The following is a 144179-nucleotide window of genomic DNA, read 5'->3' on the forward strand; positions in this document are numbered from 1 at the left end:
TGTGATATGTACTGGAAATGTTGATAAAAGAAAAAAAAACAGAAAATACCAGGGTTACGGTGTAATTATGTGTTTATTTGTGAAAGTTTAGCATGAATAAATGTTACCTTTTGCCTCCGTTTGTTATCAGTATTGCAATCAGTTGATTAAATATAAAAACTCCATAATCTTTAACTCACATAACTCTGCTTTCATGCCATAATCTGCCACGGCGCCTTTGTTGTGCACTACGGACTGGAGTAGAACCTGAAAGTAGCACCGCTATCCAGGATCCATTTTGGAAGATTTACACCCCTAATTAGGACCATAGTTCACTGAAAAGTAGATAATTGAAAATCCAGTATACCTTCCTCGATACCCTATAGACAAACAATGCCAATCAGGTTTGCGTTCAAGCGTGTACTGAGAGTTAAATTGGAAATGTTACTTGACTTCTCTCACACGAACAGATGTTCCCTCGTTGAGCAGGCAGAAACAGCGGTCTACACACTGTATGCATGCACATGTCCTCAAATATTTACTTGCGAATATACAAATGTGTCTTATTTTTTCTCCTCACTCTCCCAGGATTTTACATCTGTGCAATAGCCTCCTTCCATTATTCATTGTGTGTGTGATTCATTGTGTTAGTCTGCCGGAAAAATGGAATGCATGAATTCAAAACACACTCCGTTCTGTACCGTGTAATTAGAGAGCATTATGCACTTAACTGAAATTTGAATAATACAATGCAACTTTTCTTTGAGACTTTTAAGGGAGGACACTTTACTTTTCACTTACACCCACTGAGACAGTTGAAGGGAATCAAAAAAAGGGGGGGGGGGGGGGGAGTCTTCCATTGAAAATCCCATTAGGAGGGTCTAGCCCTCTTCTTTTGACTCAGCTGTTAGCCTGGTAGCACTTTGTACACGCACACATGATGTGTCGGGCTAATCGCTAAAGAACAGCTGCAACTGTTCTGCAATGATGAAAACACACACCCCACGATGACGATGCTGACCTCGATGGGCTTTTAAGTCCTAAAAGCAAACCATCATCTCCCCAAAAATGCTCACCTCCCCTAATAGTTATTTTAACTGCAGTTTATATATAAAAGCGACTGACATTAACTGTCGGGAGGGTTTTGATTAAAGCGCTTCTCTCAGTTTCAGCTCCCATGCAGTCATAGCAGAAGGCAGACAGTAATCGTCTTTCATAATTCAAGCCTCATAAGTCCTAAATTGAATCTCTGAGATGCATTTCTCCTAATGTAATCCCGATTTATTGAATTACATATCTGCTTTGGATTTATTATTTGCACTACGCGTACGCATCTGTCAAGAGATTTTATTTTATAGGAAGCACAGAGGACTTTCAATGGGCTGGCCATTGAGTTACAATGGTAAACTAACATGGGCTGCATAAAATACTGGACTATCAAGTGCTCAACAAGTAAGAAGTGAAAGTAAGTTATGTGCCAGAACTGTTTCCCAATAAGAAGGCTGTTCAAACTTCAGAGGAATGGAATATTGGCTGCACACAACTAAGACTGTGCAGCAGCCTTTTTACTGAAGCACGGAACAATTGATGGCAATATGAACACATTTTAATGAGTCTGATGATCACTGGGTTTCAAAGCTAATATGATTGAGTATCACAACAAAATGCAGCTTTGGGAAATGTGAGGCAGTGCCAAGAATTCCACATTAATCGGTGTATGAAATTAAATTATGAATTGGATTTTTGTTGGATTGGATTTCTAACCAGACGGAGAACATGCTATGATGTCGAAAAAGCCTTGACTTCTCTTAGTCTACTTTTTAGTTGGTCTACTTCTGACTGACTCCTCTCGGACTACGAAGAATCTACCAGAAACTCATCTGTATGATATTAACACACGACATATCAGATTACAGATTTTAGGGAATGCGTTGTGCCTTCCTGTTTATATACTAACTAGTATATACTATATATATATAAATATGAATTTAAATTCTTGTTTAAGTTTTGAATATTTCGTGCTGCATTAAAAAGGTTTACACTTGAATTTTAATTCCTGTTAAATGTGAAGATTTTTTACCAAGTTAAGTACTTTTATGTATTTATTTCAACACATTCAGCGTAGCAACTTTATACACGGATAGTCAATGTTGCGTTGTGTAACTTGTAGTCAATTGTAATCAAGTAATGCTGCGAGATAACACTGTGTGATGTGAAAGCACCATGCCGTTAATCCAAATGAAATGCCCGACTAAAGGAAAAGGGATAACACTGCATTGAAAGGAGTGAGCATGAGACTGACACGGCACAGCCATAATGACATGACACCTGTAATGAACATGACGATCCACTGTCGCCGAGGTCAAGGAAATTATTCATTCGACAATTATAATGATCTCATGACAGCCAATGTCAAAAAACCAGCCATATATGACATTTGAAGTTCTGATGTAACGTTAATAAACACGTACAGCTAAAAATAATGAGGCCTTCATACGGCATAATTGACTCAGGGGAATATGTAGTTGGTTTAAAACAAAAAAGTGTGTACAGGAAGAGGAGGATTAGAGATGGGCCTGTAAGTGCTGATATTATTGAGGGTAACTTCCATATTATTCAACCTGGACCCTATTGTCCTATGTTTTTCTTTGTCCCATTTCCTGTTTAGCACCCGGCGGCAGATGCAATATAATCGCATCGGGCAGTTGCGCACCGATATTTGCATCCACTAAAAGTGATTGTTTTCGCCACTGATAGGCTCAGATTGTTATTATAAGTGTGTGACGACATTATGTAAATGACCCCGAGGAGAAATAAAACATCTTTCTTATCGTTCGCTTTCTCTTTTTGATTGTGTCAAGTGGCGAAAGGCAACCGCGTAAACATGAGTGACAGTTGGACAGAGCAGTGCCACGGGACACCGGTGGTGTCAGAGTTTGTCGCGTCATCGATACACGGACCCAGCTGTTTGAGTCGGTATCGGCCCGATAGGCAATATCAGTGTAGGTGCATCCCGAACCATAGACACTTTGAAAGCTTTGGGAACAGCGCCTGAACTTCCAGAACACTTTATCATATATGCCGCTTCCTGGGAGAGGTGCTGGAAACGGGCTATAAATAGCTTGGGTGGAAGAGGGTCAAGAACACAAGCGGATGACTTCATCTTGCTAATTGCGACACTGATTGCATCTTCTGTCATCATAATATAGAATGACGCACAGGATCAGGTTCATGGACATGGAGAATAGATACCCGACGACACATTTGGACACATTAAATATTTTTGTTGGTTGATAATGTTTTGGTAACATGAGCCCTGCTTTAAAGAAATGTATTCCAAAAACATAAATTTTAGTCATGTACAAACCCGCACGCCAGTTATATATATATATATATATATATATATATATATATATATATATATATATATATATATATATATATATATATATATATATATATATATATATATATATATATATATATATATATATATATATCACACGGCAGTTTATAGCTTAGCTTCCGTGCCGGTACTCCTGTCTGCTTCTCCAAACTGGGACCGTGCAGACCACCATCTAAGGTACTGTCGGTAATACTGACTATGGATTAGGATGTATGTGGATGCATGTAGCAATGTCACCAGGCAGAAACCTCCGTCGGTCACGTGGTTTTTAGAAGGGCTTACGAAAATAGCATTTTGGTGCTAAAACATGCGTACTTCGACCAAAATGTGAATGTTTAAATCAGCCAATATTCAAATCATTAGAACCCCATGATCCAAATAAAAAGGTTCCTCCACAAAAAAAAACAAAGGGTGCTTATTTGCGCAACCGTGATGACGTGATGATTGGAGGGACAGTTTTCAGCCCTAAGTGTCAGTGACCAAACTGGGAGCCAGTGAGCCGGTCACAGAAGCAGGGACTCACGTGGAGATGGGGCTTTGAAGGGATATTTCCTCCCACACTTCTGAGAGCCAGCCAAGAAGCTTACACCTACAGTCCTGACATACATCAAGGAGGTGAAGCACTTCTGGGACAAATCCTGCACATAGCAGGAATCCATCAAAGGGCTGGAGTCCATCATCTTTTATATCCTTCCCAATGTTCAATTAAACATTCTTTCATTTAAATCATGGGATACTTTGATGTATAAAGACAGCGTCTTCCTGCCTCAATCAAACATCATACATTTTTAAATATTATAGTTCACTGCATAACTGTGTAAAACTGCTACTGATATTTGTAGAGTAATTGTGAGAAACTAGTTATTCTGGGAGGTTTTTTTCCAGATGTTATTTGATTGCGTCTGGTTTTGGCTGGTCGTAGTCATTTAAAAAGGAACAAAGTTCACTTTGAAAGGACATCTGACAAAGCATCTTGTATTCAATTCTCTGCAATTTTGAATTAAAAAAAAACAATATCTCAAGCTGCCAAACAACTTTTAAGCGATGCACTATTTGAAGGTCAATATGTCTCTGTATATAATAAGGTCAGTGAGAAGTGTGACCAGGCGCCTCATGGCTGACTTACTTCATTGGAAGAGAGCGCGTCTTTCGGCAGCGTTGCAACACCTAGCAGTGCAACATCGCCTAATATGGCACGTTTTCTTTCGTCTATCTCCGTGATGGAGACTTCCCCTTTTACCGCCTCCTGTTGGAGTCATCCATCGTCTTGCTAAAGCAACACTTTTTTTTTTTTTTCCGTGTTTGTATCGAACCTTTTAACCTCTTTATTTCAGTGACACTACGACCCTCAGGGGAGACGGCATTCAAAGCACTCGTTACTTTTACCTCATTCCTCGGCTTTAGCAAGCTCATTGTCAATTTTCGTGAACGCACGCCCATTTACGCACATGTGGCATTCATCATGTGTGCTGATTATTTACACAGCGATCTGGAGTTAAGAGGCGTTTTCTGAATCTGACGTGGCACACTCGTACGCGCCCACCGTACCAATGCAGTACGAGAAAGTTAAGATTGAGAATATGAAAATATGTTCTTGCGTGAGGCCCAATGTCTCTCATTCCCTTAATTGCGGCACATTGGCCCGATCCCGAGGCTCTGACAGAATCCCCGCTGACGCTCTAAATAATGGACACAAAGGGGAAAGCTCTTGCACAGGTGATAGATGATGGAAAAGCTGGGAGGACTGCGTGTAGTGAGTTTGTCCTGCGCAACCTCTCACTACTCACTGCGCCTAAGATATTAAACAAACATTATTTTGTAGTTTTCAGCGAGCTCTTTGTAGTGTGCAGAGAAACATGTCTGATACATTTGAATTTCAAATCAGCATCCTTTGAAGATGGGAAAAAAAAAAAATCCTCTTACATTTGAAATAAGTGGATACGCGTGGCGGGGTGCACTACAGTGATTTCCCGTGGTCAGACAGCCACACTGGGTCAAACATGTACGCACAGGATCAGCCCTGAAAGTGGAGACTGATTACAGGCTCCTATCCGGCTGGAGACATCTCCATCTGATTGCGCCCTTGTCTAATAGAGCTGGTTTCAGAGACGCAGTGGCCTCCAAATGAAACACAAGATTAAATGTATGATAGAAACATTTTTACTTATTTGTTTTTACAGCTGCATAGTAGTACAGACCTGATTCCAGCTTCTCTTGACATGACCACAGATGCTTCTGGGAGGTAAAGAGCTCTCTGCAGGACAGAGGTCATTCTACGTGCACGTCTCTCTCCTCGTGTTCTCTTTACCTGCTCGTCAGGCAAGATGAGAGGCTCAGAGTGAGAGAGGACAGGGAGCTTCTGTGGGTACGTTACTGCTGACTTTGTCCCTCACGAGTCTTATTCAGCTGTAGTGTTGAGCACCGTCAAGTTGAAAGATAAAGAAAGATGTAAGCGTAAAAAAGTTATCCAAATTAGAAGGTAACACTTTAAAACTCAACTCAGAAAAAAAGATCTAAAGTGAAAATGAAAAAGATCCAAGTTTCTTAAATGACATGTCTGGTGATACAATGGGCAGGTAATAGCATGTTCAGGATTGCTGCATTCGGATTCATAATACACTCTGATTTTTCCGCAATCTGAGAGAAGGCGCTCCTGACCCGAGATGTTCAAAGAGTGATTTAGAGTCAGCGGAGGAACTGTGCATGAGAGAACATAAGAAGTAGCAGCTCAAACGTCCCCGTCACCGAGGAGCAACCAATGTAGCATGCAGACGTCTTGTCTCAGTCCCCGTCTACTGAGGACAGAGGCAGAGCGACGAGTTCAAAGAAAGTATACGCAGAGACAATACAGAGGGCCAAAAAAAACAATGTCTGTAGGGTATGCGACCCCGTGTACATCGCTCTCCCAGGAGCTTTCCCAGCCTCTCAGCCTCCCAGAGGGTTTCCCAATCTGTAAGCATGGCTGGGCTCTGCCTGTCCTCGGGGGGGGGGGGGGGTACGAGGCCCCCTCCTGCTGCTGTACAAATACTCATCCACAGGAGGATCTCTGCTCTGCGAGGCAGCGATCAGACTGCGGCCCATTTAGAGTCGCAGCCAGAGTAGCAGTGATTCTATTACAAAACAAAGTTTGACAATACCGTGCTATCGCTGCGTGTCACCAGCGGCACGTCGTGTGCACCGTTTGAAGTGAGGACTTAATGTTTGCATGTGCGGCCTGTGTGAGAAGTGTAGTGGAGTGCTATCTAGGAGTACAGCTCAGCAGAATAAACCGCACTCAGGTTTCCACACAGAGCCTCCAAAGGCCTCGCTAGAGATAACACTCGTGAGGATAAGCCTGTGCATGGCGGGACATGTAGATACAGTGTGTATGTGCGTGGCTGTGTGTGTGTGTGTGTGCGTTTCTGTTTACGTGGGGGATGATGGCGAGGGTCATACACCTCACCTGGCGAGCATGTAATATTGTTGTCAAGGCCACAGACACCTCCACAGAGCACACGGCGCTCAGAGGAGATGAAGGCTGACGCATCTCATCCGCCATTTCTAAGCAGATTATTTCTCCTCCGTATTGAACTCTTCCTGTGCGCTTGTTGAGCCCACACCGCCAGTACACAGGAGGCGGACTGCAAGTAATGTTAATCTGGAAAATTCATCACAAAAGTTCGGAACGTCACAGTCGACATTAAATGGAAGCCTATCCGGTGCCTCGCCGCTGGATCTTGTGGAGGCACTTTTTGTGACATCGAGGCTGGAGCTGAGGCAGACCCAGGCCTGACTGGATGCCTGCAGGTTAAGACTATCACAGTAGTCGTCTTCACATTAATGAAGCTAGAAAGAAGAAGCTAGTTAGCTACGCTATCATCTTCCGCTTGTAGGTCGAGTGGCTGCTCGAAGCCCAGAACCCCGTGGGTCAAGGAGACTCTAGGTCCCATTAACACCACATTACTATAGCAGTGAAGAGCCTCTGACTTCCAGCCGGGTAAATACGGCCTTTATGAAAAAAATAAAGATTCATACAAACGTTTAACTAGAGGGTATAAACAGACACGGCCAGCTGAAATAATCAAAATGAATTTGGGTGTATAAAAAAACATCTGGTTTGTCCTCAGGCCTCACACCATATAGTAACAGATTTATAAAAGGAGCCACGTACATGCTTGTTTTCACTTCAAAAACTCTTTGAACGAGCCGTCAGTTGAGATTAGAAAGACTTTAGTGAGGCAGAGTTGCATCCTTCCGTTAAACGTTGTTGCAGTCAGTGAGTGTGTATTAAAGAGGCACTAAGCTAAGACTCTATGTGCACTCTGTTGTAGTACTTTGTTTCAGCTTATCCTGTGAAATATATATATATATATACACGATTGTCTTGCATCTCTTGCATTGAGTATCGCAGAATTGCTGCATTGTGATACCATCGTTATCGTGGGCAACGTATCACTAGTCTGTCGAAATAAAAATGTTTGAAACAGAGGTCACTCTGTGCATCGACAGAGAAAAGTCTCTTCGATCAAAACTAATGTTCCAGCAGATGAGACCATTAATAAGCAAGCTAATTTGTGTGTTTACATACATCTTGCTTGGTGATCATACTTCTATACTGCCTGAAAACAACTGGTGTTTTGGCGGGTTTTGATGTGTCTGTTACCTGGCAACATCTTCAGTATCAGCAACACTGTAGTAAAACATATGAATTAAAGAGCCAAAGAGGGGAGCCAAACACAGTATTCTCACCCGCTGTCGGCTATGCTCGTGTCCCCAGAGAGCCGCTGAGTGACCACAGTTGGAAGGTGTTGGGCCATTTCTCCTCACTGTGGCAAAGAAATAAGGTTCTCCAAGACTTGCAAACACTTTGAGAAAAACAATATTTTCAGGGATTCAGTTATTAATTAAAAGCCTGCTCAGCTTAAAAACACACTGAATATGTATTTTCGCCTGACCTTCTGAACTAATTGTATACTGTAAGCGATGTGAAGCACACTCTTGCGTGCTGCGGCGGTGGAGGACACACACACACACACACACACACACACACACACACACACACACACACACACACACACACACACACACACACACACACACACACACACACACACACACACACACACACACACACACACACACACACACACACACACACACACACACCACGTCTCCATGCCGAGGCCCCAAGGCGGCAGTGTTAGCGCTAAATTGACAAAGCAAGTAGATGTGACAGGAGGAGTCATAAAATTGCATTTTGTCGGATCAGTGTTTTCTCCTCCTCTCTTGTCCCTCAGCACTTCAAAAATTAGATCATTGCTCAATTCAAAGCAATATGATTTATCTTAGGCTGGATCCACGATACCCACTCGGTTAAGATGGAAGAGGATGAACCCGGGAGCCTCTGGGGACACAACATGTAGATTTGCTGTAGTCCTGGACAGCGCCGCGATTTCTGTCCCGTCCTTGACGAATACACATCATCTTCATGACTGTGACTGTAAGATGTGTCATCGGAGCTGAGATTTCACTGTCATTTAAGGCCATTTGTGGCTTTCAGGTACAGCATTATCTCTCCCCCCCCCCCCCGCCTCAGACATTATAAGGTAAGGCGATGACTGCAGCAGAGCCACTCTGACAGCAGCACGGACAATCGTTTTTTAGAGAGATTGAAATGTTTTGCCGTCGGCATCAGATACGATCACAATCTGAAAGACGGTCATGTGGTGCGCGCATTCGTTACAATGGAATAATTGTTGCTTCCCGGGGAATAGCCTATAAAAGCCCAATGGCCTAGCAAGGATTCGTGGCTCTTCTTTTTTGTTCTGCAGGGCGCTGGCTGCTCGGCCCACAGCTTTTTGATTGCATGAGAAAGGCAGCCCTCTGGGCAAAGATGAAATGTATCAATGCTATGGTAGCTCCCTCCCATCCCTAATTTATTGGGTGCTATACAGTGGAGTAGGGTTGCGGAGAGGCTCGGTGAAGCGTGAAGCTCTGGCTGAATACCGGGTCAGCTAACAATCTCAGACCACATAGATACAGTGGCCCGAGCTTCATATTGGCCCAGACCTACTGCCCAGCAAACTGAGGAGAGCTGTGATTGAAAACATTGGACTGAAGCTTTCTGTGACTCCAAACTGCTCCTGAAAGCTGACCCCAAAGTAGAGGAGGGGGACATGAAGGTATTTTTAAGTTGTTTTTTTAGCAGTGACCGTGTAACGTATTATAACATTTAAAAAGGGATGCTTTTTTCATTTTTACTTTATTAGCAATGTGAAGGAAAATACATTAAGAAAGTTTTGTTTTAGTTTGTTTGAATCAAAACATGAAGGCACACGAGGTATAAACCTACATCTCTTTTGAGAATAGCTGCCTGCCCAATAATGTAAATGCAATGTGGTTCATGTATTAGTAGTAACAGCCATGCGGTTGTTTTGAGTTGTTTGTGAACTGCATTGCTGAGCAACCCTCTTATTTACTGTTATTTTACTATTCAAAGTTTTTTCACCTCTTTTCATCACAGCCAAACTGGGAATTACTTCACACTTACATTTTCAAAGAAACCGAAAAACTCTTAACCCACATGAAGAAGAAAAGTCGCTGTTGGACCAGCGCTGTACAGAAGATGATGGTGAGCGGCTGCGGCTGCGGGCGGCTCATCTAGAGATCTGGTGTGCTTCGTGCTTTTGTTCTCATCAAAAATAGCAAAAAATGATTAAAGTGTTCGAGGTCTGGCAGCAGCAAGGCCGTCTCGTGTGTGGACGCCACGTGCATACAAGCCGCGGCTCCACTGCTCATGCACAGGCTTTGTGTGGCTGCTGTAACCTTTTAACATGGGCGCAGAAATGAGTGTATGTGTGCTAAACCAACCGTGTGCGTGTTTATCACAGTAGAGACGGTTTTGCTATATCCATGTCGTGGCAGAACACCGGTGACGCTGATGAAACCGGTATGCCGCCCACCCCCTACCTCCACGTTGTCTTCTTCTTTGGCTTTTAATATATGTTAAGGTCAAATTTCCTTTTGCCATTATTTGTTTTGAACTGAAAGCTGGACTGCCCCTTAGAAAGCTTTTGTCTGGCATGTCTCTGCATTCCTTAAACAGTTCATGATGCAAAAAGGGTCAGAACCTCCTGCCTGCGATGATGAATGGCGCTATAGTCTCATCATGTAAATGATCAGCTCTCTATGCAAATCCACAGCCAGTTAATAACTGCTGATTGCTGCACTATTACCGATTGTTGGCGTTTAACAAGTTCACAGTGTAATACCTCAGCGTGCCATTTATTGTCCGCCATAACTTACAATGCATTTTCGCAACATTAATATCACGGGGCCTAATAAAAAAGAATAATGTGATGAAAACGACGTCCACACATTTGCCCAGCTTTGAGACAGAGGACGATGCCGTCCCCCCCCCCCCATCTGCAGCAGGAGTCTCCATAGCTGCAAGCGTGCATGAGAGGGATGAAGTAACATTTGGCTGCTCAATTAATTTTAAAGGTTTTTACACTATTAAACACAATTTATCCAGCGGCTATTACATCCTTCCCTCTCTCTTCCTTGTTGCTCTTTGATATTTTCGTTGCACTTGCAAAAATTACACACACACACACACACACACACACACACATATTCAGAATATACTGTGGCGACCTACAAATAAGGACAGAGTAGATACATTGACATTTGACACCTCTTGGTCCTTGAGCTTTCGACAAAGCGTGGTACAAAACACAGAGAACCGTCACACAGCTCAATACTGAACATCAATTAAACCTCACAAAAGGCATACGAGACCACCGATGACCCCTACGGATGCCCGTCATGACTTCTTTAAGCCGCGATGTGCTTCAGATCGCCTGTATGTGAAAACGTCTTTTGACGAATGTGTCTTTCGCGGTGGTCAGTTGCTGAATTTCCTGTTCTTTTAAGCGTTTGAATGTTTGTTGATGGTGTTGCATGAAACAGCTGGGTGAGGCAGTGTCCTGGGGCTTGCTGGGTTGTGGTTCAAGTCAACAGCAGGTAACAGAGTGTGGACCGATAGCTGGAGGGGTGCCTGTTTGCCTCCTGGGCACTACCGAGGTGCCTAGAACCTCATACTGCTCGGGGCGCCATACTGTTGGAATCTGACTATATGGCTTCGACATGTGCTGTGGAACAAAGAGAGAGTCAGGCCTTTCCTTTTGCAGGCAAAGGTTTCATCCTGATTGTAGTTTGATGAGCACCAAACCCCCCCAACTCTGAAGAAATTCACATTAGGGTGTGAGTTTCCTCCCCCCAAATGCAACACTGCTCTCATTGGACGAGAGCAGGGATGCCGAGGCGGGACCTCCGGTAAAACGACCAGATTCCCCCAAAAAACTATGCTTCCCTGAGGTTACCTGAATGCTCCGCTGCAATGCATGTGTCTATACACATACATCAAGTCCCGTTTGTGCGTGTGAGTGTGAAAAGTTTAAAAAAATAAATGTAATTTCCCCTCAAGGAACTAATAAAATCATAAAGTTAATCTAAGTCTTTGGAATTCAGAGGCAAATATTGTTTTAAATCTTAGCACATAAACTGACACCATGTGCAAGACTTGGCACCACTAGAGGTGAACTGACCCTTTGATTAAACCCTTTCAGAAACAAAACGGAGCCTAACTGAAGGTTTAAGGGCTGTGTGTCTATAAAGTTTAATGCTACAAACCGATAAGTAGAGGCCAATGTGTTAGTTGCACTTTGAAAGAAAATGTGCTTTTCAGCCATGCAGCAGACATACTAGGCATGTCAAAATAAGACATATTATTCATCACATACCATGGTATCAGTCGTCATGTCTAATGTATGTCAGCGAGAGAAAAAAATAAAATAAAATAAAGCCACTTGTGAGTCTGAAACGTTTCAACAGCAGGCACTGCATTTCATTCACATATTTGGTTGTTTCTCCTCCTCAGCTGTGCAGGAAACAAGTCTTCAGGAACTGTGACAGCAGCAGGATGATTGCGAGGGTGATTTGGCTCCACGGTGTCTTGTTTATTGGCAGCCATTTAGCCAAGCGTGTCTTCTAAACCTCAACGGAATTATTTATCAGTTTGTATTATGCAGCAGTATTCTCACGGAGATATGCACCGGAGCAAAGAAACTGTGGTGCTGGCAGCAGAAAAGTCAGGAGGTATTTAGTCTGGTCATACTCGTGTGCGTTGTGTGTGTGTGTGTGTGTGTGTGTGTGTGTGTGTGTGTGTGTGTGTGTGTGTGTGTGTGTGTGTGTGTGTAACACTGGGAATTCAGCCCTCTCAATTTCTTTATGGAAATATTCTAATTTCTTTTCTGGCAATAATATGTAAACTTGTCTGGCAGTGACTTAAATAGTAACATAATCGATCTATACTTGATGATACAAACTGATGGGACTCAAAGCCATTCTTCCGATTGTTTCATTCATTATTCTACTCATTCTGACTTAAGATATCACAAATCATTAGAACGAACCCGGGCCTTAATCCTAACAACAAAGCCACATAACGGGACGTGGCCCATGTCAAGTGGCGCTGCAACAAAAGGGGGACGATTAAAAGGATGAATCCTGCTTTTTGATTGGATATTTCACACAGTTATTCAGCTTGAGTCCAAGAACCAGATTAAACTGGACTTAAGAAACAAAACAAACGGCGGTATTCCACATTCAGGTGCTTTGGAAAGCCTCACCACAGCCTCCAGCCTCCAGACTTCTCGGAGCGGTCGTGGCAGCTCTGCAACTCCCGCATCATTTGCATACTTTAATGTGAAGTAGTGCGAAGAAAAGACGAACTGCACTTTACCATTATGTAACATTTACTTACTGGAGATAAAGTCCACAACACATCGCATGTGAACATACATCATGAATGACAGCATTTCTATTTACAGTTATTTACGATGTGAGGCAAGTGGACAAAGCAATTGCTCATCCTGCCCCGTGGCACACAAACAACAGTATGGATTATATCTAGTTGGACAAAACATAATATATATATATAAATAAATATGAATTTCCATCTTGGACTTAATCTGTGACACCGCCTGGGGGCTTGGTGTCCAACCTCGGGGAAGCCCCGGCAATACCCCGACTCTCTCTGGAGACCAGCAGAGAGAAATGTGCAACAGAATGGAAATCACAACACTCTCAGCTCGCCCAGATTGCCATTGAAAGCATTTACAGTACACTGGGTAAGACGTGCAACCAAGCATTGATAATGAGGGAGCGAGTGAGAGGGGAAAAAGTGTTACTTGGGCAGGCAAATACAAGGCGAGAGAGTCAACTCTTGTTTTCTTATCTAGCCCTCTAGTGGAGTTGGCCATCAGCATGCAGTAGCCTTTGTGCTGCAGCCCTTTGATGCAGCGTTAGTGATCTTATGAGCGGCCGTCATGGGGTAGGTGCAGAGGTGGGTTTCATACGCGGGGAGGGGGGCTGGGAAAAAGAGCCGAATAACAGTAGGTCTACCTGGTATGTGCAACAATCTGCCAGAGAGAGAGAGAGAGAGAGAGAGAGAGAGAGAGAGAGAGAGAGAGAGAGAAAGTGAGTGTGGCCTCCAGAAAACAATTATCATAGTCAGGCGTGACATGCCTGGTAGGGCTGATTGCCTCCCCTGGTTCTGGTAACCGGCGGGGGGGGGGGGGCTTCAGATGGAGCACACTCTGCCGATGACTACAGAGGGAGAACGCTCTGCAGATAACTCCATTATTTATAGATGAAAGAGGATCCAAACCAGAGCGATCAATGCACAGATGAGACCGGCTGCACAGCGACTCCAACCTGGGCGTTTGAGTGCGCAGCAGAATGGGCAGGTGCAGGTGCAGAGCTATTTTTAAATGGCTCCCTGCCCCCGATATTAAAAGGCCACTTCTATCACTCCGACTGTAGGGGGGGGGGTACGGACTTCAGTCTCGTCCTCATTTGGGAGAACCAGCAAATGAGCCGGGGTGACCATTGAGGAGTTACGGCCATTTGGGCGGATTCGTCAGAGCCGTTTGCGGCCGTGTCTCCACATTTGAACACATTCCTGCACACAAGCACTCTCACAAATCTTTTGTTATCGCCAAAGTGGCCGCTGTGAAGCCACTACACCGTGTGTGATGCAGGCTGCTCGTGCTAGCCAGGGCGGCGCGGAGGGACGGAATGGGATGGGAAGCAGGACCTCAGAGAGCACATTAACCCGCACCGATCTGCCAAAACACAGCAGCAATTTCACACCTGAGTGGATAAAAACATGACCATTAATATTTTTTTGCTGGTGACAGGGAAAAACCTCACGGCTTAAATTCAACCACTGTGTACGAGACATATGTTCTCAGTCATTCAAGAGAGCGATGGCGGCAGCTGGGGAAGGCATTACATTTATTTAATTAGAATGACCTTATTCTTCTCCTGTGTTTAGTTTTCATTTCACAGTTTAGTGTGATCACATGACATCATTTTCTTTGTATGACGAACTCTAATTGGCCATGTCTGACGTGTGGGTTGGTGGAAAGCAGCTTTGAGAGGGAGATCGTTCATTCAAACAGCAGTTGTAAACAAAATATACATTAAGTTACGTCGGGGTGATCTCGAACGTAGAGTATAAATACATATATATCAAATTGTATAAATATCAACTTATTAATAGTGCTGTTAGTACAAAATGTGTGTCAATAAATCAACATGGAAACTAAGTTGCACTACTTCCCAATGTGCGGATCCATCAGATCAGCATCTTTGCGATTAAAAGGCCACACGACAACGCAAGGCTACGGCTTCAAAATCAAGGAACACAAGTATTAATCAGAGCACTCGCATAAGAACGTACGACTATCAAACCGCCAGATTATTTTTTTAATTTCTTAACGATCCTCAGACTCTCCCTTCTGTGTCGTTTCTGTCTGTCTGTGGACTGTTACGATGTGGAAAATGGAATTAAGAGTGAAAGTTGTATTTACAACCATGAAAACCAAGCGGAATAAGAAACAGCGTCGTCATTCTGCCTCTCTAGTTATTCTCCATAACCACACACACACACACACACACACACACACACGGCCAATCTGATTCAGCTATGTAAATTGTTAGTGGGTGGACAGCCCTAATGTTAAGTGTGGTGTTCTTTACTTGTCTTTTCCACATTGATAGAATTAAATAAGAACTGTTTAACATGTACATGAAATGTATTGTGGTTTTCAGGGGCAGAGGCATTGCCTACATAAACACGGCGCCCTGCACCATACATTTGCCTTACGGAGAGCAGGAAAACCTTGTTTCTTCAATATTAAAGGTCATGTGTCAAATCACATCGGAATAATAATAATGTTTTGTTGCAGTGTGTTTACAGAGAGGCTCTGAACGTGTCAAATCTCTATTCAGCGTGGATTTTTCCTTCGATTAAAATAGTTCAGAACTTATTGCTTTTATGTCACTGCAGTTATTGTCGTTTGTTTTTGTAGTAATAAGACAATAAGTGTGTTTAATGTCATATGCTTTAGAGATAAAGAGGGAGTATTGTAATGAATGCTGTCGATGTAACGCTGACCTGCACTAATCTGTCGTTTTTCTCGCTCCTCACATTTTTTGACGCGCAACTCCTCTCAGGACCTCAGTGGTACGAGCTTCCAGTTGACACTGCAGGAGAGAAGTTTTTAGATCCTTTGATGTGTGATTTCAAGTGAACAAGGGCGAATGGGATGTACATGCGAGAAAAGACACCAATTAAGGAAGCCAACACACTCCCGGAGAAGTCACACCATTATTTCTTTGAGACTCACTCAAACTCTGACAAAGGGCATGAATCAAACCAAACCCTTGGGCGAGGGCAGGAAAGGAAAAGTGTGCGAGCGTGGTGTTATGTGACTGACTCAGAGTCTGTATGTGTGTGTGTGTGTGTGTGTGTGCGCATGTGTAGAATGCATCCGACACAGTCGAGCTCAGAGACTGGGCAGGAACAAACAAGATAAGACGGTGAGTGAGGTAAAAGAGGAGACATTTCCAGGGGATCTTCAACAAGAGTAAGCTCTTGAGAAAGACAAGGTGAAACTCTAAGCCATAAGGCGCGAGGGCAATGTTCACACCGAGCACTTCTGTGGCCGTTTTCTGTTTATTCTTTGGAGTCTAATTGGATGTTCAAGCAGGTGACAACAATGGCATCATTTAGGGTGAGCCAAATACCTGCACTATACCTGCTTGAAAAGGAGTCTCCTGTGGTGCATTCCATTACCAGTCGGAGTGTAGTCAAAAGCAACCCGCACATAGCAAACCTACTTGCAACAAAAGGGTATAAAGATCTTGACATTCAGTTTTGAAACCTGAGAAACCTCAACATACTGAAATAAAGCAGCACAAGACTGACTTGTTATTTATGTGTTATGACGTGAACTACAGAGATGGTAAAATGGTAAAAGTTCCATTTTAACCCGTCATAGACCAAGAAGACACCAGCATTACAGGGCCAATGGAAACCTAAAATTATACTAAGTCAACCTTTCCGTTATCATTTGTTCGAAACAACTCGTTAATGGGATCAGCACAGGTTATCTGATCCACAGAAGGTCCGTAAATCTACAACTAGCGTTTTACTCACGTCACGGGACACTTCTTGGATTCATAATAAGAAGACGACCACGGGTTACAGCAGCAATAGCAATTGTAGCATTATAAATCAGGGATGGGAACTTTGAACTGCCAAGTCGTTTAAAAACATCTGCTTCATGAGCGTCAACTTCCCCCCCCCCAAAAAAAACAGAAAAGAACGCTTTGTAAATGAGCCGTGTCCAGGTTAGCAATGGCCGGCTGGTGCAGTGGAGACGACGGCCCATCAATAACAGAGATGGCGGCTGGGCTGGTGTTATCTGTGTGAGCCCAACACTCAGATGCTTTTCTGGTGCTTATTATGCTTTAGTAAGTAGCTGCAGTAAAATAGGAACCAAACAAAGCCACATGATATGGGCTCCGGTTAGGCTGTTGTTGTATACCAGTTGTGTAAACGTGAATATTAAGAAAAAATTCACATCTCTGTAGTAAATATAAAACGTGTTTCCCATTAACTACTTAGACTCTGACGGCCTGCCAAAGTCACTTTACAGATATCTGAACATGACCGCATGTAATAACTCGGTCATTTGGCAGATACATGTGTTAAGACAGTTAAAGGCATCTCGTCAAAGTGTTGTGCGACGCGTCAGCTGCGAGAGAGTGTCACTAGTTGTCGAGAAGCCCAGAATTGATCGTGGCTCTCCTCCAGACACGGCACGGGTTGTGCAGAAAGGACATCGGATAAAAGTCTCTTACTACACTTTAATAGCCCGACACCTTAATGAAGCAATGTTCTTTCCATATTTTACATGAAATTACAGGTAATTTACAAGTCAGTCAAAGTCAATTTAAATGGCTTCACTCGATCGCTAAAGACCTCAGATCAGCATTATCACAAAAGGGGATTTTGTGAGCGAGGGTTCACGGAGAGAGAGGGCTGGATAGGACTCGTACTAATGAAGCCAATTCTGGTTTTACTTCATACTTTCCTGAGTTTGAAAGGATAAATAGAGAAAGAATAATGACATTTTTCTGAACCTCTCAAATGGAAGAGGTTTAGCAATTGCTACGTTACGGTTGCTACGGTACAGAATAATTAGAGAGCGTGTGTACACGAGGGTGTGACTCAGCACTATCAGTGTACGAATGGGAGCCAGTGAATAAACATTAAGAGGATGTGAAATAAAGCATTGTTTATGCAGCTGGTGCCTCCGTGGAGTAAGCAGCCCCATGCCAGCATCTCAATTATATTCCTGTTCCTCAAGACTGTCCAAAGGAAGAGGGGAAGCAACAAGACCAGAAACCAGCTTTTAGAAATGCAGATGGGGAGGCCGGAGTCCTTAAATCTGTGAAGAGGAAGAGAAAAAAAAAGAAGGCAGTTCACCCCTCCAGACACCATGCAGAGGTTTGTGCTTTGAGCTGTTGAGAGCGCAGTGATCTGTTCACGGGGTCGATATATTTAGCAGAGATTAAAAGAACCACGTGACGCAACAGCAACACAAACGGTTGAAAGATGCACTTTTTGCGGTGTTGTGATTTTGTATGGCGCCGTGTGTAACTCCATTTACAAAAGAAAGAGCACAAGTTCGATTCCACACAGTGCAAGGTAACATCCACAGATGACTCATCACTTCCCCCCACGTCAAGGTTCTCTCACACCTTTTCTATTCCACACTTTAGGATGAACATTATATGAAGCCAGGTCTACATCCTCTGCAATTTACCCTTCTTTTTTTTTTCGTTTTAGCATGAACATCCTCCCTTACATTATGTTCCATTTAATGGTGAAGGGAGAGTTTATGTCCCTCAGGGGGGGTTTTTGTCCTGCAGTGGGGCTGTGTAATAACCACACAGTGAAAGGAGCAGCTCCAAACATCCATCACTCTCTGCTCTGCTGTGATCCAGATTAAACACTACTGGGCTTTGGCAGCAAAGCTGTAATAAAAAGAAACTTGACATTGTCACACGATCCCCTGCCTACAATGGGCTTTCTGTGCAAGCTCAGCACAAGAGGGATAAATATGAATAAGCACTGTAAATATATAAACAGCGCTTCCAATGAGATATTTTCCGGGAGATGCTATTTGACAGTTGTTGAGTCTTTCCTGTGTTCCTGTCATGTAAACAGCATAAGCTCGGACGTTTTGAGGTTGCATGTTCATATCTGTGAATCCTCAAGAGTCGTCCTCAAGAAAAAAGCATGACGCACTTCGGGTCGAGGCAAATGGAGATCTACTGGCGCGTGACCCGATCAATAAGTGAGACACGGACTCTAGGTTCTGTTGCGACAGATTTCTTTGTATTTATCTATCTAATTCTGCCAGCGGCAACCGATGCGTCACTGTCAGTCTGCAACCGGAAGGCTAACAGCTGAACATCTTTCACGTCATAATGATATGTTTTAAATATAATCTTGCAAAATGTATTTTTTTGGCAAGACACGAATAAATACATTTACAGCAATATAAAACAGATATAAGGGAGATAATAAGGACTTGTTTAACTTCCTAACACCAGCTCTCTACTTAAAATCCACAAAAAAAGTTATAACAAGAGCGCAAAAGTGTCTTAATGCTGCTCTCAAAGTGCACCAGATTGATGCATTTAACTTTAAAACGTAATACGTGTTCTTCTGGGGGGAGCATGCCCCTGGACCCCCCCCCCCCCCCCCAAGAGGTCCACCCACCACAGTCTAAAAGAAACCCTGAACATTGACAGACGTTTTAACAAGGAGCTCAGGTCCAATTATTGACGGAACAGATCTATTCTCATTTCAGGGCACTGTTGTCATGTCAACCGACAGACTTCAAAGGAACTCATCCACTTCACTTTTCAGACGAGTGCTCATTGAGGGACAAACTAATAAGCTTTTTGGGTCGCACTGCGCATTACTGTTCCCGAGTAGAGGCCCCTTTTCAAGGCTACTTTTTGCCTGGAACAGAAGTGGTGAAGAAGAAAAACACGATCAGGACGACGCACGTGTGTCTATTCAGAAATGGATGCGAGCGGCAGCCTTCCAGAATATATTTGGACTTGTTTGACCATGCAGGGAGGCGAAGACGGGCCTTTGACCGGAGTTATTGCAGGTCAATTAACCAGAGAGCTTCTTTTTTCCCCAAGTCATGGGCACCGAGTTCAACATCAGTTACGATGTGCAGTGACGGCTGCCGGTGCAGCTGTCCCGCTGAACACCGGCGCAGCTCAGGTTGGCCACTGGCTGGCTACGGCTGACTGCTGCAAAACATTACATTTCCCAAACAACACTACCACACCTCATTTAAAACACATAAAAACCAGGTGGCATCAAAGTAAATGAAGTCAATGAAGCCGGCCGTTCGCCGTTATCCCCGTCCCGTCATAGGGGCGTGACGTTATGTCTGAAATGAAGTACACATTTATGCAAACGGTTGCTCCGTGTAACATTTAATTCAAACTGGTGCCTGCGTATCCCTATCACATATTCATAAAGGCCACTCAGCACGCTATGAAGTATTCACATTAAGGCCCGTTGAAAAGCATTCTACATACTGGAGCACCGCCCGGGGGAGCAAGAGCAAAGAGCGCGAGGCCCTCTGCAGATGCCACCGACTCACTGATTATCAGCGTCCAAGAAAAACAACAACAACAAACACTTCTGCCGCTAGAACCGGTGTGGGGCGCTCTTTATTCTGCTGCACACCGATTACTTTGCACTCCGTCTGTCAGGGCGGAATCTATAGGGCAACAGAAATTACCCGCACGCAGATGTTTGAGTGTTTCTCCGAAGCATTTAAGGCTTGATGTATGCCCTTATAAAAGCAGTGCGACGGCGGCTGCATTGTCAGCACTCTGCGCTGTTCTGCCGGCTGACGGGGGACCGGGGGGGGGCTGTTTGAGGAAGCAGCTGACTGAGGATGTGACAAGATAAAAGAATATTAAAATGACGCACTTCCATCAATAATTACTTTTTCAAATTGAGAATCTACGTATGAAGAGATATGTTCATTTTTCTCACTTGAATAACTATTACAACATGTAATCACATCTGCGTGAAAGTAGTTTTTCTCATTGTTTTTTTTTCAGTTGACGGCCAAAATAAAAACAATCCATATTTCCTACAAGGTTGAAGTTGCTACCAGGAAAGCACCGCATACATTTACCGATCCTCTCGCATGACCGACGGACTTGATACCATCATGTCGGAGGAGTAGTTCTAATGAGGCTGAATCATGTCGTAATATATGACTTCATCCTGAGCCTATTTTGTGCAACCGAATCAATCTCCATGAAAAACAGGATCGGACCGTTGGTGTGCACGCGTGTGCGTGTATGTGTGTGTGAGAGAGAGAGAGAGAGAGAGAGAGAGAGAGAGAGAGAGTGATGCCATCACAAGTTCACTCAACCCCTAGACACATTTAATAGTACTCCCCTCCCTCTACTTTCATATTGAACGGTCGTCCATATTACACAGCCTTTCGAGGAACACGGAGCAATCAAGGCAAGAAAGCAGACACTCCTGAGGCACTCTTCCAAAGCAGAGCCTCATTTTTCTGTTGTTCTGTCTCCCACTTCATCAGACATACAGACAGACAATCACCCTGATTCACTCACCCTGTAGAGAGTTACTGAAGATGGTGGTTGTGGGAGGGGTAGTGAATGTACGAATTGAAATTTAAAGTTACGGGTGGTTTCCCCCCCCCCCCCCCTCGGCAAGATAAAACACTCCCTTCCTGATAAATACAGCTTCTCGAGTGGAGCATGATGTCTGAAATCAGGCGTGGAGGAGAGCACCAGGTCTCGCCGTGAGGCTGAGCAGAGGTCACGGCGCCACGGCCACAGAGACATTATTTAACATCGCTTTTAATTATGTCAGCCCAGCACAGCGGCTCATTACAATGGAAGGCAGAGTTATTCGGCGAGCTCGGTTGAGTGCGCGTTTTCTGCGTCCGTTTCGGGCTGACTGCGGAGCGACTGCAGGCGTAACATGACGGCAGTAATATGGGAGCCGACAGCCGACTGAGAATAGCGCTGGTCTTTGTGATGCATTAGTCTGTGACACACGAAGAGATGCAGAGCAACTGCGGCACAGGCGTCTTTGAGAGTGCATTGTTGTTGTTGTTGTTGTTGTTGTTTTGCCTGAAAAGTTAAACTTGCCCTTCGTGGAATTCATTCGTTCTCGATGCGCCAGTCTGGTCGTCCAAAAATGTTGTTGAGAAAAGGACAAATCGTGCAACAAGTGAGAAATTGTCCTCAACATGAGAGGATGAGTAGCACTGTTGTTTGACACATGGGAGAAGGTGTTGCGGTTGGAGATATGAATTCAACTCGCAACTGCGTACCATAATTACTACATTATGCCTGAGGCTGAATATTTCTATTGACTTATTTAACCAACCTTACCTTGGCCAAACTGTTGTATATGCAAAACCGTAAAGGATTATGCTGAATAATGTTAACCTGAGCCTTGCAGCTTTACCATCGACCTCAGTGGAACACAGTTTCCACATGACGCACAGATAGAAATGACTCATCCAATTTGTGTTCTTGACATAATCCAATTTGCGGTTGAGGAACATCATCATCTTCGCATTAACGCCTGTCCAACCGAACTAATTTGCATCACGTATATATAGTTGCTTGACACTCTTTGGGAATCATTGGCGTTTAGCTCATTAAATATTGAAATGCACAAAGTGTTGACTCCCCACCTGAGGGCTGCATTAGCCACTTGCATTCAGATATCGGATAATTTAGGCCAACGCAGCAAAATAGCTGCCTGCCTTATATAGTTGGCAGAGAAAAGCCTTCTTAGAGGAAAAACACAGAATAAACAAGTGCAGTGTAGAGGGACAGGTTTCACAGCAGATAAAGTTGAGAACTGAGGAGGAATTAATGAGTGAATAATAAACTGCGTGCTCTGCTGCTGGATCCGTTGTTGTTGTTGTTGTTGTTGCAGGTCTTATGATGATTAGCATGTGACACCGGCATCACGGGGAAAGCAGCAGACCAATTTGGGATTTATACCTTCGCTATTACACTCCATCACTCCTAAATTTGGCCCCATCAGAAACAATTCCGGACTAATAGGTTGTCTTGCATGTTCCTGGCCGAATGTCACAACTTTCGCAAGTAACCGTGGTGACAGAGGCGACCGGTTCGATTGGTAAACCAACAGTGCTCAGCCCTCTGGTGCAGCGGTAACTGCGCTACATGCTCGTATACGCAACAAAAAGAAAAGGAGATCCGGTCCCGCTGTGTGTTGTGGCCCCTCACCACAGGGCCGACTCACTGCCCCCCCCCCCAAACTAACATCCATTTTTGTGGTCTGACTCTCGCCCTAATTAGCCACAAATCACTGAGTGCATTTGAAAATCATCACTAACCTTACCTATAAAGAACACCAATAAAAATGAGCAGGTCTTCGATTAAAGCGTTTAAAGCCCATATGTAGAGTGGGGCAGTAGAGTACATTAAGTGATTGTAGTGGATTTCTGTTGACATAATGCTATGAAGAGAGAGAAATGCGCGCACACACACACACGCACACAATACTGCAACCAATAACTGAGGTCCACGGTTTCTCTGCTAAATGACCCTATTATGTAGCGCCAGGCTCTGAAAAATCATTCAAAGAATTGCTTCCTTTTTACTTCCCAGGGTCCAGAAACATTCCTACTTTCAAAAAAAGGACAAAACATGATTCAAAACATGAAGAAATATGTTTTTTTTTATCATTTGGGTTTGAACAATGTCTATACACCATTTTTAAAGCTTTTCTGTACAGTCTGAAACACACAGCCAAATACTGAACCAAGATAAACAAGAGCAATATCAATATAATCAATAGATCACGAGCGCGTTTCCCAGCACCGTCCATCTAAATTACCGCTCCGGCTCCCTCTCAGAGCTCCCTGCAATCCTCGTCACCGGTCAAATCTGTGTACAGTATATGCGCGAGAACTTCACAAATAAGCGTGCCGCTTCACAGCCTGTTAGCACAGCGGAAGACATTTAGGAACCGTCCCCTCAATCTTCAAATGCGGAGAGAATACGTCTGGGTATTTGATTAATGCTGCAGCTGGGAGCCAGATCTAATTGTAAAAGCAGGGGAAACACTCACTCCCGAGAAAGGAAACGGTGCAAACCAGACCGCTCCCCGGAGTATTGAGGAAGGAAATTGGTTTAAGGATGAGACGCAGGCCTGCGTACCAATGTAAAGCTCCCCGTCAGCCCTCTTTTACTCCGTCTATCTAACCTTCTCCGCTCCTCCTGCGGCACCTTTGATTCCAAACTTTCACACACAAAAAAATAAAAAAAAGATAATTCGGGAACGTGACGCGGCCGTTCTTATTTTGCCTCCGTGGTTAGCCGTGCTCGTCTGGCGAGCACAGAGTCGGATCCTTGGATCTGATTGTAACTGATGACTTGAGGAGATATAAATCACACTTGAACTGCAGCCCTGAGATGTCAGCCATTAAAATGCAGTGCCGGGTATATACCCGGGCATACATATGAGATGATTTGGTAGTCAGCGATGCTGTGTGACACCTTATGCAAAAAAGGTGTTCAACTGAATGTTAAATACATGTTTTAAAAAAAAAAAAAGCTGCCAGGATGTATTTTAAGTGAAGCACGGGAGGGTCTCACTGAGGGAACGTGAACACCTCGAGTAATGGAAGACACGTTTGAAGCGGTTCTTCCTTCGGGTTGTAGAAACCACCTTCACACAACAGAGGGCTGATCGAACAAGGCCGAGCTCCAGAAACTGGATTTAGGTGTTTGCAAATAATCCACTGGCCTTGAGTGAAGACAACACCGCGCTGCCACGAGGGAGAACCCGATGGCTCTCGCCAAAAGTCAATTAAAGAGCCCGCTAAAAAAAAGCATTTTACATCTAATTGCATCACACAAATCGTCCCGGGCAGCACACACACACACACACACACACACACACACACACACACACACACACACACACACATGTTTACCACAGTCATTTATTAGCAATACAATGACAGCAGCCCTCATTGCACTGCTTACAGCATTCGGCTTCTTTCTCCTTCTCCAAGCTTGCATTGTGAAAGGAGTTTTTAACTAAATTACCTACGCTGCTGATCCTATTACTTTTTACTGACTTTCTTTTTATTCCTTTGGGAGCTGATTATAAAAAGTGACTTTAAATGAAAAGATAGTGCCCTTTTTAATACTGCCACCATTTCACTAGATTACATATCATCCGACTCTACTACGTTTTCAGACTCAGGGATAAGCACCGTGGGCCTGCACTCACATTAGAAGGAGGTGATTTTGAGGATATAGATTTTTATGTGACTGGTCTCCATGAAAAGGAGAAGATATGAAATTGTGTCCCCCGTGTGTGTGTGTGTGTGTGTGTGGTCTTTATGAGGGATTTTATGGCTGGATGAGGCATTTCCACTTCTTCGACCTGGAGTCAATGTTTCACTCTCGTAATCATCACAAATGTAAATTGTTATAACGCGCCAAGGAAAGTCTAACTTTAAATGTGATGTCATTCAGTGGCTGGTTTACGACCAGAACCAGTGCTGACAGGCTGAGTGAGTGGTAGGGCTGCATGTAATGCAGAGCTCCTTCTCGTCTTTAGCCAACATGCCATTGGCAGACTGGTGCCTATAAAAACAAAAAGACTCCTGTTAAGACTCAGCAGTCGCCATAAAAATCTCCGACCGGCCAACAGGGGAGGAATTCTGAACTTTATGAGCTGGGCGCTGAGGAGATTGAAAGCCCCGTGCCACATCACTAATTACACTTCTACGAAGAAAAGCAAAAGCAAATCCCCCCCCCAAAAAAAACACAATACTTCCATTAAATAATGATAAGTGGGTTACTGTGCCACTATAAACCTGACACAGGCAGGCCAATATACAATTCAGCGCCTCACAACAGTTACCATTTCTCCGGCTGGCCCTCAGGTAATTAATGTTCTCCAAAAATTCCCAGCTCTCCGCCTGCAGCAGTGGCTTTAGGGGACTTCTGGAAACCTTTTATTTCCTCCAGACAGCTCCTGGCAATTCTTTTTTTTTTAATTATTAATGTGAAGACGCCATGGAAAGGTTAGACTCATATGGTCAGGGGAGCCGATCGAAAGACCTTCAAACCGGATAAACTGCATCCCATTTACGTCTCTACGTGTCGACTCTTCCCAGATGCCTCTAGTGTTTGTTAAACAGAGAGGAGGCCTCTCGTTGGCCGTGCCGTGACTGTTAAGTAACTCATCAGACTAAACGGACCCGTTTGCTCCTGAAAACCTTCACCTGTGAAACGATTGTGCTACAAAGCGGCTCGGCACGACAAAATGAAAGAGCCGCTCTGATGTGCTTATAGAGCATGAAGAAAAAAAAAAAAAAAAAAAACGCACTCTCACTAAGCGTCCTGTTGAACTCGCTCACTAGACTCTTGGATCCTGGCGCAAGCTATTGACATTTATGCCTTATTTGGGCATGATTGCACTCTGGCATCTGTATGGCGTGGTTCACTGGTCCCTTCAACCAGTCATATTTAACATGTTGTACTCCGACAGGGCCAAGTCCATCTATCCGAGGCGTCCGACTCGGCACTGACAGATTTGCCAGTCCAGCAGGTTCAGGGCTAATAATACTGAAGTCCCTGTGTTTATGTACAGCAAAGCTTGACAGCTCGAAGCCCAGCCTCCCTTCCTTTAAAATCTCTCTCTCTCTCTCTCTCTCACACAATGGGATCTCTGGGAAAACTTAGTCTATTGATGAAACTGTCACACAACAGAGGGGAGGAAACTAGCGGTGGAGGTGGGTGGTGGGAGGGGGGGGGGGGGGGGGGGGGGTGCGAGGCTGTCACCTTTGCATCATATCTGCATTCAAATGTCTCGTACAGCCACTTTGTATTGTTTCCACTCTGAAAAGGCCCTGGAAGATGTAGGTCTCCTGTCTCGCAGCCCGCTCTATTATTATCATCCGCCACAACTCGGCTGCAGTCTCCGGGGACACGGCCATGTTTACAGAGATGCATTCGTCCGGGGACAACTGCGGTGGGTTTCAGGCTGAAACGCGGGGTGAGGCGAGGTGAGAGCAATGAAACGCTGAAATCTTGGTTGAGAAACTGTAAACCCCAGACGCATCTCCGACGCCAGTGTTGTTTTGCGGGAGTACCATTTTGCTAACGTGACAGGAAGTCTCGCCTACAATGGCCCGGATTCCCCGAGAACAGTTGTGATGGGAGAGACAAAGCAGAAACCTCTCTGAAGCAATGCCATGAAAAAAGGAGTCCTTTTTATCAGAAACTCAATTGAATGCCTTACAAAAGTCACTCATTCGGAAAAGTGGTTGCCAGGTTGGCGCAGTTACGTGTTCGCTTAATAATGAAAATGTCACATAAAAAGGAATAAAACGGCACTGCAGAAACCGGACATACTTGTTTGCGGTTTGTGAAATATTTTTTATGTATATATATTCAAAAAAGAAATAGTTGCATTCAGCAACAGTCAATGTGTCATTTCCTTGCTTCAAAAAAACACTTTCATACAATTAATCGATGATCACAACAGTCGATGGCTGGTTTCATGTCTAGTAATTAATCGATTAAGCTGATCGTTGACTGACCTCACTCATCATTTCAGATGTACAGCTGAAGTTGTGCACTCAACTTCAGCTGATTCACCCTCGACTGAATCAGCACCACAGTAGACTGGACAGCTCCACCTCAAGCAAAGCCAGGTCTGGGATTGAAAGGTAGCCCGATACGAACATGTATGTGGAATAACCCACAGTATGTAGCGAGACAGGAACACCGGACAGCTGCAGGGGAAAAAATGAATTGCAGAAGAACGCTACGATTTGGACGGCGTAAAAAAGACACTACAAATTATCTTTAAATTGCCCTATGGCCCTTGAGGGACTCCATGAAACGAGGACAATACTGCAAAGTATTAACTGTATGCAAGCAATAATGAAGAAAAGTCAAACGTTATTGCAATTAAATGTAAAGTCATATTTAAAACATTCCCATTGTGACCTCTAAGGGTTGAAAACTGTTCTTAAAGAACAAGGCGGGCACTGATGGAGCAGAAGAACACGACAGCACAGAGCGTTTTCGGAGCGTGACAGAAATCAATCACGTTCCTGGGAACCCTTTGCTTTACAACATTGTTGTCTGTACATTGTGTACAACTTGACGCCCCTGCACATTTCCTTGTCCTATGAAGTTTGTATAGGGTCTACCTGCACGGTTGAGTGAAAGTAATCACAACTGTTGACAGAGCAGGTTACTTCTTGTTGTTGTTGTTTTGTTTCGTTTTCTTCACGCGCTACAACACTCTGTCAACACAAGTCAAAGGCGACATCAGCAGACAGGACTCAGTGGAAACACATGGGAGACTCATCATCACCATGCACTGATGTGTGAGGCCTTTACAGTTTCAGACTTTACTGCTGCTTTCCTACAGGCAGACGGAATTAAACCGGCCTGGATATGAACACTGTAGTGGGGCAGATTTCCCTCCTCCCCCCCCCCCCTCGTAATAGTCAGCGAGGGCCTACTTTACGCTGAGATGAAGTGGACGGTTTATATTTAAAAAATTATATTCATCATAATGAGTATGGGTTTATGAGAAGGGGTCATTATGGAACTCTGGACCCACAATGAATTTAGGGTCTAAGCACAAATGCCACTGGGACAAGTATGGCCAATGCTGACTCGGTCTTCCCGGGCATATTTTCTCCTCAGTGTGCGTGGAACCACAACACTGATTCATCGGGTAAGAGGACAAGTTCAGTGCAGACGTCAGGGTTCGGTGTCGCTGACATTTCTGGGGGTGAGTTTCAACTTTGTGTGCTGGTGGTGGTCAGATCATCTACTCGGGGAAAAGTAGCAACACAACAATCCAAAGAAAATGGTGGCTTACAAGTCCTGTGTTTCTAACTTTTAGAAGAAGCTGCACTTAAGACAATGATTGACGACTAAAAAACAAACAACAAACCTCATGGAAACATATAGCTCTCATTCAGATTCCACATTGCAGACACGAGCATCCCAGCTCGTGTCTGCAATGTGCAAAAAAAAAAAACCCATCTACAACAACAGAAGCACAACAATACCAGTGGTAACAACAACAGAATAACTCAAGTTGCACTTACCATTGGAACTGCTGAGGGGCAGCGAGCGTAGGTGTTGAGCCATCTCCGGATTAACTTCACGTCCGTCCAGTCTGTTGAGCACTGCAGGTGATGTTTCTCTCCAAGGGCAGCTGGACTCCCAGTTATGCAACTAACCGAGTCCTTCTGTGTACAGCTGGGGGGGGGGGGGGTCTAAAAGTATAGTGGGCATGTGTGGAGGTCAGCGTCCATATCGGGCTGGTTGTGTCCACCGACGTCCCGGCTCGTGTCTGTTTCTCTGCGTTACACGATGCGCCCACACACTGCAGCGCAATGTGTCCCCGCGGAGCAGGACAAAGGGACCAAGCTATCCGCGATAAAAAAACTGCGGCTAAGTTAGTTAGCTTCGCGAAACGTGCGGGATGCTAAGCTACGTGCAAACTCTGCTCATTTCACCCGCGCGTGTCGCTTCTATTTCCGCAGGTGCTACAGTAACTCGCGCCCGTGCTGTTTTTTTTTTTTAAACTTTTGGGTCACGAAAGAAATATATATATATACACATATAAAAGTAGTATCACTTCGATAGCTAACTCGCTTTTGGCGGCTCCTCTCTCACTAATTGACCCTTCTCATGGCAGCCATCTTTTCAATGAGGAAAGAGCACAGGCCATGTTAGTTTCAATGTTTCTTATTGTCTGTTATTATTTTAATAAATTGCACATGTAATGTTACAATGTCTCAATCCCTGTCATTTCGCAACAGTCGTTCTTAATCCTTAACAGAAAGATATATTTATATTTAGAGCAATGATGTGTTTTGGGTCCTTGCAATTCATTGCCCACTTTTCTGTTTTGTTTATCGTTTGTTGAATTTAGACAAAATGCTTTATTTGTAGTTCAAACACAACACTGGGTCACAGGGGATATGAGTTGCAATACTACCCAGGGAATGTTACACTTTATTTACTGCGTAATCCCAGACCATCGAGTCACCAGCACCCATCTCACACAATCGGACAGGAGTGACAGACACCGGGTCAGTGGCTCTGGCTTTAGAAGACTTAGCCTTATTTATTGGCGTCAATGTATTTACATCTGATGTGATAAAACAATCTGTAACTGAAGCGTTTGATTGCCAAAGTCATCAAGCAGGAGTGTGGAAACCCCCTCTCTCTCTCTACTGCTCTCCATCTTCATCCATTTTCTGTGGGATGTTCAAAATGATATGTGGATGTAGATGTGTTAGGGTAACTCAATTGAGAACAATCTTCACAAAAAAAAACAAATATAGTGATACCGAAAGTGACCCGCCTGTGTAGGAATACGAAAAAGTGGATTTGTCTCCGTGATGAGTCAGACCGACTCCGAAAGCGCAATTACTTCAGCACAGACGACTCATTTCAAATAGTTTCTTGCTTCAGACACATTTATCTTCCCGTAGAGCACACTCGGTTCTCCCACTGCATTTTCCTCACAGGCTATTGTTTGTTAAAGAGACGCCACCACAAGACCGTTTGATGTTTAAAAGCTGCACTTTTTGTTTTAGGGGGAAATAAGCCACAACAGTAGAACAATCCAATTACAGAAGTTACAAGAGCATACTGTATATAGCTCTCAAGTCAGTAATGCAGACTGTACGGGAGGTATGTGCACATAATATAATGCCTTAATTATGCATGGCAGATTGTTTTGGGGGGGGTGCTAAAACTCATTTTACCTTTGAGGGCTAGAATCATTTATGGCTTACACTTTCCTTGTTACTACAACTGGTACAATAGCAAAACAAAGCATATAAGGAAAGTAAAGGCTCAAGGGAGGGTAGAGGACAAAGAACACGACTTCAGTCTGCAGGCAAAGAAAGAAGAGAACAATTTCATTTTTAAATGTTTATTAAGATATAAAGCGGTCACATGAATATAAGCAACGTGGGCACTAATAAGTCAGCTCTCAACAACCACAACAAATTCCACAGCAAAGTAGTTTGATATCACTCGGGATTAAAAATCCAAACTCAAATACAGCAAAAGACAAACTGCTGAACTGCTTGGTGCTACAGTACAGAAGGAGAATCCACCTGTCAGATAATCACGCATCCAGCTGGAGCTCACAGGTGCCAAACGAGCTAAACAAAGATTCAGCACCCAAAGAACGACGCAACAGGGTTTCAGAGCCTCGCTGGATACCGATGCACCACTATGCAGCAGAGCACTATGTATGACTGGACAAACATCCCACAGCTGTTACCTACAGTTACACAAAAACAAAATAAAATAAAAAGCTGTCTCCTGTTTCATTTTAACGCTCCAACTCCTGGCAACTTGTTTTCTATAGTTAGCGATTAGTGTTCAAGCGCAAGGACAAGGAATAAAAACAATAAGCAAGAGTTTTAAGTCGGAGAAATCTCCTTTCCTCGCCCACCTCGAAAGTTGCGGCGAGAAAACATATTGATCCCTCAATTTGGACACATTCTTAGACTGTGGAGGTGTTTGGTCTCGTCGACAGTTAATGAAGCTTGTCGGCTTTGGAGAGTAACACACCGGGTCCGCTCGTTGTTTGGCCCGCTGGGTTCTTCCCAGACTCGGAGGAGCCGAGGCTCGTTTACAAAGTCTGACTGAAATGAGTGGATCCGTGTGCGTATTTACCCGTTAAGCAGCTAAACTCTGACACCTCGGTTTGCTGCATGATGCGAACATGGAAACAAAAAAAACAAAAAAAAACAGAAAATGAAACTTGAGATGCTCAAATTATAAAAGAATCAGTCCAAACTTAAATGGGTACAAATCATGAGTCAGTCAGCGCTGAAAATAGTGTTTAGCTCAGTTAAAACATTTTGAATTGTTTATAGTGGCGTCACAAAAGGTATGTAGAAAGTTAGAAAAAAAAAAAAGGGGCAGGCACACATGGAAATATATCGACTTTGGTTCCCTTAAGGAACCAAAAACATTTAAAATCCCACCAGCAAGCCCAGCACATCCAAACAGTTATTGCTCAAGTCAAAGTAAGGCAGACAGAGATTTTGCATAGTTGATATTTGCAGTACAGAAGGTATTTCGCCATTAATCAAACCTTGTAGTGGAAAACACCAGCGACCCCAGTATCACTAGAAAACTGGTTAGAATACAAAATAATCACAAGCCTCTTGGAATTAGTTCTTATAACATCTATGAAACCTGCTCCCTCTTCCTCCCATGGACATGAAAGAAACAAAAAAAAAAAAAAAAGGGGGAAATATATAATAAGAATAATAAAAATGCATTTTGTCCAGTTGATTTCCCTCTAACTGCATTTTCCTTGAGAAGAGACAGTTAACACTTCAGCACATCTGAATGTATAGAATAGAAAGGAGGCAGTGTAGGAATAGAAGAGGTCGTACAGACGAGTCGTCTATGCAAAGGTGGACCAAACGCGATAAAACCGGTTCTTGTTCTAGAACGACGAGCTTTATCTATCTATATATATATATATAAACTCATTGGTCAATAATAGTGTGTTCTCTGTGCATCCTGAACTCGTCTAGATGCTATCCATGGCCTTGAACTCGCTCAGAGCCTGCACGGGGGTGATGTGCTTCTTCTGAGAGGACCTCTTGACCTTGTTGGTTTGGTCGTCCTGCTTCTCTCTCTTCACCAGCGGCTTCTTCTCGGGGGCTTTCATCCTCCAGGAGATGGCGGGCATGTTCAGGGCCTCCATGTTTTTGCTCTTCTGGTACTTGGTGGAGGCGACGTATGAGGCCTTGACAGTGGACACCACCGTGTTCATCAGGTTCTTCGCGGCCTGGATGAGGGACATGGCGCTGTCCAACTGAGGAAGAGACGGGAGAGGACACGGTTAGCTCCGTAAAAAGCAAAGCCTGGTATTTTTTTGGGGGGGGGGGGGGGGGAATTCACATATACGGAAGAATTAACAAGCTTTCAGATTCCGTCTGGCATACAAACAAGCGAGGAAATTTGAGAATACGGAGAAAGGTCAAACTAATTTAATCCCCACTATTTAACAGCCTCAGAGACACGGGTCGCACTTAACTGAAGAGTGTGAAGCAAAGGCTCAGCACACAGAGAGGAATTGATTATTTCTTGCACACATTGACGACCTCTTTTAATTAATTTGAATGGCTAGTAAGTGGTTAATTAATGCTTAAAAAGGTTCTGTAAACACCGGCCTTGTACGGTCTCATCTTAACAAGTAAAAAGGTTGGGAAACATTTGGGCAACGTTGGTCCTTTCCAGCACACAGAGAAGCTTTTATTTCTGTTATCTGTTTTGTTTAATATTAAATATAAGCTGCTGATTACGGGGCAAAGACTGAATCATTAACTAAGCACAACAACACCAGATAAAACTTTAAGTAGCCGACGCATTCTATTGATTTGATTATCTTCCTAGCTACGGATTAAACTGTGAACAAACGCAAATCTGTTTACATGCATTGTTTCTCACCCAAATACACCGTGTGCATCCTTAAAGGCTCCACAAACACACCTCACTTTACATGCTTACGGGAATGATTTTAAAAGCGCAACGCAGGTCGTAACCTGTCGACACACGGCGGCTGAACTTACCCCGGAGACGACAAGCTCTCCTCCCAGGTTCTGCACCTCGGCCTTGACTTTGCTGCAGATGTTGAGCTGGTGGCAGTACAAGGCGATGCGCTGCAGGTAGGCGAGCAGGTCCTGCTTACAGGTGGAGTCGGGGCACTGCGAGGGAGAGGAGACAAAACGCGCGTCAGCCAACGTGCACATCAATCGGCACACGAGCACAAACGGGTCGGTGGTTATAACACCACCCACCGTGTCGTGAATCTATTTTTTTGTGCAACTCCCTGCTGCTACTCAATCTGAATATTTATGTGATCCTGCAGACGCCATGATCTCACACTTTATCAAGATGAGTTAGCAGCAGTGTGACAGGTAAGGTAGACACCCACATTAGGGCCGTGCACGGAGCCAGAATGACAAACTCACGCCCACAAACCTTGTAGATTGATAACTCATTTTCGCAGGGTTAAGCACGGATCAAGTCACACAGAATGCAAATTCTATTAGGAGGCAAACACGGCTGTCAATCAACAACGTCCAGGTGTTGGCGATCATCTTGTGTGAAGTCATTTTAGCAACAGAAATACTTGTCAAGTATCAACAGCAAGCCCCGTCCACAGATAAGACATGTTTTTAAAATGCAACAAACTGTTTCCACCCCAAACAACTTAAAGCAGGACTTTAGGTGCGAGGGTGTGAATAAGCGTCTTATTGTTGTTCCCAACGAGGCTCTACGAGATTGTCAAAAGGCAGCAGAGGACGCAAAACAAAACACATCGGAGGTTTAAAAGAAAAATCCATCAACTGCAAGAAAACCAATAAATTATCATAAAACCCACTTGAGAGTCGAAGCACAAGAGCTCCACAAACGCACGCCATTTAGCGTTGGCAATCTTTTTGAATTATTTCATCTCATCATAATTAGACTGGGGTCCACCTTCAAACACCACTCCCAATCTCTTTCCAAGTTTGCTAAACAAGCCCCCTGCCAACCAAGTAATTAGGCCCCGGCTCCCGTTAGCTGCTCGGCAAGCCAGGGATGTAAACACCGACACACCGTCGGTACGTCAGCAGTGATCGCCACGCGGTCACACCGACCGTTCAGAGGGTAATCCCGCACTAAACTAACTTCACCTGTGTGTGTGTGTGTGAAAATACTGGCTGAAACACCGGTATGTGCAGGTACTTGGCAGCGAGAAGGCTGAGTCCTTTGGCAGCCGTTAATTCTTAGTGCAGGGAAAAGGTGAGAGGGAGGCACTGGCAGCCAATCTTTTAATTGATGGATTCTCTGCAGGAAGGAGTCGGGGAGGTCAGTGCTGACGAGTGTTTGCACGGCGTCTAGACCAACTGAAGAGGCATTTTGTCCACCTGGAAGTGAGCAAATGACAGAACGGATCTCTCTGGATAATGGCCATTAACCGCTTTTGAAGTGCACTAAATCCACGTTCTCCCTTTTCTCTGTGCAAAAGGGAAGAAGAGGAAACATCCTCGGTATCAAGATATTTTTTTTTGACACTTCAAACAGACTAGGACTTGATGCCTCTAATCTTGCCGAGCGCAGCGGTATCCCTGGTGGGAGCGTCGAGCGCTCTGCTGAATACAGCGCGCTCACTCCCAGACATACAGCCATGCATGCATGCATTTGCACACCGCCCCGGCCAGCTGTGCTCCTTCATACACATCCTACATCAGAGTGATAAGGTGCTATAATAGTACAATAAGGACACGAAAAGAAACCCACCCTATCTTCATGCATAAGGTCGCAAATACAACTCAACCCATTACAACCATCTCTTTCCCTAATGAGAGCTCTGCAGCCGTCCTCAGACATTATTAAAAAAAATGGAGCGAGTGGTCTCTCCCGTCACTGCCAGCCTCTCCTGATTAATAGAAAGACGGGTTAAGTGGAGAGGAGGGAGATGTAAGAGTCGACATTCTATTAAAGGAAAAGGTATGCAAGAGCAGATGAGGGGGAAGAGAGCTGGAGGGGTCGACCATCATACATGGCTGAGAGACGAGAGAGGCAAGAGGGTTCAACAAAAAAAAGAAAAAAAAGAGGAAAGAAGCAGAGAAGAATAAGTAGTTGGAGAAAAGATGAGGATGAAGAGTGAGCCAGAGGGGCAACAGTATGCAGGAGCAAATAAGGGGAGAAATCCAACTGGGGAAACGGGACGCAGACAGGAGGATTCAACTGTAGTTGGGAGGGGGGCTTTAAGTAAGTAACAGTGTGTGTGTGTGTGTGTGTGCACAGCCTCGCGCACACACACACACACACACACACACACACACACGCAATAGCACAGACCTGGGATGAGGCTGAATGCAGCAGCCATGCTAATGAGGGCTTGGGGAAGTATTCAGACGGCTGAGAGCAGGGCACTGTGAAAGCATCACTTGTGCTCGTACTCAGCTCAGCTGCTGGCTTCGCTCAGCACTCAGGAAACTCTGCAAGGCTGCTGTGAGTGTGACACGTGAATACAGAAGTTATACAGAGAAGAGACTAGGACACCTCGGATTGGGTTTTTGTCGGGTCCGCGCAAATAGCAGCGCCGCGTGTGATTAAGTCGCTCGTCGTTACAGGAGCTCGAGCACCTCAGACCAGATGAATCGGTCAATAACTCACATTTCCACAGAGACCTTTAACACTAAACGGTATGCGGTGTAGATGTGTCGGTTAGTGTATCTGCAGGTTGTGAAAACGTGTTCAGGGATCTCCAATAGTTATATTTCCTCCCTTATTTCTTTGTGCTGATCCGATCCGTGACTCTGAACCGTGACTTTTATGATCTGTTGCACCACTAATCGTCGCTCTTGTCCCCAATGAGTGATGCTCTCCTCTAATTGTGACTTCAACCATGTGAGCCCATCTTTTTTTCTTCTCCTCATCTCCTCTGAGTGCTGCTGTACAATGTTCCTCTGATGATAGAGCCTCCTGCTCTGCCCTCATGCTGTGTGGTCAGTTACGGACTGGGACAGTTAACCTTGCTTGGTCAGCTATTATTGAGAGATGGGAAAGCAGGGAGAGAGGTGGGGGGGGGGGGGGCACGAGAGACTTCATCACAAGACTATGGGGGGGGGGAATCTCTTCAAGGCAAACTAATAGAAAAGGTGAGTCACCATCTTTCAAAAAGGAGCCAGCAGCACAGGTAGAAATGGCTTTAAGTGCCTTCTCAGGAAAATAAAGGTGACGTATCAAAAGTGGGTCACAAGGGGAGCAGATCATTACTTTCATTTTCTAATTGTACCTCCTAAGTTCCATATTCATGTGCGTAGGTAGCTCTTACATGCCTTAGCATTTAAGCTGCTGCCCTAGAAGGTTCAGACGGCCGAGTAAACCAAAAAACAACAACCACAGCCGACAAAATAAGAAAAAGGAACTGAGGCAATAAGAACGAAAGAGCGGGATGTTGAACAGAAGCATTTCACTGTGCATGATAACGTCCATGATATCAATGATGATGAGGAAGGCCAGATCCCGTCATTGGAAATGCCACGCGGCGCCGCTGAATTCCATCATATAGACACAGAGGCAGAGGCAGAGGCCCCCCCCCCCCCCCCCCGGTGCTGCAGCTGCCCAGCACTGACCTTTCAGGATGTGCATCACCCACAGGAAATGCCAATCTACAATATTTACTGACAAGGCAGCATTCTAATGCGCCGCGGCCATCAACCTGTTGGGCGACGCCGCGGAGCGGTGAATGTAGAGCTATTTACCGACGGGTTTTTTGTTTTTCAGCCACTTCCTGTCATGAGATGAAAGAGAGAGGGGAGGATACATTTCCTCACATCCCAGTGAGGTGGTTTTGAGAGTTTTTGCTGAGTGTTCTCATCGGAGGGACTTCGCCTGTTGCTTCATCCTCTGGACTTGGAGAGCTAGAAACAGAACACGTCTTTTATTTCTAAAAGTATACAGATAACTGTACCATGACCCTGTAAATCAGCCCATATCATATCGGTTCACCGTGTGGCTTTACTGCTCCGACATAAAAAAAAAAAAAAACATCTAGCAGGGGGCGAGAGGGTGAAAAAATAAAATGTGACATTTTTGTGCGGTAGAGGGCTGTGGATAATTAACTGTGCCCAAGCTGAGAAAGGACCTTCAGGACAAGAAGCCACGGGGAACTTGTATCTGCCACTACACTTCAAAACTGCCAACGGGGGCTAGCAGGGTTACGGAGATATACGTTAGTGTTACAGTGTGCTGCCACTGGGGAAAAGAGTGTGACTGAAATCCATGGAAAAGTTGAAGGAGATACAGGCAACAGGAAAGATCACTCTGTTACTTTAGGCGAGTGGAGCAGAAGGCCTCTGATGGAGTTGGGTGTGCAGGTATTCTGTGTGCACAGCCCTGTTAACAGGCTTTACAGTAATGCGCTGTACATTCGATTGAGTCAAGTCTGGTGCCGATTATGTTACCGTTGATGGCCAAATATAAATCTGCCACGGCCGACCGATATCAATCAAGATCCATTACGAACAGATTGATGATCGCCGGATCTCCTCCGCTCGCTGCACCTGCTAAAAAAGATGCTCCGTGTTTGTTGTGGGGGGGGGCAAAATTCAATCACACCGGCACTCGGGAGCGTTAATGTGACAGCGAAGCCCGACAGCGTGCGACAGTGGGGGGGGGGGGGGGGGGGGGGGGGAATCAAGCTCGGGGCGAGCCAAAAAGACAGACTTTAGAGGCAACCACAGGGACCAATTAAATGGCTCTCATCCATTTTTAATGTTCACGCTGCACCCGTCAGTCAGCCGCTTCACTGCAGCACTCGTCAGCAAAACTTAGAACTCAACACGTCTGCTACGGAACAGGTAAGAACCGACAGGCATGTTAAAACATTTAGAAATGAGTGTTTGACATTCAGACTGGTATTTGGCCCGACCCTCTGCTGCTTCTGGCTCACTTACAAAACCTGACGGATCAAAAAACTAATTTCAAACGGCAGGTTGAGAGTCAAAGGAAGCGCCGCAACTTTCCATTGAAACCAATTGAACGTTCCCACAGCGCCAACATCGGCAGGCGGCTCACAATCTTAAGCTTTAGTTCCGTCGTCTATTTTCTCTCAGCAAATATGGCAAGAAACCACACTGACGATCTACTATAAACGATACAAATGATGTGTTATATCAGATAGAAATGATATCACTCTGATCAAATGATAAAATATGCACTCCACGCTTTCCTCCGCTCTCTCCCTGCTGAGTTTCAATCCCCCCCGATTCCTCTACCACATGGATTTCAAAATCCATCCGCTATATTTATCAGAAAATTGCGCAACAGTTGCCATTGCGTGGTGCTTCACAGTGCTTCTGTGTCCAGTGTGACCCCGGAGTAAGGCCTCAAAGCTTTAAAAAAGAAATGTATTTAACAGCTATGCACTATTTATCATCCCCCAAATCATGGTCATACAACCATCCCTGATGGATGTTTGGCTGTCCTTTCCGTGCTCTTCCCAAAACGATGATCCACCTCTGGGAGCTCTTCGGCTCCCAAACGCGGCTCTGTCGAGGCCAGGCCGCCTTTCACTGGACATAAAGCGTTAGCATATCGAATCATCGCGGGTAAACGGCTTTCAAAACAATCAATTGGGAGTTGATACATTTCCTCAACCGGCAAATAAGGTGGGCTTCACTTGGTTGGGCTGAGGGGGGCTGACCCTTGAACTGCTGAGCTGAGAATTTGTGAGCTCTCCGGGTGATTTTTTTGCTTCCCCCGCTGCAGTGGGTAATTTACAACCCCGTCTGCTGTAGAGCGTCTAGGGCCGGAGCCGGGATTAGACTGTGACCAGCACCAGAGCCCACGGATCACCATAAATCTCCGCTGATTGAATGCAAATTGGAAAAGTGCACCATGTATGTCAGTATGCATCATGAGAATAAAGCTGGCATAACAAACGCACGCACACACACATGCCTATTCTCTAAATATGTAAGCCTTATTTCATGTGCATGTTTTTTCGTACGTGTACATGCGAGTGTTTATGTGGGGCGCAGGCAGAAATTTATGGGCTACATGGTGGCGAACACATTTGCATTATAAATCTCAATTACATTGCATTATTTGTTTACCAGCCGGCTCCGATGGAATTCTCATTAGGTGCCCTGCAGAGGAGGCTCATAAATTCTTAATAAACTGCAGTGCAGACCTTTGTACGGCACTGACCTAAATCCTGCAGCTCGTCTCTGCGCCGCACTCGTTTCTTTAAACTGTTAACGAGGCTCCGTTACACATGTCCGACTGCGTTTTCAGAAAACTGCCCAAACCAGACACGCGTCTCGGTTGAAACACGATACGCACGCGAGAGAAAAAAAAAAAAAAAAACACGAGATGACACGGTGCCCGCCAAGGAAAAAACCGTGTGGTGAAGATGCTGTGCTATCAGTCTGGGACCATCTGCTGATGTGTTTTATGTGAGGAGTAAACCCTCACAAGGCCCTCACAGGCCAGAGGCACAGAGCACAAGTGATTAATATGCCTCGGCTAATGAGCAGTCCCAGCATTGCCTTGGCTCCTCTGACTCTCCCGGCAGAGTGTGTGTGTGTGTGTGTGTGTGTGTGTACATCCTGGTTGGTGATTCGCTCAACTATTGCTGCTCCAGTATTTGGACCATCCCAACAGGCCATGCCTTCGCTGCAAGTATGCGCCGGTGGCCTCTCCTGCTTTGTTAAGAGAGACGGCCCTAAATATAAACCCCCTGTGTAAATAAATACTTTTTTTTTTTTTTTTTTCTTAAACTGCCACCTGGCAATTACACTGCTAATTAAAAGGCGAAGCACTCTTAATGGATTTGTCTCTCAGGAGGGACGTTCCTCCCCCCCCCCCCCCCCCCCCCTACTATCTCTCCATCGTTCTCCTGCCCGCCCCGTGTCCATCCCCGGGAGCCTCCGGCTGATGTGTTAACGGGTGAGTGTCGCCTGATCCGCCGGTGTTTTGGTCTCTGCTCAGAGGGAAAGGCTATGAGGGGGACAGCTGGACGGGTTCAGAGGCTGGAGGGGGGGTCCTCACTCCTGGCAAAGGCTCCTGTTCCAACAGCCAAAGCTCTTCATTTATTCATACTTTGAGTGCTTCAAACTCCAATACCCCCCCTAATAGTGTACACACTCGCAAACATATATGCACAGAGGACGAGTTAAAGCAACGAGTCACCGACAAACAGTCTCACAAAGCTAACACATCGGTACACATGTGCCAGTGGAGAGGCGGGCCAGTCAACAGACGTGTTCCAGTGTAGGCATAAAAACACACACACACACACACACACACACACACACACACACACACACACACACACACACACACACACACACACACACACACACACACACACACACACACACACACACACACACACACACACACACACACACACACACACACACACACACACACACACACACACACACACACACACACACCTGTTTTCTTTGGGGGATAACACTGTTTTTCGTGAAAGTGAATAAGCATCTTCAAAAGCGGCAGTGAGGCATTAAAAAAAAGTCACTTTCCAGAACGGCTTATTCCCCATTCAGATGATGCGGATGCAATTAGGTCAGAACAGATAAGATTTTTCACTTTGTGATAGACACGAGCCTGTAACATCACAGATATGAGGTCACCTTCAATAAAATATCTGACATGCAGGGCTCCTTATATCAGACTAGGAGGGACTTAGACGTCTTAAGTCCTCTTGGAATAGGAGCACAATTTATGGAAAAATAAATGTTTTATAAACCTGGGATTTATATTCCCCTCCCCCCCCAGTATCACTACATGTGGAATATAGTTCACAATGGCCCCAGAATATCTCCGCTCATTACACAAAGAAGCCGTAGAAAAAGACCTTTGATTTAAAACTACATAATGCTTAAATCAATTATTAACCACTGCCTTGTGTAGTTAAATCTGGGCTGTTTAGAGATAAATATGTATTGTGCTGAATGGATTCAAACATGCGACAATGACAAATGCATATAGCATCAGAATCCATGCGTCGCAGTCAGCCATGAGACATTCATCTTGAATTACTTAAAGAGGCTAAAAGCTGTTCAAACATTTTGCCAACATATCAGCGGAGATGTCAACAAAACCAGGACAAGAGAGACCGACAACGCCTCCAACGCTATCGAAATTGAAATCTTACAGCAAACATCTAAAGCCAGTGTTTGCCTTTTTCTGAGCGACCGCGTGCGTGTGTTTGGATAGAAATGGAGGGAACAGCTGCTTACATCTGAACCACGGGAGCAACCAAATGACGGGATAAGACCTCCATCTGACAACCACGTCATGTTGCAAACATCACAACTTAACTCTTCCGTGATTTAACAACAAAGTGTGTCCACGAGGTGCAGACACCGAGAGACCGTAAGTCCCCGCCTAAGAGATGGCAAATGAATAAGTTGGGGGATAAATCATGTACGGCGTCTCCCTGGGGGAGTGGTACAGTGCAAGTATTTAAGTGAAAAATGAAGCCAGGGATAATTGAATGCGTGTTTCCCCCAATGTCAAGGACCATAGTCTCTGGGGTAAGGGAGGGATGATGGAATTGGGAGATGGAAGAATGAGAGGGAGAGAGGGGGGGGGGTTTGATCCTGAAAGAAATTGGCAAAGCCTGGCAAGGGGCGTCTCATGAATAACACAAATCATAGCAGTTGTTAACATCTGAAGCGCTCTGCTGTGCGAGCCTTTTACTTGGAGATGCTCCTAACAGTGCAGATGAGACAAAAGTTAATTAAAAATAACAGTTGGGCAAAATATTAAATTGCATGTACCGAGTGATGATTTGTAAACTTTCTTGTTTTTTGTATACAGCTCTTAATGTAGTAAGATGACAGAATACGCCGAGAGAAAAGTTCTCCTACTCTTTAAACACACACACACACACACACACACACACACACACACACACACACACACACACACACACACACACACACACACACACACACACACACACACACACACACACACACACACACACACACACACACACACACACACACACACACCATTTAGAAACAAAAGGGAAGGGGCGTCAAGATGCAATCAGTATGAAAGCTACATGCAGCGGTGTCGGTTCCTTCTGCGGTGCATTTGAGTAATGAAAAACTTTTAACTCTGAATCGGTGTGTCAACTTGCGAACCGCAGTCAGAACGTTCAGGACTTAGGAGAGCGCAAATGTAACTAAAGGAAAATAAAGTCAATACGACAGCGGAGCAGGGTTTGAGAAGTAGATGAATTCAGTCGCCGCTCCTCATTTAACAACATCTCGTGTAGTTTAGCGTCACAAGGTTTGCGCTACGATTCCTCTACACAAACAAAAGAGTGACCTTCCCGTATTCGTCCCATGTGTTGCTGCACTAGCCTTTGTCGTGCCCCAACTCTAATCATCTAGCGGGGCCGGCGGCACAAAAAGGTGTAGTCGACATCGAACCCTTTGGGACGGAGGTTCATTAAGGACTTACGTTGTCAGCGATGGTGCGGCCCAGCTTGTCCATTCGTGATCCGGCCTCGGCAATTTTCTTGGCAGCGCTGATGACATCGGCGGTATTCTTCAGAGGCCCTTTCCCCCTGGGGGAGAAAAACAGTGGAAAGGTCAGTCGCCGCTTCTGATCTCATTGGATATGCAGGCGCAGCGTGTTATTCACGGAGCGGCCGTTTGCGTCTGGACAGAGAAGCAGGACTTGTGGGAACAGTTCAGGGGACACGTCTCAGATATATTCGCGCACATGCTGGCGCGCACATCGCTCCGCACACATAAAACGGTAACAGTCTGGCACCGTACTGTTCAGTCAGAGCTGAGCACGTTTTATAAGCCATTAAACGCAGAGGGGCAGCCTTCACTGTCGGGGCCGTCCTTAAACATCGGGACCATGGCGCTGCACTACCAGTCTTTTCGAGCACCATCAACCCACTTATAAAATTAAAGGTGTTTTTTTCCGTATCATTGAGCACATGATTGATAAAACATGTTGGTATCATATTCAGGGATTGAGGAGGCCATCGTATTATATAGAGCCGTATGTTTTCTATCATAACAGAAATTCTTACTTTGTACCTTGTAATATAAATAATAAACAAAAAATGATAAAGAGCAACTTAAAAAAGGTGGAGCTCATGTTATCCATGGTCAGAGCATTACCTGCAGCAGATGGCAGACTGCACACTCACAGTTTGGAGAAGCAGACGGGCACAGAGGCTCAGCAATGTGCTGCTTGGCCCCCATTATTCAAGCAGCTTTGAGGGGTTTTATTAGAGGGCTAAGACGCAAATCCCACTGGTTTTCGTGTCTGTTGGCGGAGAAATGCCGGTTGCCCTCAAAAAAAACCGCTACACGCACACCAGCTCGTCACACTTGTGCCGGTCATTTTCAGCCAAGTAAGGGGAAGAAGAGAGAGGAGAGAAGCCGAACGAGGCCCGTCCCGAGTACAGGTCAGTTAAGCCCCGACCCGGCCCACCGTAAAAGCTCGTCGGCCATTTGCGTTTGTTTTCTGCCCCCACAAGGGACTCTGGGACACAGTTGGCATGAGGCAGAAATTGGATTCAAAGCTGCTCTCTCCAGGCTAAAAAAAATGAGCCATCCAACCCAGAACAGATGGATTTCTGTGTACTGTTCTCTCGCTTCCCATCCCCGACCCTTCTCGCTCTCCCCTCTGCTGTAAACCAAGTCCGGGTCCTAGTGGGAGAGGCCACGCGTCAGAGAGCACAGACTGGAAGCTCTCCGGGGACGAGCTAACCCCTGGAGACAGAGCTCCAGGGGTTCTGATGGCTTCTGGGGGGGGGGAGTTTAATAGAGTGTCACTAGTGTTTTGTTTGCCTCAATAAAAATCACAACATCATGAATACAGCAACCACTGATTTCTCCCTAAACCACTGTTGTCCTTCCTAAATGCCTTTCCTGAGCCCTTAGAAGTAAAGAGCCAGCTGCCGAGTCTCTTCACCTTCTCCAGCTCGGCCTCGGTGGCCGAGTAAGTAGCGACGGGCGAAAGGCACAAAGAGGCCACGGAGACGGACAAGCAGGCGGCTGACAGGAGGACACCCTCGTAAGACTTCCGTAAGCGGGTTCGCACACGGAGAATAAACCGGCGGACTTCAGGTCCGGTGGCAGCTGCAGGCGTCCAGATGGGTGTAAGCCACATCGGGCACAGAACGCTCTCAAATATGTTGCGTGTTTCCTTATTCATGAGTGCCGCCAAAACAGCAACGAGCGACGGCAGGATTCGCAGAGAATGCCTCTCACTCTCTCTGTGCAGAGAGGTCCGGCACGATTAGCTCACACGGCATTAACCTCGGCGGAGGCTTTGCGCCGGCTCGAGGTTGAGGGGGCAATAATCTGGGCCTGGCTGAATTAGACAGCGACCGACCTTCCGTGCGCTGCCGGCCGCATAATGAGGCATAATGTGAGGATATGTATTCGTCCGTGTGTGGCTCTTCAGACGCTCACTGGCATAGACCAGCGTCTATCCAAAGTCTCACAGTGCGGAATAAGAAAAGTCACAATACTGAGTTCTGATATGAGCCAGTAAACTATAATAACTGCGCTATTAAAAACACAGGAACAAAAGCCTTATTCACTCCTTTTCTAGTGGAAATAACCGAGCGCGTCCTTAACACTGAACCCGGCCACATTGATCTTCACTAAGGTCAGAGATAATAAAGCTCGACCTCGGGATGAATATGACTCAACATTAGTGTTTTGAGGTTATTAAAACATCGGTAAAAAAACAACAACACATCCTTTAGAATTCTATATTCGTGTACAATTAATTAACGATGCAAACATTTGAAGAACAAATAAAGTGTGAGTTTCGAAAAAAATGTGAGCCCGGATGCTAATTGGCTTCTATGTGCACATGGAATCATTTCCAATCCATGTGTAATTTAGAAAACCTTAGCCACTGATGAGATTGAACTGTGAAATGGCATTCCATATTAAAAACATCTGGGGGGGGGGTTTGGAGAAGATTGAGGGTCCGTTATTAAATCCTGGATGAAGTATGCAGAGGGTGAGAGTCGTGGGTGCTTTTATGGTTTAAAATCCAGCCACTGCCGATAATAATGCCTCGTGGCGCAGCCAAAAGAAATCAGCATGTCGCTACTTGTATCGCTCGAGCGTCAGAGACTGGAGGAGTTGACATGTTGATGCATCTCAGTACTAAAGAAAAACCCTGAGAATCGATGTTGCATTCTCAGAAATGTGTTCGCAATTGTTTTTCTTCTGCCAATCTAGCTTTGTTGTTTTTGATTGAAAAAAAACACATTTATGGAATCATGAGAAATAAATGAAGGTACTTGATTAAGAGTAATACGGTGTTGTTAGGCCTGGAATGGTGTACATGGAGACAATGAGACAGCTTCAACGGGCTGTTTTCCTTATTGGAATGATCTTTTCCATTTTAATTCCTAGGGTCTGCTCTGTACTGTAAAACCTTTACGTTGATATAAAGATGTCACCGCAATCAATAACCTCTTAAAATATATACACACAGCTGACGCCATCTAATAAAGAAACACGGAGGAGGGCACTCTTCAGATGGAAGCAGCGCCATTTGCATCCCATTTACAAGCGAGTCTCTACAGTCCATGTAATGCAAAAGGCAGCAATTTCTTCTTTTCCTCCCCTTCGGTCCTTTGGATGAATGAACCGCATATAAGAAACTGCAGGGTTCTGTGTGACCTCAGTCAGCGCGAGTATTTAAATCTCTGCCACAGCTTTCCAGTGTTGCACTTCTTTGGCCGGGGAGACGGGATGTTTGACCCATTCAGCATACGAAGACGTTTCATCATTACGGATGTGAGTCAGAGGACATTTTGTGGCCAACTCTGACTAACTCACTTGAAAATTAAAAAAAAAAAAAAAAAAAAAAGGCACAGTCATACGAATACAGTCAGCCAATCAGAACGTCTCCTCACATCCTACACACCAACACATTAACACCCTTACATTTGGATCACTGATGTTGATTAAAGTCAAATACATTTTTCATCTCCCTCAAGTAGTTGATTTCACTTTTGAGATTTGCCAAACAGCACTTCTGCAGAAGTCGATACTTCTGACATATGAAACACATTTGCAGCAAATAGCTCTGCTTGTAACTGCAGATGTCAGACACACTTAATGATTTTCTATTCACAGCAAAGATGTTTCATACTGTTCAAGTGCAAATAGTGATTCCTGAGATGTTTTCCTGTTAACCGTTCTTCTACCGTCTTACTGACGAGGGTGAACGTGCCCCCCCCTACAGCAGCTCTGCTGAGTGAGACGGTCCATTTACGATTTTACAGCGCACACCCGGCTTTAGCAGCGTATTAAGATTAGGGGAGGAAGGAAAAATAATCAAGAAGGAAATCCTACCTACAGTGCTGCTTAAGGAAAATGAAGAGCGCTGGTGCGTGAACAGTAGTGTTAAACCGGGTGCATAGTCGTGTGCAGATATGGGCAAATGTTGGGGAAACAAATGTGGGCTTATTGGGCGATTGTATTTGGCTTAACTTAAAGGTGCATTCTGCTTGGATTGCACAACTACTGGAATATTAATGCGACGACGGTAGAGTGACATGTGCATGTCGGCCCTGTGACACAGACTGCAAACTTGAAACACACGGCCGTACCACAAACCATTGATTGAGATCTCTGAGGCCAGGAGAACGTCTGCAATTACCAGAATGCAGACATCATTTGCGAGGGGAGAAAAAAAAAGAAAAAACGGCTCTGGGTGTGCGCCAAGCTGTTAGTTCAAACTCACCTGGTGAAGTCTGTCATCTCCATCATGATCATGCACATCTGCTTGGCCAACACGATGATGTCGTTGCCGCTGTCGTCCCACTTGGATACCTCGGCATCCAGCTTGCTCTTCTCTTCCTGGAAGCTCGCCACCTGTTCGGCAATAATCGCCCTCTGTTCCTGGGGCAACTGGGCCATGATAGCCTGGAGGAGGAATTATGGGAGCGCGTAGAGGGTTTAGTACACAAGACCTCGGCTTACTGATGCTGCCATTTCGTTTGACAGCATCTCCTACGGCTTCTATGGACGCACCTCTCGTGTTTTCTCGCCATTTTATATTTTCTCCGGTACAGCTCGGCCTGAACAAAGCTTATAATGTTGAGTTCTTTTTTTTTAAACCTTCCATTTATGAGGACACTCACTTGGTTATTTCACTCTTAGTGCTGAATTTTAGTCATCAAACAGGCCTGTTGGAGACTGAAAAATGACTACCGTCTTTTCTGTGAATAGATGTCATCACCACCGGTACTCGGAGATGGACATTTTGCTGATTGGTCCGGGTTAAGTGGGGACTGTGATTTATTTTTGTTGGTTTCAACCACAAAAGCTGGGTTCAAAGCAGGGTTCACAGCCGCCAAGTAATAGCACGCAACATCTTCTGGAAAATATATATATATATATACACACATTTATTGAACTCTACGCCTCTGGTCACTGGAGACGATCAATAACAGGGCATTTATCTTGCACTACTTAATAGCCAGCGCAAATGTGTTTAGCACCATTTCTATCCATCCTCTTGGGCTTGACGGTTAAAAGGGCAGCTTCCAAACAGGCAATCAGACATTCGATGAATGAGCCTGTGAGGCAGAAGTGGGCCCACACTTAAGAGCAGGAAATCAAATATCATCGCGAGAGCGTTGATTCCATTACTGGTAAAAAAGGACTCGTTCTCCAGAGTCACCTGAGCTTGAATAAAGCAGTTCGGTGCAAAGATGAAAAGCCTCCGCCTAACAAAGCCGCCGGATGATCTTTGGTGAACACAACAAACGGCACGGCGGCTTACTGGCGGATCACACGGCCAACAGGGATTTAATTTTAGATTCAATTATTACTTTGTGTTTTTCGAAACACTTCATTTCATTTCTTATGAAGCAAACAGTAGAGAGTCTTTTCAGGTCTAACCGGAACATTCAACATATCAAATTCACTGGTTCAGACGTGGACATGATATTTGAGAAATAAAAACGTCCTCAAAAGGTCTGGAGGATGTAAGACACAAATAGCCACTCACAGAGCTGCTATGACGGTCTGTTATCGGACTAGAGGCCTTAATAAAGCCTTCTGAAGTCTTGAACTCTTTGAACTGTACCCTACCTGAACCACTCTTTTAACACCATACACGAGACCCGGCTGGACACCAGAGTTGTATGAGGAAACACTTGGTGTCACACTAGTTATGGTGGCGCCAAGCCAACTGTGCGTGAGCCATTAACAATAAGGATGGGGAGTGTTTGAAAGAACATTGGCTCTGACAACATTAACATGAGCGCACACTGACAAAAGAATGTGTACTGTTACTTTCTACCACCACAGCCTTGTGAATGAGACATCAAATTGCTCTTTTGATGATGTAGCGTTCTGCATTTTATAGTACCAGCCAAGTGATTTCTCCTCTAATTGATTGTCAAACTACTACAGGAGGATGTCGGACATCTTACCCGTGCACTCTGGCCGGCGAAATGCTGGTCGTCGTCCGTCTGCGTGCTGGTCCTGCTGCGGACGTCAAAGTCTTCAGTCTCAAAGTCAGAGTCGTCCAACTCCTCTGGAGTCTGTAACGGATCCACAGAGACGGGGCAAAGGAGGAGAGAAGAAACAAGGGACAGGGGTCAGAGAAAAAGCTGTTAGTCGTATGTGGAGAACGTTAAATAACATTGGCACGCTACAGCCTTTTAAGCACTATCAAAAAACCAACCTGCTTACTATCCGAGAAATGCCTCGACGCTGCCAGCCAGGGCAGCCTCAGATAAATTGTCTTTCGCTCGGGTTAGGGTAAACTCAAAATGAATTTGTAAATCAAATGTAATGTGCTGCCTGTGCATTTTGAGAGGGGAAAAAATGAAGGCGCAAGCTGGCATGAAACATATTGGGAGCAAAAACGCTTCAGAGTCCCATCTGTTGCTGCTATCTGTGGAGAGGCGGGTGAGGCGTGAGTTGTGTTCTTCGAGAGCGTCGCCGCTTCACCTCGTCCCTAACTTTGAATCCAAAACGAGCCACGAGCAAAAAAGCATTTTCCCATGACTACTAATGTTCAAAAGAGCGCGTCTCTCTCTCTCTCTCTCTCTCTCTCTCTCAACGGGTCGTGCTAAAGTCAAAACACAAGACTGATTGACGGGGTAATGGATTTGGTGGCGACGCGGGTGCGCGGGGGAGGTGGTGACGATGTGGACAGATAAGGTTGCATTATCACGCCTGTGCCGCTACTTGTGCTTATCCAGCTGTCTCAATACCTCCCTTCTGTAATGGATTTGGAGCCCTCGCGTCTATAAATAGCTAAAAGTCTCTGAACAACCTTACACTGCTTTATGAAATGTAGCGATGCTCTTGTTCTCGAGGGAATAGGGGGGGGGGGGTAGTTTTCAGATACAAAGATGTCTGTGTGACTCACAGGCGTCTCTTTCAAGCCAGACAATGCTGCTCAGCGGGGCAGAGATATCACCTGCTGTGGCCCGTGCAACAGATAACCTGCGAATGTGGGAGGCTCAGAAATGAAAGCTCGTCGTGGGAGCGACGGGACACCGTACTGTAGATATGCGAGAACAATAGCCTGCAGTTTAATTAAGGGGTTTTGTCAAGGTAGTGCCGCTGGCACAGTAAGTGAAATTTGAATGCCGTCTTTCATGCTGTGGCAAAATACGCTGGTCAAAATTGACATTTTTCGTAATGTCCAGACCCTCCACTGTCTGAAATATTCAGTTCCAGCTGCATCAGCCTCTGTGACCAGCCCACGATATCGTGACAGGGTTCAGAGCTGCAATTACAATATTGTGACAGTCTAGTATTTCTGTCTGCTGACATAGATGTGGACGCGGCGGTCCAAATGTAAAATGGCATTTTTACTTTGGTGACATTCTTCTCATCGCCTCTGTAAGTAAAGCAGTTTTTTTTTTTTTTTTTTTTTTTGAAGGGCAGAGACAGCACAATCACCTTGGGCCGTGACGCACCGCACAAATCAAAAGGGAACGACAGCTGCCCGCTGTATCTCTCCGTCAGCAGCTCCCTGACTTTGAGACAGTTTGATGTCTGGGAGGCATTATTCTGTGATGTCGCTGGAGGTGGGGAGAGGGCTCTGCTGCCTGTCAACTATCCGAGGGACACCCGACGGAGGCTGCCCGGGCACCACTTACAGAGGTTAAAGACTTGTCTATCTTGAGTAGCCCCAACCACACACTTGTCTGTTCTGATTTAAAGAGCGGGGCCGCTGTGTCGCGCATGCATTCGAGGTTTCATAGAAGAGAGGTGTGTGTGTGTGTGTGCGTGTGTGTGTGTGTGTGTGTGTGTACATGCCCTCTGGAGGAGTTGTCTCTCGGTGTTCAACTCGGCTGATTTGCAACATTCCATATTTCTTTGGACTCGGAGCAGAGCGCGGTCAGCTTCACATGTACACGGTGCCACTGAAGGGCAGCTCAGCCAAGCAAACGGTTCTTCCAAATGGAAATGAATGTTTTTGATACACTCGTCTAATCTCATTACATACAACAGCAATTAAGAGTGAGCTTAGATCGCTGCGCAGATGCTGCTGGAAACTACCCGGCTGAGCCAACCGAGAAACTTCCCGCTGAATTAACGCCACGAAACCTGTGAGGATTATCTCACACACACCTGATCGGGAAATCCATGAGGAACAGCTTTTTTTTTTTTTTTTTATAATGGAAAACGTTTAAGTTGAATCTCATCACTATCTCCAGCTCATAGTTAAGAATGGCAGAATTAATTATAAGAAAGCAAGATTTTATTTTGATAAATCCTCTGTTATTTTCCACACACACACACACACACACACACACACACACACACACACACACACACACACACACACACACACACACACACACACACACACACACACACACACACCAGCTTAATCAATCTGGATAACAAGAGTGAAGCTGGGGCAGAGGGAAAGTGAATGTAGTTCTCTGGCTGGCAGTCCAACTCAAGAACGCTAATTAAAACCTCCATTTTAAATCAATTGCTTATTATAATGCAAATGCTGCATAATGCCCCCCCCCCCCCCCCCCCCTTCTCCTTTGGTTGTTGTCTGTCGAAGCATTATTCATGGGGAGCCCGGGCACAGTTTTGGAGCACCATTGTCAACACGAAATGTGCTGTCAAGACTAATGATTCCAATTCAAAAGATTTACGTGTTGAAAATAATGGAGGACGGCATAATACAACCAACCAGCACATTGTATCTCAACGGAGTAAATACATAATTAGGTGCTGTTACACATGAGATGATGATGTTTAAACTAATTCATTCCCTTCTTAATATATACAAAATCTAATTTGGCGAATGTTGTGTAGTCAAACTAGTTATAAAAGCCTTAAGAACTATCAATTTCTTTCTTTTTTAAATAACTGGAGTGGGGGTTTCTTTTTTTGTGTGCGTTAGCGCATTGTCAGTCAATTAGGTACCCAACTAACATCCGTCTCAGTTATAGTTCTACTCAAGCGGAGGCCATTAGCACACAGACAACTAAGGCTGTTGTTGCACTAGATTGCAAGCCGGGTCAATTAGGTCTGCTCTTGCATGAGACAAGTTAATCATTGGCTTCTCGGACGGCACGCGTATACACGTTCTCACATTCCATTAAAAGCAGCATGTGGTGCACGGAGCAATGGCGAGACGTTTGAAGCATTTAAACAAACCACACTCCTGTGTGTGATTACGTTTGAGTTATCCATAATGACTAGTCCTAGTCAAAATTATATTCTTACTAGCAGGTCAGAATATCGACAACTTTGAGTGTACTCGTAAATTTAGGATATCTTTAAATCCTTAAAAAGTATAAGTGGCCATTTTGACAATTAATACCGAGAGAGATATCCATCATCTCATTCTTGCTATCCAAAAGAGCATTTCAGATATCCACAATTACATTTCCCTTATCAATATATTCAGAATGACATCATGGATGTCTGGAATGTTTCTTTTTTTTCATTTTGGATACATGAAATCAAAATCATGACCGTTAATAATTGGATTGTAGATATCTGAAATGAGAGTTTCTTGTCCTGGTTATATTGCAGATACGCAGAATGTTCATTCTAGATACCGAAAGGGCAATTGTGGATATCTGAAATTGAAAGCCCAATAATACACATCAATGGCGAAAGTAGCGTCACTTTTCACAGGAAGAATGACGTCGTGGATATATGTCGAGGAAGGATTGAATTTACAGATATCTGCGATAAATTCGAGTCTAGAATTTAAAAAGCCATTAAAACAGCTTTCCACAACATTTATATATCATTACACGACAATAGCCAAGGACTCAAAAGGTTCCTCTTCCTGTTAATACCGATCAGAACTAAAAATATCTGCTTTAAGCTCACGGCCGGGTGAAAATATTATGCTGCAGAAGCAGAAAAAAAATAAATAAAAGAACGAGTGCGACTTACTCTGATCATGAGGACAGCCTTGCGAATGTCGCGGATGCCATCGTATACCAGACGGGACGCGTCGATGAACTCGTTCTCATCCACGGGTAGGGAGGGGTTTGCGCTCAAGGCCTCCACTGCAGACTCCACTTGCTCCGTGAACCGTGGCATGACTGACGGAGGAGAGATGAAGGATGGGGGGAGGGGGTGGAAGAAGGGGGAAAAGAAAAACAATATTGATGAAGATTCACTCCAAATAAAAACATGAAGAAAGGTCAATGACCAGTAAAGTAAGCACGGCATTAAAGAACAGCCAGCTAACGCATACACCGAGTGAGGGACGGCACGCGTTATACCTCGGCTCAGCTTCCTCACTAGTTCATATCCACGCCATTCGGCCTGAGATTGAAGGCTCTCAAAAGCTACTTGACATAAACTGAGAAAATCAATTCTGAAATTATAATAAATGATCCCCTCAAAGATACTAGTAAGGCCAGTGAAGATGGCGACCTCTAAATGCTTAATTAGAAAGTGCAGTTATTACGTTCAGCTTTTGACAGATGGAATTGTGCACTGTGGGTCGGCTTACTTCCTGCCTTCTTGGGTTGCATGAGAAATAGGGAACAAAGTGCCCGGGGGAATATATATATATATATATATATATATATATATATATATCCCAGATTTGGCATAATAGAGTTTTTCCCAATAGAAAAGGTTAGGTTTCACAAAGCTCTCCCAGTAGGCATGTGCTCTGCCCCATCGACGATATAATAACAGCTCCAGAGGGCTCTCCAGCAACATCTGCTTTAATGCTATTTTAAATTCAGTATTAAGGATTCAGCTGAGCCTTCGTGGGAGAGGCATGGATGCCAGGATGCAGATGTGGAGGCAGAGAGCAGCAGGAGGAGGGAAAGAGAAAAATAAAATAATAAACGAGCTTTGGGTTCTGTGCTTGCAGAGCGTTTGTGACCTGCAGGCTTTCTGTGTGGAAAGTGATGTTAAAATTGAAAAATCTGGCAGCACTTTGATTGTTACAGTCACAGCGATCGTTTCCCCTCAACCTATTACTGATGAGTCTTTCAAATCTTTCACATTTAAAAGAAGCAGCCAAAATGTCTTTCATGAACTCCAGGGCTGCAGCTTTATTTCTCTCAGTGGCGCAATCCCACCAAACCCACCACAATGTGTATTTAAACAGAAGCCTGGAGACACCATGTGATTGATTTTTTACCGCTTTCAACATTTTCTACTCAGTCAGCCATCTAATTAAGACAAATATTGCCGTTTTTATTATTATTATAGTGTGTGGTATAATAGTCATACTTTGGATTAGTCAATGTAATTAACTTTTTGCAACTTGGATTCTTAATAAATGAACAAGGCATTTAAATACCAGACATTTAAATACAATTACCAGTTACTTTTTCTTTTTAATTATAAAGGAAAGGATATTTTTACTTTGACTTAGAAAAGCTTTCAAACCAGTGAAACTACATCCTATTTTGATGAGAGTTTCTTAAACTTGACCCCAAGTAAACCTCTGAAGATCTGAAGACTCTCGCCTGGTTACTGGTGCACAGATACCTGCCTATATGCGTCACACCGTTGACGGTGCGCGTCAGTGCAGAGATTCGACATTAAAGAGCGACTGTTGAGTTTGAATCTGAATTCCATCACTTTTTTTTTTGTTGTGTAGCCGACATGAGAAAATGTGACAGAAAGTCTCACGACTGTCTTCTTTGTCTCCAGAGCTCAGCCACAGAAAAACATCCGACTTAAGCTACAGCCTGCATATCAGGATCTTTTAATGGGGCTCACCCTCAAGAGGGCCCAGCCGTTTCCAAAATCTGACAACCAACAAATCCTTCTGCCGACTTGTTAGCTTGCTAGTGATGGAAGCTAACACAGATACTGGCTGATAATGAGCTAGCACAGAATATGGACAAAAACAACGTCTTTGATATAGCTTGGGTTAAGATATTCGGGGGGGGGGGCTACTGAGCGGTGCCGACTGTGCAGATCAGTCGTGTCAGTCGAGTCGGATCTCACAATGCAGCGTAGGAATACAAGTAAGGCTGTAACAGAAAAATGCACTTTCTGGAACAATTGTGGGAGGTATCTGAAAAATGTGTTGCTTTTTTTAAATAACTACCAATAACATTCAAACTTCAAACAGCATCCACAGGAAAGACAAAAAAGCTCTTTAAGAGCAGACTTCTGAGAATCGACAGATCTGGGTGTGGCTTTGGCTGAAACACTACACACTGCATCCGGCGTAGAGTGGACACAGAGCCACCCACACTCATGCCACTACGTGTTCCGCTAATTTGACACATGCTGAATTCATAATGAAGAGTCTAAAATTAGCAAAATGCTCACCACGCCCTCTCCTCACTGACATAGATGTGAATGATTGACCCTCTTTCTCATCGCGCTGGTTTCATATACTCTATATAGTTGCATTGCTATAAAGCATAGCGTCTCCCTTTAGAATGCACCCGGAAGCTTTTCTCGTGCATGTGCAGAATTAAAGCAATAAAAAGAACTCTGGCAGAACATGCTAAAATAATTCAAAAGCTGGAGAAGAAATCCAGGTGTGTCCAAGTCTGAGTTATGAAGTTTGTAATCGTCTTCATACACATCAGAGTCAAATCATTTAAGTGTATGTAAATGGTTTTTGGCCTCGTTACATAACTCAGTTTCTGTGTTACCTGTGTTAGTGAGGAGCTTGGTGGCCTCCAAGACCTTCTCGGTGTAGATTCCAGGTTCATAATTGTCCATTTCGCAAGTGACCACATGGACGACTCTGGCGGCGCGGCCTCGAATTGCGCCAGCAGTGCGATCCAAACCGTCCACATCTTTCTCCTGCAGAGCGATGACGCACTTATTCACATCCTCCAGGATGTGGTTCTCTGGGGGACATAACAACAATGCAACAGTTAGCAGTGTATTATTTAGCATTACGCAAACGCTTGAATCCAAACCGGCCTGGATGCAGAGTGGTTAGCGAGGAAGTTAAAACTGTGTTTGGATTTGTTCTCGCCCAAGATTTGCTTTTAATCAAAGATGGAACATGTTTGTACTAGCAATAACTGAGAAAATGCCGTTAGTCAGGAAATCCTCAGCCTTCAGTCTGTTTGCATAGTCCTCAAATTAAGAGGGCCACTGGGAGGCTCAAGTGTAGGATGGGGAGGGCGGAAGACAAATTCTCAGACTGCTTATTGATGTGGAGCCTGTAAAATGCAAATGTCCGCCGTGTAAATTACAGTCTGTCCTTGGCTGGAGGTGAGAGAAGTCACTCTGCTTAATGCTTAATGAGAACGCTTTGAGGGTATGCCCGACAAAACCATTTGTGCGCTTTAACACACGTGACAGGATGTCAATTTCAGACAGAGTGCTGCCGACGCGTCAGTGCTTTCCTCTGCGGAGCCCAATCAGCCCCCGTATGTATGGCTCATCAGAAAGGACTAATACCACAGATAAGTGCCGACTGCAAATCCATCTTAAAGCCCAACCCATCCTCCGCTGTCAGGTTTCACATTTAAAATACATTTGAAAGAATTCCTAAAGTATCAGTGATCAAGTACAACTCACCAGACACGCAGAGGAAGTCATCAATGGATGTGATGTCATCGACGGCGTCGGTGAGGACGCGGACCTGCTTCTCCCACTGCTCCTTGAACAGATCCATATTGTCCTGGGCCACCTTACTGTTGGGCTTGGCAGCGAGGGCTAACGCTGCATTAATCACCTGTAATCACCCAATTACAGCCATTAAAGCTCCATTATGACACAGCCCTCAGCCACAACATTAGCACAGGTTGATTGTGCCAAGGCCCCCCCACCACCACCACCACCACCACCCACTGTCCCACCTCAATGTTGGGACTGCAGCATGAAGCCAATTCATTCTAAGGAATGATGATAGACGCCGAGTGTTTTTTGAAGGATTGAATGAAATGAAACTAAGAGCTGCTTGTTTTGGGGGGGGAAGAAACATCTGTGGATTTCAAAGCTCAGGATGAATGGGAGTCATTAGGGGAGATTAAAAAGCAGCAGTGGCAGCAGAGTGGAGGGAGCTGGTAACACTCAGGGGAACAGATGAGAGACCGACGGTTAAAATGGTGAGGATGACGAAAAGATGGGTTCAATTGATGCTTTTATTCTAACTCTACACAATTTGTCCCTCTATATCCACTATAGTGTATGCACAATGTCCTGTCTTTTAATTCACATGAATGTAAATAGAAAGAGAGATAGTTATTTCCTCTTTATGAGGGAAAGGGGGGTAAACAGGTTGCACAGAGGCAATTTACGACCTCACCAACAGACGTGGAATTCAATTCCAGGTAGTGTTACATTTGGCGTGGTTGTATGTTCCCACCCACGACAAAAACTAGGTGGGACACCTGTGGGGGGGGGGGGGGGGGGGGGGTCGTGCCCTTGTCGCTGCCCTGAGGCACGTTTGTGACCATCACCCATATTCTAGTATTGTTAAAAAGAATACATTGTTGGAAGAAAGCACCACCTTTCTAGCACAAATGCAGAACACTGAAAGAAGTTAGCCGACGGTGTATTCATACCACCCTGAGACCAAAGCTGGAGAAGCATATCCTAATCTGGTCATAAAAACACTTAAGTGTAAGTAAGTATGCCTGAACAGTTTGAGTCCTAATAGACAATGTGGAAGCCTCCCAAAGAGGTGCACAATCAATGAGGCGGGTGGAATTTGGGGGGCAAAACAGCCACGTACCTGGGGGCAAAGAGCTTCCAGTTGAGATGCTGCCATGCGGACCAGCTTCACTCCCTCTTCATTGTTGGAGATGGAGCATGCCAGGTTGGCCACCTAAACAAAAAAACACACACACGTCTCTTTTTTAGCCAAAGACAAGGACTTTATTTAGAGGGAAACAAAGACAGCATATTTAATCTTAGAGAAGAATCCCAAACCCAGGCTACCAGCATGCATTGAGCTATCAGAAATGGAGCAGCTCTGCAGTACAACCGATCCCTGTGGACTACAAACCCAAAGCTTGAGGATTAATTCATAAAGCTGCAAAATGGCACGATATGATAGCACGGAGTGAATGGTACATTTCTCCAAATGTGAATGCACGTTGCAGCTGGAGACTCAAAGAACATGGCTATTTAGTGACTTAATCACTAACAGATTGACATCACGCTCCTGAATCAGAGAGGAAAATACTTTCAAGAAAAAAATTAAAATAAATGGAGTGAGAACCGGAGTGCTGAGCTAAGCAAGTCTTCCTTCCGGCCGCACACACTGATGTTTTGTGAGTATATTTTCTTGTACCGTCCAACGAATCATGCTCTCGCACAAACATTTCTAAATATTCTAGCATCTTCCCCGAGTAACATTATGCATCTACTCATATTCAGAAAAATGTAGGTCAGAGACTTTGAATATTCCCATTTGTTGGTAGGGATATGCTGGCAACAATGCTGAAGCAGAATGCCTGGGATGTGAGGAACAATGCCAAAGCGGGATAATCCAACGGACAGAAAATGTGCTGAACCACAATCAACTAAAAAGGTAAAAATAAACTCTTGATTGCACTGCAGCAGGAACAAGGGCTGAAAAGTTTAGTTGTTTTTTTTAACAACCTGGGTCTTATTTGCATAGTTTCAGCGATGAATCCGTCACATTTTAGTCATTTACTGAGATCTGGGTCACGCAGCAACATAAGCGGTGAGACTATCGCACGGGTTGTAAACAAAACCGCAGTTTTGACAGAACATAAAACTGAGTGCAACAGAACCGTCAGTTATGTAATGTCTAAATGCATTTAGACATTTAGACATTACCAAAAAAAAGCTGAAAGTTGCGTTTGATCAAATGAATGTCTATAATGCACAGCTTGGGTATTAATTTGAATAGGTTTAATGAGCTTTATTCTGAACACGCGTGATCTTCTGACTGCTGGCGTTGGGCCCTAATGAACCCTACTGCGGTCTGGGATCCCCAGATAGAGATAAAATGATATTATTATGGAATAGAAATGTGGGCCAAAGCTATGGAAATAATAAGGAGGGAAAAAATTAATTGGCGGTGGAATACACGGCTGGGTGCGAGAGGGGCGGTGTGGGTGAGCGTGAAGAACCCTCGCCTCCTCCTCAGTCTCTCCGGCTCTACAAGAAGATGCCCGCCCCTCCGAATTTCCGAAGCAATTTTGCTGATGAGAAGCACTTATCCCACCGCGCTGGTGAAGCACTGAAACATTGATATAAACATCCTACATCACTATGCAAACACATGCGGGGGACCACAGGGAGGGACTGCAGCAACACGAGAGGAAGGTTATATAAAGACCAACGGGCACTTCATTTTCACTTTTCATGATCTTACACATGCGCCACGATGCTGGTGGTAAAAGCAGCCGTTTCCGCATAAAGAGCCTGCGGAGGAAGACCCCCCCCCGAAGTCAAGTAATGCATTCCCACTCGCCGTCCTGTAACCGTGCCATTCTTTAAGTGTCGGGGGAGTCGGAGTTTACCAAATATCTAAATGCAGCGGTTTGGATTCTTACTTTCTTTCCACAGAACTCCCCCCCCCCCCCCCCCCCCACACACACACACACACACACACACACTATAACAGCTTTATTAGGCTACAAAGTTATGCAAACCTATTTTCTTTCATTCAATGACAACGACTTGAAATGGGTACGGACGAGTGATACAATTATGCTGTCTCGGCAGATCCACGCAGGAAGGAGGATCCTATAAACTCTCCCCCTATGGCTTTGTCACACCGCACCGTTTTGTTTTTACCACACCATCTCCTTAACGACCATTCAGCACACACTGCCTTATTAGAAATGCTATGTGTGCGGGATGGATATTGAATATTGTGTTTATGGATATTAGACTCAAAAAGACGAGATGACAAACACGTTTACCGCTACCATCTCATTATTCCAGCATTATACAATAAAAAGCGGGCTCAATGAATCACGGCGTGTCACGGATATTATGATGGATAACACGCATCCTTCTTCATGAAGCAACTTTGAAAAATGCAGAGGGAATGCTCGGGGATGTAAAGCCAAATGGAGGCTAGATACACGATCGTAAATGTAGTAGAGGAGAGAGGACAATATGCAATGTCATCATTGTATTGAATAAAGTCAGAGGTAAACATCTGGAGCTGCGTGTCCTTTTTTAGTCGCTCTCGATATATAAAAAGGTTGGCAACTTAAAAAAGTTGAGTCATGTTTAAAAACGGACAGAGATTCAGTTTACCCCAATATACATTTGTTATGAATGCATTAGATTTGGACATTATCTATTAAATAAATAAAGAAATGTAAACGCATCTTATGAAATTCGGGCCATTCTGGCAATTTCCACCGCTGATTACACATTCCCATTGGATCAGTGGTCACACCTCAATGGAGGCACATCTCTGCATCTGGACTTGTCATGTAGCAAATCTCTGACTTATGGCGGCTTTTCACTCCAAAGCTCATAATCAAAACAGAATGTGCACTCAGAAGAACCATCAACGTATCTAAATAATGTAAACCAATCCCGTCTAATGTCACTACCATCCCTTCGCCTGGTTGAAAGGCTCAAAGAAGACATTACAGATGCTCATATATACATATACATATACATATATATACATATACATATACATACATATATATATATATATATATCAACTGATCACACAGCATCTGCCAACTGTGTGCTCAGATCTCCACATCGTCCTGAGCACCCAGGCAACAGGACTAAGCTCGGTCTATTTTCCCTCTTGCTCTTAAGATGATGAATGTCTCTGCTTAAAAATAAGTAACATGGGACAAAACAAAAACACTAAACCATCGGATTTTGCGACAAATGGCAATACGAACATTTATTGCCATTGTTTCCTTTCAAATGAGTACATTTGAACACAGACTGATAACATTACAAACTAGAAAGGTGCACTCAGTGGAGTGTAGATCTCCGCCAGGTGTGTCTGCAACAACGCCTGCTGTATTGTGTGATTGAATGAACTCACTCACGGACGCGTGCACACGTGACCGATCGCATGATAGGAGATAATAACAAAGTGAATAAATTATAAAAACGCAATGTGGAAGATTTTACGGCAGACTCCAAAGAGCAAAGGGCTACGGTGTCTTGTCAGGTCTAATCTTTAATTAATTAAGTTAGAGATGAAGTGAACTTTGTCCTCGTACATTACAAGCTGTTGTCTGAAGCAGCATTTGACACTTCTAGTAAACGAAACCCATGAAGTAAAACCTCTAATTATGCATTATAACGCGATATAAAAAGCACGACGTTCTGACAAACAAGGGGAGAGGAGCTGCTTAAAGAGGCCTACGGATACATGTGGGTCAGTAGTGATGTAGCTTTCAAACAAACGTGTGTGAACTAATGGACCATTTGCCTTCAGGCAGCCTTCACACACACAACTCATGATGTCATGCAAACGGAGCTGTGGCTCCTGCTGTTGCTGAGGGACATTTTACATTTAGAACATATTCATTCCTTATGTGATGAACAACCAAACACGTTTGCTACTCCGCGCTCTGGACATCGTAACTCTTCATTTACATCTATAGAGTTTGGCAGAGGATCTCTTCCAGAGCAACGTAGAGTATCCGTTTGATTCCCGCTTTGATGCATTTGAAGGGAAATGTCAATCACTTCAGTGAGAGGTGAAGAGCTACTTCGACTTATTTATTGCTAAGACGACTGCATTAATGATGGCTTGCTCTACGGGAATGTTCGTGCTTGACTGTGTACTTTGGCAATTATATCAGCTAAAAGCTAGACGTTAATCTAAAATGATAAAACATTAGCTGCTCCTTAAAACATCGCAAATCTGAGCCGCAACAAAAGGGCATTATAGCATGCATCTCCTGCATATTTACATATTATGATCCAGGTAATTAGCACTACTCTATTAAATGTGTTGCTGAAACCCTAAAACAGGATTTGTATTTCCGAAAAAGCACGCATTTGTCCATTTGCTGATGACATAATCACTACATTTAAGCCCCGCTGACGCACCTTTGCCTCTATTTCCTGCCTCAAGAATGACTCGCAGCATGTGCTCATGTCTCTACGCTGCTTTTGGAAGTCACTTAGCATCCGAACATACTGTGAGAAACCTGTTTCACTGTTTTAAAGACTTTGGCGGTTTCACGGTATATCACAGTTCTTTCTTCTTTTTGCATGACTGGGCCTTTATATGGGTTTATGGGGTCTTATTCTACACTCAGGAGTACATAGAATATTATGACAAATGTATGTACTGGAGGCTGTAATTACTATAGGGTTTGCTTGGCCCCACAAAATCACACAATATCCAAAATTAAAAATAAATATGTAACCAGTAACCACCATTCCTGATTTATGTGTGACAAAAGTTAGTTTTCCTTCAGTTTGTTGACATCTAATTGGTTTATTGAGGACAGTTTGCTTGTTCTATGACAGTTGAGCTAAAAAAAAACACATTTAAGCAGATTGCCACCACACAACTCGAGCACATCCAGCTGTGTTAAATAGATGACCAACAAAAAAAAAAAAATGGATTTTCAATTTAACGCCATTTATACTTAACATGAGTAATTTCTAATCTTCTTAGTGTATCCCATCCGAGTGTTATAAGCAGATAAAAGCCACAGTGCCCTCAGCATTAGGGGAGTCCACCAATGTCAGGCTTTAATGCCACTTCTGACACTCGGGCCTTCGGGGTCTACTCCCGAGAGTGGTCCCCTTTTCCCTCCGATGCTTCAGCGGTTTCCACAGCGAACGCTTATACTTGCCAACCGATCCAGCCACACTCGTGGTCATCTGCCCATGGGAGGAAGTCACTTTCAAATGTCAGCATATCATGCTCTGACTCGGGCATTCACCAAATTGAAGGAAATACCACTACTGAGGATCGCTCAGGTTTCTGTCAGCTTGCTACCCATCAAAGTCCAACATGTGGCCTTCTTCCTCTGTTAAGACATGAGACCGACCACAGGGAGGGGTAAGAAGCAGGATGCATTAGGCCCCTTTTAAAAGGTATTTATCTCCGTAGGTACCAAGCACACGTGTGGAGTTGTCCAATAAGGAATAGTACATCAATCTGCTGCGGCAAGGACAACATTTTCCCAGGTGGGTATTTCATTCCTTTGGTTCTGCTTGAAAATGTGAGGCTGTGGCTGTGACCACACAGCAATGTTTGGCTTGTCTGCTCACTGTAGCATCAGATTAGAATCAGCATCACCTTCCATTTACTAAAGGTGTGTGTTTGAGAGGGAGTGTGTGTGGAAATAACACACACAGAGTGAAAGACAAAGACAGCAACCAGAGAAAATAACTTCAATGTTTACATCTTTGTTTTCATTAGGGGGGGTGGGGAGAGAAAGATCCCAGATTGCTGTTTTCTGAGGCGCTGTGATCCTTAAGTTGCATCACAAGGGAATCTCTGAGAACAACCCCACAGAGAGAGAACAGAGAAGCTAGAGGATGTTTACTACAAGCTAAGCTAAAATGTCCATAACTGGTGGGATGGAAAAGGAAAAGAAAATAGGAATGTTCTGTATTTGGGTCACACTTGGTTTTCGACTCGGAAGGCATTCAAAATCCTACATTACCTCGATCAGCTTGTTGGCGTGCTCGCGGAACACCTGGGCATATTCCTTGACTTCCTTCTCGTTGCCATTCTTGGCCGCTTCGATCAGGACCAGGAGGGGGACGTTGGTCTCCAGGAAAGAGTCGGAGACATGGTCCATGACAGCTTTACGCAGCTGTGAGGTAAGACATGAAAAAAAAAAAAAAAAGGAAAAGGGACTGTTAACATAATACATCCCCCTGGTGCATGAATATTTATAAACACATATACACGTAACCTTACCCATCTGGTGCACGCGGCCATAAATAACAGTGAGCAACACCAACTGACTTCAATTGATTGCCGTTGGCTGAGTACTTTAAAAAGAGGAGTGATGTTTGTTTGCCACACTTGTTCACATAAGAGCGCCGGCTTTGCCGCGACTATAAATACGGTCGGGTAACTTGATCATCCACGTTCTGCCGCCACTAATCGGGATGATTGAAAAGAAGGAAAAAAAGGAAGAAATACCTGTCTGCGGAGGTCTCTGGTCTTCTTGGTCATCCTGTCGATGGCGGTGTTCAGAGCATCACTCCTGTCCTTCCTTCCAGCCTGAAACATGAACAATGAGACAGGAAGTAGTGATGAGCATGGTGCAGTGACAACGACATTGCAACATATTTGTTGTGGATGCTTAACACACACACACACACACACACACACACACAATTAAATTTACAGGAACAATTCTGCACGCATGACGTAGCTTCAAAAATCAGTTTAAAGAATGTTTGTGGTTTTAAGTCATGCACATTCGTTTCATCTTTTGTGGGTGCTGTTTTTTTGTTTAGCTTTTTGTTTTTTGGAATATTAGTCGTTAGACAACCAAATAATGTTATTTTTAAAAGAACTGCAATTTGTGGCCATTTTTGTGTTGTTTTTTGCAAAGAGTTGCTGTCAGATGTAAAAGGTGCCGGAGAGAATAAATTAGTTTGTGTATATATATATATATCTTCGCATTGTCGTGCATCTAGTGTTCAGCAGATACCCATCGTGATACATCTGTGATCCTTTTATTCTCTGCGGTAGAGCAGCTGTCAAAAGCGCCACATTGCCCTTTGTTGAAACTCTGGAATATTTTCCTGAATGATTGCACTGCGAGTGAACCATGGAGCACACAAACAAACAGCGGCCAACCGTTTCAATTAATAATACACACACACACTTAAAGCACGCATCAGTAAAAGGCACAGCTGCTTTGGGTTAAAAAGCAGCTGATTTGCATCTATATCAGTGCTATAATTCATGGGCACCACACCCTTTTAATTGCTGCTGTGGCAAACTGCATTTCAAATTTGAATTTGTATTCATGCGGGGGATCAAAAGAGGCGATCCGAATCCCATTCAAGCCTTCCTGTCACCACAGCTCTCTGGACAGAACACTGTACAATTTACTACAGTACCCCAACTAAGTCAACCTGTGAGGCAGGCTCTGGTTTCTTAAAGAGAGACACGAGCTCTGAGATTCCTTTATTCTAATAACAGATTCTTATTCTAGGTTTGTTTTGGTGTTTTGTTTTTTTAGACATTTCTAATCCACTGTTGCCAAAACTATTTTCTGATGTAAGAAGCTGTTTGTATAGCTGAATAACACTTGTGTTTTTTGGGGCTTAATAGGCCAACGTCAGTACGAATTGTTGAAAATACTGTTGAGATTGTTATCGGGAGTTAATCATAGGCACACAGATATTTCAGCAAAAGTCATCATGCGTGTGGAGCCTCTGTGTAACACAGTGACGCATGTCCCTGTGTTATGAGTGGAGCCCAGTTCCACTAATAAAGATAGTTTTAAAATATCCTCACTGCCAGATGAACCGGCCAAAGAGATGAATCGGTCCTCTGGCAGAAACCCTGGAGACACTCTATCGGTCTATTCTTTGTTCACAAATAATAAAAGCAGCTGTAAAAAGGTTAATCCCCATGAGCACCAATAACGTAAAGTAACACTGGAAACACAATTCTAATCTCTTCCCCACAGGAGCATGTTGCTCATACTCAATGAGAAACGTGTGTTGATTAAAAGGTTACAATTTACTACACATGGGCAACACTGTTGGCAGTAGTCACACAGTTTAACATCATGCAGCAGTCAAAGCCCCAACGACTGGCCCCCACTGAGAGCAGAGGCATGTTCCGGCACATTCTGCAAAGATGGAAAATCCAAAAGTTTCAGGAAGGATGGAGAGAGAGAAAAAGAGAGTGAGTGAAAGAGAAACACAGAGGTAGAGAGCAAGAGCCAGAGAGACAGACAGAGAGAGAGAAAGAGTGGGGGAAATGAAAGAGCGGGTGAGAGACAGACAGATGGACAGACACTGGAGAATAATAAAATTAGAGCTAAATTAGATGAACAGCAAAGGGCAACAGAGAAAAGGCAAAGAAGCAGCAGGACTCTGGGCTCAAATCAACTGCGACATAGCACCATGCATGGTGGTGGCATTGACCTGCCCCATCCCCCACTGCCCTTTGCCCACCGGGGGGTGGTGTACATAGTTAGGGGGCCGGGAGCTCCCCCGGCACTAATCCCTTGTGATTTTGTGCTGGTTGGATGCAGGGCTGTGGTCGGGGTTTAGTCGGCTCTGCCCCTACTCTCTCTCTCAATCCTCTTTTATTCACGCCTAGCCTATATTTCATTTCCACGCCAGAGGGTTCTGAAGCACTTCTTCAGGTGCTTATTATGGAGTCGGTTTCTCTGCGGCATCTTTTTACGATACTCAAGTGAGTCTCTATCCATCTCCTTTAGGACAGATTTAGGAACATCCCTTTCCTGCAAAACCACTGGTCCACTGGATTGTGGAAATATTCAATGGAAACAAAGTCTGCTTCAAGTGGAAAACGATCCCCGGAGTTCTGGGACTTTGTTCTGCGATACTTCAGCACGTTCACGAACATCTTGAATCACAAATGGGAAGCCAGTACACATCGAATGGAGGGGAATACTCCTCACATTCTGCAGAGATGAAGTCTACCACAATAAACGTGGAGAACGACAGCAGACTGCTGGTCAAGAGACCTGGAAAGTCAGTCAGAGGCGTTGTTTTTGTCTTAAGACGTGAGAATTATGAAATGAAATTATTTAGGAAGTAAAAATGTAGCAACATCATTTCCAAGTTATCCAAACAAATACGGATTTGAAGTACAGAAAACTTGTTTCGGTTAGTCGTTCAGTATTCAGTACTGCCAAAGAAGACGGTGGTGATGTAGTTCTTCTGCTTCCATTAAGGACAATGTATTGCCTGTAACAGGTGCATCAAGAGTTAAAGTACCCAAGTACCAGATAGCAGTACTTCATCTTGTCTTTTGTATCTAGTCTTCGGCTGCAGCCGATCTAGTTCATTGAAATTACCCTCACACCCGTCTCCACCCACATTAAATAATTAAGGAAAAGTCAGCATTTTCATGCACTGAAGCACAGATACCTCCTTCTGTTTAGCACTCTAGCTGGTGCTGAAATATGTCCTTTCAAAACGCAGCTCAATTTAATTTGCCAAATCTATAAAAAAAAGTATTGAGTCATGTCTATTGCATGTTAAAAGCTAGCTTAATTTAGCTTCAGAGCAGCTGGCCATACATCACATGCCTCTGCTCAGGATATGTAAATTATGAATATGTGCCAGACATCATATGTTAGCATCGCTATAGCACACTGGCTCCTGCACAGAGATAAGGGAGTGCAGCCCGTCTCTGCTCACCCATGCACATGTTGTCTGGAGCCACATGTTACGAACTATATTGAGCTTGGTGTATTTTTTTATATATATATATATATATATATATATATATATATATATATATATAAAATACAACATGTTTGGTGCACGTTTCCGGCATGCAATCATACACGGCGCATTCAGAACAGCAGCGAGGCGAGGCGGAGATTTACAGCTGTGTTTAATTTCAACAGCAAGCTGCCGCAACACGTTCAAGATATCAATATTCTGATGGTGACGAGCCAGTGGGAGGGAAGCGGGGATGCAAAGAGGGAGGTGGAGGAAGACCGAGGTGCACAAGCAGTGCGTATGAGGCAGAGAGCAAGTGACTGAGCAAGAGAGAGTGAGAGGGGTGTTTGCGAGTGTGGGAGAGAGAAAAAGAGAGAGAGAGAGAGAAACAGTAGTGATGATCGACGCCAGGCTGCCACCACTCTGTAGCAGTGAGTGGCTGCAACAAAAAGCACAGAATAACATCCCCGGCTCCATGCTCGGCTTTTTTCTCTCCCTGCGCCTCAGCTAGCGGACGAGGGGCTCCGCTCACACAGCTCTGCAGAGGCTATGCCGAGACTGAGCCGGCGTCGGAAGCAGGATCTCTGGCTGCCATCAACAAGTTAGGGTTGGAAGACCGCGGCCGCGAAAAAAAGGGGTGGGGGGGGCGCTTGATCTCCAATTAACCAGCTGAGCTGACATCATTGCGGTGGAAGGGAAACAAAAGGGTAAAAAAAAGAAAAAGAAAAAAGGAGAGGAGGAAGGGAAGGAGGGGGGGGGGGTTCTGTTCACCGGAGTCGCTCTGGATGCAACTGATCAACTTAAAAAAAATAATAATTATATAAATATTTATTTCAAGGATTTCGTAGGATGAAGGAAAAGATTCGACCCTTTCTTTGAGCGTGGATTTTAAAGAAAGGACTGTGAACAGAATCACAGGAATAAACATCATCTCGGGACATGGAATTTCATATTTTGTTTCATCTGGGTGGGCTCAGAATTGCTTTATTTCCAAAGAGGCTGATTCCTTTTGTGCTTACTCAAAAGGGTTTTTTCCCTTTGGATTTTTCTTCCATCTGGTTGCTCCAAGAGTCTGCGGAAAAGGACAGTTGAATGCAGCCTCCGATGTGCACAAAAGAATGGGTAAGTTAGTCTCTTTATACGGTGGGTCGGGACATGAATAGGAGATACAAGTAAGAGGGAGGCTGAGGACTAAAAGCTCTTCAGCCTCGTCCATTTACTGCAGTTGCCCTTTATTTTTCCCTCTTCGCCGTCATACTAGTTGAGAATATATCTATATACATTTTAAATACCATTTGTGCTGTATGGCAGACCTCTTAAGTGATGAAGATGACTCAAGAAAAAAAGAATTCAAAAGGGCATCTGCATATTTGAGCTGGTGAAACGAGGGGGGGGGGGGGAAACATACGCAATAAATTATTAATTAACGACAGAAATCAGGAGAAAAATACTCATTGAAGACGAAATGTGAACAGAAAAGGCTGTATATAAATAGCAAGGACGTCGAAACAAAGTCCAGCTCTGGCATGTAATTGATCTTTAAATGCCAAACTAAATGGCATCTCCATTAAAGCTAAGCTCAAAGAAATCCTGCTTACGTACAGTGAAAGTTAAAGTCAACGTAAAATATCCAAACTGCGGTGCGAGAGCACCCTGCAAAAGCACAATCGTCACCATGAATTAGTAATAAGTGCTCTGCAGAGATAAGCTTTTGCGCCCCGCAGTTCATTTTGTTATCTTTGAACCCACCCAGGTTTCCATTCAAGGTGGCCATTGGTGGGACCTGCACCAGCGGCTCTGTGTCTGAGTGTGATCAGCATGCTCCTGGTGTGCCTGCTGCCTCCTGCATCGTGCACAACCTGCCCTCAAAAATGCCGCTGTGAGGACCTGCAGTTCTACTGCGACACCCAGGGGCTTCAGGCGCCCCCAGACGCTGTGGACAAGGGGGCCCTGGGGTTGTCGCTGCGCCACAACAGCATCACCGAGCTCAGCCCCGATCAGTTCTACGGCTTCAGCCAGCTCACCTGGCTACATCTAGACCACAACCAGATCACGACGGTACAAGAGGACGCCTTTCAAGGCCTCTACAAGCTGAAGGACCTCAACCTGAGCTCCAATCGTATCACCAAGTTGCCCAACACAACCTTCATCCACCTCATCAACCTCCAGATACTAGACCTGTCCTTCAATCAGATGACTGCGCTGGAACCAGAACTGTTTCATGGACTGAGAAAGCTCCAGATACTCCACCTGCGCTCCAATTTACTTCGCACAACACCTGTGCGTGCATTCTGGGACTGCCGCAGCCTGGAATATTTAGGCCTGAGCAGCAACCGCCTGCGCAGTCTGGCCCGGAATGGATTTGCGGGGCTCATTAAGCTTAAAGAGCTCCACTTGGAACACAATCAGCTGACCAAGATCAACTTGGCCCATTTCCCTCGCCTTGTTGCCCTCCAGTTTCTCTATCTGCAGTGGAATAAAATCAGCAACTTGACATGCGGCATGGAGTGGACCTGGACCACTTTAGAGAAGCTGGACCTCACGGGAAATGAAATCCGTGTCCTGACATCTGATGTGTTTCAAACGCTGCCAAATTTAAAGATCTTGCTGCTGGATAACAACAAACTCAGCAGTCTGGACCCCCAGGTCATGGATATGTGGCAGTCCCTGGGTACCATTGGGCTGTCCAGCAACTATTGGGAATGTACCAAAAGGATTTGCTCTCTGGCCACGTGGCTAAGCACCTTTAAGGGAAGGTGGGAACATTCCATTCTCTGCCACAGTCCTGAGTATGCCCAAGGGGAGGAGATACTCGATGCCGTTTATGGATTCCAGCTTTGCCAGAATTTTTCAGCGCCGGTTGTTCAGACCATTAGCACGACCACAGACGCTACCATCGCTGCAGAATTCACAAGCTCCTTGTTTGGAATTATGCAGCCAACCCCCACGCAGGACTATGCAGAGGATTTTGGGAGCTTTACCACAGTCACCACCACCACCACCACAACCACAACGACGACAACGACTCGACGCACCGCTCAAGCGACTACCGCTACGTTGGAGGAGGCAGCTGTGACGGAGGACTCCTCCGCAATGGACAACACTGTAATGACTCAAAGGGTCATCATCGGAACTATGGCCCTTCTATTTTCATTCTTTTTCATAATTTTCGTTGTGTATATCTCACGGAAGTGCTGCCCGCCCACCCTGCGCCGGATACGCCACTGTTCGGCTATTCAGAACCGCAGACAGCTGAGGACCCAGCAGCGGCAGCCTATGGCAGACCTAGCTACACAGGTACCCTACAATGAGTACGAGCCCAGCCATGAGGAAGGGGCCCTCGTGATCATAAACGGCTATGGGCAGTGCAAGTGTCAGCAACTGCCTTACAAAGAGTGTGAAGTATGAACTCTTATTTATTCCTAGAGCATATGGTTTGCCATTTGACCATTTCAGATGATACAGGGTTTGCTTTTTTTGTTGTTTTTTTCCCAGTTTATGTAAAAAAAAAAAGAAAGCATAATTTCTACAAGTGAGATTTGACAATATGTGAGAAATGTTGAATGCTACAATGACAGAGGTTGGACATGACAGTTTAGGGGTGATGTAGAGATAGTCACAAATTTATTTTTCTATGAATGCGAGGTTGTTCATATCAGGCAGGGGCAATCATTTTAAACGAGCAAATTGTAAACTGTGAGATTTGTCTCCACGTTGTCTCTATATTCTGCAGCACAGAGAAAATACTTCGCTAAATGGCCCTCTGCTAACGGGATATATTAAGTGGAGAAATGTGATTTATGTCTTATTTCTTTTAAAAAGTAAGTATTTGAAATCATGTTTCTAACTGCACCACGGGCACTGTAAAGCAATCACTCAATCACTGGGGCAAACTATTGGACCAATTATCAGAATGTTCTTTGTTTTACAGTTTCATTATGTTGAGAGAACTACGATACATTAAAGACCACCAAGACCAAAATCTAATTATGTTATGTTATGTTAAAATAGAAATAAAAATCCTCTCTTGAGGAAAGAAAAGCCCCGAAATTAGATTCCGTCTACACACATTTTAATACATTAAACAATTCAGACACGAGTCAATTCGGCACGTCTATAATCTGCTATCAGATCAAAGGCTTCAGTGTTTCCTGTTTAAACAATTCATTTGGGTAGCCCACCCCCCCAAAAAAATAACAGCTAAAAAGGGATTATTTTGCTTAAATTTGGATTTATTCCAAAATCCATTGTGTGTGTAAATGCAACTACAAGAGTGTACTGATTGAGAAGACTGCCGGAGTGGTGAATTTATGTTCAATTATATATAAAATGACCTCTTTAAATCAGACGTTAGCTCGTAAATGAAATTATGTTTTGCAGCTTGTTGGAGCTCCAGCCCACACAAGGGCCAACCACCACAAATAAATCCTCAACCTGTGGGAGCCACTAAGCATCTTTCCTCTGTGGTCAATCTCCAATATATATATCCTACACGGCTGAGCAAGATACACGGATGTCTTCCTCATCTTGGACATCGAGAACATAAGGATTTGACCTTTAAATGTACATGGATTCTCTAGCCCCCCCAACGCCACAAACACTGTGACCATATTATTTACAGCTTTACAGCTTAACCTAGGAAGTACAGTTGGCTGATTTGCTATTATCCTAGGATCAATACACAGACCTACTAGTGTGAGGTGTGAGGGTAGCGAGTGGAAGGGTAATGACCAGCGCAAATGCCAGATAGAGGAGCGTTTCATTCTGAAAATAAAACCTTTCCCCAGCAGCCAAGGCTCTTTACTGCTCACACACTAATCAGGACTGACAGGCTCAAGATTGAACCAATTAAGGCCAGGCAAAAATAATCTAATATTCTGTCACCCACACCAGTGATCCAGCAACATTAGGCTTGTTCAGCCACTCAAAAATAGTTCTCGTAGAACCTCACCCCCACCACGTACTACATAGAAACATCGTTGAACCTTTTACTTTAGGACAGTCCTCTTGTTAGGGACACTGGGTTGTCATTTACTGTATTAAAAAAAGGGGGGGGTTTGCATTGAATAATGCATATGATAACAGTTCCTTGGTTAGCAGTCACAAGTGTCAAGTTAAATTGCGGTCAATAGCCTGAAAGCAAATGGAGATCCAGTGATAAGCAAACAGCGAGCCAGGGTCAGGACACATTGGTATGCAGGGGAGAGGATGAGCATTAGCATCAGACTAAAGCTGCTGCCGCAGCTCCGCACTTCTTTGTGTTCAGTTTGGCGGTGGGGGCAGGGTGAAAGACAGGGACTGAGAGGAACCGATGGGAGCAATGTCCTGGATTATTAGCAAAAAGGTGGTCAAGAATGAAACGATGCATACCGACAGACAGCACCGTGGGCATTAAATGCACTTTGATCACACAGCAACTACTATGTCATTACAAGTAACGCAACTACCCAATGTTTGACCAGTACAACAAGAACAATTCCTAACAATTGAAATCAAAATATGGCATTTTCTTGAATTATCTCTCCAATAAATTAGCATTTTTTTAATTAACATTTCAATTTTTTTGGTATGTTTAACCAAAATCAGTGATTACGACATTAGGATGCTTCTGACCGCACAGCATCAGGGAACGAGTTATGTGGCTTTGACCAATGAGGACGCAGTATGTTGGCTGGTGCTCCCTGGAGGTAGTGAGGAGGTGCCATTTGTGGCTTCAATGCTCGTGTAAATGCCTCTGTGCACATGATCATAAGATGAACAACTTCTGAGAGAAAGCGTTTGTGTTACACTTCACATCTGAATAGAAGACATTGCATACACTGGTAGTACTGATCTCCAAAGTCAAGCAGCTCCACTTTGTTTCTAATTTTTGTTTTCTGCCAGCTTCGCACTGCTTTTACTACTACCCTTCTAATCTGTCTTGCATGTTCAAAAGTCGATTGAGTTGAATATTTCTTCATGTCATTCAGCGAACATTATGAAGAGACCTCTTTTTATGTTTTTTTGATAACACCAAGAATGGAGATGTGTGTGGAATTCTTATAAAGTCCATTTGACATTTCACTGTTTAAGACTGCGGTTGTACTAAGTGACTGAAAAATCCACAGAATTTGTAGAAATATGCATCCCTTTGCACTCTGGCTCTTTGTAAACTGTTTCTGTTTCCTCTTGTCACCTCTAGCCCTGGTCCCCACCCTGCCTAAAAATAAAAAAAAAGAAGAAAAACAAGTGAACCAATCCCCTCTCTCTTACCCAACCTCTTTGTGCAAAATGAATGCTTTTTCTCTTCCCATTTTCCTTTTGTATTGTAATATGTACAATTTCATATCTGTATAGTGGATAAGATGTGCCAAACTGAAAAAAAAAAAAAAAAAAAAACATTTCCCCCTCAAAACATATATTTTTTAAATAAAATGGTTATAATTTAAAGAATGTTTGCCAACTGGTGGATGCTCACAGCTTGCTTTGGTCTTTCATTACAGAATGGTTTAGTGTAGCAATCCTAAAGCAAACCAAACCCTCGACGACGTTGATATATGCGCCGGTGTTTCGTCAAACGGCGCGTGTTCATTCCGTCAATGCGTCTCAGCATAACGATCAGCTCATCTACTTTACAAGTCGATGAGATACAAATTGTAATTACGCCGTTGTTTCTGGGATTCACAATGTGAAGCAGCTGCATTAAGGCAGAGTGCTGCAGCGTGTTTACAGCTGAATGTGAAGAATGCTGTTTACAGTTATGTCTGCCGGAGGAAGTGGTCAAAGAGGATTCAATAGACGGCTTCAAACATTGATTGTTTTAACTACCAAATACTCTCCTAATTATTTTTCTTAATTAATTGCTTCATTGTTTAGTCTACAAAGTGTCAACATATGGCGACACATGCACATCACAAGTTTAAAGAGCGCACGGTAACGTCTTAAGGTTGCTAGTTCTGTTCAAACCTCGAGTGTATTGAATTTATAATATTGAAAAGAGAAACGCGTTGAATCCACGCATTTGAGAACATGGAAGACGCACTTCTTTTGCTGGATGAATGACTACATTGACCAATCGATTAACCGACTACCCATATCAGCACTACTTCAATAGTTAAGTTTGTCATGCAATGAAAAAGCAAAATACTCCCTTCAGATAAGATGTGAGATTATGAAATGAGTGCCTATTAGTCATCAGGGTGTTTGCTGACAGGTGTCAGTTAATGCTCCAGTGAAGTACATGTTCTCTGGTGTATTGAAATGTGGCAATACAGAGCCGTTTATATAGAAAAGATTAACGATGATAACCAAGCCTGTATTTCCACCCTTGTATAAGCTTTGGGACGAATGTCAAAGTAAGATCTACGTTTCTAAGCCGTTACGTTTCTACGTAAAAGAAACCCTGTGGAGATAACATTAGCAGAGTACGTTAACTTAACTAGCGTGAGCACTTCTATGCTACGCTAGCTACTGATCGCCAGTGATCTGTACACTTAAGCTTCTACCTTTATCTTGTCTCTGCTGAATCCGTTTGACATCCGGAATATATCCTTCAGACACATTGTAAACCTTTCAGTCCGCTTCTCTCTGGAATCACTTTGTCCTTTTTCTTATAGGATCATATATTGACGATTGCGGGGATTTTTGACGATTGTTTTTCTAGAATTAAGATGTTAAATAAATATCCTCTAGAATCTGCTCCCTACTGTGGATTTGGAGTTGTTTCTGGTGGAGCGGCGTGTCCTCCCGCTGAGCCTTTATAATCAGCACGAGTGATTTTTTTAAATCTCTAATTACAAACTGGTTTTAGTCTCTTCTCCGTGGATCCGAGACCTCGTATCTCAGTTCTCTGTAGCCCAGCTCACCAAACCTTTGCTCTGTGCTCCATGGGAGTTGTTAACATTATGGATACGATTGTGATATTAAAGATAATACTGTTAAACTGAACATGATGCTGTGATATTGGTGCATCAAGCAGACAGAATTTGTCAATAAATAGATTTTTTAAAAATGTTTAAACACCGTTTTATGAATCTTTATTCATGCAACTTTAACGGCATAGTTTGTAGAAAGTAGCTATTACTTATTCCTAGAAATCCAAAACAAATTTAAAATGACCAAGTCATCAATGCTGGCATTTCATTGGTGTGCTGTGACACTACTCCCACAGGCTGTCGGTGACCGCGACACAACTGGCCGATGTGAAAATAAAAGCACAATGTTGTATTCAGAAATATCACACTGCAATATTTTGTTTACCCTCCTTTAGGATGCTATAAATATAGAAAGCTATGATTCAGCCTATATTTTTTTATTCATTCTTATGGCAAACATTTTTTTGATAAGACAGGCTTCACAAATTTTTATTTTTAATACGCATCTCTATAACGTTTTATAGAATTATATCAGACCAGGAGAGGCATAATAATATTTTATGACTAATCAGACGAGGAAATCTCCAAATAGCTTTTCCAGTTCATCAGAAAGTTCACATAACAATCCTAATGTCCTCCACAGAAAGACAGCAGACTCCATTAAAGGCAGTTTCCGGTAGATGACTTAACTGACGTGTGTGCTTCATTTGAAGGAAATGTACTGTACATGAAGCAGTTTGAAGTTTCTAAAGATGCAAACACTGAGGAATATAGGCTGACACGGCCATCCAACTGTAAGAACCACTTCAATTCTACCTGCTCTCTTTTGATGAGGCATACAGAAAGCAAGCTTCAGTAACTAACCTGCTCTCTGCAGGTTAGTACCAAGGTGAGGGGGGTGGGGGGGGGGGGGGGGCACTCCGGGCCCATGTATGCTTCACATACTCAGTATGTGGCCTCCGATGAATCCAGAAAATGCTTAACAGGAAGCGCATATTGATCTGGACTCGCCTCAGCGATACCTCCCCAATATGTTAATTCCTTAACCTTAAAAAAAGAAAAGGTGCCGAATTCAAATTCAGAGCATATCGATCGCCTCCACACGGATCTCAACAGGACGCGGGCTGAGCCGGCGGCTCGCACCCAACGGTGCTAACAGATAACGGCGGGAGTGCTGACAGAAATGCCAGTGTTAACCTGGGGAGTGGGGGGGGGGGTTACCACTGTCATTTACATTTCCAAACTCTTCTTCAAACAGAGATGCTACCTGGTACCATGATAGATACTTTTTGGGAATGTACCACACTAAAAACATATTTTCAAATTTAAATAATTCAATAATTGATTTAGTATGCAACAACAATAACCTACGTCACCAGTCAATTAGGACCAGACCGCTGGACAACAAGGGGACGATCGACTTCACGAGACGGCAGGAGGATGCTTTACAACAGGTAGAGTTACTCAGGTTCACAGAACTAGAGGGGGAGGCTAAATGGTGCAACACCGGAGACTTCAGGCTTTCTGTTTCCTCGTCATCTCAGACTCCAGCAGGCCGGCTCCTGGTAAAGACGCCGCACAGTCTTTCTAGTGGTTTTTTTCCTCCTTCGAACACCCACGAGAAAGCGGGGGTGAAGAAATATATACGGGGAGAACTGCCGATTTGAAGGTCAAAATGAAAAGCTTATTTCGATCCATTTCTGGAATAGAACCAAAAATCGTGACACATTTTACCGTCACTTCGATGATTCAAGTCGAATCGGACTATTCTATGAAATAGATGATTATTCGGAGTCATCTTCGTGCTTTGCATTCTTAATAAATGAATCGTTCATCATGTCAAGGGAAGGGGAAAAAAAAGACCCAGACAGAAAACAATTCTTGAACAGGACTAGGCTTGGTTCTTGAGGAGTTGTAGCATTTATTCACCATCAAAAACCCCACCGCACTGCTACGCTCACAGCTATGCGGTTACTGCTGCCAGCAAATATCCATACATTACCCTGAATACCTCCTCTAACTGCCTCACTACAAATACTCGTGCTTTGCGTCGTTTTCACACAGCTAGACTGGGACTCTCCTGTGTGGAATCTGCATGTTCTCTCCCCGTGACTGCTGGGGTCTCCTTCGGGTGTGCTGCAGTTCAAAGACATGCAGGTCAGGTGAACTGGAAACGCGTACTTCCCCGCGGCACCGACGCGTTCGTCTGTAAGGACGTGTGCTAGCCGTGTGAGAGAGCGGTGACGTGTCCGCGGTGAACACGCCGCTTCTCTCCGAATGCATGCTTGGATAGGCCGTCGGCCCCACGGGCCCCGAGCGGGATATAGGCTACGGCTGGATGGACACCGTTACATGTAATACAAAATAACAATATGAAATAAGTGTTGTTTGTTTAAGGATTGAATTAAGTAAAGCAATCACCATTATCCTTTGTCGATTAATTCAATAGAATTCATTGAATTACTTTTGAAGAGTAATCTTCCTGCTGCTAAGGTCAGAACTATGTCTGATGAGAATAAAAGCTACAGCTGAGCATTGAATGAGTGTTGAAACATGCAGAGATGTGGTTGAGAGAAGCCCATCACAGCTCAGCTACTATTCAGCATTAAAATGCTGCTGTGGATTCTATTCGGGCACGTGATAATTAACTAAATGCATTACAGTGCTCTTAAGAAGGCGGACCAAAAGCGCACCCAATATCTCTCACTTTGTTTCAAGACTATATTATATTCTTTGTTATGAACATTAAATTACACCGCTACTTTGTTTTGGTTTTCCAGCTGACTGTTCAGGGTTTACTCTCCACTCATCAGCAGACTAATAGCTCTGAACAACACAGTGTGCGCTGTGTGTAAATAGACGACTGCTAAGAAGTTCAACAATGATAAAAAATTAATAAAAAAAAAAAAAAAAAAGGCAGTTGTGTTTAAAACTCATTTCAGCTGGAAATCTAGCAAGATGGCCGACGCAACTATGTAACAGTGACACGGGGGGCTTATTGGAGCATATGACCAAAAAATGATGTTATAATTTATGTCCAATATAGCTGTAAGATAAAAAAAAATGTAAACCATTTAAGACTCCTTCACTGTACTGCTACAGAAATGCTAAAAAGTCTGCATTTTCATGCTAAAATGCAATTAAATGTGAATGATTGTGTGCAATGTGTTTCATACCCGGTGTCAGCGGAGTTTAGTCAGAATACATTCTGTAGATCTCAGACTCACCCGTGTAGCTCGAGGTTTTGAACAGTTGCAATTGAGATTATAATTATTATATATTTGAACCAGCAGATGTGGAATAGATAGAAACGGAGATGTTACGGGGTTTGAGGTTTTCAAAGAAACATTTTGCTGTGCTGATTTTCTAAATTGCTTGTTATGTAATTACTTTGTAAAGTATCGTAAAATAAAGGCTGAAATGATGTCGTAAAAAGCAGAGAAGATAAATAGTAATCAAAGGGTTTGCTTTTAAACTTCTGAACTACTTTTCCTCACTTCTCGGGGAGTAATGAAACTTCAAAACAAGGATGCGAGATGAACCAGACTGCTCTGCAGCAACAGATCTGCAGTGTGAGCACAAAAGGGATGTGCGGAGGAATTAAGTTATCCCGAGGGACAAAACAGAGAGATTTCTGTATTCTTAAAATCAGTACAAAACATTCTGCCTCCGACTGTACAATAAAAGATCAGACCGGCAAACTATTAAATATTAATCTGATGAAATGCACATGCATTAAAAGGAAAAGGTTGCCATAATGAACAGAAGCCGCAGACAAGCCTGCAAGAACATCAAGCATGTTTCGCAGGTAAGTTCACTGTCACACACACACACACACACACACACACACACACACGCACGGGAAGTTTGTTTCAGTTGTAGCATCACAAAATAGCCATTTATGAGACCACGGCCTTCTTTATTGGTTAACTTTGCCGTCTTCTCGACCTGACAGCAAAGCCAATCAGAAAGCCCAGAACTCACCAGCTGAAGATCAAGGGGGCCAGGTCTGGGAAACGTTGCCTGACGGGCGGTTACTGACAGACCAGTGTTTTATGGAGGCTGTAAATATACGAAAAGCCTTGGGGACACTAAATCTTTCCCCTGTTACATTTCGTGGAGTGTAATTCCTTTTAATTATGCATTTAGATGAGATTACAACTAGATAAATTGAACTGCTTTCACTCCGGTCTTGAACCTTCTTCCAAAAGAATGGGTAGAAACACATATCGGACCGTTCCGCTATATAGTCATACATTAGTTTCCGAGCCCTGGATGGACACTTTATTCTCTCACTCTGAGATTGACATCACACCCAAGGTTGGTTTTTTTACGGGTGGGTAAAATGCCCATTCGAGGAAACTTGGTGCGCAATTGTTTTGAACTTGAAACCAATCATGGTTTTTCTATGTTAGGGTTACGCGTGGATCATAACGGGATCTGGTAGGCAAGGTAGCTGGTCCCAAGATCAACTCCACCTAAAATGTGTGGCAGGCACAGAGGACAAAAAGCCTGACACTCGCTGTAGACGCCCGAGGCCAAAAGACAGTGGGAGTGGAGGAAAGAGGGAGCTTGTCGAGAGGGAAAGGAACACAAACGGGAAGGGAGAGACGGAGAAAGAAAGACTCAGAGAGGAGAAACGGTGGAAGAGAAATGTGTAGGTGCTCAGAGTAGGAGGAAAAGGGCCAGTGAGGGGAGACGTAGGGGGTCCCAAGTCCTCTTCCTTACAGGTCCAAATGATATCGTATCACTTCAAGTTGAAGGAATTTAAACGCCGGTCGCTCTATATGTCAAAGCAACCCGGAATCGCCATCTTGTGTGACACGAAACCCCTGACAGATGCTGGGAGCTATTGATGCATTATTAATAAAAAGTGGCAGAAACAGTTACACGCGCCAAACTGTCATGACAATATAGAATAATTGAGGCCACACTATGTGGCAGCGCTCGGGCTTCATTACCCCCACCCGCCTGGCCCCTTCACTGGCTGAATAGACGAGCGTTAGTCTAGTTAAACGATCATCGTAGCACGGTACACAACCACTCCAGGAACCTTAGCCGTACAACATCATGTGCTCCGTCTATTGGACATTTGCCCGTTGGGCTGGGTATCGCTACTAGTTTCCTCTGAATGATTCCGATTCACAATTTGATTTCCGATTTGATTCAATATAGATTATTATCTCAGTGACAATACAAAGCTCTGCATGAATATGAAAGACATTGTCAGAGAACTAATGCTGTAAATTGGACCCTCTAACCTGGAGCATTATCAAAAATATTAGTGTTTACGTTAAGAATTTACCCGATTACAACACGACCGCAGTCAACACAATCGAGTGCATAAGACACAAGTCTTCTCTGTCTTCATCGTTTCTAAACCCAAAACGATGACGATTCAATCGCTCATGTGGCCAGATGTTGTTGCATGAAGACCCAAAGGCTGGCCACTAGAGACTAACTGGGTTAAAGGTCATGTATCTGTGGGGAAAAGCACATTTTAAAAAGATCAATCTCCGGATTTTATGAGATCGGATTGAATGGAAAATGGTTTTAGACCCGGCCTTATTTCCCCACTTCGTTTTTTTTAAACTCAAATCTGAAGATGTAGCCTTCGACTACATGATAACAGTTTAACCCGAGGGTACTGCCGCTTCTCCAATCAATGTGCTTCATGAAAGTACATTAACTCAAAGCTTGGAAGGAACATAGAAGTGAAATGGGTTTTTAGCCACTGTTCAGATTGCTTTTATTAGTCTAATCCCTGATAAATTATCAATTGAATACTCTTGCAAGAGTCTGATCTCTCCTTTTCAACAAACAGACGTAGTAGGAACACTTGGTTTCTATTCATTGATTTTTCCGCTTGTCTTCTTTAAGAGGCTGTAGCTGTGTGAACGTGCGTGTGCGCGTGTGTGTGTGTCTCATTTGATCATTGTCTTGACATCGCCTTACTTCTGCCATAGCAAAAAATGTGATTTATTTATTTTGCGTCATAAAACACTTGGAAATGATTTAGAACTTCTTGGTAAAAGTCTTATAAAAGCTTAGAAACTGTTCCATTCTCCAGCAGGAAGTCATGAGTGATGCACAGCTCTGTTAGTCTACCGAGAGCTCAGATCAAAGTACATCAAGTTCACTCTATAGATTATTTTTACCTATAAAAAATATCTAGACTAAATTATGGCAGACTTGCAGGCTACGTACGAACAAATCACAAGATCCAGTCCTTGAACTTTCTGAGTGAAAAGATGGTGAGGTAAGGATGTCCAACAGACGGTTTGTCAAAGAGTCTCAAGGAGAGGAAGAACACAACTTGTAGCTGGAGGGCGTGAGGAAGCAGAAGGGATGGGAGAGAGAAAGAGAATGAGTTGGGAGTCCATCCAACAGCCTCAGCTGCGAGTGTAAACCCATATGCTGCAATGGCAGCAGACGCTTTAATGACTCGCACGGCCCCATCTACGATTATTAGAATAGATGCGGACAAAACGGTGGCCATCAAAGCACGTATAGCCAAAGCAGTATGTATGGTCTCTGCTTAAGGAAGGCATTTCCTTTCCTGCATGAATTACATATTTCATCGCTCCTCCACAGCATGAGAGCACACACATCCTCATCGAGCCAATGGGAGGCGGGATTGGTCCGCCAAGTTTAATCAGGGATACAGTCAGGTTACCCGTCACACGGTCTGCTATTGTTTCAACGGAGCAGCTGTCTCACTTTACTCAGGACTCACTTCGCCACTGGTGCCACCAACTTCCTCCGTTTGTCACACCAGCACATGATTTGGTCGCACCCTTTTTTTTGTGGTGGAACGCAACAAGTACACTTACTAAAGTACTACTATATTTAAGTAGAATGTGCATGCTATACTCTACTCCAACACATGAAAAACACATTCTATGTGTATGAAATACAATGCATTGTAATACAGTAAATTAAACTAACCAAACAGTATTGAATTAATAAAAATAGCTCTATTGCAGCCAGTTACTACATTAAAATGCATCTTGCATGTTTCTGCATCGATAATCGTAATGATCTAATATACTATGCTACTTTCTTTTACATTAAAGTACATTTAGTTGATTATATACTTCCGTAGTTTTACCTAGCAAAGCTTTTGAATGCAGTACTTTTACTCTTAGTACTTCGTCCACCGCTGGTATTAAACCGATCAGTCGGTGTTTCCCTGCCGGCACAGAACTGCTGTTCTGTGTCTGTCTGTGTTCATCACTTTCAGTTGTACATTCTTTAAAACTTCACATGAAACTATAACATATTTTCCCATTACACGTCTCAGTCAGAACATCTCATCGTCTCCCCACCAGCCTCTTCATTTTGCTTTTTTTTAAATAACAGCTACCGACCGTTTCATTTTTTGGAACACGGTAACAGCTGAATGGGTCGTTTTGTAAAGTTTTCGACCGCTACATACTATACGTGCGTATCTACGTTAAGCTTGTCAAGTTAACTTTTGCGCCGACAGTAGCTTATGTCTCCGATCCACGATGTGAAACTTTAACTCGCACGTGTTGACTATTTTGGTGGCAGTCTGGAGCCCTGTGACTGCATGTCAGCCGCAGTTCTAAGAGGCTGTACCGGGCCATTAAATGCACGAAGTGGACTCGGACATATTATGCTTCTCATTGGTTTCCTTCCATCTGGCCCAATGAGTGGCCAAATCCCTGTCATGTCCACTCACCATCACTGCGGCGATGAGACGGGCTCCTCCGTGGATCTAAGATCTTAAGTCATACGGCGGCATGGAGGAGTCCAGTCAAGGAGAAAACCTGTTTTGAGCCAAACCAGAGATGCTGCATGAATGGCCCGGACCTTAAAATAAACTGGCAGTGTTCTGGATGAGCAAGGAGAGCAGACCGTGATGGCCGAGCATGGGCAGGAAGAGGAGAGAAAATGACATGCAAACTTAGTTGACATCCGAGTGGTCGTCCTTTTGTCCGTCAATGTCCAGTGAAAACAAACCAAAACAGGGTTTTGTAACCGAGCAGCTATCAAATCAGACATGTTTGCCAACAGACGCCGACGTTTCATTCAGCAGCTCCAAAACTGTTTCATGTGATAACTCTCCACAGCTCTTCGTGGAACATGCCACTGAAGACAGATATGCAAACAGTATTATGACAAATGCATCCCATTAAATACGATCACAAGACATCACTGAGGGCAACTGTAAACAAGTTCCATATGGAGCAGAAGGACAAAACACGGAGTTAGACATGAATGTCTCCTTTTACTATCAAATACTGGCCCCCAAGGAATACCGAACTGAGCAAAACTGTGACCGTACTACTACAAAATAATACTTTAAAACCCTGAAACCACTTTCTCCAAACTGCAGAGCTACAACCGTCATTAATATTTAAGTACAGTCTTGATTTGCAGTTATCATATCTGCCAAACAGGTTGTTTTTTGGTCCCGTATGTTTGTCTGTTGCTTAGTAGAGTCCCTAAAAAAGCCCGACTTGAAAGATTTCAATGACATTCCATGGAGGGTTTGGTGAAGAGCCAACAAGAGACAGATTACCTTTGGGTGCAGATTTGCCCACTTATAAACCAGGCAGGCTGAGGACATTGCCCAATTCTCTCCGATAGTAAATAACCTGGCCCGGCAGCCATGCAGCAGATCTGCCGGTCCAAAATTGACCTATTTATAAATTCACCGAAAGACCCACAAAAATACTGCATTTCCATAATGTGAGGTTACCTCTTGGCTTAGGAAGATTATTACTATAGGCAGTAAGCAAGTTAGCCAGGCACACGCTAAAGAATTAGCGGGCCACCATTTAAAGCCTATAGCGGGTCATTGCACAAATTGGAGATCAATTTGCAGCATTTGCATTACACAGAGATTTGTGCTCTGGTAGAATTACTGCAGCGTGTGTGTGTGTGTGTGAGTTAGAATCTGTACTGCTATCACACCCCGGCTGGCCAGACATCCATTACAGCCACAGGACCCAGTGTAACACTCCACTAATGAAATGGGAAAGCGGTGCGCTTCACGGTTTTACCTCTAAAAGAAACAGCAGGAACAGCAGAAAACAGACAAAGTTCAAGCTCATAGATGGTAATAAATAAGGCATTAGCACAGCGGTGGGATGTCTCTGGTCACACTGAAGCTCTGCTGCTACAGAGAGGACATTTAGGAGTGCTTTAGCAGAGCCGTTTCCAAACAGAGAGAAGAACTAATCTGAGCAAGAGATGGGCACACGGAGAAATAATGTTTCGTTCCAGAACAAAAGTCTTCGCCACAGCGAGACATTATCTCTTGGGGAAGTTCGAGTAAGACACACAGTCATTATCAAAATCTAATTGTCTGATTGGAAATAAAAAGCCCCATTTGTGCTGCACTATAGAAACTATTATATCAACTAGAGACACAGGACTTTTGATTGCTTTGGCTGAACGGTTAGAAAAGGTGAGATGGCAACACGGTTCATGTTTTTGTTTTGTGCTAAAAGTAAGAGTAGAGCGGCCTAATTAAGACTCTCACCCGTGAAAAGTGACGTTAATTCCAGTGACATAATAGCTTATCATTTGTTTAAAAACCCCATTTGAACATCGGCACTTAATGCGGATTGGATCCGATCTCAAAAAAGCTACGTGTAAATGTTTCTGAGAAGCACTCAAGCCCGACTGAAATCAAAGGAAATCTGACAGATGACAAAAAAGGTGTAAATGTGTCCATCTCTCCGAGGCACATGTGCCATGTTTCATCATCCCCACAGTGTAACCATGTCAGTGTGAGCAGTCTAGAAACAGCCACTTACTGTCGTGTTTTAAATCCATTACACTAACGTTATAAAGAAGTTAGCTGTTCTCCGTCTCTGAGCTTTATCTGATCGGTTCAACCACTGAATGCTATGTATGGGTGAGGCAGCCTGTGAGGATAATACATCTTCTGACTCACTAATAGCTCAGAATGTGGATTCATTCATGCCCTTGTGTTAGGTTTAGTTGGTTGTTTGCTAATGCTGACGAAACTGTTATCGTAACCAAACTGCTAGAACGAAGGAGGAGTTCTCCCTCTGGCTTTTTGCCGGTTACCAAACAGCTCGAGGTGCATTACCGAACTGACTTGCCAATGAAAATGCTGTATCCAGCTCTAGCCGTGTAGTTTTAGAGAGGTGTTCACTGACGGTATTGGCAACAGCAGCCACCCAATTTGAGAAGTCCCAACACATAGCGGCTTAAAACCCAACTGGATCTAAACACTCCAACAGTTCCCATGAAAAGCAGCCCTCCTCCAGGTGAAAACACAAACAGCAGCACATGTCACACAGCCCGCTAGTCGCAGAGGCAATTACGAAGTGATCCGAGGGCTTCGGTTTCCCCCAGAGGTGGCCTCGGGGGTTTCGGGGCCCTGGATGAGCCTCCAAGGCCGACCTTTAGCTCAGCTGTTGCGAGTATAAACGCAATCTCCTTTTATAGAATGTGCAAAAAGCCTAATTGCAAATATAGCCCTAACCTGACATCTACATCGTAATGCATTGTATTTTTATGATATTATTAGAATTAGATTATTAAGTATGCGCTGTAAGAACCAAATCACTAGAAGTTTGATATTAAGAAAAACAGCATTAACTTAACATTTATCTTTTAAAAAAAAGATACAAGCTACATCCAAACCTCCGTGTATGCACCTCAGTGGACCCACGGCCATCTGCCTGAGCTGAAAAATGGTCCCAAGCACACAGGTGTCCCAGAGAGCCCAACACACAACAGTTTGACATATCGAGTAAAGACTTTCTCTCCATAAATACACCAGTGAGGCTTCTTTATCTTGGCTCATTGCTGTTTGAGCATTGTACAACTTAACAATAACTAATGGTTGATTGGTCATATGCAAACTACAAAGACATGATTACCAAGAGAGACTGTTGGTTGCAGCCCTGTATATTTCAGAGGCAGTGACGGAGTTAATTCCCATCGATTATTAATGATGTCATTTAATAAGCAGGATGGCGCTTTTATGAAGACAATGACAGAGAGATTGTCATTTGGTCTCAAGTAACATTAATCTCTCAACACAAGTTAACTAAAGGTAAGTAAGTTGCTGGAAGTGTTACTGCACACAAATAAATATTGGGAACAGAATTAGACGACTCTTGATATTTTTCTTTAGGACATAAAGCAAGGTACGGTAAGCTTCACTTGGATCCTGGCCCCATGTATGACAGTATTTGTAAAGCCGTGTAGGGAGTGGAAAGGTGAGACACTTACATTGCCCATATACTCAGACAGAAGGTCCTGGAGAGCCTGGCGCACAGAGTTGCACTCGGCCACGATGCGCTCCCTGCGGTCATCGCGTGTGCAGGAAGAGTCGGCCATGAGGGCGGCGCCGCTGATGATGCTCTCGAGGCGCTCCTCCAGGGAGGGACGGAAGCGCTCCTCGCTAAACGCCAGCGGGTCCACGATGATTTGTTTCTGTAAGCGAAAATAAAAAGGTCAGAGGGGAAATTACACAGGGAGCTAAAAAAAAAAAAAAGGCAAACGTCAAAAACGGTTCTCTCCCTCTACGAGCCCGAAGAGAGAAACCCGACAGGCAGAATGAATGGAGAAACCTGAAGGGAAGAACATGTTAAAGGTGCAATAAAAGGCCAGATTTTGTGTTTAAAACAACATTCTCAACAGAATGTGAAGTAGTAACAGTTTTGACGTCTCTGCATCGTGTTGCAGTGATATCCTTCAGCAGACCCTCGGTTAGCGGCTGCAGAAACTCAATTTCAGCCGGTGCAAACCTCAGCGCCGGCAGTGTGATCCCAGGGGGCCGCTCCGGAAAAAACAAAGTGTGCTCCATTCGCTTCAAAACAATTTATGACCAAAGGAAAAATGTCTTTATTTAACCAAACGCTCTAACCCTGATGAGCAAGAGCACGAAAACAGGAAACAAACAACCTTCCAAGAGGACTTCTCTAAATTTAACTCGGGAGCGGCCTCTGTTCATCTGTGTCCTGCAGACAAAAAGACAATGGCTTCTCCAAAAACCCACGTTAGTCCCAAAGTACAAAAGAGAGCCCTGGTGAGCCTCTTTAAGGCTAGGCCCGCTGCTCCGCTCTGCTGATAATCACTTCCTCGACTTATTAAAGAGGAATACAGCTTCAAAAAGACACTTTTACAACGTGGAACCAATCACCTGAACCGGTAAAAAGCACAGCAACAGAAAAGTTCCCCCAAGGACCAGATGAATGAATCATAAAAGAAAGCAGTAGTCCCAACGTAGACTGCAAGATTCATTCTAGGCAACAGATGTGCGTATGACTATGTAATTATATGAATATATAATCCTTTATGTGGAAAGGATTTGGACTTTACAGCCTTTGCGGCCCTTTCTTTTGGAGTCACAGGAGTGCCGTAGTAAACCGCTGCACTCTCCTTTATGTCTGCAGGGCGAGAGAGAACACTTAAGATGTCTGATTTCACAGCCTGCTGAGAGAGGCAACTAGTTGACATGCTGGAGAGGCACTGCAGAGGGTTCAGGTATCACCGCGACTCGTGGCAGCTAAAAGGAGGAAAGACAACCCCCCCCCCCCCACGACAGACGCACTCGGGGTGTCCACAGATGCCTTGTTGCTACCGAAATATTAAAACAATTCCTCTGATAGAAATATGGTTTATTAGGCAGCCCGCCCTCTGTCATAGCCCCCCCCCCCCCCACCTCCCATCTCATCTGACCTCATCTGCTTGCGTGTCATATCACCATGGCAACAGGCACATAAAAAGACATGCAAGAAGAAGAAGAGAGAGAGATTGGGGGTTTTTTGGACTCATTTGCTTTTTTTTTGCCTTGCACTTGAAATCGGGCACCAGAAAGGAGCCGGTCTGGGAAAAGGCTTGTGTCTCAGTTTTTTGGGGGAGTGACTTTCTGCTCGGCTGTCTGTGAAATACTAAATCTGAGACGCATATTTTATGTAGATTAATCAGTTCACATGCCCCCTGTCTGTTAATAATTGATGTGTAGCATAGATTTCCATGGCTGTAATCCCTTCGGCCTGAATGGTCATCAGCTCATTACTGAACACAAACACATGGGGCTGTTACTCACTGCTGTAAAGTACACTAGCGTTCCCTTCCTCAATCCATTAGGGATATCATTTCGCTAAAAACACAGATTTGTTTGAAGCTGTAACGGCATGCTTTTATATACTCCGTGCCGAGTACCGTATATAAAAGAAATGTGCACTTGATGAAGGATGCTTTAAGCGGAATGCCTAAATACCATGTTTGCTACTTAAAAGTAGCTTAGCTTAAGTAAATGTTTCATTAGTCTTGCTAAGAGCTACCGACTCAAATAGAGGGCCGAAGCAGTTTCACTGACGGTAGCGGGGCATGAAAATCAAGCACGCAACTATTTTCCTTTTGGCCCGGTTACTCTGGAATAAGAGATCGTTTATCTCCAGAGACTTCCTGGTTAAATAAAAGGTTTCTATTTTACGATCATATCGGCTTGGAAGTCAGAGGTCGAGAATCATATTTTAGAAAAATAAACCTACGTAAGTAAACTGTACAAATTCAAGTTGTGCACATATAGTTTGTGATTGCCGATGAGCTCACTTCAGGAGCAGCATTGGCTGGAAAGTGAAAGTCTCACAGATCATATCACAGCAGTGTGCACGGAGGGTTTACGCGTGTAAATGCACATCACATGTGTGAAACTAGGCATCCGGTAAATCGCCAGAGATCCTATCAATTAATGATTATAAACATCTATTTACTATAAATAGTTGCTCTCCTCTTGTCTGTGTCAAACACACACACACACTTCCATCCCAGGCTGCACCAAAAGAAAGCCCTTGATTTGCAATAACCACCTTTAAGATGCATGCAAAAAAGGGTCATGAGTAATTCATTTAACCGTGCATCATGCGGCCACGGGCACGCAAAATATGAGTATGCAGATTGCATCAATCCTTTGTGGGCAAACGGCAGTCACAGCAGGATTAACACGTCAAGTTGCACACGGCTAAATGACTAAGCAGCTGATCGACACACGGTGAGGGAAGCACGTGCTTCTGCAGAGCTCGCTGATCAACACTTCATTTGTCGTTGTGGATCCGTTCAAAGTCTTTGGAAGCGGTCTGGATGTTAACAAATCTGGAAATAAAAAGGTGCTTTGCAAGTCAGACGCAGTAGTAAAAAAAAGAAATGGAATCAAGTTAATCGTCTTTGCATTTATCACCGCGGGCAGCATTTAGATGATTAGCTCAGTGTTCTATCCAGCTGCTATCTTCATGTGGTTTCATATCAATATTATGACGACTAGTACATCATACGCTTCAAACATATTTTTAGTTTCACATTCTTATTAATGCTACGATATATTTCTTACATATGAACTTCATAAAAATGTACTTTTCGGTTCGAGGCCGAGTGCAGTTTTGACTCCATCACAGCTGTATGAAGAATTAGAGAGCATGGGAATGGAGCAAAAACAATGAATTCAAAACTGAATTAAGTTTGTGTGAGTCCACTGTGGATTTCAGGGAGACGCTGGATATGGAGTAGATGCTCGATGACACTGACTTTCAGAGGAATAAAGATTTTAAGCATGAATACATGAGGGACCAGACAGCAACATGGAAAGATTTTGTTTTTAGTAGATCAAGGCTCCTCCTTATACTAAATGTCAATGGTGCATCTTAAGCACCATACAGCGCATGTTCTCACATCTTCCCCATATAAAAATATTAAAAAGGTACTATTTCAGTTTCATCCATTTCTAATGACGCCGAGGATAAAATATGCATCAGCTGTATTCTTTAAAACGGACCAACCTAACCAACCAGCAGAGAAGTGGTTCAGTTATTCACAAGATGTGTGCAAATCTCCTTCATTTGACATAGAAGCACGACCCAAGGAATGGAGTGGTAGTGACTCAAGAACATATTCAATGTACCCCAAAGCCATGTCCCAATTTCTCCACATATCTTGTCCTTATTTCCACCTCAAGCCCTTCAGGGGTTTTGGTCATTTTATGATTCAGCTGGTAGGTTCTACAAACTAAGAATCTGACCTAACTAAACTTCCTGTGCACGCCCTCACCCATCTCTGTAAACAACTACTGTTGTAGGGAAAAATATAATCTTAAAGTTTATGTTTTCATTAATCTGGTAGATACCTGGATGTCTGTGTGGACTCGCGGGGGGCGGGGGCAAAACAAATAGGCAAACGTAAGCCCCTCGTTGGACTTACATCGAAGTTGTTGAGGGCGTAGGCGAGCTCTCCGCCGCCCGGCGGGTGATTGAGCGCCGAGTCCTCGGAGGCAGTGGCCTGAGCGGCGTTGGAGATGCCGGAGACGGCGTGCTGCAGCTGCTTGTAGATCAGGTCACGGTTGGCCTTGTAGGCCGCCACGTCAGGGTGCTGGAGGCAGGCCCGGGACGCCGTGTACAGCATGGGGATGTTCCTCTGGAGCACCCCGCGGGCAGCCGCCATTTGGTCCTTGTGGTGGACGTCCTTCAGCTCCTAGCAATGAGAGTTGAAAATAAAAAAAACAACACATACAGGGTTAGACTGGAGGTCTATACGTACATACAGGGTGGTAATGTACTCTGGATTCAGAATGGGCCTGGCATGCCCTTATGGAGACACTAAGTGTGACAGAGTTTTGCTCTGGATGACCCAGATTTATTTCTGTCCCCTGCGGTAACACAACACAGTCATAATCAGGCCATTATAATATGCCTTTGCAAATTAATGCATTGCTATTCAGACCTCAGCATTATATTGCAAATATATATTCATGGAGGGGGGGGGGAGATAGAGATCACTGGCATAGACTTATGACGTTAAAAAAAAAAAAACAGCTTGCATTTATAAAAAGCCTTTTTCCTCCATTGCTTGAGACACGCTCCGAGAAAGAAAACAATGGTCTTTGAGCCCCATTACATTCTGGAATTCACTTTGAGTGAAAAGATGTTGCCATCCATAAAAAGGTGCAACAACAAGTAAAAAGCAATTTCATCACAAGATAGCCAGTGATCATTTTGGCAAGTCTTCCATTCAAAAGAAGGAGGACATGAAGAAGAAGCGCTCTCTGGTCATGAAGCTGGTATTCATCACTGCTTCAACTGTCTGACACCAGCGGAGCGATTATGTGGTGAAAGTTGGTTTGAAGCGATGCAAGCCAAATGTTAGAGCACAACTTTTGTTTGTAGTACTGCCGTTGCATATCGGGAAAATATCCATCTGCTGTCTTAACACGCTGCTTGTGCACATGCGATAGATCCAGGTTTAACCAAGGACAGGCTGTGCAATAAACATTTCATACTCTCACATTCAACTTGAACTTTATAATTGAAGTTCATGATGTTGCTGACAGTATTGTGTAAAGCTATTAGTTAACAAACACTTAAGTCCGACCACCATTCACTGTGGATGTTAAGGGTAAAACATTACTGAAACACACACTAAATGCTCCGCAGTTAGTTTAATGATAATTCTGACAAATAATGTTGAAAAAGAAAGCTATATGTATATAAAATGTGCATTAACGGAGCGTTCTTTATTTCCATTTATTAGCAGGGCTGATCTGCAACAAGAACCTGGTGGGGTCGTTTCATCTGGAGGAAAGAGTCATGAAACACGCTTTAATGTCGACTACCACTTTTATTACAGTGGAGAAACATGATGTGCTGTTTCACAAGGAAATGGGTTTCGTCACATTTGGAGTCGGGCCTTTTATGCTGTTGTCATGCACCCCTGGCCTACTTCACTGCAATTGGTAATAAGAAGATTGTCCATGCTTACTGCATCTAATCGTCAAGCTCAAGCATGAGGCACTCTTCATGCTCGCTCCCCTCTCATTGTTTCACTTCCCATTTGCTCTGCCAGAGCATATTTTTGTTATGAGTGAAAACACCACTAACACCCATTCAGGTACACGATAACCTCTCAACCCAATTAAACCCATCAGACTCCCCTGCTCCCCCCCCCGGTCTCTCTTCTTTTTGCTAACTGTACATTACCTGCTGTCTCTTGGAGGCCATCATGTTCAGCTTATCCACCTCTGGTTTTAAGGCCTTATATTGGATCCCAAGGTCCTGCTCCGTTCCAGCGTTACGCACTTTCACAAGATTTTCTTCCACCTGATTAAAAAAATAAATTATTAATACAATACTTAAGAAAAAAAAAAAACACAGTTCTTTACCTCGAGTTAGAAGATTTAAACTAAATGAACATTAACCGGTAACTCATTGGGAAAATGTTTGCACTGTTTCATTATCTCCAGGAGCGCACTAGGGCTTAACACACACAACACACAACATTTCACACACAACACACAACATTTCAAAGAGCAGATTTGCAAGATTGCAATCAAATCAAACTGTGATTTTAATTTGCTGCAGCCTGTCATCTCGTGTTTCAAGAGGTGACGCGTTCCAGCCAGCTGAGGTGATATCAACGAGAACAACTTAATGCAGTGATCGTTAGTATCAGGATGCACTATGTGCAAATAGACTATCAGTGCAATTTCAGTGCTCAAATAACTAAATCAGTTGATAATACTGTTCTTCATAGAGGGGATACATTATGGCGTTTTTCCATCCAGTCGATAATTTCATTTTCTGAAAATTCTAACTAAGCTTGTGTGTATATTATGCAGAATAATAGAACTGTCTCACCAGTTTAAGCTGCAGTAGAAGTTTGTAGACATCAGACATGTCTGCCAGCACCAACAGGTGTGTGACTGCTGACAGCAGGGCTCTGGCAGCACGGACCATGTTGCCCCTCTTCACGGAGGAGCAAGGGTCCTCTGCAAAGTCTCCAGAAGCCTGACGCATGGAGTCACCTGAGGAGGAGAGACAAAACAAAAACATCTGCTGTAACTTCAAGGTTTAAAACAGAAACGCGTTCACAGACAGACTTTTGAAACGGCAACTGTTCAACACTGCAGCGTGAACCAGATTTTAAAGTGCTAAACTGTGTACTTAATCCCTGGTGGTCTACCGAAAGGAAACCCTTTCTCATCTTTTACAATCAAACAACAAATGTCCTACGATAAAGCTGTTCATATTCAAATGATCTAGGCACGTGCCTCACCAGCAAGTTGTGATATGGAAATATGAGGCACAAAGGAACTATTTATAAATGTATTTATGAATATTTTAATTAAAGACTAAATTCTTCCTGTTTAAATCTGTTTTACTAGTATTAGTGGAGGTTACACTAGTAGTGGTATTAGTAGTAGCCGAAGTCTGCAGGAGCTGACAGCAGTCACAGTCCGTTCCAGGCCACAAGTTAATTGCGTCAAAGTCTTCCTTTGAGACAAAGACGAGTGTGCAGGAGAGAAGCAACATCGTGACGCATTTCCCGGCCTGCTTCGGACCAGCACATGTCACACAGAGCAACAAAGACACACAACACTCTCAGACACCTCTTCAATGTCCAGTAATAATTGCTGCTTGCACACGGACATGCACACACTGCCCTCTTAAAGAAAAAAAGAAAGGAGGTCAAAGCCACGACAAAGGGCTCAGTGTCTGGTTGGTCCGGCACCGTGCTTTGTCCTACATTGGATTGACCTGCACAGTCGACTGGGCACACAAACAGACTTTGTAAGCTCACATTATGAACAGGACAGTAAGTCCGTAAATAGTTTACTCCAGTGGAGGCACGGCCAAATTCAAACTCTGGACATTGCCTAAGAACACCTTAGTGTGGATTGAAGAGTACTTTTCTTGTCCACTTTCCTACGATGTGGCACAGCTTTGTACAGACTGGAGCTAGAAAAGTTTACAGGCAGCAACACAAATGATTTTCTAACAGGAAAAAACATTTTTGAATGAAATATAGATTTTCTTTGGGGGGGGGGCTTTGTTGTTAGATTGACCAGGTCTGGAAATTAGTCCAACCACAATGAAACTAAACAGGGCAAGCCGTTCAATGTCAAAGTGTCAGGGGAACTTTATCACTCCAAGATAAGGAGGATTCTGGATTTAGATACAATGTTAAGTGACTTTTTGGCTTTGCCCTCTGGAATGTTTCCTGTGTGCTTCTGGCCACAAGCGGCTCGATGGACGAGTCCCCCGGCTGAGGCTTGCTGTGAGAACAAAAGGCGACTGTATGCGTGACAACTCGCATCGATAAGATTCGCTAATTCATCAGGAGCTCCAGTTTCTCTTATTTCCCTCAAGCCATCTATCTTCTGCCCCCAGTGTCTTCACATTCAGCGAGTCATGCAACCCAGAATAACTACATATTTTCACTCGAGTAGGAACATTTTTAACTTGAGCAGACATAATTGCCCCCCCCCCCCCCCAATTCCCTCTCCGTACCTTTCATGCAGAGTACCTGCTCAAGAGTCAGGCTACGTTAAAAGGGCTTATGTTGGGAGTCTATCTGCTGACTCAGATCGATGCTTCGCGCTTTGATGCAGCCGTAGCATTCATGCCGATTCTCAATAAGACATGGCAATTCAAAAATCAAAGTGAAAGTCAGCGTTTGCTTTGGAAATCGGGGTTTGTCACCTGACCGATGTGCTGATATAACAGCAGTGAAACCAAGTTAATACATTTGCTCTTAACCCTCCTGATCGAGCCGTGCTAGTCAATCTTTATGCTAAGCTATCTGCCGCCTGCCTCCAGCTCCGCACTTAACATACAGAGTGGTATCAATCATGTCATCAAGAAAATAATGACCTGAAAAAAATATATTGAGTAAATATCTTGCAACTAGTAGCTATATAGATACTCATTTAAAAACTTAATTTACTTTTTAAATTAGAAAAATAAATAAATAAATATATATATATATATATATATATATATAAATAAATAAATTAATAAATATATATAAATTAATTAATAAATATAAATAAATATATATATATATATTTAAATATATATAAATATATATATTTATATAAATAAATATATATATTTATATAAATAAATAAATATATATATATATATTTATATAAATAAATATATATATATATATATATATATATTTATATATAAATAAATAAATATATATATATATATTTATATATAAATAAATATATATATATATATATTTATATATAAATAAATAAATATATATATATATATTTATATATAAATAAATATATATATATATATATAAATAAATAAATATATATAAATAAATATATATATATATATATATTTATAAATAAATATATATATATATATATATTTATATATAAATAAATAAATATATATATATATATTTATATATAAATAAATAAATATATATAAATAAATATATATATATATATATATTTATATATAAATAAATAAATATATATAAATATATTTATATATATATAAATAAATATATATAAATAAATTTATATATATATATATATATATATATATATATAAATAAATTTATATATATATATATATATATATAAATAAATTTATATATATATATATATATATATATATATATATATATATAAATTTATATATAAATAAATTTATATATATATATATATATATATATATATATATATATATATAAATTTATATATAAATAAATTTATATATATATATATATATATATATATATATATATAAATAAATTTATATATAAATAAATTTATTTATATATATATATATATATATATATATATATAAATAAATTTATATATAAATAAATTTATTTATATATATATATATATATATATATATATAAATAAATTTATATATAAATAAATTTATATATATATATATATATATATATATATATATATATATATATATATATATATATATATATATATATATATATATATATATATATATATATATATATATATATATATATATATATATATATATATATATATATAAATAAATAGTGTATTCAATCCTGGACATATAAAAATTACATTGATATTTGTAAAGCTCCTTTTCTTTACCAGCATCATATTGCATAAATATCGTTATTGTTAATAAAGTCTTCAGTTATAAATCAAGATGTATTGTTTGACACCTCAGATGAGTTCCCCTTCAAGTCTCCGTGAATCAGTAGCAACAGGCTGGACTGGACAGAGAGAAACACAAGCTACCCGGCTTACTAAATGAAACATCAATAAGACCCCCCCCCCCCCCCCCCCTTCTCCTGTGAGAAACCCTCAGAAATGTTGCTAACGCCAGCATCGTGCATGCCCACTAGCCCTTCCAGTTCAACAATTACTTACTGAAGCTCTAAAGTCTCTTACTCAACAATCAGAGGTGTAGATGTGTGCACTGCTACCAACCAGAGGAAAACTATTCAAACTGCAGCATTGCACTTCAAAAGATCCATTGATGACAAGACTTTGAGACTCAGGGGAAGCCACAACGTTACAAAAACAAAAACTCGTAAGACTTTTCAAATGCTTAGCAGTTATAAAACTGTTTTTTTAAAACTGCCATTTCAGTGTCCTTCCGATTCCTCAGTAACACCGCGGCAGAACAATTTCCCTTACTGTATGCTTGGAAGGTTTGCTTCAAATTTCTACTTTAGCTTGTCAGTACATCTGTGCATACCGAGTGTTTTGAAGACACTTGAAATTAAAAGCACAAGACGAAAAAAAACAAGTAAGGGGAACAAAGACGGAAGTAGATCTGTTCAGCCACAAAACTGCTGTGCAGCATGCGTCAAACTCTCACAACAGGGCTGCAACTACCAATTATCATCATTACCAGGCCAGCGAGCAATTACTGAAGCAACTTTGATATTTGAATTACAGCGATGTGAAAAAGAGTAAAGCAAAGCACCACATCATCACATCGAGTCAAGCCAAATTACTTCACCGACTGAATGATTGTAAAAACTGTGGATTCCTTTCTTGTTGATCTATTGATCAACCATCTTTATTCCAGCGACGAAATTATTTTTTCCAGTTAGTTTTCAAATTCAGTAAAAGCAGTGACTTGAAGAGGGAAAAAAGTTGCCCTCTCAAACCCGTGGAACAGAGATCTCACACAGATTGCATTCACCGACAGAGAGCTGAAGCAGTTTTGTGCAAATGAAGGACAACATGGACCTCAAACACAGTCCGCACCTTCAGGCTGTGAACAAAATCAATAAGGCCATTTTCAGGGGGCCAGATAGTGATCAGTGCTCCTTTAATAAACTTCCATCCATCTAACGCTCACCTGCGGCCAACAGAGTGCCTGATGAAATGATTAAAATGTATATCACACAATAAGCCCAAACAAAAAGGCACAGACAGCGATGAGAGGCCGAGACAGAACCAGGACGAGAGCGACAGCAGCGGCTGCGTTAAGGAAAGAAAAGTCTGCTGATTATACTGATGCATGTGGTAAATCAAATAGGATTTTAAATATTCAGACAATATGTTCAGGGGGGGGGAACATTCATTTCAAATGATTTGAGAAAAAAGAAAAGAAACTAGTAGCCATGACATGCAGTGTTTTGCAATCTTAATGATCACGTCAGAAGTTTTTTCCTTCCATTTTAAACTGCTGGTAAGTCACAGCTGGGTGGAAAATGCTTTCTGAATCCAGGGGGTGGGAGGGGGGGGTTACTCTACTCAATAGCGTATTATCAGTCGAGGCACGCTCCACTGAGCAGCGTGGCATGGCTGACAGCCAGGCCCGAGCACCAGCTAACAACAGTCAGTGGATTCCAGCCCGGTGACAGCTTACCACGACTACAGTAACATTCCTGGGCACCGAGCACCGCACAGGCTATCTAGCGACATGTCATCTACCTCCCAACCACTCAGAGCGGAGCTCGAGTCGTGGGGGGGGGGGGGGGGGAGAGAACACACACAGTGACACAGATGTCGCTTCACATGGCGGTAACAGTCACCCCTCAAGTCTGAGCTCGCTGGTCTCAGTGGTCCGCTAGCGTGTCAAGAGACAGTCTGGTATCTGGAGCGGAGAGGAATAAATGAGATTTGCAACCGTGGTTGTCAGATGATGGAATCAGCTATCGCGATCCAATTTGTAATTTAATTGGGTAATTGGCTGGTGATTTGAGGGTAGATTTTTGGTCTCGAGATGCACAAGTTGTTCGTTCTGTCACACAATGAACTGGTACTCCACTAAGCAGCCCAGCAGATAACCTTCACAGAACGCCAGACACAGCTCAGACCACCACCACCACCACCTCATGATCCAGATGGATGACATGACCAGGGACGTGTGCACCAACCCCGGATTAAAGGGGCAGCAGGGCTAAATTATTTAAGAGCAGAGTATTGATAGGCTCCAAATTTATCGATTATTTTATCAGCACTTTTCTAACTTATTTTTTTTTTTTCATGCTGCAGCGCACACTTCCTCTGCAGCGGGGCTAAGCTCCTCAAGCCGCACACACACACACACGTCAGCAATTTCATTTTTAGATTTACATTCGATTCATGCATTGTACATTGCATCAGAAAGAATCCCTTAAAACATGTAAACCAAAAACATAAGTGATATTAACTGTACATTTTTCAATGCTAGGGTTGGGTATCGTTAGGATTTGATCACCATTACTGTTACTGACCTTCCTTATCGGTTCAGTTCTGAACAGATACTCTTATCGATCCTTTTACTGAATATTTGCGTCTGTTTCTAGAGCAGCAACAGTGATGTTCACAGCAGCAAAGTTACGATATCAACTTAAATAATATCGCATGGACACAAATTTTAAATGGATAAAATTGCTGGCAACACGATACTGAGTGAAGTTTAGAAAGATTGAAAAACAGACATCAGTGAGTATCACTCATTCATCCCGTCCCTCTGCTGATGGGATTCACTGCCGGCAGGGACCGTTGGTGGAGAGGAGGGGGAGGGGCTGCTTTGTCTCAGCCAGCGGGGAAGTTTACAAAATATTGCCAAATCAAATCAAAGCTACATGGCTAACTAAGCTAACTGGTTAGACTACATACATACAGACAGATAACTTTTGTTTGAGCTTGTTTGCGTTTGTAAAACACAGAGGCGGCTTATTACCGGGTTGAGGTCCAGGCTTAGCGTTGCAATATAAACTGTGATTTCTTGGAGTGGGCGAGGTGATGACAGGGTATTGTGGGTATAAAATGTTAACCGTTTGCATGCCTAAATGAAAAGTCTATTAATAGGCCTCCTAAATACCCCCATAGCAAAATCTATCAGGCTCAAAGCATATTCCTATTTCAAGGTCTTCCACCGGGGCAGAGGATGTGTACATCGCTTATGATTTATTTATCAGACCTCCTATCTTAAGAAGCACTCTGTACACGCTGGGAACCACACACTGTTGCAATATGCATCTTCACTATACCTTGCTTGCGGACATCTTCCACGGCGGCAATAAGCTCATCCTTAAGGAATTGACTTTCCTTTGCAATCTTTTCTCCCTTGTCCAGGAAGTTCTGGGTGGCGTTCTCCACCGACGCCGCCAAAACATGAGCCTTCTTGGAGCGGCCCTTCTTCTTGTTGGACGGGCCTTTGTTGCTGGAGTTTACCAAAGTGGTGACCTGCGTCAGGGGTACAAAACAGGTTCATCAACTGAAGCGGCAGCTCCGGGATAATGTGTCACTTGCTACTAGCGTTACATTTATATTCATGTATTTTATAGTACTTATTGTAACCAAGACCCCGCGGTCATTCCACCTACGAGCTATCTGGCCCCGTCCTGTTATTCTAAATAAAAGATGCACACTGTGTTTACATTACCTGTGTGACCAGGGGCTCCAGCAGCCTCTCCACAGCCAGAGTACGAATCTCTAGACTCTTTGGGTCCCATTTAAAGTTGATGTTAGCGGTGTTGATGTTTGTCATGGTGTCTGGAATTCTGGACATAAAAAAAAATTGGCAACGTCAGAAAAAGAAACGAGAAAAAAAAGTTTAAATAGATGACCGGGGCTGAGTCAATTTCAGTCTTCGGATGCAACGATGAAATCAAATTTAGCCTGCACCAAACATGGACATCTTTGTCATAAAGGTCTTTCTTTGGGACAACAACGCTCTAGCCCTCGCAGAATGAAAGCCAAAAGTAACACTGTGGCCCAATTTCGATTTTTTTTTTTTTTTTTTCAGGCAGCTAGTGCAACTCCATTGATTAGCTGTCCAAGAGGGAGGGGCCGACACTCAGCCGGCCCTGAGGGAAGAGGGGCCTCAACTGAAATGTTGGTCAGCTGTATTATGAGAAGAATGTCTAGCTAGCCACTAACCTACATAGTCAACAAAGAGGCTAACATATGAAAAACAACAGGACGACGATAAACGACAACATAATTTATTATATTGAACTGATATTTATAAAAAGGGTGTGCTTTCAATTTAGCCTACAAATTCAGCGTAATGTCTGCATTTGGATGAGGTATACTTGTTATGATCTATGGTCCCTTTTAATTTTGAATCCAAAAAAAAGCCAGCCAGTAAGGATGGATGCTGATCGTCTTTTCATTTCATCGTGGACATAAACCTAGAAGCACTTCCCTCCAACTCACAGAGACTTTAAACTTTAAGTACTTACAACCACTGCAAGGTTTCTCCTCCACTATAATGCTAAAGGTCACTTCACACCTCAACATATTGTCTAGCCATGCAGATCGTGTTGGTGGCATTTGCGGAGGTCTGAGAAACTGTCTCAACTAGAATTGGTTGGTGGATTATTCAAACTAACGATCGCCGGGACATGTGACTTCCTCTCACCTCCGCTGTATGGGTGTGGCACAAGTCTCACAGCCAGATATCTCAAAATCTGTTCAGATGAAACCAAAACTACCTGAGGGGTTACGATACTTGCATGTGATTTGAGTAAAATAAACCTCAACTCTCATCAAATTGACATAAAACCATTTGTACCAAGGGGCAACAGCACAATGGGTTAGTTTATGATAACTGAAATGTCCTTCCCGAAATAGAAACGCCCTAAATAGAATAATAACCCGTTAAAGCTAACAGTAATTACTAGTGGAGAGGCTACAGTGTGGACTCCTCACACACGTTAGCTGGGCGCTAATACCTACGGGTAATGCTAACGTTAAGTAGCTTAAGTTGCACCTGTTGCAACGTTAGCTAACTTTATAACATAAACGTTGGTTTTACCACACGAACTAAAGTAACGTGAACGTTAAATGACACGTAAATAAGTAAACGAGTAGACTATGCGGGTTAAATAGTTGTTGACTAAATTAACCGATTTAAATAGTCGTTTTCTTAGTAATAGTGTAACACTTGAGCTTATTTATCTTAACGTTCACGTTACCTGCTAACGTACAGGGGTCCAAACACGGCACCTTGCTAATGCTAATGCTAGCCGACACAACAAACATTTACGCTATCTCGATAAGCCTTATTTAATGCTGCGACACGCGTGAACCGTCGTGTAAGTGCGCTGTCCAATGACCTATTATATATGATAAACAGAGTAGAAAGGCAACGTTGTAAACTTACTGGAAACAATCCACGGACAATAGTTTAAAAGTTCAAAATGGAGGAATGGGAATTACGGAGTTCCTTGTTTCAAAACTTTTCCTCCCTTTTCCTCCCTCAGTTGAGTTGCGATCCTATAACCGCGCACGGTACTTCTTCACGAAGAACTGTCGAAACGTAGATACAAGAGCGGCCCTAGAGTGATCTCCAGCAGCTAGTTACCTGAAAAGTTTCGGTCAAGATTGTTTCGATGTCGCAGATTATTGCCCAACAATGGATGAGGCTGAGGGGGGGGGGCTGGGGCGGTGACCGAGTTCCTGAACTTCCTGCAGCGGGGCAGGGCGACCACAGGACACAGCAAGCCCGCAAACGAGGAGGTGTTCTGGGCGTGGCACCAACTGTACGTGCCCATATATGGATTAATTGTTGCTTCCATGAATCTAGTGTCTACGTGCCAGGCTGAGCTGCGGGACAACAGTTTTACCTTCTTATCATGTAGAGGAAATGATAAACCTGGAAGTTAAACTGTTGGAATTTACAAATATATATCTGGCAATGTTTGATGAAACATGTGTCCGTTTTTTTAGATGTTTTTTCTGCGCTTTTGATCCCTGCAGACAAAAGTGAGGAGCTCATTTAATCCTGATCGCAGCAGTTCTCACGGTGTCTAGACTTTGAGTCAACTGGTGTTTGATCAATAAATCATTTAAGGTCATCTAAACAGGGAACACACACAAAGAACCACATTGTCCCCTTGTTAATCATGGTGAGAGGTTGTAATTCTTTTCTGTTGTAGGGAAATTTAATTGTGTCACTGTCAGTTTTCTAATACTGCCCAGCTGTACCATGTCAAAACTCACAACCCAAATTAATCAAAAAATGATCCCATTATTCCAGTCTTGGGATAATGGGATCATACATAATATGCTTTAACCCCCATTACACTTCATTTGTCCACCACAATAAAAAGAAAGGATGTAGGTTAAGGATTTCATCCTCAAGCAATATATCCACTTGGGGAAAATCTTACCTTTGGTCTATTATTAAATATTTTCAAATCACGTGACTCTAATCTTCAATGTATTTCCCCTCCACATACAGTTATGTAGCTAAAAAATACACACATATATATATATAAACAATTGATTTAGTGGTTTACAGTCCATTCTGTTACCTCTGTTTCTTCCCTTTTAGTTTGCTAATAAAAGGTATGGAATGATCCCATGCCCATCTTTAATGAAGATTATTGTCAGTGGGTTCAAGTTGGATTAACACATTCAACAGAAGACCCCAGAGAAAGACTGAGCTCCAACGTGAGCTGATGCAGCATCAGGTGCACACACACACAAACACACGTACAATGAGCTGGCTGTGGCTTCGGTTTCTCATATTTTATTAATATGTAATGAACATCCAACTACAAGCAGCACTGACATTTGAGATAAGACTTTTATTCAGACGACTTGCAGATGCCACACATTTTACAACATCAAGGTCAAGAAAAAACGATGCACACTGTGATCAGTATATGCAATTGTCACACTTTAATGGTTTGTTGCAGCTGTGACTGATAACACTGAGACATTTGATAAACATATTCCAGATACAAGTATTTGGGGTTCGGGTCTAATGAAGCGTGAAAGCCTTAAATAGATTATCTAAAGAAGCCAGGTGCCACCCCTCCCGCCTCACTTTTTAACCTCACACACACACACACACACACACACACACACACACACACAAGGAATACACTGTCTCTTTAAACATTGGTAGAATGCATAGATTTGACCTCATTACATAAAGTTACTATAAAGAGTCAGACAGTTGTCAGGGTGGTGTTTAATTAAAACATATATATGACAAAATATGGCAAAGCAACGCAAGCAGATAGGTCATAATTCAAATTGTATATATATGTAGAGAAAAAATACAAAAAAAGAAGAGGAGACACAGTCATCGGCAATTCAAAGAGGTGGCCACAAAGAATGCTACAAACAACAATGGTGTTTTGTTCTGCGGGCAAGTACAACCAACACACTTCTATTTGTTGGCTGGAGTAGGTGTTAATTAAGAAGCTCCACCAGTGCAGCATGAATTACAGTCCTGAAAAGAAAACGAGTTTACAAATGCAATCACAAAGCTCTCCTCAGAATATAATTATCTTATGGAAAGACACTGCTGAATATTTCCCTTTTTTTTTTTTGTGCAACAATAATTTGCCAAGTAATTGTTTTCTCCACAGAGTTTTGACCATGCTGAAACTGAAGGGTCATGCATTAAATAGGCACGTTAAACTCCTGCAAACTGAGACATCAGTGAACTATCTTTGTGTGCAATATTCATTTCAGTCAGACACAGGAGGACCTTCCACTTTCATAATGTAGCAGAGATTCGTTTATCCAATTAATACTCTGTGAAGAGTGAAGAGTGATGAATGTTTGTCCAGGTAACAGCTTGCTGGGAGGACAAATTCGGGTGTCCTTGATCTTCAATCTTTTTGTACCTTTTGGGCCCGACAAATGATAAGAGCACAGCATGCTATAAATAATTCCTTCTCATTATGAGGAAGCGCACATGTTTGTCACACACTGACTGAATGTATAATTGAGCACATGCAAATCTGTTGCATGTGGCACTGTGGATAACAAAAGTAGAAGTCATTTTTGTGTTTGCAAACATAATCGCACGTTATAAAATACACAAAATAATGTGTTTTTAAGTCATTAAATGTGGGGTTTTTTTTTAGCTTTCTGCTCAGTACTATGGATTAGTTTTCCATTTATATACAGGAAACACAATGTCTAATCAAATGGCACTGCTCCGTGCTGATAAGAGAAACACTCTTGATCGCATATGCCACAGGTGAGCTTCTTTAATAATGGTGTTATACTGTTTGTGCAGACATGGGACTTACTGTACATTATGGCTTCCTTTCAGTACTTTTTTGACACTGACTGAATTGGAAGCTCCCTCGCTGAAGGAGGCTTCTGCTCCCCGACATAACGACTTTACAGCGACTTTCAGTCTGCCCGCATTCACCTGACTCATCCTGACAGCTGTCCATGGAGCTCGCATGATGTCATCTGCAGCCTCTTCCTTCCTTCCCGAGTGAGAGACCCGGACCGCCGTGATTAGAAATGGCGTCACTCTCCCGCGGCGACACCCAGGGGTCGGACGGGAAAGTCAACTGGTTAGTCACACTAATGAGCGTCCTCGATAGCAGTCGTTCGCTGGGACTTTCTTGCAGAGGTGAAAAGAAACGTACATTATTATCGCGGGGGATTTCACAATCGCGTCCCACGGGGAGGACATGTTTACAGTCGGGTGTTTTGGGACAGTGATTGCGTGGTTTGGACCGTCGAGAAGCTCATGACTCAACTTCGTATGAGATTGTGACTAACTCAGGTAGTGGGTAGTCTGAGCTCCTCCTGCTGGTTTAGACCGAGGTGTCAGACTGTTGTCTCCCGCTCTGGGGAAGTAGCAGCAGCAGGAAGTAACCGTGTTTTGAAGGGCACCACGGGACGGGTTGTTTGAGGGGCCCGCCACTAGGGGCGTCTGCTGGGGCTGGTTTTTATGGGAGCGAGTTGGAGCAGCATTATTATTATTATATATTATATATATTTATCTGTTCAGGTTTGATGTGCTACGCAGATTGACAGTTGATCCGATGTTTGCATTCATGCGTGTGCGTCCAGAGAAATGTAAGTGATGAGGTTTATTTACCGGATATATCGTTATGTTATTGGTATCTTTATTATTCTGTTAATTGCAGTGTGTAGAAATAGTTGTAGACATTTTTTTATCTACCAGGTTCCCGTTATTTTAATACTTAAATGACGGACAGTTTGTTATCAATTTACCTTTATGTATATAATGCTGAATGCTTATTTAAATGTCTGGCGAATGTTATATCAGCCCACTGTGACTCGGATACTTTGTTAGTTTGGGTGTTGTAGCTAAGATGTAAATGATTGGACATATGCAGCTCAGGCTATGGTATTTATTATGAGTGAACTGTTGTTAACATTTATATTGTATTGTTTACCTTTTCAGAACTACACACACACACACATACACATAGGCAAGTGTGTATTGCATTGAAGGGCAGTATACTGATCATCGGTCTCAGGCATCATTATTTACATCAAGTCTTTGGGGAACATAGGGAGAGCATTGTAGCAGATTGTAACTGTGAGTAGCCAGCCTGTAGCTATTGAGCCTCAGCAACAAACCGGATGACATGCCTGTCGTGGGACCACTGAGTGACCTTTGATGGTGAGTCCTTTCCCTCAGATGGTCTGTTTTCACTTATACAACTCAAGCTGTATTTAGTCTGACAGGGGGCTTCAAAGTCAAACGAGTCTTTTGTTGCCGAGCAAGAGTTCTGCCTGAAGAGATGATGTTGACTTTTCCAGGAAACCGTGTTGCTGACAAAAACGATGTCTCTCCCTGACATAGTTTACAGATCATATTACCTCTGTTTCCGGATGTGTTTCACAGACGGGGAGACAATAACATGTTTATAATATCATTTAGTGATTAATGAATACTGACTGAAATGCATTTACCAGCAGAACACCGACTGAAAACTCACTCGTCACTCACAATGCACGCGCTATTCCAGAAACCTTGTTTTATTCCAAAGTCCTCCAGGGAGCTGCTGCCCTAATTTCTTGCTTTCCAAATGGGATTCGAGTTAAAAGGAAGGTGAATAATGTGGAGGAAGCCACAAAATGAAAGATAATGCTTTTGAAAGCGGTGACGAGTTACATGTTCAGACACCCTCACAAGCTTTTAAACCAGATGCTTCAGATGTACAGTGTACACTTGTGTTGTTGTAAGCACTAAACACGCACAGGGTCACAATATTACTCGCACTGAAGAGCCGAGGACAGTGTATATAACATCAGACGGTACTTTGCGGGATGGATTTCATTTATTAATAAGGACCTCGGAGAACATCCGTCTGCCACAGGCTTCAGAAATAAAATTCAATCTGTGACTTTTGGTAGCGTCTGTATATGTAGATATAAATGTATCTTTTGAACTTGTATTTGTCATTTGAATAAAAAAAAAAGATTACATCATAATATGTCATCAGACTTTTGTCGAGTACCTTATAGGATCTCAAGTAGAAAAACAGGTAGCTGATAGAAAGTGAGACTTCTATGGGGTTTCAAATGATGCCTATAGGTTTCTAAACTCTCCAAAGCAGCCTAAAGACAAAACATATAGTTTTTGAGTTTTGAAATTCTGAAAAAAACATCAGTGTGTTATTGCTTGGAACTTAATAGAGACGCCTGTAAGAAATAAAACAATAGAAATCTTAAAACTGGCAACAAATCTGTGCTCTTCAAGACTCAAACACTATTGAAGCGTTAAACTAACATTTTAAAGTACATATAGAGTTGGTATGTTGTTTTTTTACACTAACTCATATGATATCTCTGCTTAAGTTCATTTTTTTTATTATATGTGTGACATCGTCAGTATCTCTTTCGGTCAGTTTTTGAATATATTCTATCCACTGAAAATCGACTTGTGTCAGAGTAGCATGAAAACAGTGGGTGGTACATTGTGCTGCCTGTGCTCCATATGAAACAATAAAAGAAGTAGTCAGCTGGTATCCAGAGGAACACTGTTCGGTTGTCTTTTCCCAGATAAATAGCAGGAATGACCCAGGCAGTCTTGTGGCAAATTGGAAAAATTAACCCAGCATGTGATAGACACGACTTCCAAGTAGGGGAAATGACCTCTCAATATTAATGATGCAGAGCGCCATGACATCATCACGACCTGTTTGGGGCCATGTGATCCATAGGCAATGAATAGATGTGTGACTGGAGCGCCAGCTCATCCACGGCCCCATTTATGCCATATTTGCTTTAATAAAAATGTATCAAAGCAACTACCAAGCTCTCAGGTTGGGTCACTCTTTATTGAATGCAGCAGCAGAAGTGTAGTAATTCAATGAGAACATCCTCCCACTCTCCCTGCAGCTGATGATGTCTTTTTGAAATGCAGCATTTTTTTTTTTTCCTTCTTCTTTTCTCTCTCTCTCTCAGGCAGAACTGATACCAAACAATAGTTTGTTTACTGGCCTGCTTAGAAACAACTTCACACAATGTATTGTAGAATCTAATTTTCTCTGAACATAACAAATGCAATCAACTTCGCATGACAACGTACATTTCCTCCAGGCACAGAACCAGCGGGAAAAAAAGGGGAGGGGGAGTAACTTTGCTCATTTTTGATACAGTGGAGAACATTGGTCATTGAAAGCAAAAAAAAAATCCTCACACATCACAGAAACTGCAGTGATGCTCCGTCGGTCTGACGTTGATTCTATCTGATGTAAGGACTCCGGGTGGGGAGGGCGTCGGTACCATCATTTATTTGGGGTTTTCCATCTTGAGCTGCTGCCAGTCACTTTCACCTGATGTGCTGCTGTGATTCGAATGGATAATGAGGTGCAGAAGTTTTTTTTAGCAGCACCTGATAGCAGCAGGGCTTTAACATTCAAGAAGCATTTCTTGCAAAAGATATAGCTGCGTTTTGAATAATGAATAAGAGATTGAAGAAAAGCTGAGCCACTCTTACGCAGAAATCTTGTACGTAATAAAAAATACACTAGCTACAACTGAAGTGATTATCCATTGAATGTTTTATGTGCCTACCATTTCCCAATACCAACATGGCACACAGCGTTTCTTTATTCCTCTAAGAGTGCTTACAAACCTGAAGGGAATTCAGCGACGATGTTGATCGTCAAAGTGCGATGCATAATTACCCATAAATTACCCAGAGTGACATTCCTTTCGCTCTCTCTAAATGCAATATACCTGCAAGTGAAAACATCAGTTGGAAGAAGCGACAGCACAAGCGAACTGCAGCAGGCCTGCGTGCTGCAGTTTGGTAACAAACCAGCACTGCTTACTCGGATGCGTGTGGCTGCATGTGAACCTGCTTGCTGATGGCTCTGAGGAGTGAGATGCAATGTTGAAATACTGCTGGACCAGACAGCAATAAACGCCCAGTCGTTGTCAGGGTCCACCACAGTAAACAATCGCCGGGTATGTGTCAGCTGGATGTCTAATCAATCATGGGGATGAGTCCACTTTAATGCACTGTCACGGGAGGTTTATGGATTCCTATTTTGACACGTCAATGTTGCCAATAACAGGGAATCCCATGCGTCGATTATCAAACTTTCAGAGATAAATTTTGCTGTAGCAAAAAAATCAATCGACAAATATTTCACTGATTTGGAACACCAGATTGCCGCATCCAACCGTTTACGTCAAATAGTTTTTTTTTTTTTTAAGTTGGTTGCTTTTTTACTCCTATTGTACACATTACAAGTGCTGCAACTAGCAGTTATTTTCATTATCGATTAATCTCCTTTTTTTTCTGATTAAGCATTTAGTGTATCCAGAAAAAAATCAAAACAATGGCCATCACAGGTTCCCAGAGGCTATGAAGAAGTCTTAACCCTCATCCTACCAACGTTATCTAACATACAAGGACTACCGGCTGGAGTCCCTGGGGACCCCCAGAATATACTAGATTAGAAAACTTTATTAATCCCCAGTGGGGAAACACCAAAAACTCATACAGACAACAATAGACTCATACAGACAACAATAGACATAACTTGTTTCAAACTACTGTTTGAAACAACCATCATAGCAAAATGTGAACTCATTTCTTCACAAAACAATAATACTTGTAATTAATGTAATCTGGAAAAAAAAACGGACCATTATTATTTTAGGAAAGTTCATTTGTTTGTTTTTTTAAACGAAAATCGACAGATTACATGAGGAAATCTGTGTGTGCTGCATCCGTCTCCTTCCAAATACCTTAAATTAGTAACATTGTATCTTTTCTAATTCATCTATTAAATCTGCACAGGCTGCTTTTGACTGGGGTCGCCCAGGACCCCAATATATTTGTATATTTAAGAAGCACTAATTAAAACAGCAAAAGAAAACAATGATATGTAGTAATTAGGAGCAAAATGATTGATAAGTCATGAGTAATTCGAATGAGTAAAGCATCTATGAGATATGACAACTATATCTCTGGGGTCCTCGAAAAATGACTTACTAATTATTAATCCATTATCAAAGATGCAGAAACACTTTTTGACAATTGACTAACTGATTCAGCTCGATAGCATACTGCACACAGCACACAGCTATGAAGCCACAAGAGGTTCAGTAATTTACCGAGACATTTAAAAGCTGATAAATTCTGTATTTTTAGTGATAACAATATTTCTTACTTGACTGACCAGAAACAAGACTCCAAATTGATGCCAAAGCAACTGTTTGTTGGCAAGTTTAGCACATCTTTCAAGTTTAAAGATGCTGATGTGTCAGTGTTCATAACTTGGAAGTAGATATTCACTTCATGGTCTAAGACGAAGAGGATGATAAATACAGGCACTGTAAAACCGTATTTGTTATAATATACAAACAGTCAAATTGTGTAAGAAAAGGAAAATCACTATCTGTAGTCATGTCTTACTTCTAATATTGTACTCAGTTTGAAAATTGAATCACAATTCAGATTTCTGGAATAGGTTAATTGCCGAAGTCCAAACACTGATCAACTGTAATCATTCGTCCAGTAATTAGGGGTGTTGCAAAATGCCATTTCATTTTGTGACCTTTCATTGAAAAGTCTTCGAGTTAATTCCACTTGGATGCGTACAAACAACCTAAACTGAAAGACAGTGTTTAATGTCCAGAAAAAACCCCTGTCAGTTTACATCTTGTGTGACAGAGCTGTGACCCACTGTGCAGCCGCACATCCACAGTAAAGTACACGGCAGCGAAAACTAATCCCAGGGTTAAACTACAGTTGACTGTGGCACTGACATGTCTTTGAAGACTGACAAAGACAAGACAAAGTGATAATAAAGACACTGTCACGTTGCAATTTCATCTTGGAAAGAGCCATTGTTGCTCCATTTAACATGCCAAGGTTATCTAGTGACAGCGGACAAGCCTGAAAAAAATACAACCAACCTGAGATGGATACAATGTAAAATATTCAATAATGTGTCTTCTCTTAAGTATCATGACGCCATTAACTACGAAGGATGAAAAGATGAGAAAAACAAGTGCAATGGGAAGAATGACCCAGCTGTGATGCAACAGAGTGAGAGAGCGGAGAGGGGTTTGGAGGGGCCGAAGAAAAAAGCAAAACGCAAACTAAGGGATGGTCCTACTTACTTAAAGGGTTGGTAATGTTGAGAAACTCACAAGAGTAGGTTTTCAATCAAACCTAAAAAAAAGCACTTGCTCCAAAAGTCCCTAAATCTAGCGAGAAAGTCGCCCAAGTCAGCAAGACTGACAGCACCGCCCTGTAAGGCCTCCCTCTAAAGCCACTCCCTCAAAAGTGATCATCATGAACGTAAACAACATGGCTTTTGTTATTACTCACAGCTGTCAAGCTAGCAGAGTGCGATCAGGTAAACAGGCAGGCAGCCCGTCCAATTATTTCAATCAGGCCCAATGAAATGATTGGACGGGCTTATTACAGTCCTGTGACAGCCAGAGATATGTTTTTTTTTTTCTTCTTCTTTTTTGTCAGAGCATTGGATTCATTGATTGCTGCTGGGATGTAATGATGATTTCAACTAATACAACAAAAACAGTTTTTGAAGAAGATTATCAACCCTAGCTTTAAGGGTGATCAAAGCGCAGGAATACGTCTGGAATCTGCGGCTGGCCTGGGTGCAGTATCGGCTCTGCGTTGCGTGTACTGAATGTCAAAAAGCTTCGGTTGGCCCCTTTCTCACATGCAGGACCACAGACATGCACCTTTTGCACTCATTTCTTGCTGATTGCTCAGCTTCATTTTACTGATTGTGGTAAATGTTTCATACACTATTGGAGAGGGTATGCCCACAAGGAGGGCTTCCTTATGAAAAATGCATCCCAACAGATGTCTAGGTCTGCTTCCACTGCCACGTAACGCTCATCTAAGCCAACGGAGAATTGATTAGAAAGCTATCTGTGCTCACTGCGAGGACAAATTCTTCAAATGCTGCCTTGTTATTCAGTTGCATTTGAAGAACAAAATTATAAATCATTAATATGTCAAAGTTATTGAGTCACTAAGTTGAAAAATTGCAAATCGCATACATGCGATTTCAAATGTTTCTTCTAAACGTGACTAAATTCATGTTTTTGGTAGTAACACTCATCAAAATACAATAAAGTATAATAACAAACCAATAATAGAGAAAGATTAGCTACTAGCTGGTGAAGAAAACACCCTGCAGCTAAACACCCAGATATTGTTCTCTAAAAGGAGAGACTTAAATGCATCAGTTATACAGAAACAATCCCCAAAAGACTGCTAATCAAAGTTATTTGATCCGATATCACGTTATCATATCATCCGCACTGGTGTCGGATCGGTACTCTGTATGGGTCAATACATAAGTTCAGGTTAGGAAAAATAGTGTTGGAACATCTCTACCGCTGATGTTGCCCTATGTCTACTTAATGTGTAAGTTTGTTCTACAACTATATCATATAATAATATAATATGGCTGCTCTCTATTGGCCAAAAGTCAGTATTAATGCAGTTTAAATGCATTCCTGGCATGATTCACTTCAATGTCATAAGTAGGTTGCACCCTATAATATTCCATGTGGAGAATGTGTACAACTAATAGACATTTCATCACTTATTCTTTAAAAAAAGATGACCAGCTTCAATGACAACGCTGGTAGTGTGTGTGTGGGAGTGTGTGTGGGTGTCATCTGAGCTGGTAGATTGAGTCAACACATTTTTCATAATAAGTGCCCTTCACTCGTCAGCAGATGCCATTCTATACAGAAAGATGAGCCACTTCCTATAATCTCTTAATGAAAAAAAAGTAGGACAGTTTTAATACGCTTGACAGATTCAAGTGTTATTTAATTTTTGTCCTTCTTTACTCTCTAAACTTTTAAACATAACATAGAAAATAAAAAAATCTTCTTCTTAACACCCTATGTGCCGTATTAATACATATGACAGAGAATTAGCGCTATGTTATACAGCATTTATGATAAACACAAAAGATGGACACTTTAATATGAACTTATCATAAAAAAGTTAAAAACATAGCATCAACTCCTGGGCCAGTTTCCAGCACTTTATTTACAATTATTTTGACCTCCGCCAGGAGAATATGCAATCGCGGCTGCGTGTGTGCATATGTGACTGTGCATATGTGACCTCTGTGTCTGTCCACGTCTAATCTTGCATTCTGCTGCAACAAGCTGCACAATATTTTGTGACTGCCTGTGTGCTCAAGAACCTCTTGTGGTTGCGCTGTCTCACACGTTCTCAAACACCTCTCATAGACGGTTTTATACTGTCATTGACTGCCTACTTACTCCTCAGTCACAACTCTTAGCCGACCCCCAGCCGGTAGGGGCCTCACACTGTTGAGAGCATAGATGACCCTTAGCAGCTTCTGTGCCGAGTGGGGCAGAAACAGTTTGCACACTATTATGGTTTGGACGATGTGTTTGGCTAACAGCTAACGGAACTTTCAGTACACACACTGCTGTACTTCTAATCTTAGGGATGCACTGAATTCAAACTAAATTTGTCATAAGAAAACAGACATTATGCTTACTTATTTTGACATTATCAAGATTTCCCGGATGGCCAAGAAAGTCTTAGGGCGGTTTCAATTTGGGAACTGATCCTTTTCGTCACAGAGTTTGCATATTATCCCAATATCTGTGTTCCTCAAGATGCTTTGTTTCCTTCCCACAGTCCAAACACATTCAGGTTAGCTTGATAGGACACTGGCTACTATTCCAGGGGTCTTATGTCCCATCTTTGTTGGGAGGTATATGAACAGATCTTGTTGGATCATAAACACTGCCACGCAGGGTCATTGCTATCAATCAATGCCACCAGGTAGCCTTAACGACACTCCCTTGCATCAGAATGGTCTGTCTGTTGAGCTTGGGGAGGCACATTTTGTAGATCTCCTTGAAGCCGGACTGAAGATGGTATTTATTTTCCGTCTAATGTGGTCAGCCTCTGCCTTATACAGTTACTGCAATTGACTCAGTACCAGTTAGCATTAGGTCAGGTTCCTACTGATTGAAATTGATTTCTGTTTTCCAGTTCTGTGTGTTTCTGTTTATTACAATGTATACATATATTTTGTGTGCGACTGAGGGTAAAGCAAAAGGCTAAAAGCGTCTTCTCTCTGCGTCTACAAACTCATCATGTATTAATTATGTTGCAGTGTTATTAAGTTGGCCAGTGCTGTTGGAAACGAGGCATGATTAAAAATACATGTTGTAATGATTGAGTAAACGGAGGTAGTACGCTTTCAGGCTTCTAATAAACCTCAGAACATTATATACTGTGTATGATATTCCACCCAAAGATAAGGTTGCTATTTGTAGTTTTGAATCTGTGCCGTGTCTAAGCACCGTAAACCTTTACATTTTAGCATTTCAGATGATTTCTTTGCATTTTATACTCTGAACCTGTTTTGCAAAAACTGCAGCAAATCCATCATAACTATGAATCAGAAGGAACTAAAGAAATATCTTTTCTGATGTCAGACACCGGTTTGCTCATTGATAGGATTACAGTATGTTCTTCGTATGACCTTCCTCCTGCCACTGCACTGAAATGCATAAGTTACCAACAGCAGAGTGGTCAGGAATGTTGAGCAGCAGAGTTGAAATACAGATATGCTTGCCAGAGGTATGAGTGGGAGAAAGCATTGCCAGCATTTGTGCTTGTTAGCTAATGGTGTTAACATTTCTGCTAATGGATTGCAATAATCTGTTGTACGAGGAAGAGGATAAATATAGCATGAGGTGATAGGTAAATGATTGGCATTTTCTATTGTTATAAAAGTAATGATGTTATTTTTTATTTTTTAATAATGATATCAATCTTGTTATGCAAGTCTTCTGTACACGTGGAAAAACATACTGGGTTTTTAGACAGCAGTCAATGATGTGTTGTGAAATCTGTCTGGATCCTGGCATGAATGTGTCAATTTAAACCTATAAGAATGTGGCAAACAAATACTGCTGTTCTGGTGTGTGTGTGTGTGTGTGTGTGTGTGTGTGTATGCAAACGAAAGGAGTTCTCTGCATGCATTACTTAAAGCTGTTTTTCTGTCTCCACCTGTGCATCTGATGAAACTGCGGTTATATCACACCTAATCATATTGTATCTGTAGCGATGGTGTGAATGTCATTATCAAATCCTAAAAATAACTGTTCACTTTTCACAGCTAAAAATGAAATTCCACATCAGCGCATACAAGATACAGCAATATGTCAGATTGAATATTACCAAAAAAAAAAGAAATGATGTTAAGTGACACATGACTTGCTCACAGTGATGCTGATGATGTCTGCCTCCCAACACTGTTTAAACCTGCAGCAGAAAAACTGTGAGAGCAAATCTGACATCAAAAAATAATCATCATGCTCCAACGCAGGGCTACTGTGGTGCAATCATGGATGTGTTTTCCCTGGTACATTGGCAGTGAGGTAATGTCAATTCGTGTGCTCTACCTGGAGGTTGTAAATGCACAGGCAAAGGGGCTGTGTTCATTCGTTGAGGAGCACAGGACATCATAGCTGGTCTCAGCCATGCAATCTGCAGTAATGTGCTGGGTTATTGTAAATAAATGACTGGCCTTATGGGAAGCCATTTGGACACAAAGAGCACGGGTAAGAAACCTCAAAAGCAAATCACACAAATTACTGTTACACAGAGAGCATTTTTCTCCTTTTTCCTTTCTTGTTCCCTAACAAACAACTCAAGCATTTGATTGTTATGTTCTGGCCTAACAAAGATTGGGATTTATTTTCATTTCCATTATCTGCCTCTTGATAACAAGGTCAATTATTTGGTGATTACGGTGGATGGGGAGGCACCGAGTCAATCAGTTTCCAAATGGAAACTGGAAGGAGAAAATATGAATTGAATATGGAGAATGTGTCTGGAGGGACACAGCCGATAGATCGACGCCTGGTCAAGTTCTGAGCATGCAAAACAACTTGGAAGGATGGATGGATGGATGGCACCCGCCAATTCAGCTGACAGTACAAACAGCAAATGGTTAAAGCTATAGTGAGACCCTGTGAACCAAAATAGCTGGGGAGGATTTTCATTAAAAAGCAAGAGAAAGCTAACCACTTTATATGGACCCTGGCTATAGTCATGGTTGAAATTTCCTCACAAAGCTCTCATCACAATGCTCCACTGACTTTGATAAATTCCATTCCACATAACTTCAACCCAATGATGCCCAGGCACACTCACCCGATACACACACACAAACACAGACAATAGTGTAACATGCACGTTCACGGAAACACACAAGAGGATGGAGAGAAAAAGAAAGATAGGCATGAATTCAGTGCCCTTAGGAGGGTGAAGAAGAATGATCCCAGGCTTCCTTGCTCACCATTTCATTGCCAGAGAAAACACACTATCTTGTGGCGTTTTTCTTTTACTGTCACCCCGAGGGACCGATGCTCCCTTGTGCATGGTAACGGCTGTCCTATATTCTAGCTTTTTAAAAAAAATATCTGGTAAGTATCTGAGAGGACACACTATTGGGTGAAATCCATTTTTTTTCCTAAACCTTCCTGAAGAGCCTGCATGCCATAACTCACACAGCCACCCATGCTTTGCAGCCAAGCCCAGGAGCTTCCTCGGAATGAGGAAAATTCTAAACGCATGGAGAAACATTCGCTATTCTGAACACGTGTCTTTGCCCTCAAAAGGAAAACGCATGCACGATGACATATGAAGGCAGAGGTAATTATTCACATGCACACGATGCTGCTGCAATGCTGATGTGTTTTTTTAAAATGAAAAACAATACAAAACTGATTCGTCCACTCCTCTGTTATGAAGACGCTTCTTCCCCTCAGCTATCGGTGCGAAGACACGGGCCTGCTAAATTAAATCCAGCCTGTTGAGAATAAAGCTATTTTTACCAGCATCCTGAGACTGAGAGTCGATCCAAGCTGGAGCTGCCTATAAAGAGGAGAGGCAATCTCGGTTCTGAATGGGTCTGAACGCTCAATCAGCAAATACACTGCACTCCAAAGGAAATAAGGCAACCGCTTCAATCCTGACATTGATTTCTTTCTCTCTCCTCTCAAACATTGTCTTTGTGATCACAGACAGCCACATAACTCCACATACACGCACGGAAATGAGTGTGGATGACTTTTCGCTCAGATAAAACACGCGGTGCTGACGATGCACTTAGCATTCTTCCTCATGAATTGTAGATTGCGATGCAGAGCTCAAGCTCAGTATCAGCCTCAGTATGGTTATCAAAAGCTCTAATGACCTGGCACAGTTGAGGGCTATACAACAACTTCAAACCAATGTAATATTGCATCAAACCACAAGAGGGGGAGGCACCACCTATTTTATTCCCAATAGCAGAGCATCAGAGCGGGATGACAGGCTTAATGTAGAATCCACTGCAAAGAATGGCTTTCATGCTGTGGCGTCCTATTTGAGAGGGAATTTGCAGCGTGGATCAAAAAGGGACGCACCGGACAAATTACATGCAGATACAGCAGAGAACAGAGACACAAATCAACGCAGGCCCGTCTCAGCCTGTTTTGATAACAGCTATAAACCCCAGAGGCTGCCAGTGATATGCTCCACTGACTGCGTAATTTAGATTTGTATCACACACACTGGGAAATAAAAGGGACGAGGAGGATGTGCAGTGTTCTCTGTTGACCAGCAGGTGGAAATATATGCATATTAAGTGGCTGAGTCATTGCCAAAGAGCTTTTTACTGCAGTGCCAGGAGCAGGAAGAGGAACCTTTAAAGTTTTAAGGCAAACACATATACTTATAACTACAAACAATATCAATTATTGAAAACAGGCATCGACTCTAGAATGGTTTGATGTATGGCCTACTAATACACAAAGTATATTCACGATACCACTGAAATCACCATGTTGTTTCTGGTAAACATGACTCAGGGGTTTCGGTATAGCATGAATCTGAACATTTGACAAAACAATCTCGTCTCATCGGGTCTTTAGCTGTTGACTACGTCGCATCATCCTCCTCACTAGTAGATTTAGTTTGTTCTGTTGCCATGGAAATGCAAATGTTAAAACTTTGCATGATGTAAGCACGAGCCTGTGTGTGCGCGTGTTTTTGCATGTTTAATTCATTGGTACAAGGAGTATACTGGTACATTATATATATATATATATATATATACACACAGTCCCTGACAAAAGTCTTGTCACTTATCCATTTTGTAGAAACAGCTTATAACCTGACTTTTAATTAATCCATTGGTTTTAGAAATGGCTCATATGAAAGCTAAAACCCTCCCAAATTATGTTTAATATACTAAAATAAATTTGCTTCACTGAAGAAAGATTGATCATTTAATGAACACAGAAAGGTCAGATTTTGGCAAGACAAAAGTTTTGTCACCTACAGAGAGTAATGTGAAAATTGAACAAATAATTTACTTCAAATACAAAAATATGTTGCATAACATCAGTGAATTAAGTAGTGGTGCTGTGAGATCCATATTTAATATCTTGTATGACTTCCATGAGCTTGAAGGACTGCATCCATGTGGTTCGACAAGGATTCATACAATTTATTGATGAAGTCATCAGGAATAGCAAAGAAAGCAGTCTTCCATGCCTCCCAGAGTTCATCAAGATTCTTTGGTTTCGTCTTCCATGCTTCCTCTTTCATTCTACCCCAGACATGCTCAATGATGTTCATGTCTGGTGACTGGGCTGGCCAGTCCTGGAGCACCTTGATCTTCTTTGCCTTGAGGAACTTTGATGTAGAGATGGAAGTATGCGATGGAGCACCATTCTGCTGCAAAATTTGACCCCTTTTATGGTTGGCAATGTAAGAAGTAGCTAATACTTCTTGATATTTTAGGCTATTGATATTACCTTCCACCCTGCAAATCTCTCGCACACCCCCATACTGGATGTAACCCCAGACCATGATTTTTCCGCCACAAAACTTAACTGTTTTCTGGGTGAATCTCGGATCCATGCGGGCTCCAGTAGGTCTCCTGCAATATTTGCGGCGGCTGTGATGTAATTCAACCGAAGATTCATCTGAGAAATCCACCTTCTGCCACTTTTCCAGCGTCCATCCTTTTAGCAGGCTGTGGGCCTTGGCAAATGCCACACGTTTTTTTAATTGCCTTTTGTTTAGTGCTGGTTTCTGGGCACTGGTTCGACCATGGAGGCCATTTTGAGACAGAATTCTACAAACTGTCCTGGTTGACACGGGGACTTGAGGTGACCAGGCCTGGTGGAGCTCTGCTGCAGTGGAGCCAACAAACGGTCCTCCCGAGCAGTTGTCTTGCGGGGTCTGCCGGACCTGGGCTTGTCAAAAACATCTCCAGTCTCTTCAAATCTTTTTCTTATTCTTTGTACTTGAAGCTGAGACACATTGAAGGTGTCAGCCACCTCAGCAGTGGATCTGGTCTTCAGCCTCTTGATAATCAATGCTTTGGTCTCAGGGTGAATCTTAGGCATGTTGTCAGAGGTCAAGTTGCAGTTGATGTGAAGGTCTGGTGTGCTGGGGTTCTTTTTATACACACCCACTAATTGATTGATCAATTATTGATCACAGGTGAGGCTGTAATCTAGGAATGGGTGCATCATATGACAAGGCGACAAGACTTTTGTCTTTGCAAAAACTGACTCAGTGGGCTTTACCAAGCTGTGAACGTTAGAATGCTTTTCAGCAGTTTCGTTTGGCACCAAAACATTATTTCAAAAACTGTTGGGATTGAAATTAGCCATTTCTTGTAAAAAAAATTGATTACAAATATATATATATATATAAGAAAGATGTACACAACACAGCTCCCTGATGGATTTGTGATCCACAGGACCATGCTGTAATCGTGTTATATGTGGTGGACTTGATGCCAGAGAAGAAATCGTTTGTTCTTGCCTGCTCCTATTTCTGCTGTGCCTCAAATTACTAAAGTGAAAAAGTGGGTCCATAGTCACATTTTGAGGTGAATTAATGTCTAATAGAACAAAGATTGACACTTGTCAAGTATAATCCCCCCCCCCTGCGGAGTAAGAAAATCTATTATTGATTCTCACTGGGCTTAGTGTTTGACCGTATCTCCACGTCGAACTCACTGGAGTTCGCAGAGGATTGTGTTTAAGGTTGGCCGCAGGTCGATTTGCACTGACGCAGTACTTACTTCTGCAGAGAAAGGAAGCGAAGAGATGTTATCTTGAATCACATTTTGTTTGACATGTTCATTTAAAAATCTTACAAGCTGATATTTGGGCAGTTTGGACAGACGAACAGGATTGTATCCTTCGTTCACCAGGTTCAAGTGTGGTCTGTTAGCGCGTCATCAGCACAGTATATAAAAAAACAAAACTAATCAGATAAACCCACTTGACCACCAGCTCTGTCTGCATCAGCACCTATTCAAATTACTCATCAAATTTTATGGCGAGTGGGGAAAAGGAATGTGCACAGCCCCCGGTTGATTGGAGCCACAGTGTTGGAGCCTGTGTATTACTCGTAAATATAGCAATAAAGTATAGATCAACAAAGGGGCGGGGTGGGTGGATGAGGGGCATGTCACAGAGTTATTTGCAGACCTGTAGGCATGTGTGCTGCATACTGATAATGCCGAAACCCCAGAGACACTGTATGAATCCCCAGATACAGTGAGGTGAGAGCTCTCGCTGTGGAGACGGTGAGCACTAATTCATAAAGCCCACTGGGCCCCAGCACGATCAATACAGCATACAGATTTCTTTTTACATCTTCGAGGTGAAAATAAGCTGTTTGAAATTTGTTCATTTCCCGAAAGCTGACTGATGGGCATTCACACTCTTTATACAACCATCAAAAGACCTGCTAGGGATGAACCGCACAGAGACATTTAATGCGTTCGAATAAAAACACTTTGAAGTCTGTGAAAAAAATAAATTGTGCGCCTGCCCTTAAGCCTTGAGAATATAGTAATTATACCATTAAAAACTCAAAATGACATAAAAAGAATGGCACTAGAAATTTGTCAGTTCAGTAATGCTGGGTTTGGCACTCCACATGGTGAAACAGCACGAAGACAAATTGTGATTTTGTTCTTTAATTGCATGTTGCAAGAACAAATCGATTTTTAAGTAACCAAATGTTGCGCACACTACTCTGCAGTTTTTTTTTTTTTTTTTGCCACACCCGGCAAATTTGGCAGACATATTCAAAGATATAGTTTTTGAAAAATACGGGAAGAAAATCAGTCACTCCTTAGTGCATTGATGGGTCCTCAGGAGCCGGGACATTAATAGGAGCCCAGACAGGAGGAATAAATAGAAAGAGATGAAAGAGGCTTCCTCTGAAGCTGTGATTAAAGAGGAATTATTCAAAGTTCTCCATCATTTGCCTTAGTGGCACAGATGTCGTTACAGAGTAGTGTCAAAGTGAGTCAGGCAGGAGTTAAATCATTTGTTACAGTAAATATCTTTCTGATTTCTAACACAAGTTTGGCAGATTGCCACATGCTGTTTTTTTTTTTTTTTTTTTTACTTCACCTCATTTTGCCCTGTCCTTGTACTAGAATGTCGTCCTCAGACAGCTTTGACACACACAGACATATTGTCAGCCCACACACAACACAAACAACTGATTCTGTATATAAATATATATATGCTTATCTAAATTAGATTATGGGTAACAAAGTTTACTGCGCTGTGGCCGGCCGTAAATGGTCATTGCGTGATCAATAGGATAAACAATCCCAGGGATTCAATGATCGTGCTCGTAGCAGAAGGGCTATTTTCGTTTCCCCATTTTCCAACTGACAGTCAACACTGAAAAAAATGAGTTTTTGGCCTTGTAATTATTACCTCGATTATTTTTGTAAATTTTACAAGAAATTATCATTTCAGTGCATTTACTTTAAAATATCACCTTTTACTTAATGTGTTACTTGGTATTTGCTTGTAATTATGTATCCTCATTTTTATAAGTAAATTGTAATCATTCACACCAAGTAATATCTACTAAACTACTGTATTGAATGCACTACCTGACACAACAAAGTAAAATGTACTTGGGTAATACGAGTAAAACCTGGCAACCTATAGCGCGTACTCGGGGTGACGTCAGAGGAGATTTCGCGCTCCTTTCGTCAACGAGACGACGGAACAGCAGAACCTGAACAAGGACGGCAGCGTTTCACCTGAGGAGAGGAACTTCATGGACGGGAGCCATTGGGGTAGGTTATATGTTTAATTAATGCTCTACGTTGCTGTTGAGCCTTCAGTCAAGTCTGTGTTTGAGTTGTGAACACTGAAGAGTAGCGAACTGGTCAGTTTAGCGTGCTAGCTAGTTAGGCTATCATGCTAGCTAACTTGGGGCAGCATTACAGACATGGCTCACGGCGCTACATTTTGTGGCTGTTTTTGGTGGTTTTGGTCGCGACTTTACAGGGTTCTCCCTTGAAAAGTTGTTGGCCTGGGGACACGGTGCTCGACCGGCTGCGCTCCGTCGACGTGGGGGGGAGGGGGGCTGAATTACTTCGGTTAAGTGAAGCCCACTTCTGCCACACAGGTGCTTTGCTGTGCTGAGTCACGCACACAGCGCGCTTTCTCTCGGACATCCTCAAGTGCAGCCGAGGTCGAATGAGGGAAATGTGCTAAAAAATATCCCATATGTGGTGGAATTAGTGACTTTAGAGCGAGTCTAATACACTTAACATTATTTTGTCACTATCATATTCTGACATATTTTTACAGTAACTTATATTTCTGTCATCAGTTTTAAACTGGTCTCTTATGTCTCTATCCAATGTGGTGTCCTTGATGATGAAGGCTTTGGGCATGAAACAAGGTGCCAGTACTGTGTTGAGTTAGTGTCGCATATCAACATGACCAGACCTGCTGTGTATCTCAGTATTAACGTTATGGTGACTTGGTTATGTGCTGTTTTTTTGTGTGGGGATAAAACATGCTATCAATATGAAGATTTAAGCCAAATTCAGATTTAATGTTGTGTGTTCATGTTTTAACATAATTTCTTTATATATTTCACAGAATATTAAAGGACGTTCACTCTCAGCAAGTTGACACAAGGTAAAATCAACTTAGTACTGTTATAGTTTAATTAACTTGACATATACATTTGAAGTCGTAGTTTGTTGCTGCTCAATAGTACATTATACTGGGAGGACTACTGCATTAATTGTTTTAGGTACCTCATCTTGATCATGTTGTTTTTTATTGTCTTTTGTTTCAGATCAATGAGGAGTTCAGAAGAATAACCACAGTTCATCTGGAGCGAACCTTTTTGTCGAAATTGGAGAATTGCACTACCAACTTTCTGGAGATACTTGGGACAAAGGGTGGAGTTGCAGGAACCAAGACCCATGCTGGATTCACCCAGCCTGGTAAAGTTTGGATATCATATATTGATATTATATAAAATTATGTTGGGCTCATATACACTGAGAATAGATACATAATGACGCATTTGAACACTTTCAATATTTTTGTTAGTTTCCCCAACTATTGTCCTTTTTTGAGAACACATCAGACTCGAAGACGTAAAAATGAACATTAGTAAATTTAAATTTCAAAGATGTCATTGAAGAGGACTATGCTCAACATGTCATGAAGATCCTTGTCATCCATGGAAATGCAACACAGAAAGGCTTCACTCCTGACAATCGTGTTCGTCGTCATCGAGGGAAAAGAGGTTCTTGATGACTGTCAAAGTGTGGCAAAGGCTTGCCTTCTGCTCATGGGCTATATCTATGTGTATCCAAGTGTTGTCCAGCAATACCCATTGTTTCAAATTAAAAGTTTGTTAAATGACTAAACGTTTGTGTTCTTAAATTTCTTATTGGCAGCACTGATTTAGAAATGTTTTGTCTTGCAATGCCAACCAGATTATATATGTTGGTATTTGTGTGTCTGTCAGCAGTGACCTCTTTCACCAGTTAACAAGTAAAGCTGCTGTAGTTTAAAATAAGATGTTTCATGTTTTGTAGAAGCCTTATGTTAAGACAATTTTATTAAATAACTAGCCCAGTTTAAAAAATGCAACATTCATATTTGAATAGTTGTGTAGAGTAGTAGTAGATAAAAGATATATTGTGTAAATATTACTTAATATTTCTCAATTAAAAAAGTAAAGAAAAGCTAGTTAAATATACATGAAACACCTAATTGAGTTTTACTGGGGTTTTGTAATTAGATGCAAAGGTAGCCTGAGTAAAGATTACTATAAAAGGCTAAGTACATTTTATGTCTAAGGGAGACATTTGCAAGTAAAAGTTACTTGCAAATTCTGGATAAAAAACAATTCTTACTAGTAAGTAAATTTAACTTGAGAATTCCTGAGTGAAAATTACTCGGAATTTCTGAGTGCAAATTGTTACCTAGCTTTTTTCAAGTAAATGTCACTTATTTTTTTTTTCAGTGAACGTTGTTTTTCTTTTTTATCATGACCACAATCGACCCCTGACCTTAACCAAGTTGTTATTAATGTAACCATGTCAACAAAGGAAGTAAGAAGATTTTTTCCCAAACCTCAGCAAGTTGTGTCTGTACATTAACCCAGCCAGACCTCATCTGTGGCATTGTCACATCATAAAAGTAAAACCGATTTACTTCAACAATTATTTGTAACCGTTTTGAAAGGCAAAGACAAATGATGACTTTGGGTTGGTAAACTGTGTTGCTGATCCTGGTTTAGTATCTAAGATATCAATATCTGGGGTTCTCAAACATATCTCAGACCAGTAATCTTACAGTTCGGTTTAGTTACAGGTTCACTTGGTTATCTAGGTTCACTAGGTTCACTAGGTTGGCGGTAGCACACTCTCCATAAGAGCAGTAAGTGTTAACATCAACTAACATGCACTAAAGGCACGCGCTGCTGGCCAAGCCAACAACGCAAGGAGCAGCTCTGATTAGAGCACACACAGATGTAGACATTACTACACTATGTCCTTACATTGACAGTAGTTGTTTGATGCTATATTACAACACAGTCTCACTGCAGTTTGTGAAATAGTCACTAAATGTAATCTATTGGTTTTGTGTACAGGGACATGAATTGTCGGTTTATTGTTCATCGCTCGGAACGACATTACGGTAAAAACAAAAGTTAGGTTGAGGCAACAAAACCACTTAGTTAGGTTTAAGGAACAACATCATGATTGGGCTTGAAATAGCTACATTCAGTTTAGGCAAAAAAAACACTACAATAAAACCACAACCTGGTGTCAAACACTGGTCTTCTGGTTGAAAGGCCTGTTTGTTGGACCCATCCACTCCCACCAATACTCATCTTTTTTGGATATCAAAGTACACAACTAGCTCTGACTGTTTCTAAGTCACGTGGATGCATTTAATTTGTGTGTCCACAACGAATAAGGCTCCTATTTAACTTTCCATTGGCACTATTTTTGTCCTAAGCGACACAAAAAAAACCCCAGACAATTCGTGACCCTGTACACGAACCAATAGATTGCATTTCGTAATTATTTCACAAACTAATATAGTGGGCTGTATATTAATGATCAGACTGTTAAATACAGCTCTTTTAATATGCGTTTGCTTGATTTAGTCTACGTGCTCAAACAAGGGCAGTGTCCTTCCCTCCCTTTATCGGTCATCCCTTTAGTTGGCAGAAACACATGACTATAGACCTCTCTCAAATCTTGCATTGTGATCATACCAGCTGCGACGCCAAATCGGGCCAAGGGACTTCCCAACCCCCTACTTCTGGCCGCCTTGCTCGGACCACACCCTTCTTCAAATTCTGGTCTCATGGACACACCTGTAAAGTTTTGTGATTTGCACAAGTTGTGACCCTATCGCGTTGACAAAATCTGACAGACAAAAAATTGCGGCAAAGTACTCAATAACCGCCTCTGTGGTAGTTCTCACTGCAGTCTCCACGACCAAATATTGCCATGATGACTCACACACACACACACACGCTCACAAAGTGAAAACAATACTAGTGTTGCTGTCCCGGCTGGTAATATTGACAGGAATGCACACTATAGATAAATACCGACTTCAGCATATCTCCACACAGCTGCTTACATACTGAATGGAGGCGTTCCCTTTCAGTTGATTCTCTCTCTTTACACTCATATGAAGATGGAGGGTGAGCGTTCCCACCACAGTCCCTGATCAACACAAAGCCAAAGAAATTGGAACCCGATTGGTTTTCAAATAAAAAAAAAAAGTGCACTGATTTGGTTTTCTTTTCTTCTTTGATACTTTGCAAGGAGCTGGGCCAGTCGAGTCCCTGCTCTGAATGTTCAAGGCTCCTGCAAGTTGTCTGAGGGCGCAACAACTCCTTTAAGCGAACATTTATTTCTCTGTGTGGCAGGAGTTACATTTTAAAAATCAATCCTATAAGTGAAAGTGAGCCAAAGGGCCTTTTAATGGCAGACATTTTGACTTGTCACAGCAGGAAAAGCACAGGTGAAACAGATTTTGTTAACAATGACTCAGTTTCATAAAGTGTCGTTAGCCATGCCAGTGAGCCAGCGTGCACAATACCAGGACCCTAAAAATGCAGCACAGCAGCATGGAATGCCCTCGTTTTTAAATACTTTACACTCGTGCTTTTCCTAAAATGTCTGCTGTGAGAAGAGAAGCTAAAATTGGAATAATGTGTAAACGCAGAGCAAGGTAGAGGCATGACTGACTTAAAGCATGGAGGACTTTAGCAAAATCATTAGACCGTCTACTTTCACTCTGCTTTACCTTTCTGCTGCTTCGCCCCCCGCAATGTGCAGGCTGGTATACAATATATAATACTATTTAGTTTGATCCATAAATCGTTCAGAGGGCGAATGCTTCCTGGCTTCACCAGTGTAGCTATGTAGTTACTGACGCATACGCCGTCACCACAGCATCCCATGCAGTCTGACCGTAGCCAAAAAGTCTTCTTGTGGGAGTCTCCTGCCACTCCACACCTGCCCACCAGCTGTCACTAACGAGTTTCCCCTCCTCAGCGCATCATCTGACCCAGCTGTTCCTCGTCGGCAATCAGTCCTAGTTCTTATAGAGGGCAGCACTCTGCCTGCATATGCCACATTATTTACTTGTTACCTGCCATGCCTCCTTTAAGATGTTTTTATCACACTTGTTCAGCCTTTTAAAACGACTTTTTGGTATCACAATTGTGATCCAGGGTTAAACTAAGCTTTCATCAGCATGTGCCATTAGTTGTTGATCACATTAATGTAAAGAACCTAGTGCATTTTCCACATTAGACGCGAAAGACAGTGCTGTTCTTCAAGCAGAAACAAAGAGCTTTTATCAATGTGAAATAATGGAACAAATGAAAGCTGGACGGAAAAAATCACTGATGATCAACTCTTTCTCTCCTTTTTGATCTTCAAAAGGAATAGAGGCAGAGTGCCACCAGGGAGAGAAAGGAGGATGAGAGACATGCAGCACTGGGGTGTGTGAAGTTATCATATAGAACGCTAGCATTAACAGTATCACTGATGTGAGATACAGGTAGTACACAACACAAACCACAAACCTTTAATGAGAATGTCTCTTTATATGTGTCGGTCCTGTGATTGTCTACCAAGCTGTCCAAGCCAAACGTCTGCTGGGATCGGCTCAAGCCCCCGTGGGATCCAAAAAGGATAAGCAGATACAGCTAATGGATGGAATGATATATTGAAAAAAAACAAAAACTAAAATGTGTTACCTGCTAGTGCTTTGTAGTCTATCATAGTCCTTTTTGCCGCAACGTGTTTACAATATGTTCTGGTTAACAATCATCCTAACAACAGTCTAATCTGTTTACAGTACTGTACAAAAAGCATCACAAATAATTAAATAATGACGCACACATTTTTGAAAAATACTACACAAAGCACATCTAACTGAAATCAATGTGTCAGGCTTTTAGAGTGAGACTCATGGTTGGTACAGAAATAGTTGCAGAGGGTCAGAAGGTTAAAGAAGAGCATTAACATTGTTTTCTATCAGAACATAAAACGTTGGTCAAAGGAAAACATGAACCCCTCTGATAACGCTTTTAAAACAAACCAAAGAATATCGATCAATCTGATATGTCACTGATACGAGTCAAAAACAGCTCAGGCAGCGGAGGTCTGTTGGCGATTTGGCTTCAGACATATTATTTTTATATACGTATATTGTTCCTGAAAAAATATTGCAAAATAAAAAGCTGAGCTTTTTGGGTTTTTTTTGTCATAAAGACACCAAAACAAGGTTGACTGTTGACACAAGGAAGAACACAAATGTCATGTTTTTCTTTCCATATACAGCAGAATGAAATGCATTGGACTTAAAGTGTTCTTGTGGTAAACAAAACACCACTATTGACGTGTTCAGCGACAAACATGTGTCATGAAGAATATGCGTCAAAAAGACGTTTTCTCTCACGCCACACATTACATTCTCTGTGTGTCACCAATGTTTGTTAGATGTCCTTCAGAAATAATACAATGTGAAATGTGTTCATGTTTTCACGACTCAGCAGCATTAAGAGACTAAGTAAACACAATTGTGTCTCGTCTCACAGGGAGCATTCTGTGCTTTTCATCTCCCTTAACTAATGTGGTAAAAAGCACGAGACACATCAAACGAGATCAGCATCAATCTGCTGTCACATCTATTCAAGCAGAGACACTATTGTCGGCATGCAATAGCCAGGCTTCAACCAAAACTATACATTTTGTGAAGCAGTTAAAGCAGACACCAGTTGGCTGCAATCTTTTGTTTTTTTAAAATTTGACATTATCCCGTCATGTTCTCTCCTGCATGTAAGGAATCAGAGCATTACTATCAATAACAATATTCTTTTTGCCTTTCTAAGAACATGCAGTACTCTGGTCTGAATCAACAGGCTATACATGAACGAAGCACAGATAAACTGTGGGCAATTCCCCACTGTGTTCAGAGCCTGGAAGAGAGCACAATGTTGTTATGATGGTTGATTCACAGAAAATAAGTGTCTCGTGAAGTGAAGCATTTGAAACATCGGACAAAATATGCTGTAACTTTACAAAGGACTGGATTCACCACATTGTGTGAATTCACCCTGCTCGATCCCCCGGAGGGGCTGCAGAAGCAGATCATATGATTGTCCACAAGATCTGCGTAATCCAGCAGTGAGGGGAGGAACAAAACAAGCCCGACATGGTCAGACTCCCCGGATTCCAGGGAAGCGCCTGTCAAAGCTTGTTTTTTGATTCAAACTAACAAAGTAATCTAACTTGAGCTGAGCGTAAATTGCATAACTCACTATAATCTTATAATACACATGACTGGATGCAGATGAAGAGTTCATATCGACAGAACTGTCCCGCTGGGAGTGAATCGTAATCTGATCGACCGTCAAATCAGAGGAAACTGCACATTATAACGGCAACTTGCGTGAGAGGGCACACACAGAGGATGTTATTTATATATGTTATGACAAAAGAAAACAACCTCAAGGCCATGGTGTTGTTTCGGGCTAATGTACACTCAGAGTTCTGTCACAGTCAGTTCATTTTATCCTTTGTTATTTTATTCACGTTCTCATATATATATGCCTGTACAATACATGTGACAAACATTCTCTGGTTATTTACAAGAGAAACTTGGCCGTCATAGCCAGAGGAGATATGCAAATGAGGCTGCACTTCAATGTGAATCCCCCCAGAAACACTGTAGGACTTCATCATGACACTGAACTCTCCTCAGCTCGTCTCGACCTTTCCCAATTGTGTTCGTCACATGTCTGATGCCTCCGAACACAATGGGTGCATCACAAGTCTCTCATTTGATATTTCCTCGCTCCTCGACTCTCGCTTGAACGGGAGGTCGTTCTGGTCCGCCATCTTGAAGGCTGTCTGAAATCTCTTGTTTCCGGTCTGAGGAGAGAGGAAAGAGGAGCAATCTCTGAGGAGCTGCAGCTGATCGGACTGATTCTATTCATCTCAGTGTCGCTAAAGTTTCATACCGGAGTGAAGACAGATCACAGATTAAACTCATGTCTATCACTCCCAAGTTGAGTGACACTTACATAATTTGTCGTCATTTCATTTCAGTCACGTGAGGCTGATAATTCCTGAGTCGCATTTGATATGAGTTACTTCACTTCAATTTTCCTCGACACATTTAGCCTAATAAATCATTTCCAGTGTTCAAAAGAAACCATTATCATATTCTGGTTTGGGGAGTAATAGATTTCACAATCAGATGTCACTGAAAACAGACAAAATAGAAATGGTTCCTGTCTCTTTAAGCAGAACACAGGCAGGTAAGCAGATAGCAGGCTACAGAGAGGAAAGTGATAACTGTGCGCCTTTATTAATATTACTACAATGCACGTGTGTGCAGAAGTCTCCACAGCTGTTAAGGCCTACTGCTGCAATCATCAGAAAAATATGTCGTTTCACATGGCTCTTCATGTTTCTCTTAAAACATACTGCGCTCTGGATCGCATACTTTTTATATATACTGCAGCTGCAGCTTGCAAAGTACGGAGATACGGTCATAACATTGCACACTGAACTTTGTCCCTCTCGCTAACATACATCGGCTATGCAGAGCACTGTGGGCCCGGAATAGCCAGAAAAGCATGCTGGCTTACAAACTGCAAAATGTGACCTCATGCATTGGACATACTAAATCTTTTTTCTGACATTTTAAAAAGTATGGTAGCATGGGTTTTGGAACACACTGATATTTCCTCGATACACGCGTGGTTTCTCCCTGGTGGGAGGGACTAAGAGGTAAGGTATGGATGCAAGTGAGGAAAATGTAGATGCAATTTTCTGGGCTTGAACAACAATTAAATAAACTAATGATGTCTATCTACTGTCATCACAGGACAGAATCCCTGCGATGCAGCAGTGCCAGCAGCTACTGTAGAGGTGTCTGCTATGGGACCTCAGCCTCATCTTTGATTTCTGTTGCTCTGCCAATATTATATTTTTACAATGCGTTTGTACTTTTACTAGTTGTTACTTTTATTGTTACCACTTTTTTATATTGTCTCTACAAAATACATCTGCTGGATTACACACATTGTTATGATTATATATATATATATATCTACAATCATTTATCACATTCTATTTTGCAAGGCTACTGGAAAGGTACTACTCTTTACTAATAAAATTGCAAAAGCTCAGATTCAACCAGTTGAAGGCAATTGCTATGCACATTCATAACCACAATATGCAGAATTCAAATACTCTGCACTCATTTTAGTGCAGGGTATTTTGATTAGGACCAGAATCCATCAATAGCATCACTAAATGCCCATGTACATTGTTTTTGTGCCCATGTACATTGTTTTTGTGCCCATGTACATTGTTTTTGTGCCCATGTACATTGTTTTTGTGCCCATGTACATTGTTTTTCAGATGAAAAAAAAATGCTGTGGGGGTTTAGTTACTCTTTAACATTGACCAGAGCATGCAATTATCATCAGCAACGACCCAGAGGACCTAAAGATTTTGATCTTATCTTGACAAAAATATCATATGACATCTAAGGCATGCGGTACTATCAACAGGGAACCAGACCGGGCCGGCTACTGTTTGTAGCCAACAACTGTGTGCTGTTACTTCATGTTTTCTCTCTGGATTTGTGCTCAGCTTTGACAACAACAGGCGCTTTTAGTCAGGCTCTGTTGAATGTGCCGCATCAGCCAATGTATATTAAATTGCACAAATGACCGTACCTGCACAATAAATTAAAACATGTCTGGTCTGAAGTTTGCGGAAAATCAGATGAATAATCATTAAATTATCTTAAAGTCCGTTTCTATAGTGCATACAGACACTGTGGCAACTGGCATTTCAGTTCGCAGCTTCCTAATTCAGTTATAGTAGGCCTCAGGCATTCCAGCGCATCTATGCAATTAAAGATGCTCTTAGAAAAGTTAGTTGGATGCTCCGCTATGTCCACGTTTTACCACTAATTAGCAGACAGCACTTATCACTCACTGTTTTCAGCCCCCATGTCTGTCGACTTTATTTATGAACACGGAGGACAGGATGTTCTTAGGTCTGTGTTTCTTAATGAGATAGGAAATAACTTGTCACGAGTCACTGATCAGTATTAAGAGTCTAAAGGTAAATGTTTGGATGTGGAGTTTATTAATGCATCCAAATGAAATGTGGAGTGGGAAATGAATGCACAACACATGTGTGTGCACGTATTTATAGCATGTTCTCTCTCTAAGAAAGAAAGAAACGAGGAAATCAGTGCAAACTCCTTAATCCTGTGAAATAACATCATGTCACAAGCAAATGTGTACTCTTCACTACAATGAGGGCTTAACAGGACTGAAGGGAGAGACGCAAGAAGAGGAGGATGTTCAGATGCCACATGCAGTGGCATCACAGTATGACATTTTGAAATAGTCTTTCTCTACCTTTTTGACATTTACGCCTCATTGAATCAATGCTGGATTACTCACTAGGCAAAGCAGGCAGTGCCTTTTTCTGTCTCGGGGACATTGGATTTAATAATTTAAAGGATTAGTTTGACATTTTGGGAAATAAACATTCTCAATCTCTGGCTGAGAGTTAGATGTCAAGATCGATACGACTCTTGCGTCTGTACGTTAAATATATGGCTGGAGCCAGCAGATGGTTAGCTTAGTTTAGCATAAACACTGGAAACATGAGGAACTAGCTATCCTGGTTCTTTCCAAAGGCAGCTAAATCTGTCCACCAACAGCTCTGCAGCTCACAAATTGACATATTATTCCTCATTTATTTAATCCAAAACCAAAGTATAAAAACAGTAGTTTGTTGTTTTACTTGGGGTTATGTGGCATACTATTTCTTAGCAGGGAGCAGTTAGCAACCAGTGATGAATCCAAGAAGTTACTAGTAAGAAATACGCCTGCACACCACTGAGTATATCCCTGGTAACAATCTTCCCATCTGTTACTCTGCTAGATCGTAAATATGCATATTTACCAAAGAGCTGAACTATTTCTTTGAATAAATGAATGTTTTTGGGAATATTTGCAAAATTTAAACTCAATGGAAACGGAAGGATCCAAATCAAGGGACAATATCAAAGCAATAATGCCATTATTACTAAGCGTCAACTTCCAGCACTGACTAATGAAGCAAATTTGGATGTGCCAAAAACTGCAGTTCATCAAAAGACCACTTGAGGCTGATTACAAAAGCAAGTCAATCCCCATAGACCCCCATGTGTTTACAGCCTGGTACAAAAAAAAAAAACTGTTCTATTGCTAATTTCCCCAATCATGACAACTGTACAGGGGTGTGAATCTTTAAATAACTCACCTGTATTAATTATGGGTTTTGAGTGACAAGCAGGTGCCGTCACAGCCGGTACTGCTATAGGCGTCACTTCGGCTAATTTCAAGTGACTGAACTTGACCTCTCGGCTCTGTTGGTGCCTTTTGGTTTCATGCAGCGTTGGACAAAATATGGCTTGCTGTGTGATTAATTATGTCGGGCATCCTGCTGCCCAATGTGCGGCAGTTGGATGACGTCCATGCCCGCATAACCTTCCAACGAGAAATCAGGAACCGTAATGTCCTTGTTTCACAGAAACTTGGCTAAATCCTGGAGTAACGTTACCGATACATACCGATCTAACATACTGATCTGAGTAAACAAAGGACTCGGGCAAGAACAAAGGAGGATGAGTTGTATCTTGCACAATTTCATATGACAAATAAATTGTTTGTCTGTGCTCTAGTTTATTCGGTGAGTGAAATTCTAGTATTATTTTAGTTACTTATCGGTGTCTGTGCTCACCATACCTGGTTTGTTAGCTCATTATACTAAAAAGACACTCAGGAGTCGGCTATTCAATTTTTCCTGGTACAAAGAAAGCCTGTTTTTCGCTAGCAAAAATTGACATTACAGTTGTTAACAGGAATTACAGATGCACCTTGTTAACCAAGCTAGCTAGCTAGTGGGACCTGCCTCCACCGAGGTTCGCTCTTCCCCAGCTTCACCCCTCTCGTCCAAATATTGGTAAATATTAAGATGGTGACAGCGAGGGCCACCCACTTTGAGCTTCACTTTGGCTCTTCAGAAACCTAAGGGTGATGGCCAAGCCACCAGGAAGAGAAGCTAATTGTATTAGGAAAGTCCGTTACTCAGCGGCAATTGTTTTTTTTAGGTAAATTAACTCCCTATGGAGACGGGGATGGATGGAGGGATTGATGGATGAATAAGATGGCCTGAAGATCCAGGTATTTTCATCTGAATTGTATACTCGGAAATCAAACCTTTTTTGCTTCATGCACCCCTTAGCAACTTTTTATAAGAATGATGGTGATGAGGCACGGATTTGTCCATAAATCTATACGTCTATCTATATATGATTATTTTACAAAATCGAGCCATGCCTTTCATGGGTAAATCATTTCTTATAATTATAAATCTGTACATCTCTGCCTATACCGATACCTAGTTAATGTACATTATGAGGTCCCTTAAAAAATTAAATTAAATTAAACTAAGATGTGATGAAAACTTGTCCCCAAACCTGATATGTCAAGTATTTTAAAGTGGACTCTGGAAGTTGTTTGTCCAGGAATAAATCTAGTTCCAGACTAAACTGGACTAATTCAAACTGACTCAGATAGATTTACACTATAGAATGTAGAGTAAATTAAACCAAAGAAACAGGATTAACTTCAGAATAATGCCGTTTGTCACAGAGATGGCACATGGATCTGTAAACAAGCCAGATAACTTGTTACTGACAGGAAGAAAAAATAATAAATCCAGTATTCCCTCATGCTGATCACTAGAATGGTTATGTGTTTACGCCATACTGTGGGCTTTATGTGATCTGCTCCAGCATTTATGAGCCACCTCAAGCTAGTGCAATGAGCACATTAACAAGGACTACTATATTGTTGGTAGTTACAACCAAGTAGTCCAGGACTCCACTGTCAAGAAGTAGCTAACCCGTATTTAAGATGTCTTTTGGAAAGTCATCTTTTCAAGCTAGAGTAAACTATTCTCAATTAATACCCACTTAGGTTTAATCTATACCCAGAATTGGCCATAGAAGTCTATACATATACTCCGTAACAAGCCGTCATGTTTATTCCTCACTTGATCCTGGTTGGGGTTTTATTGACCGCTTGTGCTGTTTTTCAGCAATGTCCTGCTTCACATTCACACAGGTGTACACCTGCACACTCGGGAGCTGACCAGGGCGAGCTCCGCTCTCCACTGTCGCCCACTGAGCAGATGGGGGGGTATGACCTTACTAACCCAGTCTTGCACCAGCACTCGCAGTGGCAGCTGTTAAAGAAAAGCAAAGACCTCTGGAGATTTGTTGCAGCCACAAGCCCAAATCTTCAAGCTTTGGTTAACCAGAGCACACTGCTGTTCATACAAATGCCAACAGTGCCGTCTTGCAAAGACTTCAACTTTGTCTGAGCACTATAGCACAAAACCAAACAATGTAATTCATGGTTATTTCACATAACGCTTTATCTACATCCTTTAGCTGTGAATGCCCAAAATACGTATGTGTCAGGATTGGAAGTACAAGCAGCAGAGGGATTATTTTACAGGCAGGTGTTAGTAGGTAGGCAGGTACAGGTTTTGCTTGACAGGCACATTCAGGTCCACGAGCAGAGTCGGAGTCGGGTTCAGGTTGTTAAACATCCTGAGCGCAATGCACACGGCAACTAGGTTGAACTGGCAAAAGAAAACAACGGAACTGGGCTGGTTTTTGTTGTGAGTGACTGAGGACGAGAGTGAAAACAGGTGAGAAATAACTCCTAAGAAATAACTCTGATCTGGAGCAATTAAGAACAGCAAAATGTGAAAATAAAAATACATACATATGTATGTATATATATACATACAAAATGATTATGTTAGTTCAAATAATAGGGGTCAAAGGGAACCTTTTAAGCTAGTTATTAAAAGCGCAGAGAAAGAGTTTTGAGTCTTCACCGGCTAAATCTTGACTTGATCATCCTGCTGCAATTATGCCATATTTACTAGACAGCTGGCTGTTGATGATGTAAGCTTTTAATATGTGTGACTCTGACGATATCTGAGCCACTTTTGTGGAGGAGTGTTGCATCATTATCCCTCCAGCATCATTGCTGCTTCACGGAGAAATTAGCATGAACCGGTCCCTGGATGAACACTCTACTTGCTGGGCACGTCACTCATCCGGAATTTTAAAACTGACAAAACATGGCTGCTTTGGAAAAATATTCAACCTCCTCCTTAATCAATTCATCAAACAGTCAACTGTCAACTGAATAATCTGATTATTCGTGTTGAGAAATGTTACCAGAACTTATGTGACGTGTATTTGCATCACAGTGATAACAATATTGAGTCTACAGTCATGCTAGTGGCTCTGCGAGGCTGCACTTATCAGCGTTAACATGGTATAGCAGGTACAATGTACGATGCTCACCACTTTAGTTTAGCGTCTAGGTATGCTAACATGAACACATTAGCACTAAACACAAAGTAAAATGGAGGTTGGTAGGAATGGCCTTCATTTTGGAGGAAACCAAAATATTGGACAAATTCAAATGTGAAGCTCACGGTGGCGCTAGTGGAAAAAAGTCAGCGGATCACCAAAAGTAATTAAAATACACAGTCTGGGAACCATACATGTCTGCCCAAAATCTCAAACCCATTCATCCAGTGGATGTTTGAGTAGTATTTCACAGAATGTGTGAAAACTCTGACCTGGGAGGCTACATGAGGATTTTATCCTGAGGGGATGTGCAAAGCTGTTGAGAATACCATGCAGCACTTAAAAAAAACAAGCCTACATACAACAAATGGATTAACCCTTGGTGTTCAGCTTTTTCTCAAGACCACTTTAGCGAAGCAGATCACCTCCATCATGGGGACCTGAAGCAGGTCCTCGAGTTGAAAGATTGATTCCTCTCTTGTCCTTGAATCCACTGTATCTGAAAAGTCGAAAAACAACTTGGCTGTTTAAGTCTCGCTAACGTTTTGCCACCTTTCTTGACTTTCAATGCAGTCTTCATTGACACACTTGATGACTCTTGGGTCTATCGCTGGCAAAGTGGAATTTATACTCACAGATCTAAATTGAAGAGATCAAAATGACAGAATATGATTTAATGAAGTGAATTATATTCAGGGGGTATTTTTCTTTTGCTGTCAGTAACTGACAGCTGAGTTCATAAAGTGCATGGAAGCAGGTCTCCTATTGTTCTAGGTGTATTCTAAATGATCTGTGTAAAAATAATTATATTATAGTGCACTTTGAACGACAGCTTGGAGAGAAAGAAAGCATCATAGGAATGAAACAACGTAGGCGCCTGAAGCCAGCAGAGGAGATCTCACCTGTACCTGCGGTCAGATCCCAGCAGAGCGCTCACAGTTCAGCTGGATCCAACTGTGGCTCAGTTACTGTCCTCGCTGATTCCCAATGATGTCAGAACAAAGCTTTGAAGAAAATCACATATGAGTGTTACACAGCAGCCTGTAGGGTCGGTGAAGGGCATCACCAAGTGACGGACATAGTGACGATTTTTCTGAACCAGTGATTTATTTCTGATAAATTGAGAATAAATGGTTGGTTACTGTAGCTGTGTGGCTAGCTCACTGAGCAATATCGTTACTCTTTTTGTCAAACTCTTCCTTTTTTTGGGGTTGCTTTGCAGTATAGGAAGGTGTTACCAATGCAGGAATAACGTTTTTTTAATGCAGGATTTTCTGCCATTGAATCAGGCGCTCGCCATCTGAAGGGATGTGCACGTGAATCTGCTTTTATAGAACAGCCAATAGGAACAGCCCTCTCTCTGAAATGACCTGTGATTGGCCAAAGTCTGAAGCCCTAAAACAGAGCCCAGAAGAGGTGCAGAAGTTTTTCTTCCAGACCACTTGAATTACAATATGCTGAAGGGTATTAATGGAATTGTTGCTCAAATAATGCCAAAAATATACTGCATCCCCCATCTTTAATCCGACAATAACTTCACACAATTGAGCCAATCAAATCTATTGTCTACCGTGCGTAGACAGTTTACTAAAGAGAACAACAGCATAAGAGAGATGTGAGAGAGATGACAGCATGATATGACAGCATGGAGCATGAAACAACCGACTCTGCTACTGCATAGCTACATGTCTGAGACAGTTCTCACAGGTCCAACCAAAGACGCAATGCACACCTGTGGATAGACTAATGCTATGAATGAATGCATTTTATTCATGGGGAAGATAACTGGATTTGTTTTCCATACAAGTTCAATGTGTCTGCATGTTAATATCCAACTTTGTAAATTGACAATAAATATTATTGAAATGATATGAAAATGTGCGTTGTTGACACAGGGCTGGCTACAGGACACAATATGAGGTTCGGAATTGGATCTTTGCTGGGAGAAATTGTTTTAACTGGACCTCTGAATTTGAAATGAATACCCCTGCTTTAGGCTATAGATCATAAAAACGCAATTGCTAGCGATAGTGTAACGGGTTGTATATGGACCCAAATGCAACACAGGATTCCAGAGATCTATTGAAGTATTACCAACTTCAAATATAGCAGGCAGAGTTCAAACAGGGTCAGGATCAGAAGGCTGGTGGGTTTACCGGGAGTCAGGCAAGGCGGGTAGAACAGGGGCAGGCAGGATCGGTAACAGGCGATCAGTCCGTGAGAGTGTGCTGGAGAGTCTGGCATAGAACCGAAGAACAATCTGGCAAATGTGTCTGGGAGGCAGGAGTCTATATAGGGGCTTGATTACTGATCAGAGGCAGGTGAGTGAACAGGTGAAGGGAGTTTAGACTAATGAGGAGGGAGTGACTGACAATAAGAGTGAGGAGGGTGTGGAGCTGAACTGTGACAGATAGCCTTAATCACTTCAATTTCATATAGCTTCAACTAATCAGAATTTGGGGGGAAACAAACGGGGAAAGTTTAAAAGCTGTCCATAAATGTGTGGTTAAATTGAAATGCAAAAGGAACACGCATCTCTCTTTGTGTTGTAGCAGTTGGACCATGTGTCTTAATTGTAGAGGTATTCTGTCCCTTAAATTTGTTCCTTTATCTTTCTCCTCTAACCCTTAATATACAACAGATTCTTCCATTTTTGTATCTTAAAGTTTAAACATGAAAGCCTTCGTCATCTAGGCCTATGTATTTACCACACTGCAGAAATAACACTTATCAAAGTATACAAAAAGCCCAAACGTGTAGCAGAGAGTAAACATATTTGGGATGGAGAAACTGCATCAAAATGCATCACTTAAAGAGTTTACTCTCCTCCTTTAATTTACAGTGTTGTCAAGGCGTAAAGCCAAGATTTCTGGGGTTTAAAGTGTCTTCTTTTCATTTGCTTGTTTTGACATCACACAGCGATTTATATATGAAGGGAGGGAACCAGTGTCCCCCGAGGCGCACTCTGTTTGGTAAAGCGCACATCGGATGCGCGCGGTAAACGGTCTGCCACCAGAGATAAACATGTTCCAGGGAGCATCGTTGCTCATGCAGTCAGCCTTGATTCGATTTGACGTTTTCCTGTTTTAAATCCTATCATCTTTTTTGGGGAAATCCACGGACGAACTCAAGGAGAGGATACGTACTCTTGGAGAGTGCGAGAGTTTGCCGCCCAAGTTTGGAAACCGGACGCCAGCTGGAGAGCGCCCGGTGCGCGCGTTAATTACAACGACACTGAGGCGATTATTGAGAGGATCTGAAGATGAATGACACGGGCACTTTTTGCCAGAAAAACCACACAGAGAACTTGACTGACTTGTCATGTCTGAATTCACGTCCCTCGTCGTACAACCACATCGACATCACCACTTTCATGCACATATTCCCTTCGATTTATGGCATCCTGTGTTCAGTGGGAGTTTTAGCCAACGGACTGGTCATCTACGCGGTGAAATCATGCAAGAAGAAAATGGTATCAGACATCTACGTGCTGAACTTGGCGATAGCCGACATGCTGTTCTTGCTTGTGATGCCCTTCAACATTCACCAGCTGGTCAGAGACAGACAGTGGGTTTTCGGAAACTTTATGTGCAAAGCGGTCGTGGTGGTGGACGTCAGCAACCAGTTCACCACAGTGGGAATTGTTACTGTGTTGTGCATTGATCGGTAAGTGTTTAATCCAGCCATACCGCAGATTTAATGCCAATTCTCGTCAATGTTTGATTATAATTATATAAGTGCTGTAAAAAAGAGCTATTCTCTAAAGCATCACGCACGTTGACAACAACATATATACATGCTATACATACTAAAAGTTTGAATAATCCTCATATTAATACAATTTTCTCTGAAAGCTGAAAGTATTTACCCCTTTAGTAAGTTACAGGTGCGATCATTTAGAAAGAGCCAATCACTTCACAGTCCATCTGAAGATATACCATTAGGGAAGGCTACTCCGTGCAACAGCTCATGATGACACAATGTGCCCTGCGTAAATGATGTATGATGCCATGTGTATGATCTGAACACACAGAGGACATTTAACGTGCCTGTGCGCCAAGCGTTAGACTGATAATCATCTTCGTTTGATGGTAATCATCGGAGCAGGAGTTGCTCTCAGAGCAATCACGTCACACACTTTCAGTAATAATATACATAATGCATTTCTGAAGGGCCACTAAACCAGCTAATTGTAGGCAGCACCACCAGCACTGGAAATTGGCCTTATAACATTTAGTCGTTTTATCTCATATTATCAATACTGTTTTGTACCGAGCCTTGACAACACAATGATTCAACACTATCCTTTCAAATGACTTGAATTATATATATTTTGCTGCTGCAAACACTAAATAAAAGAGATCAAATAAAAACTAAACTTCAAGCCCTTCAAGATAAGCTATTGTAATATTTAGTGAAAAGGAAATCAAACTAATGATAACCTCAAACAAACAAACACACAAATGAAAAGCTATCTTGTGTGCCACCTCAATAGAAAGAATACAAAAAGCAGCATGATTATAGTGTTTAAAACCTCAGACAGGGCTGATTGTTAATATTTGAGTCAAAGAAATTAGAGTTTTCTATTCGACGGCTCTAATGATACCCCTCAGCCCCATGTCCCACACAATCAAAACAACATTTCTTGACAGTTATCTCAGTTTAGGAACAAAGTCTATTCACAGTGAAAAACGTAACTTCTAAATTTTAGTATTACCAACTTGTATCTGTTAAAAACACGCATGACAACTCAAACTCTCTATTTCTTCCCTTCTCAGCTGTTAAGACACATCCCAAACTGACATTATAATCTTAGTTCACAACCTTCTGTATTCTCCTGGTAGCGCCAACAAAGACATGTGTTGTCTTGAATACCGATGTTGAATACACTTATTGTAAGTCGCTTTGGATAAAAGCGTCTGCTAAATGACTGTGATGTAAATGTAATGTAATCATCATAGAAAAAAGTTATTTCAGCTTGTTCCACTTTAACTCAGGACGCTGTTTAATTTCATTTCGCTGCAGTTATGTGGATATCAACATGTTCTTGTTTCCAAATCACAGCAGCTAAAGTACAAGTGTAAATATTTGTTGAGGATATGGTGCAATAAATACAAGAGGTATTCAAATATTAGGAAGAGATACTTTTACTGTGGAGGCTGTCAAAATACAAATGTTTCACCCTGAATCCGTTTACTCTGATATTCTTTCTCACACTGCAGCGAGACAACTACAGAGCATCGAACACAAAGGAACTGGCGTGCTTGACTCAAATGTCGTTAGAGTTTAATGGGTGCCGACCCGAGAATCACAAAGTAGCACATTTGTTAGCCACACAAATAAGTATGTCATACTTTTAATAATGAACAGCTGCAGAAGGAAACAAACGTGTTTCAGCTTTAGGCTTCCTTCAACATTTCTCAGCATTAATAAACATAGTGTGATGAGTTCTAGCAGTTCCCAAGTCAACGTTTTTGATCATATGAACGTCTTCCTCGGCTGAACTGAGGCAATACATCAGTAGGCCAGACACATGGGTATTGATCTGCACTTACTGATTCAACCATCACACTAAAAGTATATTCAACAGAGGATGCCAGCTTCTGTTGCTGACCACAATACCAAACAATTGATGAATAGTTTAAGATACGGGATGTCTTGGAGAAGATCGTTTGAGTCTTCATAGTTTACACGGCTGCTATATCTAACCAGTCCGGTCGGGCAAGAGCACAGAGTCACATGTAACGTGTAGACTGCAACTGGAAACACGTCATATGTTCCACTTAAATGGCACTTAGTGTAAATGGTGATAAAGTGGTCATTCATTTCCTGCCAATGTCCTAAAGATTTTGTCTAGCTCGAACGCAAAAATCTAAATTAAAATGTGTTAATTTTCTACTCCTGTCACCTTGTCAAAATTATACTAATTTGTCACTGCATTCACCGCTCTACTGAGCACGTAATATATTCAGAGTGTATCGGTGACATGGTACTTGATTTCATCATTCCCCCATGTTTGACTTGAGTCTCTGAGCTTGTCAAGGATGAAAATGACCTCTCGAAGCAAAACTAGAGTTCTTTAAATGCATTTCAGCAAAGCTGCTTTTGTCATTCGTGTTTTCCGACTGCAGTCCAACTCTAAAGAAAGTGACCTCTTCTTCCTAGGTACATAGCTGTTGTTCACCCCGCCTCAGAGAAGAGGACCATCCAGTGGACCATCATCATCAACCTGCTGGTGTGGCTGGGCAGCTTCCTCCTCACAGTCCCCGTCATGCTGTACGCCAAGGTTGTGCGCAGACAGCATTTGGAGGTGTGCATGATGAACCTGGACGGGCCTGAGGACATGTACTGGTACACACTCTACCAGTCTATCCTGGGCTTCATCATCCCCCTCATCATCATCAGCACCTTCTACTCACTCACCCTCTACCACGTCTTCAGCTCCATCCGCCGCGTCAAACGTAAGCAGTCCGTTTGGGCTAAAAGAGCCACCAAGATGGTCCTCATGGTTATCGCCCTGTTCCTGATCTGCTGGTCGCCCTACCACGTCATTCAGGTGGTCAACCTGGCCAACAACACCCCGACAATTGCATTCGTCTATGCCTACCACATCAGCATCTGCCTCAGCTACTCCCACAGCTGCATCAACCCGCTTATGTTGCTCATTTTTGCGCAGAGTTACCGCGAGCGTCTTTGCTCCAGGAACACACTGCAAAGCTCCCAGCACTCATCCAAGGTCACGGTGGTCAAAGCGGATGGTTCCAGTGTGACCAATGATCCCAACCACCGCTCTACTGTCATCTAATCGAAGACAAGTCTTTTTTTTAATGTAAATGTTTTTGCTGCTCGCAAGGAAGTAGTTTGATGAATGGCTGAAGTCATATTCTGCAACTTTTTCACATAAATAAATTGGAAATTGATACCATACAAAATAACTGGGTATGAGGCTTGTGCAGAAATGTCAACCATGAGTAAGAAAAGTACAGGTAATGTCAAAGGTGTTCAACATATGCAGTGTAACACTCACTCACTCACTCACTCACTGTCACATATAGTCATTCCTATAAAAGCTGAGCTATATTGTTCTTTACTTATCTTTGCAGGATGAACCTCCATGTCACACACTTGCCTGATGACATGCACTCACATGTGTAAAACTACACTCATGATGATGATAATAATAATTACATATTATTCATTGTTATTTATGGTGATATTATTATTATTACCGTATTATATGTGTTTATCTACGTAGTGCTTTCCACTCCTTTGTTGTTGTTACAATAACTGTTGTTGTTGTTGTTATTATTATCTTAATTTTTAGTCCTCCTACAACAAGGCACATAATCATTTCCCATACGGACGTGGTACCCGGTCCATCCCTGTCCCGTTATTACCATGAAAGATGGTCTATTTATCAAAAATATGCATGTTATATTGTTTTGAAAACAAGGAGTCTTCAGCTTTCAGAATCGATGTCCAAACAATGTTTTATTAGGAAGTATTTTAACAATAGAGTTGCACAAATTCAACCGTTGTAAATATACAAGCAAGTGGCGTTCAGAAGATCTGGGATAATTGTTAGTCTATAATAACATTCGTGGTATCCCTGGAAACATCGATACACAACGCGGCGCCTGTCAGCGGGAAACAAAGCAGTCAAATTTGACGATTTACCGTCATACTGACATAAATCTATGTTCTTGTCAGAGTATTTTACCAAGGGTTTAGTTACTTACATGTCTGCAGGCAATGATAGAAATCCTGAGAGTCACAGAGATCTGCTGCACTTCTTGCTCTTAGTCGTAGTAGTAGTAGTAGTAGTAGTAGTAGTCGTAGTCGTAGTCGTAGTAGTAGTAGTAGTAGTAGATACCGCCACAAGATGATGACAGTCCTCATAGCATTCTATTCCCTGGATTCAGAGGAATCTAATCAGACCTGTTTCATTCAATTATTTGCATTCTCCATTTATTTGTCTTATAGCATGGAGCTCTTCGGTCATAATTGAATATCAATCAACAGCCTTTGTGTTTGTTATTATTTCAATGTTTTTGGGAGATTTCTGTTATATCTGACATGGCTATACGGGAAATAAAAACAGTGTTTTGAAGTAAAACTCCCAGTAAACGGTCAATGTATAAACAGTGAACGTGGCCAAAACACTGAGATCCCACTAGTAGCCTATGGCTTTATAAATTGTATCTTAAATATAATATTTCAGTGTATTTTCA

The 144179-nt window shown here is 42.6% G+C and overlaps 3 protein-coding genes across 4 annotated transcripts; 2 read left to right on the forward strand and 1 right to left on the reverse strand.

Moving 5' to 3' along the window:
• Positions 1–30838: 30838 nt before the first annotated feature.
• On the reverse strand, positions 30839–101809 carry ctnna1 (catenin (cadherin-associated protein), alpha 1). 2 transcript variants are annotated; one of them, XM_076102907.1, is made up of 18 exons: positions 101675–101809; positions 99749–99866; positions 99354–99549; positions 92741–92907; positions 92084–92203; positions 90312–90581; positions 86343–86546; positions 64001–64081; positions 63513–63665; positions 57644–57736; positions 56485–56641; positions 55602–55802; positions 52909–53060; positions 48945–49055; positions 47246–47427; positions 42965–43070; positions 33526–33660; positions 30839–32768 (listed from the first exon to the last, which is right to left on the reverse strand). In XM_076102907.1, the coding sequence occupies exons 2-18, from the start codon at positions 99851–99853 to the stop codon at positions 32481–32483; spliced, it is 2721 nt and encodes a 906-aa protein (XP_075959022.1). In that variant the 5' UTR covers positions 99854–99866; positions 101675–101809; the 3' UTR covers positions 30839–32480. The 2 variants fall into 2 exon arrangements, with proteins under 2 accessions (XP_075959022.1, XP_075959021.1); XM_076102906.1 differs by having other exon boundaries at positions 101474–101758.
• Positions 68203–70731, forward strand: lrrtm2 (leucine rich repeat transmembrane neuronal 2). The gene is made up of 2 exons (XM_076102908.1): positions 68203–68367; positions 68999–70731. Exons 1-2 carry the CDS (start codon positions 68364–68366, stop codon positions 70651–70653), a joined length of 1659 nt encoding a protein of 552 aa, XP_075959023.1. The 5' UTR covers positions 68203–68363; the 3' UTR covers positions 70654–70731.
• Positions 101810–139210: 37401 nt separating the features above from the next.
• On the forward strand, positions 139211–142753 carry mchr2b (melanin concentrating hormone receptor 2b). The gene is made up of 2 exons (XM_076104046.1): positions 139211–139614; positions 142114–142753. The coding sequence occupies exons 1-2, from the start codon at positions 139211–139213 to the stop codon at positions 142751–142753; spliced, it is 1044 nt and encodes a 347-aa protein (XP_075960161.1).
• The last annotated feature ends 1426 nt before the right edge of the window (positions 142754–144179 follow it).

The sequence above is a fragment of the Anarhichas minor genome, unplaced genomic scaffold (assembly GCF_050575085.1).
Source record: "Anarhichas minor isolate MPS153535 unplaced genomic scaffold, ASM5057508v1 ptg000028l, whole genome shotgun sequence".
Classification (NCBI taxonomy): domain Eukaryota; kingdom Metazoa; phylum Chordata; class Actinopteri; order Perciformes; family Anarhichadidae; genus Anarhichas; species Anarhichas minor.

Bases quoted from the DNA above. Each gene is read 5' to 3' on its own strand.
- ctnna1 (XM_076102907.1), bottom strand. From the start codon at position 99,853: ATGACAAACATCAACACCGCTAACATCAACTTTAAATGGGACCCAAAG. The intron at 55,803-56,484 runs GTGAGTTGTACT...TATGTCCCCCAG, and splicing joins TGACTTCCTCTGCGTGTCTG to AGAACCACATCCTGGAGGAT. The intron at 43,071-47,245 runs GTGAGTTTGAAC...TTTCTCCCCCAG, and splicing joins GAGATGACAGACTTCACCAG to GGGGAAAGGGCCTCTGAAGA.
- mchr2b (XM_076104046.1), top strand. From the start codon at position 139,211: ATGAATGACACGGGCACTTTTTGCCAGAAAAACCACACAGAGAACTTG. The intron at 139,615-142,113 runs GTAAGTGTTTAA...TCTTCTTCCTAG, and splicing joins ACTGTGTTGTGCATTGATCG to GTACATAGCTGTTGTTCACC.